At 34.7% G+C, this 144,179-nt stretch overlaps 2 protein-coding genes and 1 long non-coding RNA gene across 3 annotated transcripts in view; 2 read left to right on the top strand and 1 right to left on the bottom strand.

Annotated features, from left to right (window-relative positions):
• The window catches only part of LOC123539734 (uncharacterized), a 19,744-nt gene extending 12,815 nt beyond the window's left edge, over positions 1-6,929 (bottom strand). The window contains exon 1 of the long non-coding RNA XR_008367674.1: positions 6,852-6,929. This is a non-coding gene — a long non-coding RNA (uncharacterized LOC123539734). The remainder of the gene's footprint in view (positions 1-6,851) is intronic.
• A 29,771-nt stretch (positions 6,930-36,700) lies between these two features.
• Positions 36,701-108,196, top strand: LOC128549457 (uncharacterized). Its single transcript, XM_053526097.1, has 4 exons — positions 36,701-37,493; positions 38,225-38,383; positions 54,449-55,331; positions 105,596-108,196. The coding sequence occupies exons 1-4, from the start codon at positions 36,933-36,935 to the stop codon at positions 108,019-108,021; spliced, it is 4,029 nt and encodes a 1,342-aa protein (XP_053382072.1). The 5' UTR covers positions 36,701-36,932; the 3' UTR covers positions 108,022-108,196.
• LOC123536262 (uncharacterized) lies at positions 91,093-95,397 on the top strand. The gene is made up of 3 exons (XM_045319266.2): positions 91,093-92,211; positions 93,626-93,751; positions 94,033-95,397. Exons 1-3 carry the CDS (start codon positions 92,097-92,099, stop codon positions 94,137-94,139), a joined length of 348 nt encoding a protein of 115 aa, XP_045175201.2. The 5' UTR covers positions 91,093-92,096; the 3' UTR covers positions 94,140-95,397.
• Positions 108,197-144,179: the final 35,983 nt, after the last annotated feature.

Genomic DNA, 144,179 nt, shown 5'->3' with positions numbered 1-144,179 from the left:
GCACTATGAGAACTGCAAAGTTTAGATTCCATAAAGAAAGAAGAACAAAAATAACAGGCTTGCATCAGGGTTTTTCCGGACGCAGGATTTCTGCGTCCCTGACGTGCTTTTACTGCTTTAAACTCGCATTTTTTAGTGCCTCTGCGTCCACTGGACCCACAAAATCGGTCACGAAACTCCTTTGCACTGAAGCCTCCTTTGCGCAGATACCCATGTAAAATGCGCAGTTTTTTACCACCGGGGACCATCCCCGAATCGTGGGTGCTCATTATACACAGGTATAGACGATTTTCCAACTTCAAAACAAGTTTTGTTATCGATGTTGGCCATTTTGGTAAAGGGAAACTACTCTCCACGCTAACTGTCACCGCTAAAATCTAAGATTGCTCCGTAAAAGATCGAATGGTTTATTTTTTTATTAAACAAAATTAATTTCATATAAATTTAAAGTATTTTGATGAAAAAATATTAATAAATCACAAAAATTATGATACTAATTAAGGATCGAGTATTATCTTTAACCGACATAAAACTGTGAACAACATAATTGACACGAGGTGACACGTTAATTGCCTGTAATTACTGGCTATTTGATCATAACAAAAAGACTATCACACCTTTTGTAATCGGTCTGAATTGAGAAGCTCATGCCATTTTAAAAGATACCATTCCGAAATATTGAATCAACTGCTATCTAAATTAAAAAGATACAATTAAGTTCATTCGGTTTCAGGGTAAATTTTTATAGTAATAATGTCCATTTTCAAGATCAATAATTTGTGGACCCCCAAAAATTATTAGGGACCCTTAAATTAGCAGCCATGGGAGTCCACGGACTCCCAAATAAAAAACCCAAGGGAAAACCCTGTTGCATTTTTGTATCATTATGTTCGTTGCTGCTGGTAATCCATGGTTCGCTCTGTGAATCGTCAGCCCCGACTCGCGGATCGGATTGGATCGCCACTTGTCTGACGATCCACAGCCCTAGTTTATTAGTATACTAGTTTTTATCATTCCAATTCTGTGGTGCCAGGTTGTGGATTATACCTGAACATACTACTGCTGAACCAGTTGGGTTTCGACATTTCTGGCAGTCAAGATTACAACAAAAACAATATGGCGGACAGTAAACGCAGATAAATGCAAGGGCACGGTAAAATTAAGTAAGAGAACAATATGCATAACATTTAGCAAAAAAACAAAAGTGGATTTTGGCAGCATTATGCATAGAAATAAAATTCTGTTTATTTTGGTTATAGAAGCGGTTCCGGACAAATACGTACGCTCTCTAGGGAATCTGCCAAACCATAAAAAAGGGCTGCTCTATCACTTAGTCCAAATAATTGTACTCGAGAGTTGAATATCGTTATATTTTTTTGACTTGTCGATATCCGCCTCCGAGTACAAACCAGAAAAGGTAAAGAATGTGATAGCACTGTCCTCTTCTTTGCGTAAGTAACCCAATGGAATGATCAATCTGTTGGGCGGAAATTATGTTATAATAATGCAACGGATAAAAAAAAAGAAATACATACATAGAAAGCCTGTAATTTTTCCTTTTCAATGATGTATATATTACCTGGATTTCTTGAGAAAAATACAAACTATAGCAGTTAAAAAAATGCCAAGGTTTAACACGAGTGTACTACATATTGGAAAATGGCCGATCACCCGTAAACACATTACTACACGAAGCGTTTTCATTGGTCACGCCTCTGACCGCCATTACATGAAGACGATTGAAGCGTTAGAGGTTAAAATTTTTACAACAGAAATTCTTGATAAATATGTCCTATTCTCATGTTTTTTATTTACATCGGTCTACCCGAGGTCGCATTATTTAGACTACTTATCTATATACTGACCAACAAAGTCTACGTCACTGAAAGGGGTTCGGCGGTTACAAAAGATAGTAGTCCAAAGAATTTGACGTCAAAAGTGATACCGAGATATTTTTGTGATAGGTCATAATCCCTCCTTTACGTCAAAACCAAGAACAACCTTTCCTGTGTTGAAATTAGATTTAGGTAAAAACACGATCAGGCAATATATTTAAACGATGAAATCATAAAACATAGTAAAACTTAATCATTTTACGGTTTAAACATAACAGTAAAACACGTTAATAAAGCGTAAACAAGGTATGTTTCAGTTTGTCTACCTCGCTGTATTACACGTCCGCCATTACATTCAATACACGCTGACAGTGCGGTTGGTTGTTATCGATCATGTGACACGAATTGGAGCCATGTAAAATTTGTGTAAACTTTAGGGTGTGTTGTTTAAAACAGTGACAAACTTGTGTTTTGCCGTTTATTCATATAAACATTAATTGAATTGAAGGAAGAAATGGATATTCTTTTCAGGTATCGTAAAAGGCAGTGGCTAGGTAGCCGGTTCAGGCTACCTAGACCAAAGGTCTACGTAGCCGGTTCCAGCTACCTAGACTAAAGGTCTAGGTACCTGGTTCTATATATATATACATATCATTATGAACACGGAAGTCAAGGTAGCTGGATTTAATAAACTTTGTTATAAAGGATCATTATAAAATTAAATAAATTACACTTTTGTGACTTATTATTTACTAAAAATTTTATCATTTACCTGTTTATTTCGCCGTATTTATGCAAAACTTTTAATGAATTTTTGTATAGATAGATGATTTCAATTGTCGGCGATCCTTTAGAATTTAATCTTTTGATATGTACATTTAATTTTACATTTCACATTTATCACACTACCTTAAAATATTATTCAAACAAACAATTAAAACTATCAAGATCATGGACAAATCGGCGAAGTAATTAATAATTAAGTAATTAGATAATTAATTAAAGTTGCACAAAGAAGTGTGAAAGTGATTATTACGTAAAATTTTCACTTAAAAAATACATACGAAATAATTAAACGCCGTTATGTTCAGTAGAGCTGAATCATTTAATGTATGATGATGCTCTTTTGTTTTATCTTTTCTTAACTGTTTGTTTTGTTTTCTTTTAAGATTGAATCACTGTATTTCGAATATGTATCGAGTACAATCTAACATAACAAAATGTCCGCTGTTATCATATGAGTGCATAAATACTGCAAAATAAACATGTATTTAACACAAATAATAAACAATAAATCACAAGAAATGTATTTTATTTAACTAATATAATGATCCTTATAATCTTTTACAGGCTGGTAACATTGCCCGATCGGGCTTATGACACAAAAAGTAATATTTCTTGAAAAATAATGAAGATATTCTTTCAAACTTGGTCCATTTGTTAAGCATAACAAATGATACAAATTAGAATAAAAATAACTTGGTTGCCTTCAGTTTTGGTAGAATTATTTCCCCTTTTCAGATTTTTATGACACATAACAGGGTTTTCCCTGACGCACAAATCCTGTGTCATAGTGGCACTTTTCTGACAAATGACCCGTAAAAATAAATTCTGTGCGTCACAGTGGACGCATTTTCTTGAAAATCAAAATCAGGCCAATTTTGTTTACATTGAGCGATTTTCTGAAAATGTACTTTCAGTTTCGTAATTTTATCGCATAATGCGGCAATTTTCCTTTGATCTTTGCAGCATGTTATACATAGTAACACACATTATTACTACAAAACTGTGCTGATATCTTACAAAACTGTTGCGATATATATCAACACGGAAATCTCTATGGAGTTTCATAAGAAAAAAAGTGTTCGGATATATATCAGCACAGTAAAACTGTTCCGATATATATCGGAACACTTTTTCTCTATTGAGGTCCTATCAAGGGAGTATAATTTTTTCCTTTCAAAGAAAAGATGATTTTAGCTCCAATTTACAGTTCACAGAGAAAGAATTGTCACAAACACCTACATTTATAAAGTAAAAGAATAATAAACTAGAATATTTCAAAAAATTGATAGTTATTGCCAAATTCAGAAATACATGAAATATATGAAATTCTGAGATTTCTCAAATGTTTCTTTTTCTTTGATTTTTTTTACAAACAAAACAAGTTTTACAATATGTCTGGCCAATGAAATGCAAAGATTTAAAACCAATGCAGAAATTTGTTGGGTACTTTTATCTGGGGAACACATTTTCTAAAACAGAAGTTTTAGTGTTTCAGTCAGCGAGGCGCAGAAAGGGAATCAAAATAGTAAAAATAATAATAAACAAATTTAAATGAAAATGATATATAAATTTTAATGATAAACTATGCGATAAAACAGTTATAATATGTAGTGCTCGTGTGTTACCAGGATATATCAGAGCTAGGGGTACATCTCGTTATTTTTCTCGTCACATATCTGTCTCGGCCTACCGGCCTCGACGATATGTGCAGAGAAAAATACCCTCGATGTACCCTTAGCTCTGATATATCCTGGTAACACACTCTCACACATACTATAACTATTACATATGCAGACTGTGTCACCAATTTTCTATATTTGCGTCGATTCACATTTCACAAATTTAATACCCAGTCTGATACTTTGACTGATTAACACTTTGTAACAGTTGTTATCGCTGCTCGCTACTACTACTAGTAGTACCAGTCTGCTGTTTACTAAAAAAAGATGGCTCAAAATCAAAGCAAGCTGACGATGTCTGTGACATCGTCGGCAGCAAGTTCAGTAGGACCCAGTGGTTCAGATCGCCTGTTTCTAATATAACACTGCCTGGTAAAAAGTACTAAAACCTATTTTAGCACATATATAAATAAAAGTCAAACATTGATCAGCTGTTTTTATCATTTTATTCAGTGACAAATATAAGGAAAGACTTCAATCTGTATAATCACTAGTATAAGAAAAACAAAGTTTTATTCAAAATACTAATTTTAGTATATCTGTATGACCCCCAAAATTTGAAAATGACCCCCACATGTGAAACACTGGGGGTCACAATGACCCTTATTTTCGAAAGCCAAGGGAAAACACTGGCATAATCTTTGAAGTCCAAAAAAAACAATGTTCTAATGCTAAGTTTAAAACAAAAAAGGGTTAAATGGCTTTCTAATGCTCTAAATTATTGCGCTACTACATGAATGTTAACATTTTACTCTGCTTTCACTTACAACATTATAGAGAAAATATATATATGTTAGTCCTAAAAAAATTGCTCATACATCTGCACTAGAAACAAAGTATCTACCCTAAATATATAGAATAAAGGTATTGGCGCACAAGTTTGGAGCACTAGAAAGCCATTGAACCCTTTTCTGTTTTAAACATTGCATTAAAACATAATATTTTTGGACTTCAAAAATTATGCATCATAAAAGTCTGAAAAAGGGAAGTAATTCTAACTAAACTGAAGGCAACAAAGTTATTTCTATCTTGATAAGCATTATATGTAATGCTTAATAAAATTATGGACCAAGTTTGAAAGAAATATTAATATCTTCATTATTTGTCAAGAAATATTACTTTTTGTGTCATAAGCCCGATCGGGCAATGTTACCAGCCTGTTTTACAGATACAGTTTAATAAAGCTGGCTATCTTTACTTACATTTTTTGTTTGTTCATGAATATACAATATGTATACAGTTTGGTCGCCAATAACGGATCACTTACGAGCTTTTTTTAGCAATAATTCATTTCATCTCACAAAAACTGTTTATCAACTGGTCTTCAGATGTGCATTATTATCTCCTTAATATCACACAATAAAAAAGATTTTGAAAGATTTCATTACAGTGTAGAAGTGTTGATTTGTAAGTGATCAGTGTTTTCTCCAATAGCGAATCATATTCACCAATACCGGATCACGTGCCAGTGTAGAGTGGGAATCATCTTAAAACCATAAAAATAACAGAAATCAACTGTTTTTTCATTCTTTAATAAAAAATCTAGACATATGTAGAATCATCTTTAAAAAATTTCATGTTTCGTTTAAAAAATAAAGGTTTTTTAATAACAAGAAAATAGAAAATAACCTTTAAGAAACCATTTTTAGTCTAACTAATACTGTAATCTTATCCATTTTTTCCAGTTCCATTACATCACCTGCTTTGATGATTTTAAGCAACTGACTGAGTTTGGCAAATTAATAATCAATATATCTACTTTTTTGAAAATGTAGTTACATGGCAACACAACACCACCACCTTTCTTACCAGGAGCCGTTGAGTCTTTTGCACCAGTTAACCGCTAATGGCAACTTCACTACAATTTGCTTTGATAGCTACAACATCTTATTAAGAGCAAATTATAAGTCATTACTTGGTAATACTGGTCTAGAATGGTTTACCTCCAAGTTGATGTAGGTTTCAAGTCACCTTATTTCGTTGAAAAGAAATGGGAGCGTCGTCTGCAAAATTTCACTGTCAAAGTGAGGGTTGGTTTCTGTGCTGAGCAAATACTTGGTCAAGCGGTTCATTGACCTTGATTATGAAGACGCAACAAATGTAAATAAACATTTTGTATTCATAATTGTAAAACATTAATATTCATGACCACAAAGTTTCATTACCTTTGATAAACTTTAAAAAAAAAATACAGAAACAATTATCAAAAGTGATCCGCTATTGGGGAAGATCCGCTATTGGCGACAAAACCTTTAGTCTAGGTAGCCGGAACATAAAATTTCACTATTTTTTTTTTACAAAATCTGTGTTGAGCCGCGCATATAACGTACGGAAGGCTCAACACATAGGAGGCAGTATCTATGTTGTACGTGGAGAAAAGATATTGACCTATACAGAAATTATCACAATGTGACTGGTTACGAAAGTTCTATGTACGAACATCGAAGGCTGATTGCTTCATAAATAATTTCATTAAAGTTCTATTATTACGTTAAATCGATAGCACCTATTCGTAAACAGTTTTACAATTCATTATTAGTTGCTGTCATACCCTTATTTACATGTAAATATGCTTAAAAGTTGACTTACAGCAGCAGCCAGCGAATTTCAGACATTTTGAAATTATGACGTCATATGTGGGTTAGTATAAATACTGGGCGTTCCGTATCGCTGTAGTCACACATAAGCATCAACACAGTTGTGTTGAAAACAGAAAAGCTAAATCTCTCTTATCCGATAATAAAATATGGATCGTAATAATACTTGTTACATTTGCCTGTCCTCTCATCCCAGTGCAGATCAGTTGATTGTTAACTTTGTTATAACCAATGATTTTGCCAAATCTGGTACATAACCAAATCTGGTAGATCTACCCGCTAGATCTCGTCGTCTGCTAAGTCAAATCTAGATAGGTCTTATATATATATATATATATCCTTATTATAACGTAGAAGTGGGTGGATATATCTTTGAGCTGGAGATTCAATCCGTAAAAGTGCGCAGATGCTTTAGAAATACAACCATAGGCCTAAATGTGGGCAGACTAATAACAGTATCAGAAACAAATTTAAGGAATCTGCCCATATAGGCCCTATCAGTGTCAACGTTTTCTTTGCTTGAATACTGAAATTACTACAGTGTATGTATACAATTTTTACCCGTGCATTGGCCTTACTAACTATTGAATCTACTATTTTTCTCCCCATTTAAAAACATGTCGATACGTAAACCAAGATATTTGAAAATACTTTGAGAAGGTATTACATGACCGTTACACACAACTTTAAATAAAGAAATTTTCTTGAGCTTCCTAAGAGAAGCAAACAACATTCACTCCGTTTTATCACGATGTAGGGACAATCTATTATCAATGAACCATGTTGAACAATTTTCCATAACTCTGCTTAATTTTTCTGAAATAATGTGGGGATCTTTATGGGCAAACAATATCGCACTGCCATCACAAGGGCGTAACCAGGGGGGGTGCGACGGGTGCGATCGCACCCCCCTTTTTCGGCAAAGCTTGCATTTTTCATTACACCAAAATACCCTTGAAAGCCCAGTCTTTGATTTTTTTCGGCTCGCTACGCTCGCCAATTTACATATATTTACTAATATTGACGCTGTAACCTTTGTAAAAAGTCTGTTGATTACCGTCTATATCTCAAAAATCAATGGATTGAGCACCGGCAGCTTTTTACCTAACGTTTCAATGTTGAATCTGGCGATTTTACAGAAGGTTGGATGTATCTATCAACTAACCTGATGAGAAATAAATCTAACATAAGTTATTTTGTAATTTTTACATGAACTGCATATGAAATCAAATTTTACAGCTGTGCCTTTTCCTTTCAGTATATTTTTTTAATTGTAGATATATTGTAAGAAAAATACAGTGTCATGCTACAGCTGCTAAAACAGAAAATTTATTTTGTCGTGCGTTATTTCTTTTCTTTCTATAGCTGATACCTAATTCACATTTAACCCGGGCGGCGCGCGATAATTCCTTGCGGATTTTTGGGCATCGTAAATGGCTATGGGCTACGGCGTATGTGTTCACATTATATACAAGCATCGTGCCATTTTTGTACTGGTTCTATGTATGGAAATCGTACGAAGCCCGTACTGCTTCCATGCATGAAGAGGCTGCGCGGAGAAGACACAAGGTAAAAGCCTGGACGGCAGTCTACGTGCTTAGAAATTCTGGGGGTCAGTCTGTCTACCATCTCCCGAAACATGGTAGGCTCGTTTATGAGGTAAGCTTAGAAGTCACCATAGGATTCCGGCATCAACTCCTGCATCAGGGTGTCCAAGTGTCCGAGGGTGGCCCATCTCAGCAGCAAGGGTTTCACGCATACCGTCCTCTTCCTGTGCCTCTGTCGGGCCTGCTGCTCATCAAGAACGACCAGGCTTGTAATCATCTGCTCTCTTCTCCTGATCTGCCTCAACTGCAACCGCAGGTATGCCGCTCTGAGTCTTAGGAAAACTATCATTTCTCCGACAAATAATGAAAACATGTCGGAGATGGCCATTTATATATAACCATCTGAAAAATGTGGATGATGTGGATGATGTGGCCGCTGTAGGGTTGCCGAACGATGATTGCTTAGTATTCGTGCGTTTTCATGGGTACCGCACGGGCAGCTAGCGACAACCTTGCGGCTGTGCGAGGGCCGTGCAAAGGTCCCACGAGCCTACAATCTCCGTACGATTTCGTTTGGGCAACATATCCACGAAAAATCGCGCGTTGGCTGCACGATCAGCGCAAGGCCTCCTAAAGATGCCCGTGCAGGGATTTGCAATGCCATCTGCAACACGTCTACGAGTTACGGGCTTTCGAATTTTCTAATTTGTATAACTTTTCACTAAGCAAAATCGTAGAGGCTGCGGAGCCCGTGAACAAAAATTGTTCTGCCGCCTCCTGCCCGGAAAGGAGGATACGGGCAGTCTACGGGCTCCAAAGACACATCGCAGGCCAAATGTAAACTAGGCATTACTTGCCAAATATTCTCAGCTGTGTACATATACATGTAATTATTCTTTGTATCTTATTATATGATTTTTAGAAAACCCAGAGGATTACTTTTATGCAAAAATGATTATGTATAGCTTTATACCTTTTCACAATAGTGGAATGAAATATATAAAAATAACAGTTTAAGTTTACATTAATTTCTAATAGATGGTACGATGTAAACTTTGTTTCATAAACAACAATGACCTTATTCTATGCACATCACATCTGTCAAATATTTTAAAAAAAAAAATAGTATGTCTTTCTTGATATTACTTTTGTATTATTATCATTATCTTAACTTACTGATCTGAACTTAAAAGACATTATGCACTATTCACAGAAAAAAAAGCGAAAAAAAGAATAAGTCACATATCTACCCATCAGTAAGCTTTCAAATACACGCCAAATCGCACGAAATGACTTCTTAATTTAAACATTTTCTGGGGGCCGCCCCCATACCTCCACCTGCGTGAACTTAAAAGACATTATGTACATTCACAGAAAAAAAGCGCAAAATGAGTCACATATCTACCCATCAGTAAACTTTCAAATACACGCCAAATCGCACGAAATGACTTCTTAATCTAAAAATTTTCTGGGGGAGGCCCCCCATACCCCCACCTGCGGGAGGGGTTACCCCCTCCCACACCTACCCCCTTGTCAACTCGCACCCCCCTCCGAAAAATCCTGGTTACGCCTATGCATCAGCATATAAGCTTGCAGTCTGAATCTATACACATTGGCATGTCATTTAGGTAACAAGAAAGAGTAAAGGCCCAAGGATACTTCCTTGGGGGACTCCACGTAAGACATCGGCAGATTCGGATGAAACTTTGTTAATATTAACTATCTGAGTTCGTCCAGTAAGATAAGATTTAAACCAATTTATTGACTGAACACCCATAGCTGTAAGCTTGTTACAAAGGATAGTATGATTGACGGTATCAAACGCCTTTTGAAGATCAAATAAAATAATGCCAGTATATAAACCTTTAGAATTATTCTGTTTAATATAGTCTAACAGATTTATAAGGCAGGTATCGGTAGAATATTTGGATCTGAAACCTGAATGAAACTGGTATAAAAGGGAATTCTTATGTAAGTATTCAGAAAACTGATTATATACAGAACGCTCCAGAATTTTAGAAACAACACTGAGAATATTTACAGGTCTATAGTTACCTACTTCAAGAGGGGAAGACTTTTTATAAATAGGTCAAACCTTAGCTGTTTTCATGCCGTCAGGAACAATTCCGGAATCAATAGACATATTTACAATGAAAGTAATAGGAATCTTAAAGACATCTGCTCCATTTTTAATAAACTTATAGACGGAATACCATTTTAACCCGTGCTCTTCAAGGCATTAAGCTTAGTTGACCTTTTATGGACAAATTTTTCTGAGACATGGTTTATTCTAAAACAAGTAGGTTCATCTGTATTTCCATAAAATGATCTAAACAATTTCGAATTACTTTGCTTAGGAGACCTATGACAACAGTTGGTTTTGTTTTCGATAAAAACAGTTCTATGAATAAAAATTCATCAGACTGTTCACATAGGCCTACTTCGTTTCGAACATTAAATGCATAATCATTTCGGATATGCATGCATACCCCGCCTCAGTATTTTTGCTCGGCAGTCTGTCAAGTCCCTTGATGTGATGTATCAAGTGCACTTTATATGGGTCTTCGACTGGCAAGCACTACAAGACACCGCTTTGATGGTAGCTGTGACTCCTTTCTTTTAGACAGTGCATGGATACTTTGCTTGCCACTGTCTATAAGAAGTAACGTTTACCACTGCAGGTCCAGGGTTTGACTGTATGTCACCACATTTGAGAAGGCACAGAACAAAAATACTACTAATATTTGGACGAAAGGTAGCGTAAGGTTTCACGGAGCGTACGCCTTGATCATAGTGATGACGATCTATGGTTATATGTAGAGATTGTGTGATCAATAGTCCACTAACTAGGTATCGGTAGAGTAATTCAAATATTTAATTTAATGGTGTTTAGCCTAAACCAACATTTTTTGAAAAGGATTCATTATTCCAGGCCATATAATTGTGAGCTATTAATATCACAAACAAAAGATTGCAAAGATTCTCAAGAAGAATGCCAATGGTTCAAAGTCTCATAATGATAAAGACTCATGCAAGGTTTCATGAACTTACATTAAATACTTTTTGAGCTAGGCACATTATTAGGTGAAAATGTGCATATTTACTATTTCAGGGGCCAGAACGCATAAAAAATATGTGACGGAGTCAGACGAAAATAGGAGTACGCCAGTTATATCAGGATGAAGCTTATGCAAGTTTTAACCATTTATATTAAAATACTTTTTGTGCTAGCGCACATTATTAGGTGAAAATGTGCATATTTTACTATTTCAGGGGCCATAACGCTAAATATAGGGGCGGAGTCAGACGAAAAAATAGGCAGGTGGGACACCATTATTCATGGATGAAGACTTATGCAAGTTTTCAACATTTATGTTAAATACGTTTTAGTAGGTGCGTCACAAGGTGACAAAATGGGTTGCACTTTTGACTATTTCAGGGGCCTTAACTCCAAAAATAGTATGGGGGAGCCAGACAAAAAAAAAAAACACATAGGTAGGTGCCCAAGAATCATATCATGGTAAAGACTCGTATAAGGTTTTTATCAATTTATAAGAAATACTTTTTAGAAAAATAGGAGGTGCATATGTATATCATGATAATGACTCATACAAAGTTTGATTCAATTTTTATGAAATACTTTTGGAGCTAGGCGCCGCGGTCACAAGGTATAAAAAAACGTGCATTTTTGATTTATTTCAGGGGCCACAACTCTGACCAGACAAAAATGAAAATAAGAGGTGCGCTATTTCTTGACATGATAGATTATTACGGTATTATTACACGTATTTTTGCATTTTATTTACGAGGAATATGGGAATCATATATCAACGTTCAGTAGATACTAACAACCTAACAATTTTACAATTTCAAACAGAAGATATAATGTAAGTAAATTGCTGCCATACCTATAAAAAAAACAGGCTGACATCTTATGCTAGACCAGTCGATACAAATCCTATTAAGGTACCTTGAAAGTTGTTTTATGAGGGACGATTCATATGTTCTCAGGTATAAACATCTTTTTATAACCACAAGTCTATCAACACAGAGTCAAGTAATTATTTTAAATAAAACAAACAGAAAACATTAGTCATTAATTTTATAAACATTTCATTCAGATAATCTTTGGGTAAAATTGCAATATATACCAGCCGCAAAAGGTTGGCAATACGTTATATGTTTCAACAGTATCCATTGTTTCTGCACAGCATTCTTATCTGTACAATCATAATGACTTAGGAGACAAGGAAGTATTGTATGAAATCACCATTATACCCCCTCTATCAATTATAGAGTAATTTTCGTACAAAGGGCACATACCCCCATTTGTCACTTTCTGATAAAAACTCGTTGATTTAGTAAAATGCAAACTTATGAAGTGTTAGGTGATAAAAGATTTGGGCATTTAAATGAACTTTTACTGTCCTTAGAAAATATGTTGAACTTCTGCAAGAGAATGAAAGAAACGTTTAGAGCATTGACGAAAACATATTTAAATACTTTTCGAAAACCTTTGTTCTTTTGTAACGTTTATTTTTGTGGGTGAAAAGAGCGCTTTACAAATCTGGCGAATTAATATTCATGATAAAGGATTCCTTTGCAGCCGTCCTCGGTTCTTATGGAAAAAGAATTGTCCTATCATAAAACAGCAGAATTCCGAAATCACACACAGTTAGAATAGTATCCACACGGAGATTTACGTAAAAACACACGGAGATGGACGCGTAAAAATGAGATGACATAAACACACGGAGAATGACGTATTATACGGAAATTGTTAGTTTTTTTTACTGGTTTAGCTACCTTCAGTTAAAATTGGGATGATTTCACTTGATTCATTGAAAGTTTGTATATACTTCCGTGTTCATTCTATTTCCGTTACTGTACGTCAAGTGTGTTGGAAGGATTATGGCCAAGCGTTTTCAAATATATGATGTATGTTTTGGTTTATTTAATACTCTCGTGGTACTTTCATCTGTTCTCTGATACACTCCGTTACCGCTGCCACGTGACTATGCTATCTACTTGAGGTTTTATTTATTATACTTGTACGGATGCATTTTCTTTTGTCTGGTTTTCTGTATCAGGACGCACTCATGAATAACTATCATGAGGAGCATCTGGATTAATAGCGGGAAAATAGTCGTTATAGAAAACCAACTTGTGTATACGAACTCTAAAAAAGCAATAAGATACAAACGGTTCAGCATTAACTGGTGCCGTAAATACAAACAGATTTGTTGAAATACTTCTTACCAAAGTCTGCTGGTTTTGAGACATGGTATAGATTTCTTTTAACTTTTTGGTTGAACCATACTTCTGTGTGGCTTGAGAAAACTCAACGTAAGTTTAAATACATGTTTTTTCAAGATTGTTTATATAAACTACGACTCAAAATAGTGTTTTTTTTGACAAAAATATTTATTTTTTTAATTCACTCCTGCAAAATATGTTATGTAAAACACAGAAATATGTGCTTAATGTGTTAAATTACTAGTATTTATTCATTAATTTTAGACATTTTGTTTTTATCTTTGTAAAGTACTTATATGTATATAAAATTTTTTTTTTTAAAGAAATAACCGTTTTTTATTTGTCTTTCTCTGGCTACCTTCAAGTTGCTAAATTATTAAATTACCATTGATTCTAAAATAATTCTATAATGAGGTAGACAATTTCAAATGTTTTTATTACATTTAAATTTACCTTTAATATAAATATGCATTGTTTTTTTATATATAACATTAAATCAAAAATATGCCTGGAAAATTAAATAATAGCTATGCTTTTCTTGCAAGATACCTCAATCATTATGGTTAGATGAGCTCAGATCTTGGAGTTTTTGTTTTCAGCGTAAAAATTTTAAACTCCCCATCATCACTGTAACGGAGTTCCTTGGAAATAAAAAAAACACTTAAAATGAAACCAAGCAAAATGCCATAGCAAAAAATAAATTTCAGATGGATGCTGTTCATGGTTTAGAGATGGAAGATTTTTCTGAGCACCGAATAAAGGTCATTTTAAGCTGGTTGAGATATGATAAAATTGCGGTTTTACTATTTCTATCTGTGTACACAGGCACCTAAAGACAATGTTATTGGGGAGATAGATTAATGGTTTTGCATACCAGCGGGGTTTTCGGTATTTTTACCGGTGCTGGAAAAGGGAAAAATCTTTTACTACCCCGGGGTCGTTAGATGACGTCGTGCTTTATATAACGTATTCGAATACATATATGATGAAGGTTTATGTAGTTATATATTTATATTTTATTTAAAGACGGATATAAAAATGGCAATCACGAGTACAGTTCCTCTTTTGTTTCTGTTAGTGCATTCTCGAGTTTTTTTTCCAAAAAAAAAAAATACGTTAGTTGTCATTAATATATAATGTAACACTGAGCTGATTAAACAAGCCATGAAACTTTAACATTGTTATTGATTTTTTGTACGACATGAAGTCTTTCCTGTTTACGGACGTTTGCTTTCACGCGCTTGTTTAATAACGTGTATAAGAATAGTTCTGGAAAAAACAAAAATAAAATAAAGCCGTACATGAGTTTCATCTCAAGTATAAGTTCTTGATATCGGCAGCAAGAGAAAGGATTCTGTCAATGATTATAGGTGCAGTGGGGAATATCCGGCTCTCCGGTAACTGTTTAGGCGGTAACTCGGCTGGAGCAATCTTTGAAAAACTCTTAGAACAGTAAAATGATTTATAGCTTGTATTGTTTTTAGATAATACAATATTCTGCTTTGTTGTTTTATTCCGCTTAGCATTGTCTTTGTAATTACTGGTTCTATGTGTATCAATGTTTTCATCGCATGCATTTATTATGACCCTGATGTAGAAATAAACCTTGAAACCTGAAACTAGATCCTGCTTTAAATCACTGGCCACTAGAACCCAAATTTAGCTTTGAGCGGACTATTTACAAAAAAAGTATGCCCTATTTTTTTGTTTATAAAGAACATATCAAGGATATAGTGCGTTTTAAATATTACGTCCCATCCTGTTTTGTAGTGTTGGATATAGATATCTACACAAATATATACATGTACATGTAATGATGTAAATGTTTTTGGTTTTGATTGTTATGTGAAATGAACGGACGAAATTGGATCGGCAATTTAAACATGAATTGCTCGATTGATGGATTTGCCGATCCCATTTGTCGTTCATTTCACATTGATCACCGAAATAATTTATTTGTTTATTATGTACATGTTAAGATTAAAATATCTTTTCACTCTTAAGACTGTTCTTACAGTTTCACTATTCAGTGTGGTACTCGTGAAATCATTGCCACTTGGTGTTTACTCGTGAAGATATTGCAATATTAACAAAGAAGATCGGATAGTCTCCAATATTGAAAAAAAAAACAACATTATTTAAAAACAATTCAATTAAGAAATGTACATGAGCGTAATGTCGCTGACGTCATTATTACTTTCGACGTCCTTTGAAGGTCATTTTGTGGCATCTTTGATATTTTCCAGTTGGCAGCGGAAGTTTAAAAGCGTTAAAACTTGTTTTGTAGTTTTATACTTGTAGCTGTGGTAATAATGAACGACAATATGATTTGTACAAGTACCATTAGATAACACTTTCTTATAGTTTCGATTGTTATCTCTTGTCTGAAAATACAATAGTCAATCTAGCAACATTTAAACTAAGTTTCATCTAGAATTGAGTCACACAGTTTGCCTTAAGAGTGTTTCACAAACTTTTCATTTGATTTGACCATGTGACCTAGTTTTTGACCCAATGATCCAGATTTAAAGCTGGACTTAGAGATATCTTAGACCAAAACATCCTGACAAGAGTGACACTTGATATTATTTTGTCATTATTAAACATTTCCGTTGCACTATTTTCTTTTTTTTTTTTTTTTTTTTTTTTTATTTTTAAAAAAACCTAAGATTGAGAAAATTTGCTCAGCCACTGACTTTTTTTATAAAATCAATACGCCCTTAGTATATATAAATAGAATGAGTTCCGTGTTTTTAAACTTGGCGTGCTTAAATCGAGATGCAAAAGCGTTCTTTTGGACGCTAGAAAAAATATATACAGATATAAAATTTCTAAATTTAAAAACTATGAACACTAAAATTGTTTGTTTGTAATTGTCAATATTGTTTTCTCATTATGATTTAATTCTTTGGTGTTTAAAGTAAATGAACTTCTACATGTGCTTAAAACGAGGACAAGTTTGTTGTGTGAATACGATGAAAATTTGAATGCAGTAACCTGAACAAACCGACAATGGATTTGGACATTGGAGGCAAAATTCAAAGGAATAGACAAATATAGCCTTACTAGGTAATTATTGTTTGACTTAATTAGGTGTTAGTGCTTCATTTTCGAGTGTATACTTTTGACTTACCTCGTTTTAATTAGGTTTCAGTGTGATTGTGTGGACTGTACTATGTGCTTGCCCGCTATGCTCAGTTGGGAGAGCGTTGGTCTATCTACGGATCGCAGGGTCGCGGGTTTGATCCCCGGGCAGGGACGTTTGTTCTCACCGTGACGATTTGATAATTAAAGACATTGTGTCTCAAATTGTCAAAATTATTCGTCCTCCACCTGCGATCATTCCAGGTGGGGTAGTTGGCAGTTACTTGCGGAGAAACTGGTTTGTGCTGGTTCAGAATCTAGTAACAGGACTAAAGTTAACGGCCCACAGTTACATAACTGAATTTTTATAGTTGGGAAAACGGCACATTAAACCCAACAAGTGAATATGTCACTGTCTATTTCCTTTTTGTTGATTCAAGATCATTTTTAAACTGTCAAATTGGTTTGCATTATTTTTACATCCAATTATTGTATATAGAATGCTAGTTATTAAAATATGTAAAAGGCATTGCGCAATTATAATTTCTATAGAGTATCTGTAGCAACAGGCTTGAATATACAAACTAAATTTACTGTACGGAATAAATTTATGTCTCGTTTATTTGATGTATCTAATCGTATAAATGCATAGTTCAGAGCTTAAGATTACCCTTTTATAGCTATCAAAGTATACGGTATGCAAATGTAACTGTGTTTATATGTCAATTATGTTGCAGAAGAATATAGGTTTAACATAAGGATGGTTAAAAGTTATTTCGCGACAAGTTTTTTTTGAGGAAAAATTGGCGCAGTAGCATGCTGTCTTAAAATGCATGAAACATCGAACAATTATTTCATCAAGCTGAAACTTGTATTTTCCATGTTAATATAATAAATGAAACTTCCAGGGTATTACAAAAAGCACTTTTCTGATCATGTCATCAACTGACCATCATACACGTACCTAATTGATTTATTGAAATAGTTTTCCTTCAGATATCGAAATTCAAAATATTTTAATTGCATTGGAATTCATGAGTTTTTGATTTTTAATCTAATGGGGTCTGCTTAGTGTTGTTATTGAAAGTGCTATAAGTGCCTGACAGGAATAGGGTTTTATTCTGCGTAATGATCATGGCTTTTTTAACGAAAATTTATTACAATACAAAAAACTATTTTTTGTAACAGGCGTTCATTTCATGTTCGTGTTCTAAAGCTTTTGATAAATACTTAGGTAAACATTTGCCAGATTTTGAAGAAAAAATTTTAAAATTACATGCTCAGTTTATGTCAAGTATATTAAAATAAATTTCCTTTCCCTTATGTCAGCGGACAATTTTTTTTATACCCGTAATGGTGTGAAACAGTATTATAATATTTTTACCTGATTTTCCTGTCTAAAACGCCGATTAAAACTCAGGCGTGTATAAAAGGGTTAGTGTTATTATTAAAATGTGCGTTGATGATTTTTTTTTGTTCATACATGTACTGGACCAAAAATTATACAGTTAGTGAACATTACGCATTGATACAAGATTTAATACCAGTTTGATTAAGTAGAACTCCGGTATTTTCTATATGAAAAAGTAACACTCAGTTTTAGTGAAAAAATGCATTGACATCTAAACAATTTTTATAATCGTTCCTTGGCACAGATAACAGTTGTTGTATGCTATTTCTGTAATTTCATATTCATAAGATAATTCAGTACTTTTAGTCTCCATTCATAGAAAAAGGTTAAACAATATGATATAAATTGTAGTCTTTAAATATGCATTCAATGAAAGACATAGTTTCCGCGATTATAGATATTGGCCAAAACAGCAACAAAACGTCTGTTTTTAGGTCTAATCTGTCAATATCGTTTCATGTTTGATCTTGCAAAACATTATATTAGTTTTATTATTTTTCTTTTGTACGTTTAAAAACCGATAATTCATTATTTGTTGAAAATGGTAGACATTTTAGATAATAGTGACAAAAAGCATTGAACAATACAACAAATATTTATTACTACAGAAGTTGTTCCTCAAAGTTATCAAAACTGTTTATTATAGGGTTAAAACAAGTGAATTCCACCACGTTGCGCCCGCGTGGTCTCAACTGTCGTTGATTCTGATCATTATATTCAGGAAAGGGATATCCTCCAAATAAAACTTGTGGGGCATGAAATAAGTGACCCTAGCGTTAATTACACTGATTTGTATCTGGGAAGGTATTCATTTTTTTTTACAATCGACGTTGTTTTCAAGTGCAATAATAATTTAAAAAGGAAGATAAGAAAAGAAAAAAAAACAGCTTTGAATATTTGTCTTCAATAATTGTTCTTTAGTAGTGGTTAAGGCCAGAGCTTACATATAGTTGTTATTTTACATATGCAGTAATTTATTTATGGTGTAAAAGGTATTTTCGGTTAGCATGACCAATGGTGCCTTGAAGCTAATTACTTGAATTCTGCAGTTAATAGTACTTACAGACATCCATCTAAATAATTTTATTTTTTTTTTTTTTTCCCCCCCTATTTTTTTTTTTCCCCTATCATTTTTTTTTTTTTTTTAGTTGAAAAATGGATATTAAAACCAATTATTATTGTGGGTGTTTTAGTCATTTTTGTCAGTAACAGTGCGATATTTCGTCATTTTTCAAACATTGAATCTATAAAAATAGTAACAATATTAATGAATATCAAGATGCATTATTACACTGAATCGTCAGATTAACAAGAAGGACTCATAAAAATTGTTTGAAGTTACACTGGTAGATCTGTGAAAGTTAGAAAATACACCGAAATTGAAATGGAATATTCATCAAAATCTCAGCGAGAAGTACATTTTTCTTTGCAATTGCATTAACATGATATGTCTCTATTTCTACGTAAATTGATGGCTTGACAATATGAAACAGTGTGTTGCCTTTTTAAGTTCTTGATGCGAAGGCGTTTGTTTTAGCTGTACTTTCCCAATACAGGGGTATATTATATAAAGTATTAAATATGGAAATAGTTTTGTAGAGAGGTTCCGTTATATTCACCTATTTACTTTATAAAGTCGAGTTCACCTAGAATTTGAAATATTCTAATATACCACATTTAATATTTAATTTTGCTCATTTCTTAATGAAATCTTATTGTCATATGTTTATATTGCAATTTTTCGAATATTGGTCACTGGTTTCTTAATGAAGGATCACGGAAATCAGGTTCCAAAGGTCTCTGGAATTTGACTACAGTCGACTCTTTGCTGAGGTGGTTAGGTATTGAATTTCTCCCGTGCGATCCGGCGTTCAGAAATCCTACCTCTGGCACATGGATATTTTATTATAACAAAGTAGATCTTCTTCGATTTCTGTTAAGATGGGGTTGTTGTGGAAACAGACTTTATTAGTGCCTTAAATGGCATCTGTGTGTGCCAATATGGCATTCACATCACATAGATGATTCCTTTGAAGATGGGCCAGTCTTACCGTCGTATTACGACCTGAGGCAGTAGTCTGACAACTACTCAGAGTGTCGCATCATTGGCTCAGTGGTTTTTAGAGCATTAGACTTCCTCCCGTGCGAGCTGAGATTCAAAATCTGCCTCAGGCACATTGGGACTTTTTCATTGTAAAAGTCTCTACTTTTCATTTTTTGTCAAGCTGTTAATTCGTTACTCGTCACGAACTTTATTCTTGTGCTAAAATGGCACTTTCTTTGGCAATTGGCATTCACGTCGTCATATATGATGACTTTTTTGAAGATTAATATAACCAGCCCTCTGTCAACTGCGTCAGGGGGTCGGTCCTTCCGCTTGTGATTAGAGCATAGATCTTCCACCCGAGCGGCCCCCGGGGTGTGAACTCACCTCTCAGGCACATGGGATTTATCATGAGATAAATTATATCCTCTTTATTTTTCTGCTCGCTCTTATCGTAGGAAGAATGGTGTGTAAAAATAATGTTTGTTTTTTCCGGTATATTTCGACCCTACCTAAGTTTTTTGGCCCACGCCTTAATGTTTTTATTGGCTTGGGAGAAATTCTTTTCTCAGGCATTTTTAACAAAAAGATTGCATAGATGAGGATTTTTTAAAAATGCTTAAACGTGGCAGTGATGTTAGAATTCCAAACTTACTAATGCATTTAAGGCAAAACCCCCTTATTTGATTCAAAAATAATTTCCGATAAGTCTTTATTTAAATAATAAAAGTAAATACAGATAAATAAATAAATAATTATGATAAAAAAAAATCCGATTACCTACCTAAACTTTTTGAGCATGTTATCGAAAAAGAAGGTATTTTATGCCTCCGCTGCTATTTCCTATGTAGAAGTAAAAAGTTTAACATATCTTTATCAACATTTTCCGCCTTTCCCACCTGCGAGATACTCGAGTTCTTGGAGGTTTGTATTTAGGCAATCAAAAGATACCATAAATATTGGGTTGACCATATGCAGTGAAACCATGGTCACGTGCTGTTTTAAGTCACGTGATGAAAACGGCTATATTGCGTGGTTAAGACATCAGGAAAGAGCTACTGTCACTTTCATCTTACAAGATAGCTTCATTTCAAACTTTTAGGCCTTAAAATCATTCGTAGTAATGAAGCATCCAATAAAGCTTATATCTGACATGATAATGGCTTTAAAAGCGCAAAGTTGGCATTGGTGTCCAAGACTCAAATTCATTTCGTTCGTTGGTTCGACTTGGTTGATGTCTTTTATCAGCCATCATAAATAAAATGTCAAGACCTTCAAAATATCTTATATCATGAAGATTAAAGCGCTAAAGGAAAAAATAATCAATGTCAGGAAATAACCCAATATGCTCCTTATATGTCGTCAGTTGTTTTCTGATCTGAATTGCGATATTATAAAAATCGGTTTATTTGCGTCTTGAGGCTTTTCGTAATGCTTTTTTTATAATCTTTATTATAACGTAAATGAAAATTATCGTGTTGAATGCGATAAACCAACCCAAACATCAATGACCTTCTAACGCTATAGCTGTATTTGTATAAACGTTTTATTTTCTTTGTCAACGCGACAATAAGTAGTAATATATTATATTTATTATCTAACATACTTAAAATTTATTAGGTTAGATAATAAATTAAGTAGTGTAAATGTTGAGGTAAGCAGGATCTTTAAAGCATAAAGCACGAAGTTTCGTATCGGCGATAGAAAATATATGACCAGACTGGATAAAATTCCTGTGGACACATCGAAAGTGTTCAAATTAAAACCCATGTACTAATTTATGAAGCCAGATTCAGTTGGTGATATGTATAATCTTTAGATTGCCGGAATCCATTCGATTCGAGCATGGTTCCCTTCTAGGGCAGTTGAAAATAAATCCTTCAGAAATTACACAAATTGTCAATACTATTTCATCTTTTTTATCTAGGTTGATTTAGTTAGAAGACGATCCCAAGACTTAGCCTTCTGGTAATGATAATATCTATCAGGAAATCGTGCCTTTCTGCTGCATTTCTTAGGCAGAATCGAAAATTGAAACGGTACAAAACATCGACTAGTTATGGTACCGCTCGTCCGCCTTAGTCTGTACGGAGAGCGTTGGTCTACGTCGCGGATAGTGGCTCGATCCACGTTCGGGGCGAATGTTCTCCGAAATATGTGGTAAAAGACTTGTCTCTAAAAATTCGTCTGATCAAACCTTGATTTAGGTGAGGACTTGCAGAGAACGGTTTGCACTGGTTAGTTAACGCCTGCCGTTAATAACAGAAATCCAAAACAAAACTAACAAAACGATTGTTGAAGCGAGCACGGTTCAAATTTATCTAATAAGATCGAATGAGAACTGCAAAAACTAAACTATTTGGAATAAACAATTGAAAGCGTTACCGGAAAGAGAAAAAAGATATGCCAGTCATTCTAGACTCTAATGCCCTGCGGGTGAGAAGCAAATCAATTTTTTTGACAGATTTTGTTAAAGTGAAAACAATTGGTACCGGAAACAAGCGTCGGTTACCTCCAAACCTTTAATTCTATAGTAACGTTAACAAATTTGTGCAACGTCTTTGACATTGTAAGCAAAAACTGAAATTTTATTCTTGTTGTCATTGAGTCATATGAAGATTTGCTATGGAATTGAAACAAACTAACAAAATCAAATACCCAAATTCATTTCAAGTTATCAAACACCATTTACACAGATACTAGATATTCGAATTGTGACGGTTACTTTAGATGCATTCTTTGTTCCAGCTTGATTTCAAATTTGCAGTAAAAAATGTACTAATAATTATATATCCAAAATAATCTAAGAATTGTATACCCTTGTGCTGCAGAGTCGGAATCTAACGTTGTGGTTGGGGCAATAATATATTTGGTCATGCTCTCTTGCTTAGCCTCGTAGAGTTTCAAATTTTGTAAATATGGATAACGTGTAGAGTCTTAAGAAATGTTTAAACATTAAAAAAAATTACCATAAGAAAATCGAGGTGTTGTTAGATAAAGTAAGTTCTCATGTTAGGGTTTGCCTGAAAAAATTGCCTGACAACTGATACAAAACGGATAAAAGAAATAAAAATGGCAACAGCCCTTTGAATACCGTATAATATTATTCAGCCTTGGCTGTTTTCTATAAAAAGGTGCATATAAAAATTTCAGTGTTATTGATGGAGCTAGAGATGTAGAATATTACTGATAAGGAGAGAAGCGTTTGATAATTGTTTAAAATGAATGTGTTAGTTATCACAAAGTTTTTTACAGCATTTGTGCAAGAGTAACTGCTTTAAATGTTTAAGGAGTGTACGCTCTAAGTTGAAAATCGTCGCATGACATCAATTCAGGTCATATGCGACTCTAGTCTTGGAGGGTCTGTTATAGGCAATCAAAAGATACCAAAAATATGGGTTTTTTGACCATAATGCAGTAGTGAAAACCATTGGTTCCACGTGACGAGACACGTATGGATGAAAAGGCTAATATTGCGTAGGTAGACATCAGGAAATAGCTACTTTAACTTTCATCTTACAAGACAGCTTCATTCAACTTTTAGCCTTAAAATCATTTCGTAGACAATGATGCATCAATTAAAGCTTATATATTGACATGGAACTGGCTTTAGTAGTATGCGCAAAGTTTGGCCCTTGGTGTCCAAGACAAATTCATTTCGTCGTTGTTTCGATTGGGCTGATGTCTTATATCAGCACCATAATTAAAATGTCAATACCTTCAATATACCTATATCATGAAGATTAAAGCGTAAAGGAAATTTATAATGTCAGTAATAACAATACGCCCTTATATGTCGTCAGTTGTTTTCTGATCTGATAGCGGTTATTAAAGAAATCGTTTTTATTTGAGTCTGAGACTTTTTAGTAAATGTGTTGTTTTTTTTTAAATCTTTATATAAGGTATTGAAAAACCGTGTTCGAATGCAATATATACCAAGAAAATAATGACCTCTCTAACGCTATAACTGTATTTGTAGAAAAACGTTATACATTCTTTGTCAAACGGGACAATAGTAGTATTAATTCTTATATTTATTATCTAAACATAATTATAATTTAATTAATATGTTAGATAATAAATTTAATATATGGTAAATGTTGAGGTTAAGCCAGATCCTTTTAAAGCATAAGCCACGAGTTTCGTATTGGATAGAAAATATTTGACCAGAACTGATAAAATTGCAGTGTACATCGAAATGTGTGCAAATAATAACCAATGTACTAAAATTAAGAGCCCGATTCATGGGATAATGTATAATCTTTTGAATGCCGGATCCTAGGAATTCGAGCCTGGTTTCCTTCCTAGGCAGTTTGAAAAATAAATCCTTCAGAAAATACATAAATTGTCCATCACTATTTCATCTATTGTATCTATGATTAGTTGAAAAGACCGATCCCAAGACTCTAGCCCTTCCTGTTAATGAAATTATCTATGAGGAAAAAAGTGCCTTTCTGCTGGCATGTCCCAGGCAGGATTGAATATTGGAAACGGTCGGAAAACATCGACTAATGTATGGTACGCTCGCCCGCTTAGCTCAGTAGGGAGGAGCGTTGATCTAGGATACGTAGGATAGTGAGCTCGATTCACGTTCGGGGCGAATGTTTTCGAAACTATTTGGTATAAAAGACATTGTCTCTAATAACATTCGTCTTGATCAACCTCTGATTTATGTGAGGACTTGCAGGAACAGGTTTGCACTGGTTAGTTATGCCTGCCGTTCATAACAAAATCAAAAACAAACAACAAAATATTGTTGTCAGCCGGAGACGGTTCAAATTTATTCTAATAAAGATCGAATTTAGAACTGGCCAACAAAACTAACCACTTTTGGAATACAATTGAAAGGCGTTACGGATGCGAAAATAAGCAGTCATCTAGACTCTAATGCCTAGTGGCGTGGCAAATCAATTTCTTGACTGTATTTTGTAAAATTTGGAAAAAATTGTACCGGAACAAAATACCTCCAAACCTCAAATTTACGAGTTAAGTTAACAAATTTGTGCTAACGCCTTTTATGAACGTTGTAAGCAAAAACTGAATTTTTATCTCTTGTGTCAGTTTGAGTCATAAGAAGAATAGCATGAATTGAAAACAAATAAAATAAAAATACACAATTTCATTCAAGTTATTACCACCATTTTACACAGATCACTAGATTTTCGGAATTGTGACGTTACTTGATATGCATTCTTTGTTAAACTTAATTTCAAATTTTGCAGTAAAAATGTACTAATATATATCCAAAATAATCTAACAATGTAGTTACCCTGTACTCCGCTGTAAACTTACCGTAGAGTTTTCAAAATTTTGTAAATATGGTAAGTGTAGAGTCTTTAAAGAAATGTTTAAATATTAATCACCAAAAAAAAAAGAGATTTTCTAATGTTGTGGAAATTCGAAAATCGGAGGTGTTGGTAATAAAGTAAAAGTCTGGGGTTTACCTGTAAACAAAATTGTCTGACCTGATACAAAAACGGAATTATATTATAAAAGAAATAATTTGACAGCACCTTTTAACTACCGTATAATATAAGTCAGCCCTTGGTTGTTTTTCTATAAAAAAGGTGCATTATAAAAATTTCAGTGTTATTGATGAGCTAGAGATGTAGATAATATGAATAAAGGAGAGAATCCATGCGTTCTCGATAAATGTTTTTTTAATGATTGTGATAGTTATTCACAAAATTTTATACAGCATTTGTAAGCAAATTAATGCCTTCAATGTTTAAGGAGGAGGTGGTACGCTATAAGTTGACAATTTGAGTTGGGTTTAACGTGCACTGACACAATTTCGGTCATTATGGTGGACTTTCCAGCTTTAATGGGGAGGAAGACCCCAGTTGCCCCTCCGTGTAATATTTCATCCACGAGCGGGCACTGGGTAGGAAACACCGCCCTTTCCGTAAGCCAGCTTGGATAGTTATAAAATGAAGAAGTGTGATGAATTCATACGTGTCGGAATTATTACTTGAAATAGTTTCCTTATTTTCGTCACGTTTTACAACTGTGAAATAAAAACGAAAAATAAAACAGAAATTGAAAAAAATATTGTTGTGTTCTGGACATTTCAGATGAAAAAGTCAGTTCTAAATTAATATCTGTTGCATAAGATTATCTGTGTCTGTTTCCTGTCTAAGTACGACCGATCAAATTTAATGTAATGGCACGGGAAACAAAGCCTGATATCAAGCCGGCCAAAAAATACTAGCAAAATATATAACGATACAACATAACAGGATACCGATTGATTCTTTTGTTCATATAAGGTACTGTATAGTGTATTGGTATTTCTAATTGATAAAGCACAAGAGATCACAATAATGTTTACACCTCCGGAGTTCTTATTTCCTTCCATCATTCTTATACAAAAATAATTTGCAAAACGTTTTGTCTGTCTTTACTCTGAATTGAAATAAGTGTTGGTAAGTGACTTTGGTTATCCACGAATCGATCAAACGATAACTTCTAGACGGTAGTCATATAAATTAATCTTTACTCAGATTTCAGTCTGAAATATTTACCTTTGTTTGGGAAAAAGTTATTGAAGGTACAATGTCAGTTCAAACTAACAAACTCGTAACCGTGACTGAAACTGCTATTTCAGAACAAAACGGACACTTAAAGGGAATTCCTATGTTTTTTAATGCGAATCTTTCTGCGCAGCCGAGAGACACTTTCTATGGAAAACTAAATGAAGTCAACATTTGTTGAAACATGTTACAGACAATCTTAAAATATGAGGAATTTGAATGAATAACATTTTTGATAAGTTATATCAGTAATCAAATTTTGATACGGTTTATGTTGTATTGACAAGTATCATGCCTGACAGGTTATCTTGCTATTTTTGTGGTTGTGTTTTCACATCGCATTTTAGTATAAAGGACTGTGTTGTTCCTATAATGTAAGTTACTTGACTTAGTATGTAAGACACAATATCACCTTTCAGATTATTTAGTATGCAACTTATAGAAAGAATTAAGAATTTTAAAACTTTTTTTTAACTTTTAGCGAATACATGTAATCAAGTGGGCAGGTTCGCCGCATTTCCGTCCGAACAGGTGTTTGTATTCTAGCGGTCTAAACATAAATAAAATTTAGCCTGGTGGACCCATACATTTTGAGCCATTTTTTATGCTCTCAATACAATTATCTATACACAAGAAAAAAAGGAAAAAAATTTCTATGAAAGAGTTTTTTTCAAAATTTAAAAAAAATATTCTTCACTATGGGTATTTTTCATTGAAAAAAGTTCACAAAAGTAAATATGAAACATTTTTTTTTTCATTTGTACCCATCATTGTAAGGATAGAGTATTACAAATATGATTATGATATCAAGTAAGTATATGATAAAATCTGTAATAAGAAAAAAACCGTATTGTGCTGCCTGGATGTATATTTTGGTTGGTATTTATAAAAAAGCAGAAAATTATGAAAATGTTCAAAAATCGCTGGCAGTTTCAGCAACAGTGGGTGTGTTCAAAGCAATATTTCACAAAAACAAGCCTGGTGACCTATTATTTTTATTTGTTCATTGTTTTCAGCACACATTTTCCTATCATATATATGAATTTAAAAAAATTCTATGAAAGGAAAAAAATTATCGGAATTCTCTTTAAAAGGATGTTTATACTTTCGGTCGAGTACATAACAACGTATTGCTTTTCTTTTATACACAGCATTTATGATTTTTTTATTCTACCGAGATGTCTTTTGGAAGTTCACAAAGTATTACACCTAGTAGTAAAAACATTTAAATGTGTTGTATGTTAATGAAAGTAAGGTATGGCATTTAACGACAGTGAACGCAGCACCATTGATATGATGTTTTACTTTATCCTTTTCGCATTATTTAATTCTTACATTGAAGATAATTACTTATTGTCTCCAGAGGTAGCATGGCATACAGAAATTATTCTAATAGCGTTCAAATTAAATGAAAAGTGTAAATATAAGCAACTAGATCCGCAGAGTCAATTGCCTTTATATCGCAAGCACTGGTAGCTCGTAACTAGACAGACTTAACCTTAGTTGAACTTTTACTATCAATATAAATATGAATTGCAAAATGCAGTGAGAGGTGCTAGGAAACATCATTTGGGTTAGAGCAAGATACCTCAATGATTAAAGTCACTGAGATCTGATCCTGTTATATTCTTTCAACTTAAAATTTTACACTCATCAACGCTGTAACGAGATTCCTCGGAAACATAAAATGAAACCAATCAAAATATAGTAAAAACAAACTTCAGATGGGTGCTTTCCTTGATAATTAAGATTCAGTTTTGAGTTTTTTCGGAGCACCGAGTCATTTCAACAGGGGCTAGATATGATAAAAATGCCATTTACTATTGTATTGCAAGCAAACCCGTTTGTTGATTATATCTTACTTATTATCGCCTTTCTACTATCGTCAGATTTTACACAGAGACTAATCCCTTAAAGGAAACACATTTGTTCACCCCCAAACCGAGAGATTGCAGACCCATTTTTTGGGGATGTTCACTTCAAGGTCAAGGTCACACTTGGGAGTCAAAGGTCATATCAGTTTGTTTCGTGTCCGCTCTGTAACTCTTGAACCCCTTGAAAGGATTTCAAAGAAATTTGACACAAATGTTCATCACAACCGGGAGACGATGTGTAGACCGCATGTTTGGATGTCTCACTTCAAGGTCAAGGTCAACTTGGGAGCAAAGGTCATATCATTTTGTTTCGTGTCCGCTCTGTAACTCTTGAACTGCTGGAAGGATTCAAAGAAACTTGGCAGAAATGTTCACCACATTGTAACGATATGCAGAGCGCATAAATCAGGATGACTCGTTTCAGGTCAAGGTCACACTTAAGGGTCAAAGGTCATATATGACTTTGGGCTTTGTGAAATATTTGCTCTGCATTGCAGTGGTCTTGTTTTTATTTGGCAGATCTCTTTTTTGTACTTACAATAATTTTTTTTTTAATTACTTCCCTTTTATGTTACTATAAATAGCTTATTTTGAAACTTTTTTATTTTTGGCCGTGGGGAAAAACCGAGCCCACTTTCTGTGGTAAAAACATGGATGGTACCTCCAATTTTAAGGTTTATTTTTACATACCTAACTATAAGGATTTTTTTGTAGACTTTGATTATTTTTTTTTGTGGACTTAGATTTGTTTTTTGAAGTTTTCCTTTTGTTGTTCCAGTCCTTTGGGGCTACAACAGTCAAGTTCTTAAAATTTTGCTCCAGTCCTATGATGTAAGCCTTCGGGCGTATATTGCCCCGCTTGGCGGCGCTCTTGTTGTAATACCTGAGGGTTAGCGAAAAAAACACTTATACACTTGAATTGTTGCTGCGTTATTACCTGAGGGCTTCGTCAATTTTTGTTGTAATACCTGAGGGTAGCGGAAAAGCCTTATACACTTGAATTAATGCTGCGTTATTATCTGAGGGCTTCATCAATTTTTGTTTTAATACCTGAGGGTAGCGGAAACCCCTTATACACTTGAATTGTTGCTGCGTTATTATCTGAGGGCTTCATCATTTTTTGTTGTAATACCTGCGGGTAGCGGAAACCCGTTATTCACTTGAATTATTGCTGCGTTATTATCTGAGGGTTTCATCATTTTTTGTTGTAATACCTGCGGGTAGCGGAAACCCGTTATTCACTTGAATTATTGCTGCGTTATTATCTGAGGGCTTTATCATTTTTTGTTGTAATACCTGAGGGTAGCGGAAACCCCTTATACACTTGAATTGTTGCTGCGTTACTATCCTAGGGCTTCATCATTTTTGTTGTAATATCTGAGGGTAGCGGAACCCCTTATAACACTTGAATTGTTCCCTGCGTTTTTATCTGAGGGCTTCATAAATTTTGTAGTAATACCTGAGTAGAGAAACCCCTCATATACACTTGAACCCTGTGCTGCGTGATTAACCCCGAAAGGCTTCATCAATTTTTGTTCTAATTCCTGAGGGTAGCGGAAATCCCTTATACAATGAATTGTTGCTGCGTTATTATCTGAGGGCTTCATCTTTTTGTTGTAAAAAAACTGAGGTAGCGGAAAACTCTTATACACTTGAACTGTTGCTGCGTTATTATCTGAGGGCTTTTTAAATTTTTTGTTGTAATACCGAGGGTACCCGGAAACCCCTTATACACTTGAATTGTTGCTGCGTTACTATCTTAGGCTTCAATCATTTTTTGCTGTAATATCTGGGGGTAGCGGAAACCCCTTTATAACACTTTAATTGTTGCTGCGTTTTTAAATCTGAGGGCTTCATCAGTATTTGTTGTAATACCTGGGGGTAGCGAAAACCCTTAACACTTGAATTGTTCCTTTGTAATTATCTGGAGACTTCATCATTTTTTTTTGTTGTAATACGTGAGCGTAGCGGAAACCCCTGATACACTTGAAAATGTTGCTGCTATTATCAAAAGGGGCTTCATTATTTTTTTGTTGTAATACTGAGAGTAGCGGAAAACGCCTTATACACTTGAATTATTGCTGCGTTATTATCTGAGGGCTTTATCATTTTTTGTTGTAATACACTTGAGTTGTTGCTGAGTTACTATCCTAGGGCTTCATCATTTTTGTTGTAATATCTGAGGGTAGCGGAAACCCCTTATACACTTGAATTGTTGCTGCGTTATTATCTGAGGGTTTCATCAGTTTTTCTTGTAATACCTGCGGGTATCGAAAACCCTTATACACTTGAATTGTTGCTTTGTAATTATCTGGAGACTTCATCATTTTTTTTTGTAATACCTGAGCGTAGCGGAAACCCCTTATACACTTGAATTGTTGCTGCGTTATTATCTGAGGGTCTCATCAATTTTTGTTTTAATACTGGGGGTTAGCGAAAAAAACACGTATACACTTGAATTGTTGCTGCGTTATTATCTGAGGGTTTCGTCAATTTTTTGTTGAAAATACCTGAGGGTAGCGAAAACCCTTTATACACTTAAATTTAAAATGTTGCGTTATTATCTGAGGGTTTCATCAATTTTTGTTTTAAAATACCTGAGGGTAGCGGAAACCCCTTATACACTTGAATTGTTGCTGCGTTATTATCTGAGGTCTTCATCAATTTTTGTAGTAATACCTGAGGTAGAGGAAACCCCTCAAATACACTTGAACTGTTGCTGCGTGATTATCCGAGGGCTTCATCAATTTTTGTTCTAATTCCTGAGGGTAGCGGAAATCCCATATACAATTGAATTGTTGCTGCGTTATTATCTGAGGGCTTCATCTTTTTTGTTGTAATAACTGGGGGTAGCGGAAACACCTTTATACACTTGAACTTTTGGGCTGCGTTATTACTGAGGGCTTTTTCATTTTTGGTTGTAATACCAGAGGGTAGCGGAAACCCCTTATAACACTTAATTTTTTGCTGCGTTACAAATCTTAGGGTTTTCCTCATTTTTGTTGTAATATCTGAGGTAAGCGAAAACCCTTATACACTTGAATTGTTGCTGCGTTATTATCTGAGGGCTTCATCAGTATTTGTTGTAATACCTGAGGGTAGCGAAAACCCTTATACACTTGAATTGTTCCTTTGTAATTATCTGGAGACTTCATCATTTTTTTTTGTTGTAATACGTGAGCGTAGCGGAAACCCCTGATACACTTGAATTGTTGCTGCATTATTATCTAAAGGGCTTCATTATTTTTGTTGAAATACTGAGGGTAGGGAAAACCCCTTTATACACTTGAATATTGCTGCGTTATTATTGGGGGCTTTATCATTTTTTGTTGTAATACCTGAGGGTAGCGGAAACCCCCTTTTAACACTTGAATTGTTGCTGCGTTACTATCCTAGGGCTTCTATCATTTTTTTTGTAATATCTAGGGTAGCGGAACCCCTTATACACTTGAATTTTTGCTGCGTTATTATTTGAGGGCTTTTTCAATTTTTTGTTGTAATACCTGAGGGTAGGGGAAAAAGCCTTATACACTTAAATTTAAAATGCGCGTACTATCTGAGGGCTTCATCAATTTTTTTTTTTAATACCTGAGGGTAGCGGAAACCCCTTATACACTTGAATTGTTGCTGCGTTATTATCTGAGGGATTCATAAATTTTGGTAGTAATACCTGAGGTAGAGGAAACCCCTCATATACACTTGAACTGTTGCTGCGTGATTATCCGAGGGCTTCATCAATTTTTGTTTTAATTCTTGAGGGGTAGCGGAAATCCCTTATACAATTGAATTGTTGCTGCGTTATTATCTGAGGGCTTCATCTTTTTTGTTGTAATAACTGAGGGTAGCGGAAACACCTTTTAAAACACTTAAAACTGTTGCTGCGTTATTATCTGAGGGCTTTTTCATTTTTTGTTGTAAACCAGAGGGTAGCGGAAACCCCTTAACACTTGAATTGTTGCTGCGTTACTACTTAGGGCTTCATCATTTTTGTTGTAATATCGAGTGTAGCGGAAACCCCTTATAAAACTTAAATTTTGTTGCTGTGTTATTATCTGAGGGCTTCATCAGTTTTTGTTGTAATACCTGAGGTACGAAACCCTTATACACTTGAATTGTTCCTTTGTAATTATCTGGAGACTTCATCATTTTTTTTGTTGTAATACGTGAGCGTAGCGGAAACCCCTGATACACTTGAATTGTTGCGCATTATATCTAAAGGGCTTCATTATTTTTTTGTTGTAAAAACCTGAGGGTAGGGGAAAACACCTTATACACTTGAACTGTGCTGCGTTATTATCTGAGGGCTTTTTCATTTTTTGTTGTTAATACCTAGGGTAGCGGAAACCCCTTATGCACTTGAATTTTGCTGCGTTACTATTTTAGGGCTTAAACATTTTTTGTTGAAATTTATCTCTGAGGGTAGCGGAAACCCCTTTTATACACTTGAATTTTTTGCTGTATTATTATCTAAAGGGCTTCTTTTATTTTTGTTGTAATACCTAGGTAGCGGAAAACGCCTTATACACTTGAATTTTTGCGGGCGTTATTATCTGAGGGCTTCAATCAATTTTTGTTGTAATACCCGGGGGTAGCGGAACCCTTTACACTTGAATTTGTTGCTGCTTTATTATCTGAGGGTTTCATCATTTTTTTTTTTGTAATACCTAAGTGTTGGGGAAAACCCCGTAACACTATAATTGTTGCTGAAATTGTTATCTGAGGTTTTTTATCATATTTTGTTTTAATACCGGATGGTAGCGGAAACCCCTTAGCACTATAATTGTTGCTGCGTTATTATCTGAGGGCTTCATCATTTTTGTTGTAATAACTGAGGGTAGCGGAAAACACCTTATACTCTTGAACTTTTTGCTGCTTTTATTATCTGAGGGTTTTTTTCTTTTTTTCCCTTGTAATACCTGAGGGAAAGCGGAAACCCCTTATACCTTGAATTGTTGCTGCGTATTATCTTAGGGCTTCAATCATTTTTGGTTGTAATATCTGAGGGTAGGGGAAAAACCCCCTTATACCCCTTGAATTTTTTGCTGCGTTATTATCTGAGGGTTTCATCAGTTTTTGTTGTAATACCTGAGGGTAGCGAAAACCCTTATACACTTGAATTGTTGCTTTGTAATTATCTGGAGACTTCATCATTTTTTTTTGTTGTAATACGTGAGCGTAGCGGAAACCCCTGATACACTTGAATTGTTGCTGCATTATTATCTAAAGGGCTTCATTATTTTTTGTTGTAATACCTGAGGGTAGCGGAAAACGCCTTATACACTTGAATTGTTGCTGCGTTATTATCTGAGGGCTTCATCAATTTTTGTTGTAATTCCCGAGGGTAGCGGAACCCCTTATACACTTGAATTGTTGCTGCGTTATTATCTGAGGGTTTCATCATTATCTTTTTGTAATACCTAAGGGTTGCGGAAACCCCGTAACACTATAATTGTTGCTGCATTGTTATCTGAGGTTTTTATCATATTTTGTTGTAATACCGGATGGTAGCGGAAACCCCTTAGCACTATAATTGTTGCTGCGTTATTAACTGCGGGCTTCATCAATTTATGTTGTAATACGTGAAGGTAGCGGAAACCCTTGCAGGGTTTTTCTAGTTTAAATTTTGGGAAAATAGAATTGGGAAAATTTGTCTCGTAAATGTTCCAAATTGGGAAAAAATTTAGTCTATTAGGGTATAGTAAGGATGTTGTAAGCCCCTTTTTTCATACACTTGTTTTCACAATTTTAGAACATCATTTAACATACTTCCATTACGAAACTGTCCATAGCTTGGTAATTTTTTGTGCAATTTTGATGATTTTTTTTTTCAGAATGTAGATTGGGAATTTTTGCATTAATTTTTGGAAAAATACATACTTTTTGGCATTGGGGTTATTGCCGAATAACGGCTATAAAAACGGCCGAAAAAAACCCTGCCCTGACACACTTGAATTGTTGCTGCGTTATTATCTGGGGGCTTCATCATATTGACAAGGTGAGCTTTTGTGATCTCACTTCGTCCGTTGTCCGTCGTCTGTGCGTGCGTGCGTCAACAATTTCTTATCTGCCCGATAGTGGTTTCATTTATGATTTTATTTTAACCAAACTTGCACACAACTTGTATCACCATAAGATCTCGGTTTCTTTTTTGAACTGGCCAGATCCCATTATGGATTCAAGAGTTATGGCCCCTGAAAGGGCCAGAATTAGCTATTTTGACATTGTCTGCGCAATAGCAGCTTCATTTATGACTTGAATTTGATCAAACTTGCGCAAAACTTGTGTCACCATAAGATCTTGGCTCCTTTCCTGCACTGGCCAGATCCCGTTATTGGTTCCAGCGTTATGGCCCCTGAAAGGGCCAAAATAAGCTATTTTGACCTTTTCTGCACAATAGCAGCTTCTTTTATGATTTTATATTAACCAAACATGAACACAACTTGTATCACCATAAGATATTGGTTCCTTTCGTGAACTGGCCAGATTCTATTATGGGTTCTAGATTTATGGCCCCTGTAAGGGCCAGGATTAGCTATTTTGACCTTGTCTGCACAATAGCAGCTTCACTTATGAATTGAATTTATTAACCAAACTTGCACAAAACTTGTTTCACCATAAGATCTTGATTCCTTTCTTGAACTGGCCAGATCCCATTTTGGGTTACAGAGTTATGACCCCTGAAAGGGCCAAAATTAGCTATTTTGACCTTGTTTGCATAATAGCAGCTTTATTTATGATTTGATTTTAACCAAACTTGCACACAACTTGTATCACCACAAGATCTTTGTTCCTTTCTTTGACTGACCATATTCCTTCATGGATTCCAGAGTAATAGCCCCTTAAATGTCTAAAATTGGCTATTTTTGGCTTTTGCAGCCATAAAGAGACTTCATTTATGGTTTGATTTGATACAAAATTCCAAAATATCTTCAACAAAAAATCTTGGATTCCATGACGAACCTGTCAGATCCAATCGTAGGTTCCAGAGTTATTTTTATATCTTATTACCTCCCCTGATTGTAATCAAAATGGATTTATATCAGTAAGTACTTATAGGACTTATTTGAAATTTCATTATTGCCATTAGTTGGACTGAGACAATCAGAGTAGATAACTATGGACTGATTTTATGTCAAATTACCTCCATTTATTTCAAATTAGAATGGGTATATCTCAGTAACTAATGAAGATACTGATCTAAAATTTCATTTATGTCAACAGATGGACTTGGACAATCAGTGAAGATACATATTGACTGAATTTATGACAGATTACCTCCTTTATTATTTATCTAAATGAATACACCTTAACAGCTTCTAATGAGATTGGTTTATAATGATCATATCATTTTGAGTAATAGTACTCTGGTGAGCGACACAGGGCCATCATAGCCCTCTTGTTTGTTGTAATACCTGAGAGTAGCGGAAACCCCTTATACACTTGAATTGTTGCTGCGTTATTATCTGAGGACTTCAACATATTTTGTTGTAATACCTGAGGGAAGCGGAAACCCCTTATAGACTTGAATTGTGGCTGCGTTATTATCTGAGGGCTTCATCATTTTTTGTTGTAATACCTGAGGGAAGCGGAAACCCCTTATACACCTGAGTATGTGTTGCATTATTACCGTTACCCTCAGGTATCACAAGTTATTTTCTGAGGGCATCGTAAATACTTAGTGTTGTAGTCATACCTGAGGGTAGCGGAAACCCCTTATTCGCTTGAATACATGTAGATCCTTAACGTTGACATGTTCAGTTTTACTCCACTTAAAGAATATAATTATTTAATTTAAATATTATCAAGAATATATATCATTTACATATAATTATCATTGTATCCTGTATGGGTATGTAATAAAAAGATTAAGTCGAGCAATATTTCCGCTGCAGAACTTAGTCATATTTCTCGATACAAATCTAATGACCTATAACCCTGCCCGTCTCATAAGTTATTTTAGATTGCCTGATTACATATCGGAACAGTTTATATTATAACATACTGAATTTACGACATAATATTTCTAGTATATATGTAACATTTTTGTTGATCTTTTTCAGCCTGCTGAACACAAAGAAGTATTGAATGTATTTCTGGCTGTCGTACCTAAAGATAATGACAGAGTAAGATGACCCCTCGCGGTATTTAAACTTAAACTGAATTAAAATTGCCAAGTTTAAAGATTTGTAAAACAGGAATAAATGAAGTAAACTGATGCGACATGTGCAACCGCACGTGGACTTAACGTTTTGGATTACGATGGTTGTATAATTTCCTGTAAAGATCATGGCCACTCCGTTGTATGATCCTAAACTATCAGGAGCCAAATTCAAGAATTGGATTAAGGCTGGATTAGGTGTGTTATTTACCAAAGAAGGTATTGAGCCTTTTGTTTATGATGAAATAAAACAGTTTCAGCAGAAATGTTTGAGCGACATTTGCAACAACAATGGACTACCTGCTGGTACCACCTGTTCTAGTTGTTGCACAGAAAATGTTATTGTTTGCCCCACGAATAGGATTTGTAATGCAAGACGTGGAATATGTAACTTCCATAGAAATTCCGCTACGCAATATCTCCCGTCTGGCTGCCCTAACAAGATATGTCATAATTTTAAAAACGAGATCCAGCATGCACATCGATATTATGGTCCGTCCTATAAAAACACTGATGCTACCCAATGGTGTAGCAACCCATGGGAGGTTGCTAAATGTTTTATGCCACCAGACGGATACAAGGATGCGACGAAATCTGCAGACACAGATTTCAATGGGATCATCAGTGTTATCCTGAACTATGGAGCATTTCAGTCGAAAATTTCCAACAAGAACAATATCTTTGAACAGGTAACACTTCATGAGTTTGATAAGACTAAATTTCAGAACTATTTTTGTTCCTGTATTCAGAAGTCATTTGTGCGCGCATTATCCATCCGTTAGTCAGTAATTCCTACGGTCATTCTGGTATTAACCGGGTCGGTAACACTGCCATCAATGAAGCATAAATGCTCCTCATAACAAAATGATGTGTCCCTAAATACACGGCCTTGGCGCGAAGGTCAAGATCAAATATTTCGTCGTCTTTTTTAATCCAGTCAATTATTTGTCCATGCATAGATCGATAATTAAATTACGTGCTACATAAAACGATATAAAAAGGACTATAAATGTATGTTCTTTATTACGACCAAGGCCACAAACTCAAAGCTCAAGGTTCACATTTAAGGTAAAACGATCAAGATCGTTTGATTTTCAAATACGCAACATAACCACTACCATTTCGCACTCTGTCTTAATTCCCAAAAGAAACTATAAAGATATTTTAAGGATTTACATTAATTTCCTTGAAATATGGAATGGAAAACCGAGCGTTAACGATTATTTGCAATAGGCTTGTCACTTATCGTATTATCAAATTTTTAAGAAAAAAACATTTTGCTGCAGTCTTCATAAAAACACAAAAACACGACAGAAACATATAAAAGTGCACCCTTTAAATAAATATTTGTGAGTTGAATTATTTATATACACGTTTTATTTTGTTTCTGAAGCAATTATTTTGTTTCAATTTTTTACAGGGTAGAGAGGTAGGCAAAGAAGTTCGGCATTGCCCACAGTTAGAGATGGAAGATACAGATCTGCAACACTGTTTTAGTGTCTTACAGAATTTGCTGTCAGATCCTGCATATCTGTCTGCTAATACCGATGCACAGAATGCTAAAACGAAATTATTACAGGTTGGTGTTATTATAATTGTTTGGATTCCGAATAACCTTTCAAAACTATAAAGCCCTCTACAGACGGTAGGTTTTTGTTGTACAACACTAATTATCTCAAAGATGTACAATTTTGAAATTGTACATTTTTCACATACAGACAGTATTCCATTCCCATATAAATCACAGAGATTTACCTAGAAAACATAGTGCATCAGGTACTGAAAAGAATGTAACTATTAATAATAAAAATAATATTCACCTTTTTATGTCCCATGACTTTGATTACGCATGACACAAATGAGCCACGCCATGAGAAAACCAACATAGTGGCTTTGCGACCAGCATGGATGTAGACCAGCCTGTGCATCCGCGCAGTCTGGTCAGGATCAATGATGTTTGCTTTCAAAGTCTATTGCAATTAGAGAAACCGTTAGCGAACAGCATGGACCAGACTGCGCGGATGCTGGTCGGAAACGCACTATGTTGGTTTTCTCATGGCGCGGCTCAATTCATTTAACTTTTCAGTGTCATCCTTTTTCCATTATGCATTAGAAACCATTTTATATTCAGATTTGTGTTTATTTTTTTGGCAATTGTTTATGGAATTTCATTCATTTGCCTCTTATCAACTAATTATTTACCAATTTGTTGCTTGTCAACGTGGGTGGTACGTAAGGCAAAACCTACCGTCTGTAGAGGGCTTAAGTTTCACTAGTAGTTGTATAGAAACAAAAGGACACAATCATTATTGCATCTTCGTATGCGATAAGATGTAATGTAGCTGGTACACATGCCTGTTTTTCTATCCGTCACAAAAAAGGGTCCGCCCGCTTAGCTCAGCAGGTAGAGCTTTTGTCTACGGATAGTTGGATCGTGAGTTCGATCCTCGGGTGGGGCGAATGTTCTCCGTGACTATTTGATAAACGACATTGTGTCCGAAATCATTTGTCCTTCGCCTCTTATTCATGTGGAGAAGTTGGCAGTTACTTGCGGTTTGTACTGATACAGAGTCCAGAAACATTGTTGAACAACGGAGTTAAACCCAAAACAAACAAACAAAAAATTGTTCGAATTACTCTTCAAGAGCTAATTGTTTGATCTTCTGGAAGCCGTATAGACATGATGAGAACAGCGTAAACATTATGCCAGCTCAGAGCACTTTTGCTTATCTTTAGATTTTTTTCTGGTGCATTTATTATTAAAGACGATGCTAGATCAGTAATTGTGTTGAGAGTATGTGTGTATACCTCTTACATGCAACATGATTGTGTACCAAGCATGCATGTACATTGGATAACTCTTCTAGCCATACTTTAGAAATTACGTACAGTGATTAATACTTTGGAAATGTTTAGGTACCCGATCCGCAAATAGGTAACATTCCGACGCCTGACGACCCTGTGATTTTTCGTAACATACCGTATAAAAGAGTTGTGTCTGCTAAAACATTGTTAAAAGTATAAGTAAATAAGATGACATAGTAATATGCACGAATCACTGTGGAACGGATACCTTAAACCCAACTTATAGTAAAAAAGAATAAAGTAACTATTAAGTCGAATCATGCAATCATATAATTTTATTTATTCTTATACCTCAAGCTTTTCTTAAACTGCATTTTTTAGTTTTCCTCGCTCACCGTCCGTCTGTCCGTCCACACTTTCCTTTAAACAACATCTCCTCCTAAACCACCAGGCCAATTTTGATGAAACTTCACATGGATGTTCCAAGGATGGTCCTCTTTAATAATTGTTCAAAGAATTGAATTCCACACTGAACTCTGGTTGCCATGGCAACCGAAATGAATTTTTTTAAAAGCTTCTTCTCAAAAACCAGAAGCCTTAGAGCTTAGATATTTGGTGTGAAACATTGTCTAATAGACCTCTACCAAATAAGTTCAAATCATGACCCCGGGGTCAAATTAACCCCACCCCAGGGGTCACTTGATTTTACATTGGAAAATCTTAAAAAATCTTCTTCTCAAAAAGCAGAAGCCCTAGAATCTAGTTATTTGACATGTAGCATTGCTGCCTAATGGACTTCTACTAAACTTGTTCAAATCATGACCTGGGGTCAAAATTGACCCCCGTCCCAGGGGTCACTTGATTTTACATAGGAAATCTTCAAACAATTTCTAAAATTAAACCGGAAGGCCTAGAGCTTAGATATTTCACGTGTAGCATTGCCTAGTGGACCTCTACAAAATTTGTTCAAACCATGACCTTGGGATCAAAATTGACCCAGCTCCAGGGGTCACTTGATTTTACCTAGAAAAATCTTAAGAAACTTTCATCTAAAAAAAACTGAAGCCCTAGAGCTTAGTTATTTCACATGTAGCATTGCCTAATAGACTTCACTAAAGTTGTTAAAATCATGACCCCCAGGGTCAAAATTGATTTAACATAGGAAATCTGCAAAAAAAAATCTAAAAATAAACCTGAAGGCCTAGAGCTTAGATATTTGATACGTAGCATTGCCTAGTAGACCTCTACAAAATGTGTTTAAATCATGACCCCCGGGGTCAAAATTGATCCCGCTCCAGGGGTCAATTGATTTTACATAGTAAAATCTGTAAAAAAAATCTAAAAATGAACCAGAAGACCTAGAGCTTAGATATTGGACATGTAGCCTTGCCTAATCTACCTCTACAAAATTTGTTCAAATTATGACTCCCAGGGTCAAAATTGACCCCGTCCCAAGGGTTACTTTATTTTACATAGGAAAATTTTCAAAAAAATTCTAAAAATAAACCAGAAGGCCTAGATCTTAGATATTTGACATGTAGCAGCCTAGTAGACTTCAACATTTTTTTTTTCAAATCATGACCCCCGGGGTCAAATTGAACCCGCCCCATGGGGTTTCTTGATTGTACATAGAAAAATCTTCATAATTTTCTAAAAGTAAACCAGAAGGCCTAAGGCTTAGATATTCGACATGTACTATTGTCTAGTTTACCTCTACCAAATTTGTTCAAATCATGACCCCAGGGTCAAAAATTGACTCAGCCCCAAAGGGCACTTGATTTTTAGCTCACCAGAGCACAAAGTGCTCAGGGTGAGCTATTGTGATCGCTCACCGTCCGGCGTCCGTCCGTCTGTCGTCCGTCCGTCGTCCGTCCATCCACACTTTCCTTTAAACAACATCTCCTCCTAAACCAAAAGGCCAATTTTGATGAAACTTCACAGAGACGTTCCTTGGATGGTCTTCTTTAAAAATTGTTCAAACAATTGAATTCCATGCAGAACTCTGGTTGCCATGGCAACAGAAAGGAAAAACTTTAAAAATCTTCTTCTCAAAAACCAGAAGACCTAGAGCTTAGATATTTGGTGTGAAGCATTGCCTAGTGGATCTCTACCTTTTTTTTTTCAAATCATGACCCCGGGGTCAAAATTGACCCCGCCCTAGGGGTCACTTGATTTTACATAGGAAAATCTTAAAAAATCTTCTTCTCAAAAAACCAGAAGCCCTAGAGCTTAGATATTTGACATGTAGCATTACCTAGAGGACCTCTACTAAAATTGTTCAAATCATGACCCCGGGGTCAAAATTGACCCCGCCCCAGGGGTCACTTGATTTTACATAGGAAAATCTTCAAAAAAAATCTAAAAATAAACAGAAGGCCTAGAGCTTAGATATTTCACGTGTAGCATTACCTAGTGGACCTCTACAAAATTTGTTCAAATCATGGCCCCAGGGTCAAAATTGACCCGCCTCAGAGGTCACTTGATTTTACATAGGAAAATCTTCAATTTTTTTCTAAAAATAAACCAGAAGGCCTAGATCTTAGATATTTAACGTGTAGCATTGCCTAGTAGACTTCTACAAAATTTGTTCAAATCATGACCTTCGGGATCAAATTGACCCCGCCCAATGGGGTTACTTGATTGTACATAGAAAAATCTTCATTTTTTTTTCTAAAAATAAACCAGAAGGCCTACAGCTTAGATATTTGACATGTAGCATTGCCTAATGGACCTCTACAAAATTTGTTCAAATCATGACCACCCCGGCCCAGGGGTCACTTGATTACATAGAAAAATCTTCAAAAAATTTCTAAAAATAAACCAGAAGGCCTACAGCTTAGATATTTTACGTGTAGCATTGCCTAGTAGACCTCTACAAAATCTGTTCAAATCATGACCCCCGGGGTCAAATTTGACCCCGACCCAGGGGTCACTTGATTTTACATAGGAAAATCTTCAAAAAATTTCTAAAAATAAACCAAAAGGCCTAGATCTTAGATATTTGACGTGTAGCATTGCCTAGTAGACTTCTACAAAAAAAACTTCAAATCTGGACCCCCAGGCTCAAATTTACCCAGCCCCAGGGGTTACTTGATTCTATATAGGGAAATCTTCATAAATTTGCTAAAAAAACCCCAGAAGGCCTAGATCTTAGATATTTGATATGTTACATTGCCTAGTAGACTTCTACAAACTTTGTTCCATTCATGACCCCCGGGGTAAACTTGGCCCCGCCCCAGGGGTTACTTGATTGTACATCAGAAAATCTTCCAAAAAAATTCTAAAAGTCATCAGTTTGACATTTGAAACATGTAGCTCATATTATTCTGGTGAGCGATCCAGGGTCATCATGACCCTCTTGTTTATAAGAAAGTCTTAAAAATCTTCTTTCCAAAAAGCAGAAGCCCTAAAGCTTAGATATTTTACGTGTAGCATTTCCTAGTGAACCTCTACAAAATTTGTTAGACTTCTACAAAAAAACTTCAAATCATGACCCCCGGGGTCAAATTGACCCCACCCCATGGGGTCACTTGATTTTACATAGGAAAATCTTCAAAAAAATTCTAAAAATAAACCATAAGGCCTAGATCTTAGATATTTGACGTGTAGCATTGCCTAGTAGACTTCTACAAAAAAAATTCAAATCTGGACCCCCAGGCTCAAATTTACCCAGCCCCAGGGGTTACTTGATTCTATATAGGGAAATCTTCATAAATTTGCTAAAAATAAACCAGAAGGCCTAGATCTTAGATATTTGATATGTTACATTGCCTAGTAGACTTCTACAAACTTTGTTCCATTCATGACCCCCGGGGTAAACTTGGCCCCGCCCCAGGGGTTACTTGATTGTACATCAGAAAATCTTCCAAAAAAATTCTAAAAGTCATCAGTATGACATTTGAAACATGTAGCTCATATTATTCTGGTGAGCGATCCAGGGTCATCATGACCCTCTTGTTTATAAGAAAGTCTTAAAAATCTTCTTTCTAAAAAGCAGAAGCCCTAAAGCTTAGATATTTTACGTGTAGCATTTCCTAGTGAACCTCTACAAAATTTGTTCAAATCATGACCCATGGGATCAAAATTGACCCCGCCCCAGGGTCAAATTGACCCCGCCACAGGGGTCACTTGATTTTACATAGGAAATCTTCAAAATTTCTCTAAAAATGAACCTGAAGGCCTAGAACTTAGATAATTTACGTGTAGCATTTACTAGTAGACCTCTACAAAATTTGTTTAAATCATGACCCTTGGGATCAAAATTGACCCCGCCCCAGGGATCACTTGGTTTTTACATAGGAAAATCTTAAAAAAATCTTCTTCTCAAAAAACAGAAGCCCTAGAGTTTAGTTATTTGACATGTAGCATTGCCTAATGGACCTCTACTAAAGTTGTTCAAATCATGACCCCACTTGATTTTACTTAGGAAATCTTCAAAGAAATTCTAAAAATAAACCAGAAGGCCTAGAGCTTAGATATTTGACATGTAGCATTGCCTAGTGGACCTCTACAAAATCTGTTCAAGTCATGACCCCCGGAGTCAAAATTGACCCCGCCCCAGGGGCACTTGATTTTACATAGAAAAATCTTCAAAATTTTCTAAAAAAAACCCAGAAGACTTACAGCTTAGATATTTGACCTGTAGCATTGCCCAGTGGATCTCTACTGAAGTTGTTCAAATCTTGATCCACAGGGTCAAATTGACACAGCCCCAGGGGTTACTTTATTGTACATAGGGAAATCTTCATAAATTTTCTAAAATAAACCAGAAGGCCTAGATCTTAGATATTTGATATGTAACATTGCCTAGTAGACTTCTACAAACTTTGTTCAAATTATGACCCTCGGGGTAAAATTGGTCCTGCCCCAGGGGTTTTTTGATTGTACATCGGAAAATATTTCAGACATTTCTAAAAATCATCAGTTTGACATTTGAAATATGTAGCTCATATTACTCTGGTCAGCATGACCCTCTTGTTTGCTGTTGTTGTTTTTTAGTACGACTTGTGAATTTATTAAACTGACAGGTGTTTCTTCGATTTGATTCCTTAAATGCAGTGGGTTAATTCGTCACGAAACAGTTTTGGCAAGAGTAATAAAATGACTTTTGCTTATGTATCTTTCTGATATCAGATACATTTTTTCTACATCAAACTATGAGCATACGAACATTTCCACCAAAGTATAGCTTTGATTTATCGAAACATTAGCAAACGGAAACAAAGATGATGATACTTTTCTCAAAATTATGCTTACAATATTTACTTTTTCTCCTGACTTTGAAAAAATATAAGCACTATTGTACTCTTTTTGGTAGGCGCCAAGATCACTCCGTGATCTTTTGTTTTTGTCGTTTGTTATAAAATGGATTTAACCCGTTAAAAGAGGAAACTTTGTTTCTCTCTAAATATTTAATTTTAAGTGAGTTATACGGGTTAAAATATGTATATTATATGACAATAAAATGCAGATTACGTTTGTTTAACTGTAAAGCAAATGTCAAAAACGTGCATCGGGTATTATTTAATAGATTAACTAAAATGTAACAGTTTGTGAGTTGCTTTGTGTGGTTGGTTAGCTTCAGATGGGCTATATGCATAGGAAACATGTAGAATCCGCCTTTGGGCGTAATTTCAGGACAAAATGTTTTTATACCCATACAAAACGAAGTTTGGGGGTGGAGGGTGGTGGTGGTGGAGCGGGTGTATATATAGGAGTGAGCTTGTCTGTCGGTCGGTCCGATGGTTTTATGGTTTCCGGATGATAACTCTTGAAAGACTTGACCGATTTAAATAACTTTTGTACACAGGCGTAACATCAGAAAATGCAAGTCAAGTTTGACTGTTGAGTCAGTAGGTCAAAGGTCAAGGTCATAGTGACCCTTAACAGTTAAACGGTTTCCGGATGATAACTTGAGAACGCTTTGTCCTAGGATCATACATTTTGGTACACAGGAGTATCATCATAAAATGCAGGTCAAGATTGACTTTGGGTTAGGTTAAAGGTTAAGGTCACAGTAACTCGGAACAGTTAAATGATAACTTCAGAATGTTTGGGTCTAGGATCGTGATTTTTTGCACACAGGTGTATTATCATAAGATGCAGGTCATACTTTGAAGTTAGTAGATCAAAGGTCAAGGTCACAGTGACACTGAACAGTTAAATTATTTCCGGATGATAACTTGGGAACTTTTGGGTCTAGGACCATGCATTTTGGTACCCAGGTATCCATCATGAAATGCAGGTCAACTTTGACTTTGCGATAGTGATGGGCCGACAATCGGCGACAATCGAATAATCGTCGGCGTTGCATTCATGAGTGCGATCGCCGACTTCACTTTTCCCTGACCGATTAATTACTTGGCATCATTAACGGATAATTTAGTTGTTTCTGACCTTTTTCTTTCTGGTATTTACGGTTCTTTGGGGCAATTACGCCAAGGGAAACTACTCTACGTAAAATGGCTTCCTCCAAAGTCTCGACAGAAACTGAGGTCTTCTGTGATCACCCAGATATTGGAAGTTATATGGCTTATACAAAATTAAGCCGGGAAAACCATCAACCTAAACTCTTGACATTAGTATGGCAGTATGCATAGCATGCCGTAAGACTTAGGCAAGCATATTACTATTATTAGCAAAGGTATTTTCAATTTTTTATTTTGTGGGACTGAAATCCTTCCAGTTGTTAGCTTAGAATTAATAAACCGTTCATACTATTTTTTGCTCCAAATAATTTAATAGCACAATATCACTGGATAAGTCCCTGGTGAAATTAAGACGAGTACTTGATTTGAAGTTTACTATCTTCACAAATATTTTACTTTTATGCAGTTAACTTACTTAACTCAAGTTGTGTTTATGAAGGGATACAATAGAAATAGGATATTTGATGCCGTGAAGTTCATTTCTTAAGAAATGGCATAAAAACATACACTGTGGGGTGAACTTACAGATATGCAACTAGAGTAACCGATTATCCGATTATATCCGATTAATCGAATCGGTTGGCTTGTCCGAATATGCCGATTAATCGGTTGGCAAATCTAACCGATTTGCCCATCACTACTTTGCGATCAGTAGGTCAAAGGTCAAGGTCACAGTGACCTAGAACAGTTAAACGGTTTCCGGATGATAACTTGAGAACGCTTATACCTAGGATCATACATTTTGGTACACAGGTGTATTATCATAAAATACAGGTCAAATTTGACATTGGGGTCAAAGGTCAAGGTCACAGTGACTCAGAACAGTTAAATGGTTTCAGGGAGATAACTTAAGAACGTGTGGGTCAAGGATCATGGTTTTTGTACACAGATGTATCATCATGAAGTGTAGGTCAAGTTCGACTTGAGATCAGTAGGTCAAAGGTCAAGGTCAAATTGACTCGAAACAGTTAAACGGTTTGCGGATGATAACTTGAGAGCGCTTTGGTCTAGGATCATATTTTTATACAAGGGTGTAACATGATAAAATACAGGTGAAGTTTGACTTTAAGGTTAGTAGGTCAAAGGTCAAGGTCACAATGACACAAAATAGTTAAACAGTTTCCAATTGATAACTTGAGAATGTTTTAGCCTACGATCATGAGAATTGATAGGGAGGTTGGCTATGACCAGCTGATGACCCCTTTTGATTTTGCAGTTAAAGGGTTACAGGTCAATGACACAGTGACCGGAATATTTAAAACGAGTTTTGGATACTAATTTCAGACAACTTTGGAATAGGATAACAAAACTTATTAGGGAGGTAGGTCATGACCAACAGATGGCTCCTTTTGATTACGAGTTCCAAAGGTCAAAGGTCAGAGTGACCTGGAACATGAAAACTTTTCCGGAAAATAATTTAAGAACGTTTAGGCGAAGGATCACGAAACCTCATAGGAATGTTGATAATGACTAACAAATGACTTGTATTGATATTTAGGTTAGGAGTTCAAAGGTCAGGCAAGTTTGGCTTGACATTAGCATAGTCCTGTGACAATACCATAATATGGGGGTATAATTCGTCACTCTTGTGACAATTCTAGTTTTCTTTTGTTTTTATTATGCCCCCACTTTTTTGGGGGGGGGGGGGGGGGGGGCATATAGATTTGCTCTTGTCCGTCCGTCCGTCTTTCCGAAAATGTTGTGTCGCGCGTAGCTCTGAAAGTATTTGACGTAGAGTCACAAAACTTTACAGAAATGTTGGTCAGCATGTGCAGTTGTGCATATATATAGATCTTGGGTTTTGCGTTCGGATTCATTCAGTCATGTAGGAGTTATGGCCCCTGACTTAGTAAAAAATTGGTCATTTTAATGTTGTGTCGCGCATATCTCCAAAAGTATTTGACCTAGAGTCACCAAAGTTTACAGGAATGTTGGTCAGCATGTGCAGTTATGCACCTGGGGTTTCGCGTCCGGATTCATCTAGTCTTGTAGGAGTTATGGCCCCTGACTTAGTAAAAATTTAGTCATTTTAATGTTGTGTCGCGCATAGCTCCAAAAGTATTTGACCTAGAATCACCAAAGTTTACAAGAAGGTTGGTCAGCATATGCAGTTGTGCACCTGGGGTTTCGCATCCGGATTCATTCAGTCGTGTAGGAGTTATAGCCACTGACTTAATTAAAAATGAGTCATTTTAATGTTGTGTCGTGCGTAGCTCCAAAAGTATTTGACCTAGAGTCACCAAAGTTTACAGGAATGTTGGTCAGCATGTGCAGTTGTGCACCTGGGGTTTCGCATCCGGATTCATTTAACATTGTAGGAGTTCTGGCCCCTGACCTGGGAAAAAAAATTGTCATTTTAATGTCATGTAGTGGGGGCGTCTGTGTCCTATTAACACATTTCTAGTTTATTGATGTATTTATTTATTTATTAATTTATTTAAAAAGAGATGATTAGCGACTGACGATAGTTTGGTGTGGAATAACAGTGAAACATTTACAATTTCAAACACCACACATCATATAGCGTGTTTCGCACGTAGTGTTGTCAAACATTATTATAATAGAGCAACAGAGAACCTTGGGTGTTAGCTCACAAAGTGCTCAGGGTCCGTACGTACGTCCACATTTTTCTTTAAAAAATAACACGAAATTTCACAGGTCTGGGATGATCCTTGGATGGTCTTCTTCATAACTGTTTCAAAGACTTTAATTCGATGCAGAACTGTGGTTGCCATGGGAATCGGAAGGAATGTCATTAGATCTTTTTTCTCCAAAATCACAGATCAAATGGCTGATATTTGCAACTTAGTGTCATACAGTGGTTATCTACCAAGCTGTTCAGATTATCTCTCTAGTGTCCAATATGGTTCCGCTCAGGAGGTCACATGCTTTATATAGACTAATAATTTATAAGAAAAACTTCGAAAATCTTCTTGTCCAAAACCACAGAGACTAGGACATTGATTTTTGGTATGTGACATCATCTAGAGGTTCTCTACACAGAATGTTCAAATTGTTCCCCTAGTATCAAATATGGTCCCGCCCTGTGATCATATGGTGTTTGAAAGAATGCGCTCGTTTGTATATGACGTTTACCTTGAAAATCTTGTACAAAACCACATGACCTATGTAAAGTAGAATTGTGTGGGTAGTCTTTAAAAAAACTTTAAAAATATATATTCTTTCAAGCCATATGGCCCAGAGCTTAGATAATATTTGTCAAGGGGCCTCTTGCTCTACATTTACTTATACAGGTACAATTTATTATCAACATGTGAGGGGGCCTCCGTGGCCGAGTGGTTAAGGTCGCTGATTTCAAATCACTTGTCCCTTATCGATATGGGTTCGAGCCTCACTCGGGGCGTTGAATTCGTCTTGTGAGGAAGCAACCCAGCTGGCTAACGGAAGGTCGGTGGTTCTACCCAGGTGCCCGCTCGTGATGAAATTATGCACGGAGGGGCACCTGGGGTCTTCATCCACCATTAAAGCTGGAAAGTCGCCATATGACCTATTATGTGTCGGAGCGACGTTAAATCCAAAAACAACAAAAAAATCAAGATGTGAAGTTATTTACCCAAACCCGGTCACCCCAACCACCTTGATCACCCTGTATAGCTCCCTTCCAACGGTTTTTAGCTCACCTGTCACATAGTGCCAAGGTGAGCTTTTGTGATCACCCTTCGTCCGTCGTCCGTCCGTGCGTCCTTCCGTCCGTGCGTCCGTCAACAATTTCTTGTCTGCACGATAGTGGTTTCATTTATGATTTTATTTTAACCAAACTTGCATACAACTTGTATCACCATAAGATCACGGTTCCTTTCTTGAACTGGCCAGATCCCACTATGGGTCCCAGAGTTATGGCCCCTGAAAGGGCCAAAATTAGCTATTTTGACATTGTCTGCACAATAGCAGCTTTATTTATGATTTGATTTTTACCAAACTGACACACAACTTGTATCACCATGAGATCTTGGTTCCTTTCTTGAACTGGCCAGATTCCATAATGGGTTCCAGAGTTATGGCCCCTGAAAGGGCCAGAATTAGCTATTTTGACCTTGTCTGCACAATAGCAGCTTCATTTATCATTTTATTTTAACCAAACTTGCACACAACTTGTATCACCATAAGATCTCGGTTCCTTTCTTGAACTGGCGATGTTCCATTATGGGTTCCAGAGTGATGGCCCCTGAAAGGGCCAGAATTAGCTATTTTGACATTGTCTGCACAATAGCAGTTTCATTTATGATTTGAATTTAATCAAACTTGCACAAAACTTGTGTCACCATAAGATCTCGGTTCCTTTCTTGAACCGGCCAGATCCCTTAATGGGTTCCAGAGTTATGGCCCCTGAAAGGGCCAAAATTAGCTATTTTGACCTTGTCTGCACAATAGCAGCTTCATTTATGATTTGATTTTAACTAAACTTGCACCCAACTTGTATCACCACAAGATCTTGCTTCCTTTCTTGAACTGGCCAGATTCCATCATTGGTTCTAGAGTTATGGCCCCTTAAAGGTCCAAAATTGGCTATTTTGGCTTTTGCAGCCATATAGAGACTTCATTTATGGTTTTATTTGATACAAACTTCCAAAATATCTTCAACAGCAATAAATCTTGGATTCCATGACAAATCAGATCCAATCATAGGTTCCAGAGTTATTTTATATCTGATTACCTCCCCTGATTGGAATCAAAATGGATTTATATCAGTAAGTACTTACAGGACTTACTTGAAATTTCATTATTGTTATTAGTTGGACTGAGACAATCAGGGTAGATAACTATGGACTGATTTTATGTCAAATTACCTCCCTTTATTTCAAATTGAAATTGTTATATCTCCATAACTACTGAAGATACTGATCTGAAATTTCATTTTATATGTCAACAGATTTATTTGGCAGATCCTTCTTTTGTCCACTTACAATATTTTTTTTAATTACTTCCTTTTTACGTTACTATAAATAGCTTATTTTTAGTAACTTTTTTATTATTGGCCGTAGGGAAAACAAGAGACCAGTTTTCTGTGGTACAACATGGATGGTACCGCCAATTTTTAGGTGTATTTTAACATATCTATACCTTGTAAGATATTTTTTTCTTTTTGGTTAAATTTCTTCCAATTGTTGTTCCTGTCTTTTGGACTTAGATATTTTTTCTGAGGACCTTCTTGTCCTCAAGTGCAATGATAACAGGTGAGCGATATAGGGCCATCATGGCCCTCTTGTTCTGTTTTTTTTTTCAAACCTTTAATAAATATTGATCAGCATGCTAAGTTTTACTCTACACCATCCTCTCTCCTCTAGCCAGTCGACCGCACCTTCCCGATCATGCACTCCCTCCACCAAACATTTATTTTTCATTCCTTTTCCCGATATATTTCGTTGCCACTTTAAGCATATTATAGTCGTCTTTCAGAATTGCACACCCTTAAAACTATTTCAGCTCTGAAGCTCATGTATGCGATTACGAGCCATATAGTCCTTTTGTTAGAGTCAAACTTCTAATTTCTTGCATATCAGACTGGCGTTTCCGGTTATTTTACCCATGCCGGCAAAACCCATCTGGCACCCCCATGCCACTGCCAGATGACTCTCGTGCTGTTAATGACAACTACTGGTTCATACACTAATAATATATTGTTTATGTAAAATACGAAAAAAGCAGGTACCTTGATAGTTTCTCACCATTCCTTATAGTATATTTCTCGATTCAAAATACGTTTGTTTACCATAAAAACATAACGTTACGCTACAAACGACAAAACTAAAGTGGAACTTTGTATTTAGAGAGTTTGAGATTTCAACCTTCGCCTTCCCCTTCAACGTCTCTCATATATATTGGGGGTAAAACGTCACCAATATGCGTGTATTTTATTTATATCAGACGTTGCTACTAAAGTTTTCCATGTAATTTCAAGTTAGCCTAAGACTTCGTTTTATTACTATGTGAAATAAAAAGCTTAGTTTAAGGATTTCTGCTTATTAAGTTATTCGATTATCAATATGTATAATTGGACTAAATTTGATGCGAAACACTATCAATAAGTATAAGAATATTGAAGTTTTGTTTGGCTAATGATTTTAACTAAATACATTAAATTGAACCTGGAGGTATGAAGTTATCAACTGATTTTGAGAAACTTTGAGATGTTGTTCAAACTTTAACTTCTACGGCATATTTGTGTCCTCAGGCGGTATTGATTATACCAGATGGGCTTTTTTGTCGTAAGAAGTGAAGTTTTGAACGTCCGAAGATGTGATATCACGAAAGTCAAAACTTCAGTTTTTGTACATCTATTCTGTCGAAATACACGGCATCAAAGACTGAAATCTGGATGGAGGCACAAGGCATGACAGTCATTTTACTTGAAAAATGAATGATAACCGCGCGATTATCATTTGGTGGAACATTTTATTTTAACTTCCAAATGGAGTCAATTCGTTTCTGCCGGATACTTAATAAGACAATTGCGTTTTAATTACAAACATAAAATGGTACTAGTAAGACGGATTTTTTTTAAGTATCAGACAAGTTTAGATCTATGATATCATGATGCGAGAGGTTTCCTATTAGCCGTATGGGATAGCTCCATTCTTTACATGCACGGACCCAGAACATGGCAGAGAGGCATTTGGGTCAATCCCTCTCTGATTCTTACATTTTACAAAGAAAATCGGTCTTGAAACTCGGTGGGACTACCCCCCCCCCCCCCCCCCCCCCCCTGAATGGGTGACCCCCTCACCCTCTTGAAGTTGGTATCCCTCTAACCAAAATTCCTTGATCTGCTTTACATATGAAATAGTATATTCAAACAAATACGTGTATATGCCCACATGTTATTTTGTGCGACAAATTTCGTCTCCACCTAACAGTTTTTGACTATTTCGCTAGACACATGGTGACTTGGCACGATTATATTGTGCTGTCTGAGAGTTTGGCATTATACAGAGTCAAACTGAGTGTCATGATGCCAAAACGTATGATATCACGGGAGTATCTTACATTTGTTTCAAATCGCTTGTTAAATGTATTCATAAATTGTGTATATTGGCTCATGTTTTCAACATATCTTTTAAAAGGTTAGATTTTCAACAGGAACAGTCTACAAGTAAAACGCGTCTTTAAGGAATTCGATGTACAAAGTACTAATTCAAAGTAAAAAAAAACTTTAATGAAAACTATGAAATACTAGTCAACAGCCTTTTGTGTTTGCTTTATCTCATATATTTAACTTCAAAGTATATCGAGAAATGCATTTGTTGTAGTTGATGTCTCATGTTTTTGTTTAAAAAATATTAACTGTGATATCTTTCAAGAACACCATCAATAGAATACGTTGATATGATTATCATTGTTATTTTCTCTCATGTATGATTTACAGTCATGCATTGTATACTGACATCATTTTATATAAAATGATTTTTTTGTAATCGCACTAATATCCATGCGATGATTATGTTAATTGAAATGTTTTTATTTAATTTTCATTTCTAAAACCTCTTGTAAAAGTCGTGCACTTTCGGACAATTGATATCAAAATGCACGAGAAAAACGATCATATTTACAGATAAATTGAATGGGCAGATTAAAAGAAGGAAGGTTCATTCTAAAGTTTGAAATCTCAAGGAATTTTAATCGAAGTTCAACTTCATACGTTAACTTTGCAAGAGACGTTGAAGGGGAAGGCGAAGTTTGAAATCTCAAACTCTCTATTGTGCGTATCGTCACTTCTGCTTACGGACGTAAATTTCCCGCACTTTGTGTTCATTCTCCACTATAAGAAAGAGTGCTAAAACGAAACTTTTTCTACCTTTTGTAAAATACGGTATGGAAGAAAAACGTCTGCCAGAATAAAATGCTAACATGTATACGATATGCAAGAAAAAATATCAGTCATGTGTTTACGAATCAGACAGAAATCCGCCCCTCGGCCACCTGCGCATGGCGGTAATTCGGCAAGCCTCATTACCGCCCAATGCGCAGGTGCCCTCGGGACGGATATTTCTATCCGATTCGTAAACACATGACAGATATTATTAATCCCGTCGAGTTTGCTTTATTTGAATTTGACAGGACTTGCGTCTGTCACTAGCAAATTGTATTTCTGTTATTGACAGAAATTGTTTATCTATTCATCATCCTATATAGATGAAGTAGTACTGGAAAACATACGCTTTTCTAAAGAAAATCTTCAACCTAGTGTTTTGCATTATTTATGTTTATATGTACATGTAGTTACAAATACTTAAAATAAATTTTCAAACATTTTATCATCCACTATATATTTTTACATAGTGTATTGTTATAAATATTTATCTGCAAATGTATCTATCAAAAACTGTAATAAAGTTAAATAAAAATCACCATCTTTCGATATCTGACTACAATCTTTTTTGAATATATTTTAGCTTCAAAATGATACCCTAGTCATTGGTAAAGACGATGTCCGGAAAGTGCTGGATGATGTTGGTAAAGTAGTTCAAGAGGAAATAATGACTGCAAAAGAAGATTACATGAAGAATGCTAAAAGGAAAACGTTACAACTTATTAAACTCACAAAAACAAATGTCAGTGCAATTGACAGACATGGGAAAACGTCAATGTCTCAGTTAGAGAAAGCCTACAAATCTGCAATGGATGAAATAGAAAAGCAAGCAAAGAAATCGATTGAAGACGTCCAGGCTGAAGGAAAAAAACAAAAAGAAGATATAGTTGCAGAAGGACATACTGTGAAGAGACAGTTAGTAGATGTGGCTGATCAAGAAGTAAAAAGGTTGAAAACAGAGGCCACGGCTGGAATTAATACGATGGAAGCGGAAGCCAATACTCATGTGAAAACAATTGCATCAGAAGGAGAAAAACAAGAAGAAGATATAGTGGCAGAAGGACATACTGTTAAGGGAAAGTTAGTAGATGTGGCTGATCAAGAAGTTAAAAGGTTGAAAACAGAGGCCACTGCTGGAATTAATACGATGGAAGCGGAAGCCAATACTCATGTGAAAACAATTGCATCAGAAGGAGAAAAACAAGAAGAAAATATAGTGGCAGAAGGACATACTGTTAAGGGAAAGTTAGTAGATGTGGCTGATCAAGAAGTTAAAAGGTTGAAAACAGAGGCCACTGCTGGAATTAATACGATGGAAGCGGAAGCCAATACTCATGCGAAAGCAATTGCATCAAAAGCTGGTGAAGTTGCAGAACAAATAGCTGGAGCAAGAGATGAAGTATTAGAGCAGATTGAGAAGACAAAAACAGAAAGCAAAGAAGATTTATACAACAAATTGAAGAATGGTAAGTGTATTTTCTCTGTATAATTTATTACCTCTCATAAACAAGTTAAATCAAACCTAGTCTGCTATCTTACTTTTTTGTTGCATTCTTTGCTTCCAAGGGATCGTTTGAAAGATTTGATTATACAACATTTTGTGAGCAACCGGCTGTCTGATTTGTATGCGCCCCTCTCTGAAAACCGAATTAAATCCTGATATCATCATAAAGTACCGGTCTTATTTGAACTTGTAAGCATGTTTAAAACATGAAAATTCGTTGATCTTCACCAGTGTGCAGAAAATAAGAAAAAATATCCGATTAGTCAAAAGCATTTCCACCAGGTAAAAAAGAACTAATTATAAAGTTATAAAGAGAATAATAATGAAAATGACTGTAAACAGTAAATGGCCCTAACCATTCTAGCACATAGTGTTCCAGTACAATAACCCTACAAACTTACTTTGGACTCGCCCATGCGTCGGCGTCCGTGTCCGCGTCCCGATTTGGTTAAGTTTTTGTATGTAAGCTGGTATCTCAGTTACCATTTGTGGGAATGGATTGAAACTTCACACACTTATTTACTGTGATAAACTGACTTACATTGCACAGGTTGCATAACTCTGTTTTGCTTTTTTTACAAAATTATGCCCCTTTTTCGACTTAGAATTTTTTGGTTAAGGTTTTGTATGTAAGCTGGTATCTCAGTACTTACTAATTGGAATGGATTGAAACTTCACACACTTGTTCACTGTCATGAATTGACATGCACAAAGCAGGTCCCATAACTCTATTTTGCTTTTTTTACAAAATTATGCCCATTTTTCAACATAGAAATTTTTGGTTAAGTTTTTGTATGTAAGCTGGTATCTCAGTATCCACTAATGGGAAAGGATCGAAACTTCACATGCTTGTTCACTGTCATGATGTGACATGCAGTGCAAAGGGTCAATAACTCAACTTTGCATTTTACAAAATTATGCCCCTTTTTAAACTTAGGAGTTTTGGGTTAAATTCTTATATGTAAGCTGGTATCCCAGTACCCACTAATGGGAATGGATTGAAACTTCACACACTTGTCTACTGTCATGAGCTGATAAGCACTGTGCAGGTTCCATAACCCTATTTTGCTTTTTTTAAATTATGCCCCTTTTTCGACTTTCGTATTCAATCAATCGACAAGGCTGTTGAATAGTCGAGCGTTGCTGTCCCCCGACAGCTCTTGTTTTAAATAGAATAGACAGATGCACTTTAATGTACTTGAATCGATATTCCTAGCTCCGTGTAGACGGTCGGGTCTAAAATCTTACCTGAGGTAACGGAATTCAGACGAAATCGAAATGGTCATTCATCCATCCAGATTCAGCTCAAAATAGCGGAAAAAGTAAACGGTTATGAGACACTTTTCTTCCCAACATTATTTTTGTCTGGTCACATGCTTTAAAAATATGCATGTGTTTTAGGTCAGTTATTTGCAGATAATACGGTACAGGTCGCCCAAGATGTGCATTTTGGGCCATTTTGCCTTAAAATTTAGTGTCCTGAATCCTGTGTTTTACTCGTTTTTAACACAGAAGCAACAGAATCGACAGTCTGAAAATGTCACATAATGAGGTGCTAAGTCTATGCAATACATTCGCTCAACACTTGCCTTGAATTTGTCAGAATTGGATTTTTTCATGATTTTTTTTTTTCGCACTGGTACCAGCGCAGAATTGTGGAATTTTCAAATTAACTATCCCTTGCCCCCATTCTGCAATTGAACGGAAATGAAAATTATTTTACAAACCAGAGACATACGGTAAGTAAATTTAATACCTAAACGGTACTGTCTCTCTAAAGTTAAAATATTATAAAGTTAAATAATTAAAAAAAAATGTCTTTAAATGCTTAAGTTACTTAAATTATGGGTAAATATTTCAAAAATAAGTACACTGTCCTATACATTTTATTTAACCATATTAAAGGTCATAAGTTTATTTACGACTTTCCCACATTAATGGAAAAAAATCTGTGCGCAAAACTGATATAAAGATTCAGATTTTCCTGTAGACCCTTATTATGAAAACTTATTGAGATATTTTTTTTTTCAGATCAGTGTTGCAAAATATCGACCGCACGACCCTACCTCATCTATTTGCATAATTTTTAAGTACAACTTGATTTTTTAGCATGAGTTTAATCAAATTCTGCAATAACACATTGTAGCGTTAAAATCATGTCTTTGTTTAACCACAAAGCATGTAATTCTGAGCATTTTTGGTCTAAGCCATTTTTGCCAAATATTTCTAGAATTTAAAGTTTTGCGGGTTAAATGTAAGCCTACATACACGCCATACAGAATGTGTGAAAATAGATGACTGACTAGGGTAATTGATACATTTTGGAGAATAAAGCTCGGTACAAGGAAACATTACAAAAATGTTCACAGTTTGATTTGTAATTATTCCTATTTTTCTGATTCAGGTGATAAGATGGTACTTATATACCAGCACTATACTCTAAAATTGTTAACATAGTGATATTTTAAAATATTTAAAGTATTTAAGGCACACAGTTTCAGCTTTTTATCTGTTCTACATTATCCATGAAAATGATAATTGCAGTAAGAATGATTTTTCCATAAAAAATTCAGATGAGTGCTACTTTTGTTCGATATTGTTTAAACAAATGCAAATAAATCAACGTATTATATAACGTAAAAGATAACGTAAATCAACGTAAAAGATAAAAAAAATGAAACTACATTAAACACGAAAGATAAATTTATTCTTCTAAGAAGAGATATCCTCAGGCCCCGTGTTCACAAAATATTTTCAGTCTCAGCTGAGTTTGATAATGAAACTTTATTTGTCACTTATAACTAAATAGCATGTTTAAAACTAAATTTTAAGTTAATAACTATTTTCTAATGATTTTTCAGTATTGATGATCAGTTTCATCTGGAATTAAGTCTTAAAGTTTTAGTAAAACTGTTAATAAAATTTCAAACTCAAACTCAGCTGAGATCGAAAAATACTTTGTGAACACCGGGCCAGGAGGCCCAGCAATGTATGTTTTTGACGACAACGTTAGTGACGTCATACAACTTTCAGCCTTGCCCGGAAAGAAAGGAAATAAATGTAAACAGGCATATCTTGCAACGAATGTCGCATATGGATTAGTATAAAGGCAAGGATCACCCCGTCTGAATTTATAAGCATGATTTTTTAAATAAAAAGTCAATTTTCAACTTACTTGAACGATTTAAAAATACCTCGGCTTTAGCAGCTTGTCAGCTTTTCATTTACGAAAAATATTTGACCTCGGAATAAACACAAATCCTGCAGGAGTCCGTATGGAGCAAGGGTAAATCTATATGAAGACAAATTCCAACACGGTGTTTCTTCCCCTTACCGGTACAGTGAGGTAGATATGTAGATTTTTGGAACTTCGTCAAATCGTTGAAAATGTGCTTATTGACCATTGTTGTCAGAAAGTGTTTTTGGGCCACGTGTTACGTTTTAAACATGTCAACAGTTTGCAATAAAAAAAAATTTCATTGCATTTCTACATTTTTTTCTCGCACTGTCGAGATAATTTTACAATCGTCAAATAAAAAGTGTATGCAGTTTGGTTGTTTGAAAAGTTGTCGACAAACTTTATTTCGAGACAGATATGTTAATACGGAAGCGGAATAATTGTCTTAATCTGCGAATTGAATAACAAAACAAACGTCTTTAAGAAAAGTCATTGTCTGTTTTTAATGGAACTGAAATCAACGCATTGATGTTTAATTTTCTTCAGCATCCTACAGAGGGAGTAACTACAATATAGATAGAATTTTAGAATAATTTGCACTACCTTTACAAAGAGAAACTAAATAATAAAAGTAATTTTATGCTCCCTTTTGAAGGAGAGGTATATTGTTTTGCAAATGTCTGTCTGTCTGTCTGTCTGTCGGTCCGTCGGTATGTAGACCAATCCGTTTCCGGATGATAACTCAAGAATGATTAGACATAGGATCATGAAAGTTGATAGGGAGGTTGTTTATCACCAGCAGATGACCTCTATTGATTTTGAGATCTGTATGTCAAAGGTCAAGGTCACAGTGACTCTGAACAGTTAAACGGCTTCCGGATGATAACGCAAGAACTTTTGGGCCTAGGATCATGAAGATTGATATGGAGGCTGGTCATAACCAGTAGATTACCTCTTTTGATTTTGAGGTTAGTATGTTAAAGGTCAAGGTCACAGTGATTCTAAACAGTTAAACGGTTTCAGGATGATAACTCAAGAACGCTTTGGATTTGGATCATGAAAATTGATAAAGAGGTTTGTCATGACCTGCAGATGACCTCTGTTAAATTTGAGATCATAATGTCAAAGATCAAGGTCGCAGTGACCAAGAACAGTTAAACGGTTTCTGGATGATAACGCAAGATTACTTGGGCCTAGGATCATGAATGTTGATAGGGAGGTTGGTCATTACAAGCTGATGACCCGTAATGATTTTTAGATCAGTAGGTCGAAGGTCAAGATCACAGTTACCAGGAACAGAAAAATGTTGATAACTAAAGAACTCTTGGGCCTGAGTCAGGAAAACTTAAATGGAGATTGATCATGCCCAGCAGTTGACCCCCATTGATGTTGAGGTCATTAAGTCAAAATTCAAGGTCATTTGCCAGGAACAGTTATACTATTTCTATGGAAAATAACTTGAGAACGCTTGGGTCAAGGGACATGAATGATGCTAGAGAGGTTCATCAAGACCAGCAGATGACTCTGTTAATTTTGAGGTCAGAAAGTCAAAGGTCAATGTTACATTGACCCAGAACATTTAAATCGTTTTCAGACAACTACTTGAGAACGCTTGTACCTAGGATCATAAAACTTAATAAGGAGGTTGGTCATGACTAGTAGATAGCCTCTATTGAGTTTAAGGTCAGTAGGCCAAAGGCCAAGGTCACATTGACCATGAAAAGTTAAACCCTTTCCGGACGATACCTTGAGAACGCTTAGGCCTAATATTACCAAACATAATGGGGAAGTTCATCATGACCAGCAGATTATTTTGAGGTCAATAGACCAAAGGTCAAAGTCGCATTGAACCAGAACAGTAGAACATTTGTTTTGTTTACAGTGAGCATATAATTTCTGCTCTTTGTGCAGTTACTGAATGCATCAGTGGGGTGGGGGCGCATTTCGTGTTCTATGAGCTCTAACTTGTATATATTAAGAGCAGCTGAAATCAATAGATGGATGTTACATATTCTTACCTTTTCCATACATAAAAGAACTAAAAAATATAGATGGAGATTTCAACTGTTAATGCCAAAACAAATGGAAACTAAAATTAAAGAAACTACTTTCAGCACATTGAGAAGTTAACAATATAGAATTTAATGCTATTGTCCCAACACATGGAAACTGAAATTAAAGAATGGTTCTTGATATATCACAGCTGAAATAAATATAAAAGCTTAATCTGTGAAATAAAAAGATTCTTTTATCCTTTGTTTGAGTCTTCCCCTTAGTCAGCCTTGTCTAGTATGCTGCTTGCATTTAGAATATGTGACATTGGCATGTCGAGTGTTTAAGCTGACTAAAACATGTTTAAGGCACCAGTAAATTTTCAAAAGGAATATATAACGTCAGATAGGCTTTGGTTGTTTGGTGACGAGGTATACTACATACTTCAGGGGCCTACACGGCCGAATTGTTAAGATCGCTATCACTTGCGCCTCAACGATGTGAATTCGAGCTTTTCTCGTGGCACTGAATTCTTCATGTGATAAGGCCATCTAGCTGTCTAATCGAAGGTCCCTTGTTCTACCCAGGTGACCCTTCTCGCTCGCGTTGTTGCCCTTCTCCCCCCCCCCCCCCTCCCCCAAGCATCAGCTCATTTTCGTAGCAAAAAAAGGGGAAAAAGTCACTACCAAAATTCAGCCGAGTTTTAGTAGCCACTACCAAAATGTGTTACACTCAATACAATTTGGTAGTTTACAGGAATGTAGTATCAAAATGCGTTGAATATGTACACATCCAACGCAAAATGGTATTGTTAATAACCTCGTGATTTACAAGAAAAATATTTTGCGACAAACGGACAGTATTATTTTAAAGATATTCATGATGGAACTAAGTCGCTCATTCGATATTGGCCTTTTGACCTTGAAACTGTAAGGGCCCTAGATTCAATCAAGCAGGACCAATGGAAACAAAGTGAGAGAGGTCAATGCAACTCTTAACTTTGACATACATCGAGAGATATTGAAGGAACTTGGCACAACTGTTCACCATAATTATCTGATATGCCGTTCGCATGACTCTGGCACAGGTTTTACAAACGCTCATAAGTAAATATAAACCGTTCGAGATTAAAATTCAGGAGATTCACGAGAAAAGGTTACATGAGACGGGTTGTATAATACATTTCAGTAGACATGAAACCTTCATCCACCAGAAATATTGAGCGATCAAAGGGGCGTAACTCCAGAACTACTGGGACGATCCGGCTGATTATCAAACTTGCCCGAGATGTTAATATTCTGACCAAGTTTGGTGAACATTGGATATGAACTTCTCAAGTTAGATAGCGAACAACTTTTGGAGCCGCCCTCCCTACCCCGGCTTCTGCAGGTCTTCTAATAATACGTCGTATACAAATGAAGAAAAGGACAAAATCTGCGATAAATATTTAGAGAAAATTATTCGCATCAGGGTCGCGAATCACGTGATCGTTGTACGTCATATCGCTATTCCGCAAAGAAGAAATTATCAACAAAAGTGGTCGATTCAAATCTTTAAATCAATGTAAGTTTTTTATTTCTCAACCAATTTCTATGAAATATCTTGCATGCGATTCTATAATCGCAGATATCTAACTTGAGAAGTTCGTATCCAATGTTCACCAAACTTGGTCAGAATATTAACATCTCGGGCAAGTTTGATAATCAGCCGGATCGTCCCTGAGTACAACCATCACGTGATTCGCCACCCTGTATGTAGATAAATAATAAGATACATGAAATTGTATACCTGATTGTGGAGGGAGTTTTATTTCTGAGTAAATGGTATAGTTTTACCCATACACAAAGAAACCACAATCTCCATGCGTCGTCATACCACTCACTGCACTATTGAAGCCCCTCACCTTTAAAGAGAAAAAAACAAACACTTTTTTGCCGGAGAAAGCACCATTTATGTTATGTGGGATGTTTAGGTGGAAAATATCTAGGTGGAAACACCGTTCCTTCCCCGCATTTATACTTCGTTTACAGAATTCAACATTTTGTATTTTAAAATATATCTCGGTGGATAACACCTCCGAGAGCACACTAAAACAACAAAACAATAACGATGTTATTGCATAGGAAGCGTCGCTTGAGGCCCCTTTCACACGCTCAGAATCTACATTTTATTGTGTTTTTTATATGAAAACTACATATATATCTCGGGAGGGGAACGCCGAACCCCCTCCTCACCATTTTTATAGGATACATTCCCTCCTTTTATCTCTCTCTTTTGTTCGTAATGTAAAACTGAACACAGCCCCTGGTGGAGAAAAAACTACCAAAATACGTTCCGTTCCATTTCATAATCTTTAACACATCGTATGTACCCTTGCAACGCATTTTGTCGCTACCAAAACTCAGCTGAATTTTGGTAGTGACTACCAAAATGCGTTGCTACCATTTTGAGGTGTAACATAGCTGCAAGTATAACTTATCAAATTTATGTTTTACAAGTGCATTCTAAACGTGTTCAATGAAATTGCACAATTCTAAATTTCAACAACTCAGGAGTTTACACAGATACGATATTTAGAAATATAATGACAATTCCTATCAAAATATAATGACAATTACTATCACAATATAATGACAATTCCTATCAAAATATAATGACAATGACTTCATTGTTGTTTACTTTCTGTGACCTTCTGATATCACTTATATATACACTGCTCACGGTCACGAAAATATGCCAATTTACGCAGTTCATCCCGTTGAAAAAAAGATAGAAATAATTTGAATGTTGACATACTTTTAAAGTCTTTATTCTTTATATGAAAAATGCCTGTGTGCAAACAAGATCGAACTTTACAGTGTGAATATTATAAGGATACCAGCACTGTGTTATACGATGTTAGGTTTTAAGAGAAAAGACATTTATTTTAGATTAAATCATCTATTCATGAGCCCATGACGTTTTATATCGAGCGCATGACATCTTATCTCTAGCGCATGGCATCTCCACTTGTGATTTCGATATTTTATCTCGTGCGCGCATATTATCTCCTGCGCATGACAACTTGTCTCTTCCCTTGAATAATGCACAAAAGGGAACACGGGGTCTCCTCCATCATCAGGCTAGAAAGCCACAGTATGACGAAAATTGTGTCAGTGTGATGTCAGTCTCAACATGTGTCAGTCTAATTTTTGTTGCTTCACATTTGGAAGCTGCTACATGATTGCCAAGAGAATCATTTTCTTGAATACCAATTAAGGAAATGAAAATAAAATCAATCGAATGGCTTTCTTTTTTAGATTTTTTTCTTATAGCTGCGTATTTGAACAAAGCGCGGGAAACCAACGACCGTAAGCAGGAAATACGTCATGACGTTTGGAAGATAAGTAACAATGGTTAAGTTCCGGTTTTTTTATCAGTTACAGCGTAACGTTATGAATTTTTGATAAAATAACTTGAGAAATATACTCAAAAAAAAAGAGGAACTCTCAAGGTACTAGATTTTTATTCCGTTTTTTTTTTAAATGAAATATAAATTACTTCATAAATCTTCTACATATATGTAGTTCGTGTTACGTCATTTATAACACCAGAGCCATCTTACACCCCGGGGTGTAAAATGGATTTTTCCAGCACCGGTTAAAATACCGGAAATCCCAGTATGGTATGCAAGAAATACCTATCTGAATGTCAGGATATTCTAACGACTTCTGACGTCATTGACGTGTCTTTGGCATCAATATTGTTTTGGCAGGATGAAATTAGCACAGACCCTCAGTCGTCATTCCCTGTTCCAATACTACTACACAGTAAAAATAAAAGTAATCCAGGCCAGATGAATACCAAATTAAAGATAAAACCACGTGTATACATCATTCAGAGCAGCAAAAGAATGACATTAATGGCTCGACGGATCAGTGCAGTAGGTCGATACCAAACTGTATGAACGTCATATGGAAAAAGGAGAATCCTCAAAGCGAGCTCATAGACATCAGTGTTGACTTAAAAATATTTAAAAAATATATTACAAAAATATTACAACTATTTACTATTCAAAAATTGGTTGGGGCGGGGGTGGGGGGTGGGGGAGTGGAGAGAATCCATTCATTTAAAAAACAAACAACAGTTTGCATTATTACCGCAATATTTATGTATACATCTAGAAAGAGCGCTTTCAAATTTGATCAAATGTTTTACTTATACTGCGTTCAGACTACGTTTTTAATCCTATATTAAATTGGATTTATTTTTAGCTCACCAGGGTGAACTATTTGGATCACTCACCGTCCGGCGTCCGTCGTACGTCCGTAAACTTTTGCATTAAACGACATCTCCTCATAAACCGCTAGGCCAATTACATCCAAGCTTCACAGGAATGTTCCTTGGGTGAAGCTCTACAAAATTTGTTCAAAGAATTGAATTCCATGCAAAACTCTGGTTGCCATGGCAACCGATAGGAAAATATTTAATAATCTTCTTATCAAAAACCACAAGCCCTAGAGCCTAGATATTTGGTGTGAAGCATTGCCTAGTGGACTTCTATAAAATTTGTTCAAACCATGACCCCGGGGTCAAAATCGACTCTGCCCAAGGGGTCGCTTGATTTTACATAGGAAAATCTTAAAAAATCTTCTTCTCAAAACCCAAAAGAACTAGAGCTTAGATATTTGGCCTGTGGCATTGCCTAGTGGACCTCTACTAAAGGTGTTCAAATCATGCCCCCGGGGTCAAAATTGACCCCGCCCTAGGGGTCACTTGGTTTTACATAGATTTCTATACGAAAATCTTCAAAAAAAAAAGAGAAAATAAACCAGAAGGCATTGAGCTTAGATATTTGACATGTAGCATTGCCTAGTAGACCTCTACAAAATTTGTTCAAATTATGACCCCCGGGGTCAAAATTGACCCCGCCCCAGGGGTCACTTGATTTTACATAGGAAAATCTTCAAAAAAAAAATTCTAAAAAAAAAACAGAAGCCCTAGAGCTTAGATATTTCACAAACACTTTTCAAATCATGACCCTCTGGGTCAAACTGACTCCGCCCCATGGGGGTTACTTGATTCTACATAGAAAAATCTTCAAAATTTTCTAAAAAATAAACCAGAAGGCCTAGATCTTATATATTTGACATGTAGCATTGCCTAATGGACCTCTACAAACTTTGTTAAAATCTTGACCCCCCCCCCCCCCCCACAGGGTAAAATTGACCCAGCTCCAGGAGTTACTTGATTGTACATAGGGAAATCTTCATAAATTTGCTAAAAATAAACCAGACGGTCTAAATCTTAGATATTTAATATGTAACATAACCTAGAAGACTTCTACAAACATTTTTCAAGTCATGACCCCCGCGGCAAAATTGGCACCGCCCCAGGGGTCACTTGATTTTACATAGGAAAATCTTCAAAAAAAATCAGAAAATAAACCAGAAGGCCTAGAGCTGAGATATTTCACATGTAGCATTGCCTAGTGGACCTTTACAAAATTTGTTCAAATCATGACCCCCCGGGGTCAAATTGACCCCACCCCATGTGGTTACTTGATTGTACATAGAAAAATCTTCAAAATTTTCGAAAAATAAACCAGAAGGCCTAGAGCTCTACAAAATTTATTCAAATCATGAACCCCGGGGTCAGAATTGATCCCGCCCCAGGGGTCACTTGATTTTACATAGAAAAATCTTCAAACATTTTCTAAAAATAAACCAGAAGGCCTAGAGCTTAGATATTTGACATGTATTAGTAGTATAAGAAATACCGATTTTGGCGTTTTGACCCCACTTGACCTCTTATCCCTATTTTATAAGTGGACTTTAACCTTAACCTAAACTTAATATACTAACTTGGTACCCTGAAAATCTTCTTGATCTTTAGTTAAACCGAATGAAAACCTCTGATTTAACTAAAGATGATTTAAAATGAAGAAAGCATATATTTAAAAATGAAAAAAACCAGAAGGAAACTTTAAGAGAATCAGAGATTCTATATTTATACTCCACACTAAAAACAATTTACAATAGTTTTGTCCTTATTAATTAAAATAATTTATAATAAAGTTTAATAGTTTGTTCATTTTGTTTTACATTATTAATTTTTAGTATTTTATACAGTAAATCATACAACGGTACTTTATCTTGTAACATTTTTATGAAAAATAAACAATAATAACCACAGAGTGTACTTGTTTTGTCTTGATATTGTATGTTGTTATACTTGACCCCAGGTATATATTTAATTACTTCTTTTGGTGGAGGAAGTCCAAATGAATCAAAGTACATATTATTTAAGTAACAAGCCCAATGTGTTCCAGACCCAACAGAGTCATCTAAATTGATTATTCCACATTCAACCTTTTCTTTCGTTTTTGATAAACCTGTGGTCTCCGAGAGTTTCACTCTTGGTAAATTATTTCTACTAAATACACCCCTAAAGTTTTTCATTTTTAATTGTTTTACCCATTGTTCAATTTCAAAGTTAGAAATTGGTTTGTTTATAAATTTTATTTTTTTTTACTATAGGAATTCGTCTGTACGGTCTCCGTTGAGAATCAATCTGTATACCCTGGCCATGTCCCTTACCACTTAACAAAGATGTAATCAAAGGTATTCCTAGACTAGCAGCCAACATGCCTAAAAAACCGCCGTCTTGTTTTTGTTTTTGTGTTAATTTAATCACCCCAGATCCTACTAGTTGCTTTCTTTGATTAGGTGTAAGATATGGTGATATAACATTTTTCTTATCATTAGCTACTGAAATCATACCATTTCCAAGTATTTTACTAACACCAGTACTGGCCAGCCCAGACAAAGCGCCGATGCCTAGAGGGGCTAATATTTTTGGAACTATTTTCGCTGCCATTGGAAGAATTGTTTTTCCTAACAAACCAGCCAAAGCTCCTAAAAATCCACCATTTTGACCTTGACTGGACATTTGTTTTTTTTGAAATTGTAATTTCTAATCCCTTCTTATTTCTAATAGACTTTTCAATTTGATTAATTTGTGTTTTTGTTAAAAGTAAAGGAAAGTTTCCACGTAATTGTTCATGTTTTAATCTAAAAGTATGTGGAATTTTATTATTATAAGCTTGTGCTAAATTTTTCTTTTGCCCATCTGTTAGGTTAACTTTATATTCAATATAATTTGATGTCATTATATATAATTTATATTTAATTTATTTCTAAACAATAACAAGTTCATTTCCAACAGTATTTATTTCGACTGTTTCTTCATACAATACAATTGCGTAAACACGAATATTGGCTGCCGGCGGAATATTTAATTTAGCTTTTAATGTAATATGCTTAGGATCTTCTGTTATTACTTCCTTTTTATATTCCAAGTTAAAATGAATAAATCCAAACAAACTTTGAAAATTCAATCTATTTAAAAGACTTCCAGTAGTCTTATTATTTTGTTTATAATAATAATTAATTACATCATCGTATATTCTTGATATACTTGTGTATTCTGTTTCTGGATAAAAAACACCATTACCTACTTCAAGACGACAAGAGCTCAAAGTGCAATTTTCATTTAATGCATTAATTTTAAATGTATCTAATAAATGTGGATTATGTTCTTGTGAATTACTTTTATCAGGTCGTTGTAAATTAACAAATACATGTTGTGGTTTTGTTACACCAGCCGTTATTCTAAAGGTTATATTAGTTTGTTGTGTATCAGTTGATTGCGTCACCATTTCCCGTAGGTATGACCATCTTGCTTTTGTAAATCTTTCAGAAATTAAATTAAGTCCAAATTCATTAAAAACCAAATGTGGAACCCATAGAAAATAATTTTGTTACAATTACTCTACCAGCATCAGCAGCATTAGCTCTAAAAATTAATTCATCATCATCTGTCAGTTGCAGTGTTATTTGAATTTGACTTGGAGGTAAAATATTAGTTTCTAAACCCTGAAAAAATGAATAATTATTTAATGGAATTTTAGTATTTACCTCATTACCACCTTGGAGTAATTCCTTTCTAAATTTGAAACCTGAATTATTATCAGCGGCAGCAGTATCAGTAGTATCTAAATAAATATATTCGTTTGTTCCAGTTGATTTTGCATAATCTTCAGATAGTTCAACCAAACTCTTTACATTTATTACTTTGTACAAATTATTACAATCATATACAATTTTCCCATTTTTTTTAACCACTAACTGATCAATTAATGAAGCTGCATTATTAATTAGAGCAATTTGGTCTCCACCACCATAATTATTACCATTAGCAAGCTTATTTACTTTAAAACTTACTTCAAAATAAGCATTAAACCAATCAAAATACGAGCTTCTATCATAAATTGTAAAGTGATATCCGTTTTTTTGTTGCTTAACATTATTTCCCAAGACAGATATTAAGGCTGTATCTAATTGAATAGGAGTTAATTCATATCTTTCACAGTTTTGTTTTGTTCTAAACATGTATATATTATATATTATTTTATTTTTTATAAATTAATCTGTTAATACGTTTACGATGAGTTGAAGTTCCAGATCCTGACAATAATCTATTTAATCTTATATTAATATCCTCCTCATTATCATTATTATTTTTATTATTATTTTTACTGTTATTCTTTTCTTGTAATTCCTTAGCAATTAAATTACCAACTGCCGGAGCAGGTTTCTTTTTAAATTTTTCAACAATTTTATTAGCAGCCAAATTTCCAACTTCTGTTCCAACCTTTTTGGTTCCACTTTCTAGCGCAGCTTTTCCTGCTGTTTCCAAAGCTTTTTTTCCAGCTGTGCTAATTGAAGATGTGGCTGAACTTGAAAGCAATTTCGTTAAAGTGTCAAAGATACCTGTTCCACGTTTAATTTCTTTTCCTGTGTGAGCATCAACATAAATAAATATTCCTTTATTTTTGTCATAAACTTTTTTGTACATTATATAAAACTAAAACTTATTAATTATTTAATTATTTAATTATTTAATTAATTTCTTTTAAAATTAGTGTAAAACTTGTTTCAACCTCAATAAAATTAATTATTCTACCAAATACATCTGTAATATATATTCTAATTGAATTTATAATATATTTATTAATTTCAGAATATCCAACTCTTTGTGGTTCTTTTGTAAATGGATAAGCTCTTGTTAAATCTGCAGTACTTAAAGCATAGATAATATCACTGAAATTACCATCAACAAGTGAATTATCAATAAGATCGCAATGAATGTAAATTGTATCCACAGAGTTAGTTATATTTGGTGTTGTAGTTCCCCATTCAGTTTTGTTTACAAATTTTTTCTCAAATCCAAGCAATGTATGAAAATTTGATTTTTCTAAATCCAACATAAAATTATCTTTAATTGAAATCAAAATCTTAAAACTACTTAAATCAAATTCCAAACTTATTGGAGCAATGTCTGATTTATCATATGCATAATCACCATTACTTATTAATGTTTCCCTAATATAATTATTAATATCTGTGTAACTGTAAGAACCATTTGTAAATATAATATTTTTCCAATCCTTACCATTATTATAACGAATTCTTTTATTATCATATTCATCACTAATATTATGCCAAGAGTAGGTCATAGTGTTAATACTATCCAAACCAACAACATAAGTTTTATTTTTATCTAAAATTAAAGAACGACTAAATCTGATTGTAAAATCACTCGGAGTATTTTTGTTATTATCTTTAACTGTTTCAGAACTTAATACTATTTTTTGTTCCATTTATATATAATTAAAATTTAAATTCAAGAAAAATAATTTTTATATAACATTTCATGTTCTTTTGGTAAGAGTGAATTCATTTTTAATAGTTTATCAATTATGCTAATACCTTCATTTTTTAGTTCTTCATTATTATTTCCAGCATTAATTGAACCACAAATTAACTCCAACTCATTAACCAATTCTTTTGGATTACATGGACAAACGTCATAACCTTGTCCTCTAATTACTTTTTTAAATTTCATAGATCTTTTATTGATAGGCAATCCTGATTTTTCTGTTAACTCTTTAAATATTTTTCTAGAATGAATTGAATGTTTTTTATTATTGTTATATCTTTTATTAATCAAATCAATCAAATCATTATCTACTTCAGTATTAATTACTTCTTTTCCAGTTCTTTGATCCTTAGCAACCAATTTGTTTTGTCCGTAAAGTTTATTTAAGTTAATAATTAAATTACCATATTGTCCATTTGGTGAAACTTTATATGGGTTATGATATCTTATTCCTTTTCCCATATACTTTTTTCCTTGATTAAGAATATCTTTAATCGTTTCTCTATATTTTCTTAAATTATCCGACTTGGCTATAATTATTTCCTTTTGCTTCAGATCGAGATTTGTGGGATTTTTCTTTCTAGTTATTGAACCAGAATCATTACCCAATTTTTTTATATCCTTTGATGCCTTTTCTATGATATTTTCTACTTCTTCTCTAGTCATTTTTTCATCTGGATCTTTAGATTTGCTGTGAAAAAATTCAAACACTTCTTGTGGTGTATTATATTTTTCACCTAAAAGTGTTAAATCAATTTCTTTATTAAAATCAACTGTAAATTCTTTTGGTCTTGCTCCCAATTCTTCTGATTTTTCAGTTGTATCTTTAATTGTATCATCAGTTGTTCCAGTTATTCCCATCTTTTCTCTTCCATTATCTTCTAATTCTTTTAATTTATCTCCTGGTATCCATCTAACAGGTTCATCCCCCCAATCTACTGGTATATATTCTTGTTGTCTTTTAGATTTTTCAACTTTTCCAGGAGACCCTGTAATTGGTTGCGGTTCTTGGAATATCTGTGGTAAACCTTGATATGTTTGTATATCTTTTATTTCATCACCTAATAACGCTAATTGTTGTTTTATTCCAGGTAATGCTTTTAACTGACTTGATAATTTTTCTTTTTGACTTTCTATTCCTTCAGTAATTGGTTTATAAATTTCAGTGTACATATCCCGATTTGTAGTTTTCTTAATTTTTTCTCTCATTATTTCTTCTCTAAGAGCTCTCATCTTTTGCCCGACTAAGTTTTTTCTTATTCTTATTTCATTAAGTTTTGATTGCATTTATATAATAACGTAAGATAATGTAAGATAATCGGCTGAAACACGGTATTGGTGCTGAAAGTAGTCCCACTTTCTCGAAAAATTAAATTTTTACATACAATATTTCTTTTGTGTAAATTTCAAAGTTTAGACTATCTCCTACCTAAATCAATTTTAGTTTTTAGTAAACATGCATGCATCACTGTTTTATCGATGTTTTCCATCATATGGTATAACAAAAGTTACAGACACTACACTAGGTGTATAACATACAAGAAAAACAAACAAATACTTCAAAACTTTGATTATTTTCACTGTAACATCAATAACAGATTATAAACATTGAAAGTAAAAAACTTAACTGGAAGTGATAAACATCTTGACCAAAAATTTCAGAACATTAATGAAGCTGGTATCAGACAAAAGAAATATAAGCCAAGAAACTTTTCTTTAACTTTCACAAAAAACCCACCAGAAGGTTAGTTAGGCATTTATCTAACACCAAGAACAATATGAACACAAACAAAATCATCAATTCTGTCCTAAAGAACCATAAATTTTGGTAACAGGTAATATTACAGTATACATAGATTTGGTTACAGACACTACTGAAATCTAACATTTCAATGCAGTGGCAGAATCATTTAAAATAATGGCAAATTTCAACACAAAACAACTCAACATTAACACATAAACTAGAATATATGTTCAAATGAATGTTGACTAGATAGAATTAAAGCGCGAACTTATTTTAACATGAATATGTGGGAACTTCACATTAAAATTATGAAAATGAGAACAGTGTAGCCAAGTTTAAAATAGAACAATGTTGAAAACAGTAAAATACTAAATGTAGGTGATTGTTTATTAAATCATTGTCATTGAAATAAACTCTGACTCAAACTGCCTACTGAAATAGAGGCATATTAGTGATCCCGCATTTGGTTACAGACACTACATGGATGTCATGTTTGGTAATGATACTTGTGCTTTTGTCACATGACCATACTTCTTGTACTATCTAGTATAGTCACTTAAAGTAGAAATGTCTATGTGTTATTTCAAGATCAACTTTAAGCTTTAACATATCATTTGACCTGAATCTGAAATGACCCCTTTCATTGACTACTTCCGGAGCTTAAACACAATGCATAATTACATCAGTTGATTCCTGTGAACAATCTTCTTTATCAGGCCAGATGTACACTTTGCCTGACTTCTTCATGTATTTCAGTCGGACATCTGTATCAAATACTCCCATTATTTCTGCTATACACACACAGAGAGGTCCCTTCTTTGGCTTAATCCCAACAGCTACAAAGTCACCAGGGTTGCATTTTTGGGATCCTGTTGGTTTTACCATCTCAGCTGGTTCTTCATGAACTTTACTCTTCTGGGGTTCTATTGCTTTCTCTCTCTCAGTTGGTACTTCCTGAACTTTACTCTTCTTTTCTGCAGTGTTTTGCTTTCCTGTTGACTTTCTCTTCTTTGGAAGCTTTTCTGATGATTCTTTGTTCTGTTCATTTTGCTTGCTCGTCTGTTTTCTTTCCTGGCTTGAATTGTCTTTGATAATTACTAACTTCCGTGCCTCCCAGGCATTAATATGTTCGCTGAAGTACTTTTTCATTTCCTCACACTTTTTCTTTCTAAGTTCTTGTTGAATGATTGGATCAGAGAGAGCTTGCTGCCGTTTTCGTAGTCTTGCCTCCTGTCTCCTTTCCCTATCGACTTTTTTCAGCTCATCATATTTTGCTTTGTTTTCTCTCTGCTTTTTCCTCCATGCTTGTACTTTGAGCCTAGTCTTCTCCCTTCTATCTTTCACTTTCTGCTCATCTTTGCTTGGTTGAACTGTACTTCCTGAAAAAAGAAACAACTGTGTTTTGATTTACGCAAGCTTATGTGTTTATGTATGAAAATGCAAATTTAGATATTTTAAAGCATATTGCTCATGTGTCCTCTTCAATGTATTTATAAGCAAAGAAACTGAAAACCAGCTGTTTCTTTAAGTTAGGTGTCTGATAAAGAAACATGTAGCTTCAGACTGTGTATTTGGTCAATATTTAAGCTTTTAAACTGATTTCACAAACTCTTCAATGTCATATAGAATAGTCTGTTTAATGCATAGGCTGTGTAGTGTCTGTAACCACTTGAACATAAGAACTAGAAATCCTATATTTTGTCAGACCTCATGAAATTGTCATAATTTTGTTGCCTGAATTTACTGATCTCATAATAGTTATTGCAAAAACACTCTATTTACAGTGTGTATTTAAAGAGATTATTGGAAATTGTGCCAGTTGTAAGAAATCTTGGAAATATAACACTTTTATCTACATTATTTATTTTAAAATTTAGCCTGGAATGTCCCAGTATTGTGCCTTATACAACAATATTGTAAAAGGAAACACATTAACTTTTCATTTCATACTCATATGAGGGAAATGGTCATTCACTAAAAATAAGGGGATATTGGTTACAGACACTACAGATTATAGTGTAGCATTGTCAGAACAATAGGAACATACCTGAGTCATCACCAGGGCTTTTTTCATGTTTTCTCCCCATTTCCTAGGGTCGTACCATGGTAAGGAACACAAAAAGCAAATGGTAAACTTTTCTGGATAAATATACAGGTTACATTGTGCTTCAGTGAATAATTCGGAAAAACAATGCCACAAAGATGATGCATTGTTTCATTATACAAGAGTCATTGCATCATATTTTTGCACTTAACGCAGTAGTTCTATGTATGATGCAACATTGCACCATAAAAGAAGGAACTTTCTATACTGTAAAACAAAATAATAGTGACAAAAAGAACAATGATTTTTTTCTTTCCTTTCTATACCTCTTTGTGTAGTGTCTGTAACTTTTTCAAAGTAGTAATTTTCAATGATGTTAATTGATAGAACTATGATTTTTGGCAAACCTGGACATTACATGACTACACATTAGCCAATGTAGGATTTATACTTTTGTATTGAGAAACAATGAAAATATTACAACATAAACTTTTAATGGTTACAGACACTACAGAATTTTAAATTTAAGTATTTTGCAAAGAACTGTTGTTCATGCCTAAACCTGTACTAGCCCAGAATTATTAATGTTTTTTATACTTACCATAACAAATAACTGTTAGGTTAATGTCAATGAAAGTTCAATTTACTTTTATTTTCTACCAATTATTGGGTTATAACAATAAGCATATGTTTGATTTTTAACTGTTTAAACAAACCATTGCTGATTGTATTTTACTCATAAAATCCATAATTTATGACCGATTTCAAAAATTAAATCAGCAAAACGTGCGGGACAGATGTCTGTATAAATCCATATCAATTGATGTACCATTACTTATTGAAATTTTGGGTATTCTTCATTCTCTTGATAATTTTTTTTCAAGTGGGACTGCATAACGCTAAAAAATAGCCAATTTTGGAGCATATTTCCAAACATATCTCAAGAACGGGTAATACTAGCCTCTTGAAATTTTCAGAAAAGTGAGATAGTCAACTTCTAGTCTGGTCAGTCTTTAAAATCTGTCCCTATCTTATATATTTTTCTGTGCCATTGATATAACATAAAAAAAGCTAATCAGCACCAATACCGTGTTTCAGCCGAATGTAAAATAATGTAAAATAATGTAAGATAATGTATTATTATATATAAATGGAAATTCCAAATTATGGTACAAAAAATTGATAAATCTAATAACTTTAAACAACATTATCCTTTTATGCCAGATTCATGTTTTAGAATGTTAATATGTGGATCTTCTGGATCTGGAAAAACAAATACATTAATGCATATACTTCGAAAACCTCTTATATATTATGATAAATCATACCTATATGCTAAAAACCTAGAACAATCTAAATATCAAGATTTAATTAACCAATTAAGTCAAATTGCAAAAAAATTTTAAAGTAGATCCAAATGAAATACTTGAATATTCGGCCGATTCCAACCAAATTGAACCTTGTGAGAATCTTGAATCAGAAAAACAAAAAGTAGTAATATTTGATGATTTCTGTATGTGAAGATAAAAAGGTTCAGAATGAAATAACAAAATACTTTATTCAAGGACGTCACAAAAACTGTTGTGTTATTTATTTAAGTCAGTCTTACTATAAAACACCAAAAGACATCCGTATTAACTGTTCACATTATATTTTATTTGAAAGTCCAGGTAAACGAAAAAATGATATGATTTGTAATGAACAAAATATTAACCCTAAATCTTTTGCTAATGCAACAAATCAAAAATATGATTTCATATATATTGACAAACCAAGGAAGTTTTTTAGAAAAAACTTTACTGGTAATATATAATGGGAGTTTTTAATAATATAGAACAAATAAGTGAACCTGACAGTATAAGTAAAGTTAAATTTGATATTGATTTAAGTGATTATGCTACTAAAAAACAATTCAAAAAACTTAAAAAGGAAACGGAATCGTATCTTCACAGAAATAAGGAACTTGATAACACAATGAACAGAGCATTGGATATGGGAGGTAATGAAATAATCAACCTAGGAGATCCAGATAAACCCAACGATGCAGTTTCAAGACGGTTTATGTATAAAAAAGTTCAAAGTGTAATAGATGACTATAATCTTGAAGACATCAAATCTATAAAACAGACATTAGAAGAAGAAGTAAAGAATATTGAAGATTTAACAAAAGACTTAAAAAACAATTCATTATTAATAGTTCAATTACAAGGTAAACTCGGAGAAGAAATGAAAGCTACAGTTGATTCTATTAAAGAACTTGAAGAGAAATCTGATTTGACAGATGACAACATAAAAGAAGTATTTAGAGTCAATCTAAACATTTTACACAAGCAACATATGGAATTAAAAGATAGTATGATTAAACATGAAGAACTAAAAGACAAGATTATTGAAGCTGAGAAAAAGTTACAAAATATGTATCAGTTAGAAATCAAAACAGAAGTAAATAAACTAAATACTGAAACTGAAAAAAAGAATCAAGATTTATTAGAATTTATTTCAAATTAACTTGCAGAATATAAATCTGAACTGGAAAAGGCAGCTTCACAAAGAGGTGATGACCATGACACAGCATTAGATAACCTTAAAAAAGAGCTCAATTCTAAACTAGATGACTTTAAAAAACAAATTCGAGTTTGGATTAGTACTGTTGACAACCGTCATAATTTAAAGTATGCAGACTTAAGTAATATTACAAAAAAATTACAAGAAGATATTAATGAATTTAATGCTAAAGTTGAAAAACATAAAAATGAACTTGACTTTGTAGTTGAAAAATCAGTTACACAAGGAGAATCAATTACTGCTAATGCTAAAGCAATTAACACAATTAATGATCAGCTAGAAAATTTTAAGAAACAACTTCGGAACTTGATTAGTACTGTTGACACACGCCACAATTTAAAGTACGCGGAATTAAGTACACTTACAGAAATGTTAGAAAAAGATATCAGCGAATTTAATAATAAAGTTGAAAAACATAAAAATGAACTGGACTCTGTAGTTGAAATATCAGCTAAACAAGGAGAATCAATTACTGCTAATACTAAAGAAATTTCTACTAATACCCAAGAAATTACAAAAGTAAAAAATGCTTTTCTAAAACAAGAAACACAATTAGCTAGAACAAAGGGTGTTGTTGACAATTTATCTGCTTCTGAAGTTGCTACAACAAAACGATTTGATGATTTAGCTGAAATAATTCTTAACTTAAAAGGAAAGATAGAAAAGATAGAGAAGAATTGGAAAAAGAACTAGAGAAAATAAAGACGCGAAGTGTTTCTTTTGAATATAACACGGTTTATAATGAAGGAGAACCCATTGTAGTAGCATATTCATACATAAAATTGAAAAAGTTTTTGATCGCCACGGTGTCTTGATATATTCATTATATGATAATATAATAATAGTGGTGCGGGCTATTTTAGTGCATTTAATTTGGTATCTGGAAATATCGTAGATTATACAGATTTTATAAACACAAACCAAGAATATAAACTAGCTGTACCGGATGTGCTATTAAAAAATGTGTCCTCAGTAAAAAACGCCGGAATTTATATAATAGATATCAGGTTTTTTATACTGGCGTCCCACCAGTCGACAAAATGCAAAATACACATTTTCTTTTTAGTGGTGGCAAGAGGGTTTTACAGGTACATTTCCTGGTGGAGTGTAAATATAACATCCAAGATCGATGATAGTGGGCCCGAAGCGGGCAGTGTATGTATGTATCAGAAAAAAATTAAAATTTATTTAACAGAAAGGACAATGTTTGACATTCATCCTTATGACGATTCATCATCTACAGAAATACCATTTGTTCTTATGTTGGATAGTTATGTCAAATTCTACATATTGGAGGAATATATAAATTATAAAGAAAGCAAACTTTTGGAGGAATATATAAATTATAAAGAAAGCAAATTTTTTGATTACAACTTTAATTAAAACTTTATTTAATTACTGTGTTTTTATTTAACTGGAATAATTAATATAATGGGAATATTTAATAATATAAATGAAAAAGTAAATAAAATAGAAAAACAAATAATAAGAAAACCTCCATTGTTTCTAACATGTTATACTCAAGATACCGGTAGTGGACTATTTCAATGGAAAACTGTAAATGCTAGTCCTGGTTTAGTTCAAAATGGTAATAATTTAAGAATTAATTTTAATTGCATTTTAATTATTCTTGTTGATGCAATTAAATTAGATAAAGGAGAAGCTAAATTACAACTAAAAAATAAAGAAAATGTAATTCTTCAAAGTTACAATGCAAAAAATAACAGAAAAAATGAATCTATTTCTATTAATTATGCTAATGAATTTAAAATAAATGATGTTATTTATATTAATTCTTTAAACGTTATGAATATTCAGTTAACAATTTATGGTTCTATAATTTAAGAGTTAATTTAAGAATTAATTTAAGAATAAGCTAATGTATCAATACCATTGTCAAGAATATATCTTTTATCGTCATAACATGATAAAGATGTTTTATTTATAACATAGCTGGAAAAATTATGCTTATCAGAACGAATAATTTAAAGGTGTGATTAGTTTGGGTTGAATTTAACAAAGTATCTTTGTAATTTTTATGAACTATTGTTTTCTTAACAACAAGTTTTTTAATTCCTTTACATTTTTTAACATTAACTTCGTTTTCTAATAAATATGAATACATTTTACTTCTTAATCCAACAAATTCAACAATGGGAATGCCGGCAGCTTCATCTTTAAATTTTCCAATTACTTTTTTATTATTGTCGAAATAAAATTTTGAGTTGTTATCGTAATCACTATTATCAAATAAATCTTTGTCCTTATAAAAATCCTCATATGCATCTTTGGTTTTTATTTCATAACATAATGAATCAGTGTCAGTGAATAGTAATTTACAATTACCCTCGTACTTTTCCTTAATATAATTATAATGAAAATCATACATTAAATATTTTGATAAATCTAGAATGCACATTCCAACATAACAAGGTCTGTTTAATAGCAAACTTTCTTTTATTCTATGAATACCAAACAAATTCTTGTTAAACATCGTTGAACTAACAAATGAAGGTTTTGCTATATATTTTAATAAAAGGTTTTCATCATGAGTTAATTTAATATTAACCCTCTTGCGTAAATTTTCCATCGTAATACCGAATACAGAGTTGTTCATTAACTTAAAAAAGTCCTTTTCAAATGAATTTTTTGCTTTAGATCTTTTTTGAGTATTAAAATCAATATATTTTTTTAACCAAGTTAATATTTTGTGTATTTTTGTTACTTTTAACCCTAATTGTATATATTGTTCAAGATTTTTATAATGAACTACATAATTTTGTTTTTTCAAGTTGGAACTAATTTTTTTACATTACTTTTTCCTATTTCAAATTCTGTTTTAATATTTTTACTATAATTGGAAAGCCATTCGTCTGGTATTTTAATTTTTTCAGGAGCTAAAGGATAATCATTATGTACGTATGTAATTCTTTTGGATATTCAAGATCACATTCAACTATAAAGTTAGTTTTACCTTTTGCAATTAATTTCTTGAATTGTTTTTCGGATATAAATTTAAAGTTTCCAGAGGGCAAAGGTTGACACATGGCCCAACCGTAAAGGTTATTGGCGTCGAGGTACAAAATGTATTTGCTGTCAAGTTTAGGATCATAATCTTTCATATATTGATTGTTTGCTTTACTGTATCTGTTTGAAATATAACTTATTCCTCCTCTCAGTCCCTTTTCAATAAAAAGATACATATCAATATCAATTATTAAATCTAACTTAATTCCAGTCATTTTTAACATTGCATCCCAAGCTAAACCAGGGCTACTAAAATAATGACAAGGATCTAATTTGTAGTACTCTAAACATAGTTTTCTAAAATTTTCGAATACATCAGCTAAAAGTAATACGTCAGTTTTTAAATATAGATCATGATATTCTCCCATTGTTTTAGTTTTAAATTTATTCCAAACATTTTTAGCATGTTCATATTCGTTGTCAGATATGTGTGTTTCATTTAAAATTGAATAAAAATCTTCTTTAGAAGGTAATTTTGTTTCTTTAAATTTTTTAAATGAATCCATGTAATCATATGGATAAACACCTTTTGTTTTTAATATTTCTAGTGTAACCGAAGGTTCCAGCTTCGCTATATTTTTATCAAATTAAGTTGAAGTGTATTCAAATTCTGGAATATTTTTTACTAGGTTATCCAATGATTGAGACATAAATTGGAATGAATCAATAAAGACCAAGTCGGAAATCATAAATGCCATATATCTTTCCATATTGTTAGGAATAACATTGATTTCTTTTTTGAATTTTCCTATTTGTTGCATAATAAAATGACCGTCATAACCTCTTAAATTATGAAAAATAATAGGAATTTTGTGTGTTAGTCTAAAATTAATATTACATTCTGAGTGAGCACTTCCTCTGAATTTTCCTGTTATATGACAGTGGTCTCTTACTTTGATTGAATCTTCTATATACTCTTTTATAAACTTTTGTTTTTTAAATTCACTTTCATCTTTTTTTAGACATTCTTAGTTCTTTGTTAAAGTTAACACTAAATATTTCTTTACAATATTCCTCTTCCTCAAGCATTTTTTAATAAACTTATAAACTGCATTAGGACCTCTATAAATCTGGGTTGGTTTAGTATAACTGTTATCATAACAACAAACAACTTTATAGCCGTAACCACAATCTATATGATTTTGATATGGTTCAGTAAATGAAGATTCAGTTGATGGTAAAGCAGTTAAAACTTTTTTAGTTATTGATTCAAAATCAGCATAAATTACAAAAGGTACTGCTAAACCTTTATGATAATTTTTAAATTGTACTTTACTTCCCTCTTTTGGCATTTTAACACCCTGAACACCATTGATAGCTAAACAATTTTCAACATGTTCATTTAATATTCTTTCTTGAGTAAAATGTTGTAAGCAACTTTTACAAAAATATTTTCTATGTTGGTCTTTGGTTTTGTTAGTCATTAATCTATTAAAGTCTTTTATCCAAACATAATGTTGGACTACAGTGGCTTTAGCCCTCTTACAGTCATCATCAGTTATTTTATCATTAGTAATTAGCAACATGTCACAATGTTCTTCGTTTTGATATTTTGATATGTACAATGGATAAATACTATTTTCTTCATAACCAAATATATTAAATGATATTTCATTTAAAACTTCTATTTTAGGTATTTGATTTAATGTAACGGGAAACTTTATTCCAGTATAATCAAGATCGTTTATATGTTTTTTATATTTTGAAATTTTTTGAGGATCTTTTTCAACAGGAAATTTATAAGCTAAATGACACCATCTAAAACATTCGTTATCATCATTCTTTATATTTATTAATCCTTTCATTGGATGTTGTAATTTCTTTGGTAACTCTAAATAACTTGAAGCAGCCAGTGGACTATACTTATATCTATTTATATAATGAGCATCAACTGACTCTATTCTCCAGCCGCTTCCTTCAGAAATCCAATTACCAATTCTATTTATTATTTCATCAAAAGCTTGACGTAAAGTTTTTTTTATTTCATTTGTGTTAATAATTTCTAAAGCCTTTGATTGAAAATAAGCTGATTTATAAATTGTATCAGTTGCACTCATTTTTACAAAAGTTAATTTTAAAACAACGTTTATTTTTATACCTTTTAAAGTTTTAAGTTCAGATTTAAGTATTTCATAAGAGTCGTTTATAGTTAAATATAATTGATTCTTTGGATCTTGTCTATATGTAATTTTAATTTCAAATTTCTTATAATATTGTTTTGTAGATCTCTCAATTTCCATCTATATATTATATTTAGAAAAAAATCACTAAGGAAAAAAGGATTAAAAAATAATAAAATAAATAAAGTTTAAGAAGAACTAAAATATTTAAATTTATATCTTTTTCCGCTGGTTTTTGATATTCCACTTTTAACTTGGTTTTTTCCTTTGCAGCACATTGTTATTAACCCTGAATTAATATTAAGGTCTTTGGATGCTGCATAAGTGCTTATATATGTTTTTTCTTCATTAGTATCATAATTGGTTGCAATAACTTTTTTAGGATTGTTTCGAATATTATTTGGTCTGGGACAATTACATAATCTTTCAGCATTTTCTTCTTCAGTTAATAGACAACCACAGTCCCATTCAAATAAATTATTTTTAAAAAGATAAGGATCTATAACATTTTGTAATTTATAAATGACATGATTTTTATATTCATCGCTAACTATTTGATTAAGTTTAGATTTAATAACATTTCATCTTTTAAGAACTTTTTTATATGAATTTTTGTCTGGATTCATTATTTCTCCTAAAGTGCTAGATAATTTTGGCATAATCATTCTATCTATCTTTCTATTAACCATCTATATATAATATACTTATAGAAAAAAATCTTTAAAAACGCACCTAATGAAATTATATTGATTTGAGAAATTGTTTATATTATCTATATCTTTTGAATAAGATTTTAAAGTCATTTTTTCTAAATTGTTATCAACTGTTAAAATTATAATACCTTCTTTAGACATTCTGTTTAACCATTCTTCGTGTAATTTGTGTAGTTTTTCTAAATAATTTAAACCAACTCTATTTTCTTCCATTCTGTTTCTTTTTTGAAGTCTTTTAAGACATATTTCTGGGTCGGTTTTAACATAAACAAATCCATCAATTGGGTTTTTTCCGTATGGTTTTATAATATGATCAGTTAAGAAAAGATTGTATACTGCCCACTCGGGGTCATTTATAACACCGTTGTCGTGATCTTGTTTTGTAAAAACGTTACTGTTAGTTAAATAACAACGTTCAAGGACAGAAACACCATCAAACTGTTTAGCAGAAGATAACATTTTTATATGACTGTTTAAAGTTGTTAGCTGAAAAGGAAATAAATATTTGGAAGGTTCTTGAGCAGCAAGTTCAAAAAGGTTGTATGAATTTCCGCTTGGATTAAAGGCTTTGCCTCCGAAGGGTGTAGCCCTGTCCATAACATTTTGCCATTCGTGAATTGGTTCTGGAATTATATTAAAATTAGGATTATATTCTTTAATAATATCTAAAAACGTACTTTTTCCTGATGCAAAATTACCTTCAACTGATATAATTTTTCTCATTTATATAAAATACTTATAGAAAAAATCTTTAATAATCTTTATTAACCTTTAATACAACTCTTCTTCTTTTTTACTTTTATATCCGTTAAGTTTAAATTCCTTCATATGCATTTCAAGAGGTGTTGAATAATTTTTTTCTTTCTGCATTTCTAATAGTATTGTAAAAATATCCTGAATAACTTTATTTGGATCTTCTTTATTTACTTTTCCGATCCGTGCTTTTGTTATGTTGTTTTATTTTGTGATGATGTGTTTTTAAAATAAATTTCTTGTCGTCAAGTTTTAGTCTATTAGTAAATATGGTAATTATTGTTGGAACAGCGCCAGCAACTGCTACAAATATAGGAATAGCTGGAACAAGTGCTAATGCAGCTGAGCAACCAAAAATACCTGCTGTAATATATAACCCAGTACTTACTCTCCCACAAAATTTATAACTTTTTCTGTTAGCAGCAGCTAGTTTAGTTAAGTGAATAATTAATTGATCTATTGTTTCTATTCCATTATTATTAGAAATTAGATTTTTATTACTCATTTATATAATTAATATTAATATTTTTCAACTTAAATTTCTTCCAATTCACTAAACGGAACCCAACTATTAAATTTTTCATTGTAACCTTTCCATTTTACTAAAGCTTGTTTTTTCTTATAGTCTCGTGTGATAACTTTTTCTATTCTAAAAACTTCTTGTGTAGTAGGTAAAAGTTCTTGTTCATAAAATGAACCTTGAATTATTTCATCATTTAAATCTTTAATAGTGTATGTTCTGGGATTTGTATTATTAATTCCATAAATTATAAATATTTCCTCTGTCCAGTTTGGTGTATATCCTTTTTCAAAATGTCTTTTAAGTTTACTTAAGCGAAGTCGATCACAAATTTTAAATTTTGCTTTACTCTTTGGTGTCTTTAAATTACCATATAAATTAAAGTAAACAGTACCTTTATTTAAGTTTTTACTAGCTTCGGTTGGTGTCATTTTTATACTAGAGTGTTTTGTTTTGTTATATTTATCAACCATATCCTGCAAATTATCTAAATAAGTATAAGTATTATTTGCTGTAAAATATTTCCACATTATTCTTTTTAAACTTCTATTAAATCTTTCAATAACTACAGCCTTTCCTTCATTAAATGTATGATACATATTAATCTTATATTTATTTAAAAATGATTCAAACTTTTTATTATAAAATTCTTTTCCTTCATCTACCCATAAATTTTGTGGAATCCTTGCAGTCTTCGGGGACTTTCGTCCCTGAAATCTATCTTCAGAAATTATTTTTTCAAATGCTTCAGTAACAGATTCTCCAGTTTTATTCTTTAATGGAATAACCCAAGCATATTTACTGAATATATCAATAACGGTTAACAAGTACTTTACTCCTTTATTATATTTTGAAAAAGCTTGCATGTCAACTAAATCAGCTGACCAAGTATCATCAATGTCATTAACTATCACTCTTCGTTTCCTAAATTTTCTTTTAATTGGTTTGTGTAATTCTTCTGCTAATTCATCGCTCCATGTGATTCCGGGGGTATACTCTACCCCCTTTTCCCGTTTTTTGACTTTTGTCCCAGCCCAAGTTTGTATTTCGTTTTAATTATAGGTTTCACAACTAAATGTTTGCAATCTTTTCCCCAAATGTTTTTGATTTAGTGTTATTTAAGTCGGAAAGCATTTGCTTATCGCTTTTTTGTTTACTTACTTCTGAAGAACTATAACAGATATCATGATCCCTACATATTGCATCTAGTTCATTTATGGGTTGTCCATTATCTAAAGCGTTTCCAGGCCCACAATAACGAAAACCCGGAAGTGTTAACCCCTTTTTAGGTAATAAAGGTAACATTGCTTTGTGAATATCAATTGCACCTCCAGAACGTTTAACAAATTGTGTTTTTATATTACCACAGGATGCACACAACATAAGTCTACCATTTTTTGTTGTAACATATTGAGGGTATATACTATCAGTAAATTTCCTTTCTTTTACACAATATATTTGTTTTTGATTCATTTATATTATATGTATTTTAAATTATTAAAAAGCATTTTTACTAAAAAATGGGTTCCGGTAGGACTCGAACCTACACCCTCCTAAAATTGTGATTAACACAGAATAATGATAATACTTAAATGCTCTAATACCTTAACGCGGTTATGTTGTATAACATTAAAGAACTATGTTCGTAAATGTTGTATAAACAACTGAAATCACTCAACCGTTTGAGTATGGCATAGGCATACGCATGGTTGAACAATATTTATTAAAAAAGTGCAAAAGCCGTGTTGTGTACATTTATTTTAACCCCGACGCCAGGTAGAATTTATTACGTGCACACCCGACGCCGGGGTGAACCATTAGTCTTTCCTAAGAGACCTCATCTGTAGGCTCACCATACAGCTGGTTTTTCCTAAATCATCAAACCTGCCCGGTTTTGCAGCCAGAATCACCTTCAACCCCATTGTTCGTTGCCTCTCGAAACCTTCGAAATTAGAGACAAGAACGAAGTAAGGCAATTCAGTGCTATTACAACATTGACGGAAGAATTCTTTATGTGCACAACCAGTCAATGTCATAACAGCAGGCTGTAACCGTTAACAGACAAGACGACCCAGTACACAAACCATACTGCAAGCTACCTTTAAACAGACAAGGAAACGTCAGATAAACTTCCGGAACTAAGCGTAACCACAACTCGACTCAATGATATAAAAGTTACTGTTCTTATATAACGTATATTCTTTATTATAATAATGTTATGGTTTTGAAATTATCATAATTTTATTTTTCATGTGTTATAATTTATTCAATTACTTTTTGTTTTTAAATAATAACAACTCCTAAAGTAATTTTATTCTTCCAATATTAATTAAAATAATTTGTATGAATTTCAGTTATCAAAGGGAGATATTACTTGTTTTTTTAATTTCAATTATTAAAGGGAGATAGATTTGTAAATAACCTGACCTTGTTATATTTGTTATATATAGCATTTGGTTTTCCCGGTCTGTGTTATTTTTAGTTTGAAATTTTCTTGTTTCATGGGTAATTATTAATGTATTTATTGGTACTGTGTACATTTTGTGTCGTTTCTAATGTCTTTAACAGTTGTTTTATCTATGTAGAAGGATTACAAAACAAGGAAGTAGAAGGGTGATTTAAGCAAAAAATAAATGTGGTCTAAATTCAACCACATTATATTTTACTTCCTGTATGCTATATTAGGCCAAACTTATTCTACATTTTGTCTCTCGGTGTAGTGTTTAAAGTTTTTAAGTGGAAACTATTTTTGAATAAAAATATATGTTTTCTTCATTTTAAATCATCTTTAGTTAAATCAGAGGTTTTCATTCGGTTTAACTAAAGATTTAAAAGATTTTCAGGGTACCAAGTTAGTATTTTAAGTTTAGGGTAAGGTTAAAGTCCACTTATAAAATAGGGATAAGAGGTCAAGTGGGGTCAAAACGCCAAAATCGGTATTTCTTATACTACTTGTATTATTGCCTAGTGGACCTCTACAAAATTTATTCAAATCTTGACGATATTCTGCGGCCACAAGCGGGCAAAACTACGATCCACGATTTTTGACAATTTCTGGAAACGTTGGAGAAAGGGGCATTAAACAGCACTGCGTGAAACATTTTATCACTGATAAATTTCAGTATTTCACTGAAAAAAATGTAAATAGATAAATGGCTCAATTTTATCATTTCTGCATCCATTTCCACTACCACTATAATATTTTTACAACTTCAACTACTCAGTCTACTGTTACCTCGACTAGCTGAAATCTAGACATACATGTTCAGGTCACTGGTTCGAGCCCGGTGGCGACATACACTTGCAGTTATCATTCGTCATCCAGAGCTGTTTCAAGTTGGGTCACAAACAGGAAGGTACCATTTCCTGTGACAGTTTTTAGCTCGACTATTCGAAGAATAGTCTAGCTATTCTACTCACCCTGGCGTCGGTGTCGGTGTCGGCGTCGGCGTCACACCTTGGTTAAGTTTTTGCATGCAAGTACATACAGCCATCAGTTAAAGGCATATAGCTTTGAAACTTATTTTTTCTTTTTCTAAGTCAATTACCAACCTCTCTGGGTCAAGTCCCATAACTCTGACATGTATTTTGAGCAAATTATGCCCCCTTTTGGACTTAAAAAATTTTGGTTAAAGTTTTACATGCAAGTTACTATCTCCAAAACTAATGCAGATATTGATGTGAAACTTCACATGTGTCTTCGGGGTTATAAAACCAGTTGATAGCAACAAGTCCCATAACTCTTTCATTTTGGCCAAATTATGCCCCCTTTTGGACTTCACCTTTTTTTAGCTCACCTGTCACATAGTGACAAGGTGAGCTTTTGTGATCACCCTTCGTCCGTCGTCCGTCGTGTGTGCGTCCGTCCGTGCGTCTGTCAACAATTTCTTGTCTGCACGATAGTGGTTTCATTTATGATTTTATTTTAACCAAACTTACACACAACTTGTATCACCATAAGATCTCGGTTCCTTTCTTGAACTGGCCAGATCCCATTATGGGTTCCAGAGTTATGGCCCCTGAAAGGGCCAAAATCAGCTATTTTGACCTTGTCTGCACAATAGCAGTTTTATTTATGATTTGATTTTTACCAAACTGGCACACAACTTGTATCACCATAAGATCTTGGTTCCTTTCTTGAACTGGCCAGATTCCGTAATGGGTTCCAGAGTTATGGCCCCTGAAAGGATCAGAATTAGCTATTTTGCCCTTGTCTGCACAATAGCAGCTTCATTTATGATTTGAATTTAATCAAACTTAAACAAAACTTGTGTTGCCATAAGATCTCAGTTCTTTTATTGAACCGGCCAGATTTCCTGATGGGTTCCAGAGTTATGGGCCCTGAAGGGGCCAAAATTAGCTATTTTGACCTTGTCTGCACAATAGCAACTTCATTTATGATTTGATTTTAACCAAACTTGCACACAACTTGTATCACCACAAGATCCTGGTTCCTTTCTTAAACTGGACAGATTCCATCATGGGTTCCAGAGTTATGGCCCCTTAAATGTCCAAAATTGGCTATTTTGGCTTTTGCAGCCATAAAGAGACTTCATTTATGGTTTTATTTGATACAAACTTCCAAAATATCTTCAACAACAATAAATCTTGGATTCCATGACAAATCAGATCCATTCGTAGTTTCCAGAGTTATTTTATATCTGATTACCTCCCCTGACTGTAGTCAAAATGGATTTATATCAGTAAGTACTTACAGGACTTATTTGAAATTTCATTATTGTCATTAGTTGGACCGAGGCAGTCAGGGTATATAACTATGGACTGATTTTATGTCAAATTACCTCCCTTTATTTTTAATTTAAAATGGGTATATCTCCGTAACTAATGAAGATACTGATCTGAAATTTCATTTATTTTAACAGATTTATTTGACAGATCCTTCTTTTGTTATCTTACAATAATTTTCTTTTGAATTACTTCCCTTTTACGTTACTATAAATAGCCTATTTTTAGTAACTTTTTATTATTGGCCGTAGGGAAAAACTGAGACCACTTTTCTGTGGTACAACATGGATGGTACCTCCAATTTTTAGGTGTATTTTGACATATCTGTACCTTGTAAGAATTTTGTTTTTCTTTTTGGTTAAATTTCTTTCCTTTGTTGTTCCTGTCCTTTGGACTTAGATATTTTTTCTGAGGACCTTCTTGTCCTCAAGTGCAATGATAACATGTGAGCGATATAGGGCCATCATGGCCCTCTTGTTTCGAATGTCTCTCCGAATGTCTAATGCCTCTCAGATAGGCATTCGCCTATTCTTTTCGAATGTCTCTCCGAATGTCTAATGCCTCTCCGATAGGCATTCATCTATTTTTTCGAATGTCTCTCCGAATGTCTAATGCCTCTCAAATAGGCATTCACCATTTTTTCGAATGTCTCTCCGAATGTCTAATGCCTCTCAAATAGGCATTCACCATTTTTTCGAATGTCTCTCCGAATGTCTAATGCCTCTCAGATAGGCATTCACCTATTCTTTTCGAATGTCTCTCCGAATGTCTAATGCCTCTCAGGTAGGCATTCGTCTATTCTTTTCGAATGTCTCTCCGAATGTCTAATGCCTCTCAGATAGGTATTCGCCTATTCTTTTCGAATGTCTCTCCGAATGTCTAATGCCTCTCTGAGAGGCATTCGTTTCGAATGTCTATCCGAATGTCTAATGTCTCTCTGAGAAGCATTCGTTTCGAATGTCTATCCGAATGCCTAATGCCTCTCTGAGAGGCATTCGTTTCGAATGTCTATCCGAATGTCTAATGCCTCTCTGAGAGGCATTCGTTTCGAATGTCTATCCGAATGTCTAATGCCTCTCTGAGAGGCATTCGTTTCGAATGTCTATCTGAATGCCTAATGCCTCTCTGAGAGGCATTCGTTTCGAATGTCTATCTGAATGCCTAATGCCTAACCCACTGCCAACTTCACGGACCTTAATTTTGCAAAGTTTGAGAAGTTTTAAATTTGTAAAACATCCTGCATTACTACATTTAGAGGTAAAAGGCTCAATATAAATTGTCTGTTTTCACCAGGCTAGGCGTTCGTTTGGTTTTCCGGCACTTCCCGGGTCTATCCGGCATACGCCGATGTGCGCCGATCTAAAAAGATAGGCAAAGCGGCACATCATATATATATCATATATTGCGTTATAAAATCGGTTATACATCTAACAAAATTTGTTAATAAAATGTAACAGTAAAGGTAGAAATATACTACAAGAAATATTTCGCTAACTTTATTTATGACAAGGCCTCAATATGAGATTATGCTCGATAAATTGGAAATTTATCCTTTTTTTATTTGCAGCTCACGTTGGTGGCTTAAGCTGAAGCATTCGTTTATTATTCAGCTGGCGGAAATTATTTTGGCCCTATAATCCAGGCGGTACCTTAATTCATACTTTTCTTTGCATACTGAATAGAAAGAGGACAATTTTGTTGTTAACATTTTAGGGCAATGTCTGTTTAAGAGGAAAGGGCTTGGTCCGTTTTATATAGCAATATTGCCTGTCATGTCACGCAGACATAGAATGTGATTTACTACTTTGATATATTATCAAATGTCATGTGACCATGTATACTTTCCAATTCCGTCACAAATAACGTTGAAGGAAGTCTGGATATCGTTAGAGACCATCAATTGTTTTCCCATAGACGTACATTATAGAAACCAAATTTCAGCAAACTCTACCATGACCTAATAAAAGCTTCCGCAATATGTTATATTGTGCGTAAAGCTCTAGTTGTGAAAGTTGTGAAAGATGTAATTAAGGGGAAAAGCGGAAAGCCAGGAATTGGAGATTTTCTGATTTTTAAATAGTTTTCATAGTACAATCCTATCATAAAACTAGCTTGCCAAGGCAAGCCAGCAAACTGCAGAGAAAACATCAGTATTACCAGCTGATTATCACACTGTAATGTCTCAAAAAGATTCAAAGATGAAATATCATTTATCTCTTTCATAACCGCATTTTTACGAAATCTTATTTGAGTCATATTGAGCTGAATTACGGCACTCGGCACGGCACATGATAATGCAATACGACACTCTTTTCAGTAGTCGATATTGCGACGTGACATACTAATTTTTACAAAGATAATTAGGGGTCACCGACTTATATTTTTCAATATTTTGCGTTATTTTACCCCTGCCCCCATTAAGAAATGATACGCTAAATCTTGTTTTATCTGACAAATTATTCTAAAAATAATCCGCAAAACTGCATATGTCGTCAGTTTCTCCATCTTACGTCATTTGACAAGTAATAAACTGAAACATTCAGGTGATTACGGACATCCTGAAAGAAGAATTGTAGACATGAAATATTTTGGCGAGATATTTGACAAAGGGTGTAAAACATGTAAACGACATTTCTTATTCAAGGATATTATCTCAGAAAACATTTATGGACTTTGTTTATTAGTGAAATTTAAGTGTTCAAAATGTCGACAGGAAACTACAATTTCTACATCGAAGGCTTCCGGAGAAACTGATAAGACTTTGACAAAATCTCCGTACTCAGTTAATTTGAAAGCTGCAATCGGTGAGAGTTTTATAACATCTTTTCTAATATTTATGACTCCATTAATAGTTTATTTACCTATCTTTTGTACATCTTTGTAATTGTACTTCCTGTCTCTCCCAAAGGCTCTGATAGTTGTACTACTTTGAATCGTATGGCTATATATAAAGGAAACCCTGACTTACCATGAAGTAAACCCTGAATAACCAATAATGACATACTGACCAGGATTCGCACCGGGAAAAGGAAATGTGGAAATTACAGTCAAAGTCCGCTGACAGGATATAAATCCGCAACCTTCGATTTAGGAGTCAGAGGCTCTATCTCTACACCACTGCGCCTCCCAAAATGTTTTAGATTTTTGTGTATGAAGTTTTAGTTAAATTCATGATTTTTTTAGAGCAAATTTGATTATGTAAAACAAATGAAATTAAGAAAATTAAAAAGAGCATTTATTGAAATTGACAGTTCCCGATCTATCCGTAGGTACACAAAGAGTACGTTAATTCACAATTATTGAAATTAATTTAAACAGGGATGATCCACGCTGGTATAGGAGAAACACACATGAATGGCTTTCTTGTGACATTAGGGATACCACCAATACACCATAAAACATTAAAAAATCATGAACGGAAAGTTGGAAAAGTTATAGAGGAAAATGCACGAGATTCATGTGCTTGGCATGCGAAGAGGAAAAGACAGCATCACAAGCTTGTATGTTACCAGCGACTGTCACAGAACGAGGTGATGGCTATAACATAAGAGACACGTTCCTGCATGAACCAAATAATGATCGGGTTGCAGCAGACGACAAAAGGGATCTACGCAGCAGATGACACCGACACTGATCAAATAACTTTTGATGAGGCAATGGCTATGTTAGAAGAATATGGTAATAAATCATTATTATCTCTGTTATACGAATGTCTACGAATTGCCTACACTAGCCCCTAGACTGACAGTTAACATATTTCCTACATTTTCTCCTTTTTATTTTTCTAATTCCATTTCATAGAGACAAGAGCCAGTCTATGTTAAATATTTTCACAATGATGTTGAAATTTCAGACTATGATATTAGATATGTGATATAGACTGGCTCTGTCCAATTCATTCAATCATAAAAAGTATAAAAAGGTACATCATAGCCTAGGAGCTAGTGTACGATTTGCCTACAGGAAGACTAGAATATTGATTTATTTTTGTTAAAAGCCTATATTCAACTATTTATAAGTTTAAATACTTACGAGCAGCTTACAATCATTCCTTGAAAGATTCAATGCTAGCCTGCTAACTTTCTCTCATTAAGAGACTTGGTCGGGTGCAATGACTCAAAGTCATGACCCTCTAGAAGTGAGATGGCTGCCTGTGAGTCCTTTAGCTTTATAGGCTGAAGATCAGTAATTCAAATCCTTCTTTGTTTCATATAAAAAACGACAACTTCAGATCGTCTTTACGTATCTTTACAGAACATCACTTTTTCCTACACCTAATTTTCATGTCTTGCAAGTTCTATCACAAATTAATGAAAACAAAGAAAAGAAAATAGGGGGTTGACTATTTCCTAGTGAAATGTCAGTCAGTTGTGGTCTGCTACCCTAAAAATGGCGCATATTTGCTCTTGTCCGCACAATAAAAACCTGCTTCCGGTTTCGATCTGCAAAACTTGCCTTGTGGGGTGTATGAACATGAAAACCGTCTCATTTCATGCAGAATGTATTCTAGTAGTGAAAAAATGTGATTAAAGCATTCATTCTACACGACGACTTTGCGCAAAAAATGGGAAAACCAGGATTTATTTATTATGGACTTCTTTCGACTACATCGAGGAAGCACATTTTTGACCGAATTACTGACCTTATATATCAGATGCTATGCAAATGCTTAAGCTTAAAAATGTGTTAAAACTGTCTTTCATTTGAAAACACGCAAACAATATTTTAACTTAAAGCATCACCGAAATCAATATATTAGCTGTATGATTATCGACCACGTGCTTTAATCACGTGCACTAGTTATGCAAGTTACAGCGCGTACGTGCGGGAACTTCCCTGTCTCCTGTTTATCCCTTACCTTGCTTAATTTCTTAAATGGAGCGGTCTTTCATTCAATTTGGGCAGTACCATGTATTATTTGAAAGGGTGTTTATTGAAAATTACGCACTAGATAGCGAACAGTGCAGCAAGCTTTGGTTAAACATCTGTTTCGACAAACGGGAAAGTGATTTAATAGTTAAATTAATATGTTTTCTTAAGATATAATCAAAATGTGCAGGCTAAAACGAAATTTTCATCTATCTTCCTTTAGACAGAGCCAGCGCATCAAATGAGATTCAGAATACAGACCGAGCAGAGGGACAGTCATCCCCTCACATCTCTGCATTAAACGAAGATACATCAAAGAATATGGTAGAGATGGAGACTTTGCAGAAAGGTATTATCATACAGTGTTTATTCAATGTTCTGCACTGATCTTTATTTTATTAGAAGCACTTTAATTGAATAGTTTAGCTATAATTTCTGGTTACATTTGTATAATATTGCATATCAACAAGACTGCATGAAAAAGGAAGAAAAACAGAAAAAAAATCTATAATTTCTTCTTGACTGATGTGTCCAAGAAGAAACAGCAAATCTATTAGTATATACCCTTTCCTATTATCATTATTCTATATGACTAGTTTATTAGATTTATCCTGTATAATTTTGTTACAGACCAAGTTGAAGTTGTTAGCCAAGACGCAGCATGGTCAAAACGTGGCCGCGGAATGAACAGTTTATCAGGTTATGGAAAACTATTCGACATGAGAATCTTGGTATAAAGTTGTATTAAAGCCGGATGTCTGGACGAGCTATCTGAACAGATTTATGGATTTGTTGACACTTTACCTTTGTTTAGATCTATAACAGAAAAAGGAGTTTCAGCATCGCTAGTAAATATATATCAGAGGGAGTTCGGCTGTAAATACAACGCACAGGACTCATGTAAAGATACGCAAGCACTTATGCATTTGTTTTACCACAAAAGTCTCGAACAAAGAGCATCATCTTCTTTCATAAAATTTGATCATGCTTTGAAATATTTAAAAATGTAAGTGTTGTTAAAAGAAATCGCAACCAAATTGAGCGTAAACTCTGTGCGGAGAACAAAATAATTTCCAAGTATTTAGCAAGGAAAATAGCTGTCACCGGACTTTCCTATGATCATTTTCAGCTATCATTTGCAAGGGATTGTGTGAATGGCTTGCGGTATGTATTAGGAGAAAAGGTTAACGGTAAAGCGAGAGTAACCGAAAAGAAACTGTTATTCGAGCTTTGAATTTGCATTTTGAAAACATCAATAGGAAATAGTGGGTAGTATAAAACATATATTGTGTCAAAAAAGTGTTTTCCTTTCACCATTAATGGTATCTGCAGTTCAGATCGACTGTATCATGCAAATTTCTTATAATAAAAACATATTGTTTTTAACTAAAAATACTGTCTCTAAAATTAACGAACGTGACTTGTGAAAGCTGAAAACATATAATTTAAACGCTAACGTCGCATAGCCTCAAACCATATAGGGGTAGGGGTAAAATAACGCAAAATATTGAAAAATATAAGTCGGTGACCCCTAATTATCTTTGTGTCGGCTAAAAGTACAAATACCGTTAAACAACATTTCAAAGTTATACGTTTTTTTATCGAGCCAATTTTTCACAAATTTGATTTTAACGCAAAATTTGCAGCAAAACTCGATGCGAGTTTTTCCGTTTTGACGTGACCATTTCGTCTCTGACGTCTTAAGCGTCAATCTTTTTTCGCTAAATTTTATACCATCGAGTGGCATTTTCTGCATGCAAAGTGACAACTATTTTGTATTTTTCATTTCTGTGACATTCAGAGCGCAGGAAAGGAAAAATGCCGTGAGCACTCGGAGCTGGGCGTTGCACGAAAAGCGACGTCAGGGGCCATGTTTGTGACACAATAGGAAAAACCTAGAACAAAATGGCATCAAAATAAAATCGGTACTCAATCGCATATATCCTGAATTTTTTACAGTATAAATTTCAGGACGAAATTCGGAAAAAAATTTTGGGGCGCATTCCACCTTAAATATTAAATGTCGCGTTGCACTGTCGTTTATCACGTCGCATTGTTGTTTGGCATATCGTTTACATAGTCGTGTAGTATATTGTGTGTCAGGTCATATTGTCGTGTTACATATCGTATGTCACGTCGCATTGTGGTATGGTATATCATGTTTCATATCGCATTGTCGTAAGGCTAATCGTGTGTCACGTTGCATTGTTGCGTGGTATATAGTGTGACACATCTCACTGTCGTATGTCATATCGTGTATCACTTTGCAATGTTGTGTAGTATTTCGTTTGCCACGTTGCATTGTTGTGTGACATATCGTGTGTCACGTCGCATTGTTGTGTAGCATATCGTGAGTCATGTCGCATTGTCGTGTGACGTATCATGTCTCACATCGCATTATCGTGCGGCATATTGTGTCTCACATCGTATTGTCGTGTGACGTATCATGTCTCACATTGCATTGTCGTGTGGCATATTGCGTCTCACGTCGCATTGTCGTGTGGCATATTGTGTGTCTGGTCACATTGTTGGGTGGCCTATCGTATGTCACTTCGCATTGTTGTGTAGTATATCGTGTGTCTTCTTACATTTTCTGTGTTATATCGTGTGTTACGTCGCGTTGTCGTTTGGTATATCGTGTTTTAACATAGCATTGTTATATTGTATATGGTGTGTCACGTCGTATTGTCTTATGGCATATCGTGTCTCAAAAAATAGTATGCAGTTGCACAATCTTATTCATGACTGAAAAAATAACTCAGACATTGCGAAGGGAAAGTAACTTCCTCTTGTAAATTTACTGTAAAAAGGTAAATTACTTATTTAGGCGATATAGGTCTTCCAAAAAGCCGTAACGGAAGCAATTAGTAATTCTAATTAATAGTTTATTGTCAAATCTACTCCGAAATAGTGTATCCGAATCATTTACAACGATTTCCGTTATACCAAATAATAAGTTCATACCACATTTAGTGTTCTAAACACAGTTTTTACAGCAAGTCTGGCAGTTATCACTCTGTCAGTTAATTAAAACACATTGATGTCAGTGTTAAAAGTCACTGAGATTAAAGAATTTGTCCTTCGCTGTTATCAGTTCGAAATCCCTTTTGAGACTGTAGAATGATTTCATAAAAATTTAAAAAATCCCGGTGGTTCTATCAGAGCACTCGCCCGTGGATTGAATAATGATCAGAGATTGTCTCGAGTCAGGTACGTTTTGAAAACTAAAAAGTGACCATATGATCATAATAATGAATTAGTTGTTTATATAAATATATATAACAAAACAAATAAGGCAATAGTACGAATATAACTGTTGTGTTAAAGACAAGGTATTCAGATGAAGGTTACAAGCGGCGGAGACAAAAAAGAGCCTATTAAACGTACATCTTCTATAATATTAAATTCAATATTATAAATAAAGAAGATGAAACAAAAATAAATAGAAAAATGAATAGAAGTATAATTTGTGTTAAGCGAAGTCTTAATGTGTATGTAGTTTCTTGTTGTTTTTTAAATCCCCCGCCACGAGCGGTGGGGTTATAGGAATGGTCTCCGTCCGTCTATCCGTAACACTTTCGTGTCCGCTCCATATCTCCTAAACCCCTTGAAGGAGTTTCATGAAATTTTGGTCAAATGATCACCTCATCAAGACGATGTGCAGAGCTTATGAGTCAGCCTTGTCGGCTCAAGGTCACAACTTAAGGTCAAATTATTTAGCCTTCCATTTTGTGTCCGCTCTATATCTCGTAAACCCTTTAAAGAAATTTTATAAAAAATCGGTTAAATACCCACCTCATCAAGACAATTTGCAGAACTTATGAGTCAGCAATGCCAGCTCAAAGTCAAGGTCACAACTTAAGGTCGAGGTTTGAACTTTTCATTGTGTGCCCGCTCTGTATTTCCTAAACCCCTTGAAGGATTTTCATCAAACTTAGGTCAATTGATTACCTCATTAAGACGATATGTAGAACGTATGAGTCAGCCATGCCGGCTCAAGATCAAGGTCACAACTTAGGGTCAAAGGTTTGAGCCTTCCATTTTGTGTCCACTCTGTATCTCCCCAACCCCTTAAAGGATTTTAATGAAACTTTGGTCAAATGATCACCTCATCAAGAACTCATGGATCAACTATGTCAACTCAAGGTCAAAGGTTTGAGCACCCATTTTTATGAAACTTCGGTCAAATGATCACCTCATCAAGACAATGTGCAGAATTCATGAGTCAGTCATGTCAGGTCAAGGTCAAGGTCACAGCTCAATGTCAAAGATTTACCATTTCACTATATATAACAATGGCGGTGGATTTAGCTGTCTTTCAGACTGCCTTGTTTTTATGCCTCCACTGTGGGGGTGGGGGCATATAGATTTGCCCTTGTCCGTCCGTTCGTCCTTTTGAGAATGTTGTCACGCGCCTAGCTCCAAAAGTATTTGACGTAGTCACAAATGTTTACAGGAATGTTTGTCAGCATGTGTAGTTGTGCACTTGAGGTTTTGCGTCTGGATTTATTCATTCAGTCAGTCGTTTAGGAGTTATGACCTCTGACTTTGTAAAAATTGGTCATTTTAGTGTTGTGTCGCGCCTAGCTCCAGAAGTATTTGACGTAGAGTCACAAAACTTTACAGATTGTTGGTCAGCATGTGTAGATGTGTATTTGGGGTTTCGCATCTGGATTTATTCAGTCATGTAGGAGTTATGGCCCCTAACTTAGTAAAGAATTTATAATTTTAATGTTGTGTCGCGCGTAGCTCCAAACGTATCTGACCAAGAGTCACCCAGGTTTACAGGAATGTTGGTCAGCATGTGCAGTGGTGCACCTGGGATTTCACGTCCGGATTCTTCCAGTCGTGTAGGAGTTATGGCCCCTGACTTAGTTAAAAATTGGCCATTTTAATATTGTGTCGCGCGTAGCTCCAAAAGTATTTTACCTAGAGTCACAAAAGTTTACAGGAATGTTGGTCAGCATGTGCAGTGGTGCACCTGGGGTTTCGCGTCCGGATTCATCCGTCCGTCCGTCCGAGAATGTTGTGTCGCGCCTAGCTCCAAAAGTATTTGACGTTGAGGCACAAAATTTTACAGGAATGTTGGTCAGCATGTATAGTTGTGCACCTGGGGTTTCGCGTCCGGATTCATCAGTCCGTCCGTCCGAGAATACTGTGTTGCGCCTAGCTACAAAAGTATTTGACGTTGAGTCACAAAAACTTTACAGGAATGTTGGTCAGCATGTGCAGTTGTGCACCTAGGGTTTCGCGTCCGGATTCATCGGTCCGTCCGTCCGAGAATGTTGTGTCGCGCCTAGCTCCAAAAGTATATTTAAGTCACAAAACTTTACAGGAATGTTTGTCAGCATGTGTAGTTGTGCACCATGGGTGTCGCGTCCGGATTCATTCTGTCACGTAGGAGCTATTGCCCATGACTTTGTAAAAATTGGTCATTTTAATGTTGTGTCGCACGTAGCTCCAAAAGTATTTGACCTAGAGTCAACAAAGTTTACAGGAATGTTGGTCAGCATGTGCTTTGTGCACCTGGGGTTTCGCGTCCGGATTCATTCAGTCGTATAGGAGTCATGACCCCTGACTTGGATTTTTTTTTTGCATTTTTTTTAAATAGCAACATATTGTTTTTTGCATGCAGTGGGGGCATCTGTGTCCCATGGACACATTTCTTGTTATCCCCCGCCGATGAAATCGGGAGGGGGGTATTGAAATGGCGTTGTCCGTCCGTCCGTCCGTCCGTCCGCAGCCATTTCTCAGTAACTACTTGGTAGAATTTCATGAAACTTGAAATAAACATGAACCAACATACTGCGATGATGCCCGTCAAGTTTTTTTTTTGATTGGTCAATTTCCCTCAGAGTTATTGCCCTTGATTTAATAAAAAATGTCTGTCTGCAGCCATTTCTCAGTAACTAACAGGTAGAATTTCATCAGATTTGAAATAGACATGAACCAAGATACTGCCCTGATGCCCGTCAAGTTTTTTTTTTGTTAGGTCAATTTCCCTCAGAGTTATTGCCCTTGATTTAATGAAAAATGTCCGTCTGCAGCCATTTCTCAGTAACTAGCAGGTAGAATTTCATCAAACTTGAAATAGACATGAACCAAGATACTGCGACGATGCCCTTCAAGTTTTTTTTCGATTGGTCAATTTTCCATTTAGTTATTGCCCTTTAATTGTTTAAAAATCCACAGATCTGTACATAACAAACCAACCAATTGGAAGAATTTCATTAAACTTCTTCCATTCTTTTCCATGCACATTTATTATAAACATGTGATGTTGTGTACCTACACCTGGTCACCACCTTACATTGGTCACCCCCCCCCCCCCCCCCCCCCCCCCCCCCCCCCCCCCCCCCCCCCCCCCTTGTTTTTTTTTTTTTTTTTTTCTTCATTTTTCGTTTTCTACCAATATTTATAATCAACATGTAAACTGTTGTATCCTCACCCCCCCCCCCCCCCCCCCACCCAAACAAACCATTCATTTTCTTTTAATTTGATTTGACTAATGAAATTATTTGCTTCTTGGGACAAGAGTTGCTGATAAGGAAACAAAACCTTCCGTTGACATTTTATGTAATAACAACTACTTGTGGGAACCATGTTAGTAAAAGAAATATGACAGAATCTATAACATTAATGTAAAAAGGATATGGGCCACTGCCACTGCGACTTCTAAGTTTCATAACTTCTCTGGATTTCAAATCATGTAAGACAATAAATTCAGCCCGCCCGCTTAGGTAGAGCGTCGATCTACGGATCGCGGGGTCGCGAGTTCGATCCTCGGGCGGGGCGTATGTTCTCCGTGACTATTTGATAAATGACATTGCGTCTGAAATCATTAGTCCTCCACCTCTGATTCATGTGGGGAGGTTGGCAGTTACTTGCGGAGAACAGGTTTGTACTGGTACAGAATCCAGGAACACTGGTAAGGTTAACTGCCCGCCATTACATGACCTGAAACACTGTTGAAAAACGGTGTTAAACCCAAAACAAACTAACCATAAGACAATAAATTCACAAACATAATACACCGTATTATTGTCTCAATACGGATATTGAAAAGGAAATGACGTCAACGTGAAAAACAACGCAGACGTTCCCCTCTTTTTATTGAAATTTAAGGACATTGTGGGACAATAATTGGTGTACATTTTTCAAATTTACACACATCACTCCAGGAGAACTACGTTCCAACGATCATGTGTCTCAACGATATCATGTGACAACATCTCAACGACGGCTGGTTACGGTATCACTCAGTATGACACGACTATAATAATTACTTTGATTACATTTACCTGTGTCTTTTCCATGAACATGTATTCAAATTCTAAAAGTAATCGCATAAAATGATTAAAACATTTAGATTTTAAAAACATTAGTCTGTTATTGAGTAAATTGAAGTATTTTGCTATTTTCCAGAATAAAAAATATGTATTACACGTTTTCAAAAACAATAGTAATATATAGAAACAGTCAATGATCAATTACCACACTGGCCATAGCTTTATCAGATCAAGTGGTTCCAACGTTGTTTGAGCGGTGAATTTTACGCCGATCAGATGGAGAAATATGGCCGATACTACAAATTTCCGGTATTGTAAGTATGATTTTAAGGAATTTCTACCTGTTTAATAACTAATCAAATGAAAACGATGGGTGCACCTGGAGCGCAAATGTGTCTATGTTTTAGCACATATGTCTATTTAGCTGAGATTTGTGCCGTTTATTCAAACACTTCTGTACAGTCCGGCGGGGGAAGGAGATTTTTGACAGTTTTTGACAATATCGCATCAAATATAATGTTAATCGGGAACAAGTAACTGTTAAAACACCTTTTATGTAAAGGGCTACCTCTTAAAACAAAGCGTGTGTATTTTCATAGAGTTATTCAGGGTTATTTCTGAAAAATCGGCCGAAAACCTAATGCAACGCCGTTTAGAGTGGGTCGTTATGCAACGTAATCAAGTGGATACCGTTCTGTGTCTTACTTGCGAAGTCTTATCCGTCTTAAAAACAGTCATTAAAGCCTAACAATGAATAAATTTAGTGAGTTTTATAGCATTATAATGATCCCGCCATTTCTAATATATTGTACATCGAACAATATCATTAAGTAAATAATAATAATCGTTCGTAAAAACAAGAACCAGTTCACGGATATCTGTCTCCTACACGAATGGTACTGAACAGCATACCAAAATCGGGTTGACTCTTTAAATCAGTATAGTTACAGTTGGTTACTTTTTAGTCCCTTAAAACCAATACATGGCGATTTCATTACTAATTTGTTGTGCATTTAAGCTGTTCATACAAAATAAATAAAATTTGGTCCATGATAAAAGTATTAATCAGTTGTTTGTCAGATTTTCATTCATATTCCTGTTGTAGCATTCATTTATTTTCAGAGAAATAAATCACAGGGAACGTTAAAATTGGCCAGGGAAAAGACAATATTTTATTTGTCCTCCATAAAACAGAAACGACGTAATAAACCTCTAAGGTCCCTTTCAAAAATGAAAATACAAATGAAATACAGACACCAATGAAAGAAAATAAACCGGACCAGCAATACTAATAGAGATGTGCCACAGTTGTACTATTTAACTGTCTCTAACCAAAGAAGAAAAGTGATGTTTGTCAACGGATACTTATTCGATTTGATAAGAGTTAGAAATATTGTAAAAATTTTACAAGAGATTTTAAATGCAAATGTAGGAAGTAAATGAAAATATTTTTATTAGACATTTAAACATTCTTTCAACATAGTACACACGACTTGAAGAAAATTTTCTGTTTTCCTTGTCTGTATATGCTTCCATAGATTTTGACACCTGACACGCGTCGCTATTTATAAATCTGCTGTTTATTTCATTTGGAACGCTGGTAGTGGCGTGATCAGTCAGAAGATCCAGAGCAAAAACATTTATAGAAGGATTTATGTTTTTAAAACAATAATTTGGAGTAAAGGTATGTTTATTTTATAGAGGAAGTAACATAGAAAAAAAAGAAACACTTTTTTAACTTCTGAACATCGGAAAAGTGCATTGCTTTTACACTAAACAGTGTCATTGACATGTCGGCTGCTAAACAGATACAAACCTAAAACAAACCGTATTTTATCCACTCAGTCTATTAATAAAAGTGGAAGATAAAGCATTTTTCCGACAGTTTTATAGCTGTTCGGAAATTTGATATATAAAAATAAAATCTAATTTCAGAAAAAATGAATCAATTTTACGATCGCTCGAGCAAAACAATGTCCTGTGTTGATGTGTAAATGCATTTACGCAGATTTATTATGAAACATCCGTCATTTATAATAAGCACTTTTAAACGACTTCTATTCATAATTCTTGTATATATATAGTCATCCCATCTGTACATGATTTTCGAAGTCAGTTTACTGAATACTGTTAATGTACGATCTTTAACGTTTTGCTCATAGAAATTCGGACTCAAATCGTGTGAGAAAATTAATTGAGTGCAAGCTCCTTATTTTGCCACTCACACTCCTCACGATTTGGAAAATATGATTTGTGAAAGATGTGACTTAAAATCTTTATGTCATGGCCTAGACTCGGATGAAATAGAATACAGCCTAAAGAGGAAACCGGCCAACCTATGTACAATCATACATTTTCTTTCTACTGTTCAAATAATACAAACTGTTTACACACTCATTCAAACTTCCTTGTATCCAATCCGCTAGAACTGTGCGGCTGCTCAAAAATAAGCACATGGACAGATATATCTTACTTGACCGTATAAAATAAATATGTTGATTTACAGCTGTTAAAGTTTCATTTAAATCTACACTGTAGAACATTTTCTTTTGACGAAGTCATCATCAGAATTGTTATTTCTAATGGACTATCACTGTGAAAACTGGCGTGAGTTAACAGTTGTTCAAATTAGTCTAACATGACAGTACTTTTTCTAGTATGCTTTTGTAATTTTATGTTTTGAGAAATAGGTTTAATCAAATTCTTCACCGTACAAAAGCATACTCCAATGAGCAGATCGTTCTAAATAGTCACATCGTGTAGGTCTTAAATCAATACAATTTTTAGTCTGGATTACCTGCCCCTTAACTGCTGTTACTATCAATACACGCCGGGATCCATTATATCTCATTTTCATAAAAATCATTTATTCACACTAGTTCGAACAAAAATAAATAAGAAACGTATCCAGTTAAATCTTGCAGAAGTTGACGCCCTAGCGATCTGGCCGCCAGACGTTTCCGACAAATGGGCCTAGCACTATGGCGATCTAGTTGTCTGGCAGACTAGCCTACTTTTTGTAAAATATGAATTAGAATATACGATAAATATAAAGAAAATGTGAATACTAATGTTAAAACGCAAAACATCACTAAAGGAACGCTGCTTATCATTTAAAATTTGCAACGCAGCCTATGAGAGTAGACTTAATAAAAGAAGCATTTAAATTTGTGGTTAATGTTTGCTCAATAAGGTACATAACGAAAAACCTTTCAATTACAGTGGCTAGCGGATTGCCAGGCTATTTTATTTATTTCTAGATAATGCTTTTGAAAATACGAATAATATAAAAGAAACTCTGGATACAAACATAAAAGCTGACTAAGCACAGAAAGCTTATTGTGAGGTTTATAGAGAGATACATTAAGAATTTGCACGGCTTCTTATTACAGTATACCTTTAAAAAAAGAAATTAAGAAAACAATTTATGGTTTATTTATGCTAAATGAAACGCATAAAATTTTCGTAACTATGAAAATTCCATTCTGGCAGTCTAGCGGCCAAGTAGCCCGGCATTTTTTGTCTTTATTTATTTATTTGGGTTTTACGGCACACCAACACAGTATAGGTTATATGGTGCCAAACAGGACTACAAATTTTGGTTTCACATCTCATTCACATCGAAATAAAAACATGAGGTTTGGAATCAAATAATCATTAAGTAATAATTTAGAAATTACGATAAATATATTTAAAGAAAGCGAGCCGCCAATTTCAGCGAGAATATTATTATCTGTTTTTACTTAAGTAAACGTAAACGGGTTCATACATTAAGATTTAATATTCTAAGCTGTGTTAAAATGTCAACAATCCGAAATTTTGATACACATACATCGTGGTATCGACCGATCGTGCATCAGGATCGGCAGGTCGAAGAATAAACGTGACGTCATAAGTAAACAACAAATGCTTTGACGTCAAGACAATGCGATGTCGTACACAATTCACAACGAAAAATTACCAAAAGCTGCAAATATTTGTATTTACTTTTTGTACTTATAGTAGGCTGGGTTTAATAATAATAAAACTAGAATTGTTGCCTTTTAGGTTCGGTCTCTATGTGGATTTATCGACCTGATAAAAGCGATATCAACCTCGGGCTGCGCCCTCGTTCGAGGCATACATCCACTAAATAGGAAAATGGCGCGAAGAAAAGATAGTCGCATAATGGCGGAGACAAATCGAGGGTTCAACGTAATAAGGGCGTATCTACATATAATAACTATATGTAGATACGCCCTTATTGCGTTGAACCCTCGAAATAGTCCTCAGGGTTTTTTTTTGCTCTGTAGTGCTATTTTCCTTATTTTCTTTGTAGTTTCTTTTGCTGAAATCACATGACAGATCTATGCTTGACATGTAGGTAGCATTTTCATAATGAAATAACAACATGACAATTTTTTTTATAGAAACTTAGATCATACACCACCAGTATAATTCAGGGTCTCATTTTTTAGCTGATTTTGCAGTTTGTGTGTAAACTGAAATTATTTTTCTTGCATCAAAGATGATCCCCACCTTTCTTTTGATTTTTATTTAGCACTGACAATATTCTTCAAGAAAATGTAGGCTACAGACATTTAAAATGGGTCCTGATGTGTGCTGCGGCCATTGGAAATAGGTCAATTTTATATAGATATCGCTATTATCAGGTCGATAAATCAACATATCAACCTCACTTAAAGGCAGTAATTGTATAGTATTACAGTCAAAAATAAGCGACGACGGACAACTGTATAATGATAAGGATAATAAACTCTGCAATCCATACATCAACAACAATTTACTTATGTTTACCCTTTACACAAAAACTATGTAGACTGGCTGTATATGTGTTCTTCTAGAAAATGAATCTATTAAACACGAATTTTATATAACAAACGACGTTTCTTTTTATATTTCAGACCTGAAGGAAGATTTGATAGATCTCTACAGGAAAATGCACCATACCCTACCTATGTCACCTTTAATGGAAGAAAATGACACGCCTCTCCTTAAGTTTTACGTCATGCCAGACATAGAGTCAGTGGAAATTCAGAGGGCGCGTGGAGGTGGCAAAGAAATTAGATCAAAGGTTACGTCATTGCATGATGTGTTCTATAAGAAAAATGAACCATGTCATGAAATTTACCTTACTGCGGATGCTGGGTTTGGGAAAACAGCATTAAGTAAACGACTGGTTTTGACGTGGTGTCAAGCCAAAAAATGTATCCAAAATGAAAAGAAATACTTTAAAAAGGGAGATATTAGTACAATGTCGAAATTTGACTTTGTGTTTTTGTTGTCTTTACGTGATTGTTCTGAAGAATGGGACATTGATGAGTTGATCAAAAAACAAATAATTAATGATCTAGCACACACTATTTCGACTAGTGATTTTGAAAACATTCTTTCTAAGGAAAAATGTCTAGTAATTTTGGATGGTTTGGACGAATTCACACACGTAGCACCTGCCTGTAAACAAGGAAAAAGTGACATTCCACACAGGAAAGCTAGGAGGAAATGTACAATTCTCACAACAACTAGACCGTGGAAGTTGGGCGTTAGTAAGATACGTTCAAGTGAATTAGAGCGAAAGTTGGAACTTATTGGACTTAGTAAAACGTCTGCTAAAAGTTTAAAAAGGACTGTGATCTCACTGTTATGTGGTAAAACTGACATAGAAAATCACATTCAAGACTTTGATCGTGCTATCAGTGATAGAGGTATTTCGGATTTGGAAACTATTCCGCTCTTACTGATGTATATTTTGTGTTTGTGGTGTGATGGAATAGAGCTAGGAGCATCTAGAACTGAGTTATATTGTCAAGTTGTTGACATGCTTCTTAAACGAACGTTTGAAAAATATCCCGACATACAGTCGCGCGAACAGTCCCAGGGTGATATCCCACAATGCTTCAGTGAACATAAACATTGTAAGGAACACTACACATTTCTGCAAGCTTTAGGACAATTAGCATTTGAAACGTTATTCAGTGAAAACAAAGAAAGCACCCTTGTGTTTAGCCAGTCAGTGACAGAGAAAAATCTAACCTCAGAGCGCTCAGAGTATTTGGAATTAAGTCTTAACTCGGGAATATTAACACAAAGCACAGAAAAGACACTAACAAAACAAATCTCGAAATTTTCGTTTTCGCACAAAACAGTGCACGAATTTTTTTGTGCACTGTACATTAGCTGTCAAAATGAAAGTGATGTCAAAAACATTGTTCTAAACAAATGCAAAAGTTTGCAGAGTATTCTGGACATGTCGACAGTGCTTATTTTCATCAGCGGAATGGTGAATACAGAAATCATTACTTCAGTATCACAGGAATTTCTTTCTGTTATCAGTGAAGATAAGATAACGAGCGAATACAGATCCACGACTGATTACAACCCTTTCGAGAAGCACCCTTTGAAAGACATACAAGACATGTACATTTCTTGTATGAAAGAAAACACGAGCGATAAGGAACTCAAACTTTTCTGTCAAGATTTTTTCTTTAGTGGAGATTGTAAAGAAGAAAAATACTTTTCATATTTAGCACAGCTCGCGGGGCACAATAAAAACAACATGGCGTCAATAAATATCAACACAAACAGTGGTCGTAGTTTACGTGAAATTATTGATTGTTGTGAATTGCACGAACTGTTCCAGATCAATAAAATATACTACGACGGTAAAGGAGAAAACGCACAGCTTCCTGTACTGTTGGACAAGTCGCCGAAATGTGTCACTGTTATATCGTCTTTTCCTGGTTCTTGGAGCCGTGAAATGTTGGAAACATTACAGAATAATTCTCTGTTACAAGCAATTCATATCTGCAGTTTCAAGATGAGTCACGATGTACTGAATGACTTTCTGAATTATATTATAAACAGAAAAACAATGACGGAGATTAGATTGTGTCGCTTAGACTGTACCGAGCACGAGCGTTCGTGTACTTTCAGTTTAGATTTTAGTCAGCATTCAGATCTAAGGAAGTTAGTATTGGACTTTATACCTAAAGTGTCACAATTGAAAGTTAATAGTCAAGTGAAACACGTGGAGTTGCGGCTTATCAATCTAGGTGAAATGTCGCTGCCTCCTGAAATGGCGAATATTGAAAGTGTTGTTTTGTGGGGTGTAAACATGTCTGCTTCAACATTGCGTGATCTCGTTAAGGTAGTGGAGAAACTTTCACACAAAGTCACAGTAACAATATTCAAGTGTAAGATAGAACCGAAAACAGAGTTTGAACACTTTAAACAATATATACACTCATCTCAGAATTTCCGAGTTATACCGCAGGTTTATAGCTGGTGGTTTGTGTTTGAAACAAAAGTTGAAAGTGATGTTACTAAATAAACTCAGACAGATAGTGTAAATATTTTGTAAACATTCCATTTAAATATGTTACACATATTGGACACATGACATATGGCATATATTTGTGTATATAAATACACGCGTGTTAAAATAGATATCGACAAAAATTCTTGGAAGTGGAGGTAAAAATGGATGTTCCTATATACAAGGATTTATACACAAGTAAGTCATTTTATTTGCTTTTATTTATTAGATCTATATTCTAAAATTAATTTAATATTGTAACGGTTTTATAGAATTGAGCCCCGTCATGTAAAAAGGGGCCATCTTTGTGAAAAATGTTTCTTTGAGAACAGAATTCCTTCATCGAGCTATGCCATCAAATTGACCATAGTTATTATTTTACATCTTGAGAAATGGAGTATATTTAAAGTTTTATAAGCCCCCAACCCACTCCACTCCCGCACCATACCGGGCCTGCATCTACTAGTCGGACCGTCCGTCCGTCCGTCTGTCTGTCCGTCCGTCCGTCTGTCTGTCCGTCCCTTTCCTATTGAGAACAAAGGAAAACTACACGCTTTTTACCATGGATAACTAAAAACACTTTGGTCAACAGACGTCAGACTTCATAGGATGATTGTCTATGGTCAGTTAATGACCCCCGTCATTTCAAGGGTCAAAAGGTCAAAGGTCAAGGTCACAGTGACCTGGAGACTGAAGACTGTTTTAGATCGATAACTGAAAAATATTTTGGCCTACAGAAGTCAGACTTAATAGGAGGATTGCTTGTGGTCAGTAAATATCCCCTATTGTATTAAAGGTCAATAGGTCAAGGTCACAGTGACCTTAAGACTAAACATGGTTTCCCATTGATAACTGACCCGATGTTTACAAAACATTCTTAGTCTCAGTTGAGTCTGAAAAAAGATTTTAACGTAAATGCGTCAAACTTCCAAGGATAGTTGCTTGTGGTCAGAAGATGACCCCTGTTGTTTTACTGGTCAATAGGTCAAAGGTCAAGGTCGCAGTGACCCATAGACTGAAAAAAGTATCATGATTAATAGCCGAAAAAGATTTTAACCTACATGCACCAAACTTTACAGGATGATTGCCTGTGGTCAGAAGATGACCCCTGTAGTTTTAAGATCAGTAGGTCAAAGGTCAAGGTCACAGTCATCTTGAAACTATCTTGAAACGTATCCTGGCTAATAACTGAAAAAGAATTCAATATTCATGCGCCAAACTTTATAGGATGTTGCCTATGGTCAAAAGATATCCCCTGTAGGTTAAAGGGCTGATAGGTCAAAGGTCAAGGTCACGGTCATCTTGAGACGGAAAACGTATCCTGATTAATAACTGAAAAAGATGTTAACCTACATGCGACAAACTTTATAGAATGAGTAGGGGTGACTATTGAGGCCAATTTTGACTATTGCAATACTATTGATATTGCTTAAAAACTATTGCGATACTATTCTATTGCAGGTTACTATTGCGATACTATTGCAATAGTTATCGGCCATCCTATTTTATACAGTAAAGCTACCAACTGGCATTGTTACACAGTGTAAGAGACGGCACTGTTTATAATTGCTGTTAACACACATTGAGATGTTTGTATAAATGAAATGGACAGAAATAATTCTAACATTAAATATTTCTTGACTTCCTTAGCTTTGGAACAATAAGTAAAACAATAAACCTATGGCCAAGGTATACTCAAACAAATGGGCCCATTTGTTTCGAGTGCCCAACATTTTAAAAACCCCAAAGCATCAAAAAAGACAAAATTAACGGATGGGTTTAAGGTGTCCCAAAACACTAAATGAAGGGCCCAACCAAACGGGTTTGCTGTAAAATTCCCAAAGATCCTTTTTTCTCCCATGTCCATAGTAAATTTTCCATCTAAGATTAAAAATTTTTTAAATAAATTTATTATAAAAAAAGTTTTAAAAAAACAAAATTTATTAATTATCTCCAGACTTCTCAGTCCTTTATGGTAGTTAAATTCCGTGATGGTAAAAATTGAAAAAAGGGACGAAACATTTCCCCGAGGCCCCCAAATGAAACCCGGGCTCTGTTTTTTGGTTTAAAAAAATTATAAATTATTTCTGTATTTACTAAAAAAAAAAACTATCAAAACTACGATTGTTGAAGGAAAAAACGGCGATTGTTTTTGGGAAACGTGACTTTTCTATCGAGGGCCTGCAAGGGGGACACTTTTATCGAAAATGAAATCGATAGTTCGATGTATCGTTACCCCCCCAAGAAATGGTGCCTGGGGTCAAATAAAGCCCCCTTTTTGGTTTTTATAGGAAAAAGGCCAAGGTGCAGTGCCCTTAAAACTGAAAACATATCCTGATTAATAACTAAAAAAGATTTTAACCTACAGCTAAAAATTTTTAAAAGAATGTTTGGCCTGTGGTCAGAAGATGACCCCTGGGGTTTTTTTCGGTCATAGGTAAAAGGTTTCAGGGCGCAGACATTTTGGGAACTGAAAACGTATAAAAATTTAATAAAAAAAAAGATTTTTCCCAATAAATGCGCCAAACTTTATGGGATGATTTCCCTCTGGTCTGATGCCCCCCTTTGGAAAAAAGGGTCAATAGGCAAAGGTATAGGTCCAATAAATTTGGGAACTGAAAACGTTCCTGATCAATAACTGAAAAAGATTTTAATCTACATGCGAAAAAATTTTATAGGATATTCCAGTGGCAGAAGAGGGGCCCCTGTTGTAAAAGGGGTTTAAAATAGGGCAAAGTTTCAAAATCGCAGTGACCTTAAGACTGTAAACGGTTTCACGTTGGTTACTATAAAATTTTTTGGGCCTACGGGCGTCAAACTGATGGATGATTGCATGGGGACAGTCAAAGTTTCCTCTTTTTTTAAAAGGCCCAATGGTCAAATGTAAAGGGTCGCAGTGCCCATAAAACCCCTGAAAATTTTTTCCAATTGTAACTGAAAAAAGCCCGGGACATCAGAGGTCAACTTCATAGGTGAGGGCATGTATACATTAAATGACACCTTTTTGTTTTAAAGGGGCAAAAGATAAAAGGAAAAGGGTCAAAGTAAACCTTAAACGAAAAGGGTTTTCAATCGAAAACGAAAAAAAAACAATTTCGGGCCTTTAACGGGAATTCAGACTTCATAAAATTTGATTCCCTTTGGTAAAGAAATTTACCCTGGCCCATTTTAAAAATCAATAAATAAAAGGGTTTCAAGGTCGCATGCCCTTGACACTGAAAAGGGTTTTCCCCTTTGAAAAACAAGACTTTTCCCATCCAGCTGAGTTTTAAAACCCACAAAAAACCCTTTGTGGGCGTCAAATTTAAAAGGGAAAATTCCTTTGGTAGAAGATGAAACCCTGTTAACATTTAAAGGGCCCAATAGGCCCAAAGGGCCCAAGGTCGCAATTTTTGAAATTTTAATATGTTTCCCTTGGGTCGGGGAATGACCTTATTTTATAAGGGGTTTTTAACCCAAAAGACTCATAATTGCAGTGACCTTACACTGAAAATGGTTTCACATTAATAACTAAAAGGGTTTTTCCCAAGAAATTCTCAGTTCAGTTGAGTTTTAAAAAAACTAAACTGTAGGCTAAAATTTTTAAAAAGGAAAATTGGCCTGGGGTCAAAATAAAAACCTCTTTTTTAAAACCTTTTAAAAGGTAAATAGGCAAAGGTCAAGGTCATGTTAATGTACATATTAAAAAAATAAATTCAAAAAAAAATTTTAAAAGGCTTTAAAGGGGGGGCCCGGAAAATTTATTCACAAATATAAAACCCTTCCGATTTTAAATGAAACTTGGCCCAAACTATACTAGCGCTAAAAATTCCTTTTTTTTTTTCCCGCGTCTTGGAAACCAATAAATAATCAGTGATGACGTCCGAACGTCGAAAAACGTAGGGCCCCAAAATCCCCAAAACCGCCGAAAAGGGTCTTCTAAAATATTAACCCCTTTTTTAAAAAATAAGCAAAAAACTTCACAATATGATTTTTTATCAAATTTAAATATGGAAATTTGTTTTTTTTAAGGGGAAACGCACCAAAATTACGAGGGACTTATAATTTTTATTGACCCAGCCCCTTTTTTCCTTTTGATAAAAAAAATTTTAAACAAAAAATTTCGGCAGAAAAACGCAAAAATTGAATTTTTTAAAAAAAACAAAAACCCCCCTTAAAAAGTCTGATTTTCACCCAAAATTCGTCAAGCGATCTTTTTGCAAAAAAATTTACAAATAAAAAAGGAATTTTAAAACTTTTTCAGTTTTTCGCAATTTTGGTGTTAAAAGACAAACTGCCCTCCCGATTTTTGCACAAAAAAACGAAATTTTTTTTAAAACGACGTTGCTTATTTTTTTGCCCCCCGTTGCGCGTTAAAAACTTTGGGTCCATTTCAACTGTATTCTTGAGCCAAAAAACCCCTTAGATAAATTATTATGCATCATTCTTTCTAAAAATGAGCCACTCCCAAATTTTATGGGGGTTTTCACGCAAGGACTTTTTCCCTTTCCCTTTTTAACTAAAAGTCGCTACTTAACTAAACGGGGGATCCCACAACGAAAATTTTGCATCACCGACCCAACAAATGTGATTTTTCCCTTTTTTTTAAAATTAAATTTTTTTTTTAAATTTTTTGGTTTTTTTCTCGTTCCCGCTAATTTTGGGAAATTTCAGCCCCCTTTTAATTTCCCGCCCTTCATTCGCACGTGTATTCTGTCTCGCACGTTGTGCGTATGGTATTTAGTAAGGCGTTTGCATACCCCACCAAAAACTAAAACCGAAAAAAAGAATGTAGCAAATGACATCGGGGCAGGCCGAAACGAAAAACTTTGCGTGCATTGAGTATTTTTTTTTTTGCTTTTAAAACATTTTTCCCCTAATATTAGTCGATTTTTTAAATGCTGCACAAACAAATTAAAACGGGCGTACAGTTTTCATCGTACAATTCCAACAAAAACCCATATGTTGTTAAATCAATGCTCCCGATTTCTTTAACCCAAACCCAAAGGGAATTGTTACATCTTTAATAAACCCAATTTTTGGGGAAACATATCTCCCTTTCGGGTATGTTGAAATATTTGTCAACACTACCCGTTTGGGAAAACCCTTTTTTTTTCACAGCAAAATGTGGTAAATCTCGGGAAAAAACCCAAACAGTATAAAAACCCCCAAAAGTCATTCTCGTCTAAATTTAAAGGGTAAATAATGTTGCATAAAATTTTTTTTAAACTCCCAAAATTTTAGAAAAATCTTTTCTCTTCTAATACGGTTAAAATTTAATTTAAACCCTTGTTTTTTCAGTTAAATCGCTTATGCATCCCTGCAAATTAAACGTAAAAAAAAATGGGCGAACATGGGTTTTCTTAAAAAACCTCATGCTTAAAAGAAGTGTTTTGGGAAATATGAATTTTTTTTTTATTTTCCAGTCAAAATTTTCCCCCCCTCCCCCCCCCAGATTAATGTAAAAAATAACAACCTACCAAAAACAAAAGTAAATTTTTTGCAGTTAAAGAATTAATGACAAAGACAGCATCGTAAAAAAAAAAATTTTTTTAAAAAAAACCCCTTTTAAATTAAAAAACCTGAAGTTTTTTTTAAAACAAAAAAGGGGAAATCGAAATATTTCAATTTTTTCCAAAATTATAACCGGGTTTACATTTTTTTCCCTTTAATGGGTTTTAACAGAATGAAGAAAAAAAAAGTTTCTTTCCCCTTTAGCCTTTTAAAAGGCACGGGCCCCCCTTTTTTCGCTTGAAGTTCAGCCCATGATTTGACCATTAAAACACGTTTTTTTTTTTCTGATCTGTTTTAAACTCCCAAAATCAAGAGAGTATTTTAAAACCCTTTAAAAAAAAAAAGGAAATAATTTTAAATATATGTATGCTTTTTTTTTTCCTTTTTTTTTTGTAAAAAAAGATCTAACCCAATCCCTTTTTAAAAAGAATTCCCCCAAAACCCCCCCAAACCCCGGGTAAACCCTTAAAAAAAAGTTAAAGTTTCTTTTTTAACGGGGGTGGTAGTCGCCCGAAGGTCCCCACCTCGGATGGATGGAACAATTAAAATTTCCAGCCGACCCCACGGCGGGTTTCTTTTTTACTTCCCCTGCATCCATCTGGGCCGATACTATTTTACGGGAAACCCTTACCAATTTAAGCTTTCCCAACCAGCCTGAACACTAGTCGGGAATAAAGCCGCAGGGGAACCCGAACCCAAACCGCTGGCGTTGTAGCCAACCTGCAAAACCCCCGGCGCCATTTAATTTGATGAACGGATGACTAAATTTTTCCAAAAATCATGAACGTTTAATTAAATAAATCACAATCTTTGGGCCGTCGGGGTTGAAACATGGTAAGAAAGGTTTAATGGACACAAATGTTTCTTTTTTTCCCAAGTCCCCATAATTAATAAAAACTGCTAGATAAATTTTAATACATTTTCGTACAGTTAAAAAGATGTAACGTCAAGCTAGAAAACGAAAATGAAATTGGGCTTGAAAAGGCGAAAAATTATGGGGTCTTCTTGACAGTGGGGAAGCAGACTTTTATTTTTTATTTGGGGGAAAAAACAGCATGTCCCTTTCAAAATTTTCCTTCGGAAAGGGACTGAATGTTTTTTTAAAAAATTACGTTTTGGTGTTATTTTTTCTGCGTCGGGGCATTGTGTTAAAGTTTTTAAGAAAATTTGTTAAAAAAATGCCTAAAAAACCAAATGAAAATGCGCTTAAGACATTAAATTTTAAAACGGGGTTCTATCGTCCGTCACGGGCCCTCTTATTTTTTTTTTATTCAAAGGTTTTTAATATTATATTAAACGGTTTTCCAAATAAAAAAGGGATGTTAACTTTAAAAAACACTAACAGAATGAAAATCAATTTTTTTCACTTGTTCTGGGTGACTCCCCTTTCTTGAAGTGCGGGGTTGGGAAGCTGTAAACGAACATGTTTTACGGGTGACTTATAATAAATCAATGGGGGGGGTTTTTAGATACTTTTCCATTCTGACGGAAAATTTCAAAGAAAAAATAAGCATTTGGTGACTCTGAAGACTTTTTTGAATTAAAAGGGGAAAAAATTTTTTAAATTTCCCAACAGACTCTTCCCAATTTTTTCCGTTTTTTGTACTTTTTTGAAAATTGGGGGGGGGGACTTAGTAAAATTTCATAATTATAGGTAGGGAGGTTTTTAAAAAAGGAAAAACTAAAAAATCGGGGAAGTGTTTAAAATAAAAAGGATTACGGAGGATAAAAAAAAAAATTTTGAGTGGTTTTTGTTTTTTTTAAATTTTTTTAAATTTTTTTTTTTATTTATTTTTTTTTTTTTAAAAAAGGCCTTCCAAACCCCCCCATACAAAAAATTTTCTGGAAGTGTTTTTATAACATTAAATTTATTTTTAATAAAACCCCGCCGATATGTTATAAACTTTTAAAATTTAATTTCCCCTTTGTTAATTTGCTTATTATGTGATTCCCGTAGAACAAAACAAACAAAAGATAATATAAAATTGTTTAGGGCGGGGCTTACGTCCCAAGGCATCAAAACGTCAAAACTTTGAGTTGTACGCCCAAAAAATTTGGGGAAGGGAACAATTTTTCTTCAACGAAGTAGGGGCAAAAAACTAAAAGTAAATTTCCCTTTTTTATTTGAAAAATTTCTTTTGGAAAATTTGATCACTTTTTGGCCCGAAATCGACTTTTAATTTGGGGCCCGTGATTTTTTAAGGAAAGTAATTTTCGCGTATATTTGGCCATTTTTGTCAAAATTTTATATAAGAAGGAAAATGGTTTGCTTTTTTCAAAATTTTAAATTTCGTTGTAATAAGGGGCGATATTTACTTCCACCCCGCTACCCAAAATAAATTTCCCTAAAAGTTTAAAATGTTTCAGTTTCGCTGATTTTAAATCAAAAAATTTAAACATTTTTGAGGGGCTCAAAAAAGGGAGTATTTCGAAATTTGGCGCCCTTAGTTGTGACGTCCATGCGTTTTCACTGATAAAAGCTTGTTGCCAAGACGACAAAAATATTTAGGGAACCCTAGTGCTACAGTGGACAAAGTTTCATACCCGCCCCCGGGGGGAATGCCATATTTGACGAATAAGGGGGACACTTTAAATTTTAAAAACATCGCTTGGCCTAATACATCCACTGTAAAATTTTAAACTAATTCTAATATTTTTTATTTTTCATGCAAGGGAAATCATGTATAATTTCCCCAAAAGGGGGAAAATAAAGGGAAAAAACCTGTTTTTTCAGTTTAAAATTTTTGGTGCCTCTTTAATAAATTTTTTAGACTAAGGAGAACCCTTAAACAGTAAATTTGGGGACAAAAATTTAAAGTCCTATCAAGGGTTAAAATTTCATTTGAAATCAAACAACAGCTGTCAAAAAAATATTCCCTAATTATATGGTTTCTAGAAAAAACTACTTTTTTAAATTCCCCGCACATGAACTTTGACGTAAGAGTTTAAAAAAGGGGGGTAATAAAAAAAATGGAAAGAAAAAAACATTCTGTTTTAATTAACATTAAAGAGCCTTTTTAAAAAATTTAAAAAATTTAATGTTGAAGTCAAAAAGTTGGATAACTCGATATTCCCGAAATTTTTAAGTCGAATTTCAAAAAATTCCAAACTGGGTCGAAAAATTTTAAAATTTTGCCAGCAAAAATTTTTGTTTCGTATGTCGATCTATGTCGACGTAATACGCCCATTATTGTTTGTTATATTTCGACGCCTTAAAACATGTCCCTGGATTTGAAATCTTTTTTCGATTTATGTTTTGACGAAAGATTGCCCACCTAAACTGATGTTGTTTTGTTTTATTTCAACGTCTTAAAAAAAGTCCCTGGAATTTTAATATCTTATGTCGATTTATTCGACGGGAAAAATTGCCCACATAAAACCCGAAGTTTTATGTTATAATTTTTAACGTTTTAAAAAATGTCCGGGGTTTTAATAACTTACGGGCCCATTTTTAAAAGTCATTTTAAAAAATTGCCGACAATCCCGGGGTTGTATGTTATAATTTTAAAAGTTAAAAATGTCCGGGGGATTTGAATATCTTAAAGGGGCCCATTTATAAATGTCCTTTTAAAAATTCCGGGAAAATAAAGGGTGTTTTGTTATTTTCAACGTTCTTTAAAATCCTGGATTTGAATGGGTTTTTGGGGCTATGCTTAAAAATTGTCTAATGCCTTTTTTGAAGCAATGCCCCCCTTAATTTTTAAAATTTATTTTGATTTTTTACATTGTTACCTAACGCGCAAAACGATTGTAAATGGGATTTAAAAACCCTTAAATAAAAATTTTTAATGCCTTTTTAAAGGGCCGATTTCCTCTATATTCATTTAAAAAAAACGACGGGGCCCAAAACCTCAAAACCATAGACGTACTTCCTTATCAAGGGTACTATCATCGCATATTTACGGAATTTTTCAAAATTTCCGCAATGTTCTAGAACTTTGGGGGGTTCCTACACACAAACCCTAATAACTTGGGGATGACCTCTTGTTTCCGGCCATTGGACAACAAAAAATTGCGGGGAAAATAAAATATTATACCGGAGGTCTGGGAGAAAAAAATGCTTTCAGTTATTACTTTTCATTAAACCCGAGGGCCCAAAAAAAAATTGTTTTACCTTTAAAAAAGTTGGGAAAAAAATTCCCTTTTTTTTACTTGTCCCAATTCGGGTTTTGGGTTAAAAATTTGTACAAATGTATTTACGGTTTTGTTAAATATTATTGAAAGAGTTTCAAAAAAATTTACGCGCCTGTTTAGAAGTCAACATTTTTTTTTTTAAAAAAAAGCTTTATAATTGCTAAAAAATGTTTGTTATTTTAGGACATCTTTTTTTTTAAAAAGTTGGAAATGGGCCCTTTTTATGGAATACACAGTGTACAATAAAAATTTTCAGTTTTTACATACCACGGGGAGGAAAAATTAAAAAAAATTTTTTAATTGTTTAAATATTAAATGTATTTTTGGGTTTAAGAAAAAAAAATATATTTTTGAGGGGAAAAGTTTTTTTAAGTCGTTTTCCAAAAACAGTAAATTTTTTTGCATAGTCCGTAGCCCAAAAAAAAAACATCTAATATTTTCAAGTGAAGTCCCCCAAAAAGGGGTATTTTTTGTACTCTCTTAAAAAAATTTAAAAGTTTTTGGCGGACGGCAAATTTAAAAATTTTCCCCAAATAAGAAAAAAAATTACCGTTACAATATCCAAATTTTTATAAAACCCAAGCCTTGTAGATACGTACGGGCTTTTCCCTAAAAATTTTTATAAAAAAGTTAAAGTTTGGAATTATTTTTTAAAACCCCCGGGTTTTACTTATGCGGGAGGCCCTACAGGTCGTCCCGTCCGTTCGTCCGTTTTTCCTCCCTTTAAAGGGTTTAAACCCAAAAGGACCGTTTTTGTGTAGCATCACAAAAATGACTTTTATACTAAAGCCGATGGGAAAAAATGGAAACACTCCTCCCTCAATCCCAACCCCTCCCCCTAAAACCCAAAACCTTCCCATTTTGGGCCAAATTTTCCCCTTATTAACCCCCCAAAACCCAAAAACCATTCCCCAAACTCAACCCCCCCTTTCCAATAAAATACCCCCCAAAACCCCCCCAAAATCCCCCCCCTTACCAATTCCCCCCCAATCCCCCCCCCAATTTTTAAACCCCCCCCCTCTTGACCCTTACTCATTTTTGGCCCCCCGTTGCTTTTGGGGCCCCCCTCTTCCCCCTTGGCCCCCCCCCTTTCCCCCCCCTCCCCCCACCCCCTTTAAATTTCCCCCCTTTCCCCCCCAATTGAATTTGTACCCCCCCCCCCAGTACCTTATTAACCCCCTTGACCCAAATTCCCCCCCCCATCCATCCCCCCAAACCCCCCCCCAAAACCCCCCACCCCCATGTGACCACCCCCCGCCCCCCCCCGGGTTTTTGACTTAGGTTTGGGGTTTTTCCCCCCAAAAGGAATGCCCCCCCCCCGGGGGCAATCCCCCCCGCCCCCCCCTTTATTGAAACGCCCGCCCCCCCCCCCCTTGAATGTTTCCCCTTGAATTGTGAAAAAAAACTGATTTTATTTTAATTTTATTTTAAAAAAAGATGAAAAAATTTTTCCCCACGTGAAGAATTTCTTTTATGGTTTTAAAATTTTTGGGGTTAAAATACTGGGAAAGGAATGCTAATTTTATATCTCTAATTAAAAAAAGTTTTAAAATTTCAAATTAAAAAACATGTTTTTCTGCCCTTTTTAAAAGAAAAAATGTTACAAAAAAAAATACATTTTCACCAAAAAAAGTTGGATTTACTAGAAAAAGGGAACCCAAAGGACTAAAGATAAACGGGCTTGGGTATTATCAGCTTACATAATTATTTAAGGGAAAAAATATATCTCACGGGGTTTTTCGCTGAAAAAAACACGTTTTTCAGTTTAGAAAGCCAAAGGGATTTTATCACAGGGCAGCCCAGTTTATAAAATGCTACGAACTGAACACAAAAAGTTTTTTTATTCAAGACAAAAACACTTTAATGAGATATAATTTTTTTTTCTAACCGTTTTCAAGAACTTTTAAAGGGACACCCTTGTGGCATGCATTTTAAAAATTTTTCCCCTTTTTCCGTCGGGTTCTTTTCCCCCGCGCGCCGCCCACGGCCGCTTTACGCTATGACGTAATAGTTGTGCGGTTTAGAACAGTGAAATTTTTGTTTTAAAAATTCCCCTGTTTCCAGCCCTCCCCTTTTTTAATAGGGGAAAAAGAATCGGATCTTTTTGAAATTAACATTATAATTTTTTTTAGGAAATTTTTTTAAGGGAAGGGTATTTGTTTGCTATGTGAAAAATTTTGCATTGCCTTTTGGAAAAAACAATTTTATAGACTTGGTGATAAATTTCTTAAAATTATAGCTATTTTGTTTTTATATATGAAATTTTTTTTAGTTTTTCTAGTTTTTTTATTTTTGGTTTTTGAGAAGAATACAATTTTTAGTATATAAAATGTGGGTTTTTTTTTAAACTTTGGGATTATATTTGCACAATGAGAGCATAAAAAGCAAAATTTAGCTAAATTTCGAGCGGGCCAAATTTCCCTTTTTTCGTCTGGGGTCAAAAAACTTAAGGGAAAATTTTAATTTAAACTTTAAAATGTTGCCCCTTTATGAAATCTCAGAAAAAGATTTCCAAATATTTCAGGAAGGCAAAAAAAAAATAGAAATAAATTTAAAACATAATTTTTCCAGATGCCCCCTTTTTAAACCCCCCCCTCATCCCAATTTGGGGGCTATTCAAAACACTCTCTCCCTTGGGCCTTTGTCCTTCCCTCCCTCCTCCGTCCCCCTTCCATTAACAATTTTCGTTAAACGCATCTCCCAAAAAACAAAAGGGGGTTTTTTACCCAAAAATTTTTTAGAATGATTTTATTTGGGACCCCTAGTTGTGTTCCCCCGAAAATCAGACGGGGTTTAATAATTTTTTGTAAGTTAAAGGCCCTTTGTTTATTTCTATTAAATTTTACCCAAAATTAATAGGGAAAACTTTGAAAAACTTTTGGGGCCCCCCAAAACCCCAGAGCCTAGGGGTTTGATAATTGGGATGAAGCAAATCTAGGGCATCCTTACCAAAATGATTCCCAAAAAATTTTCCCCCGGGGTCAATATGGGCCCCGCCCGGGGGCCCCCAAAAGGTTTGTAAGGGCATTTTTAAAGGGGAAAAAATTTAAAAAACCTCTTGTCCAAAACCACGGGCCCATGATATTTTGTATTTGACAAACATCTAGTCTCTTCTACCCAAGAGGTTTAAGTTTTTCTCCCTTGGGTAAAAAATTCCCCCATCCTGGGGGTCACATGGATTATATAGACTTATTAGGGAAAAACTTTGAAAATCTTCTTGTCCAAACCCACAATGCCTAGGGCTTTGAATTTGTAATGTAGATCGTCTAGTGGTTCTCTACCAAGTTTGTTAAAATTATCCCCCTGGGTCAAATTGGCCCCGCCCCGGGGGTCACATGGTTCATATAAGACTTATTTTAGGAAAGCTTTTAAAAACTTCTTGTCAAAACCCACAACATTCAAATTTGGACCACATGTATAGTTTTTTAGTGGCAAGATGAACCTTGATATGAGTTGATCTTGATTTTGACCTAGTGACCTACTTTCACTTTACTGTATCTATAACCTTTCAGATTTGGACCACAAGAACATTTAGTGCTCTGGAAAAAAAAACTTTGACCTTTGAAATTGACCTTGTGTCCTTACTTTCATACATTTTTGTAGGTACAGGCTTCAAATTTGGGGTCCACATGGCTTAATTCGGTGTTCGAATGAATTTGATCCTTGTTTTTGACACAAGTGATATACTTTAAATTTACTCAAGGCTACAGCCTTCTGTTTTGGACCTCATGCTTGGTTTTATGTAGCGAATAACTAAACTTTGTCCTTTACATTGTCCTTGTGACCTTCTTTCACATTTTTTGAAAGGTTCAGGCCCTCTAATTTGAACCTCATGTATTGTTCTGTATCTGTTATTTTTTTTGACCATTGTTTTTTACCTTGTGGCCTACTTTTCACTTTTCTCAAGCTTCCGCTTCATTTTTGGACACATGCATGGTTTTGTGTTCCGAAAACAAATCTTTGACCTTTTCTTTGTCTTGTGACCTACTTTCACATTTCTTGTTGGTACAGCTTCTAATTTGGACCACTTGAATAGTTTTGTTTACCGATATTAATATTTGACCTTGATTTTGTCCTAAGTGACCTTATTTCACTATTTCTCAAGCTTACACAGCCTTCAAATTTTGACCAACTTGCTTAGTTTTTTTAACTGAAAATGAACTTTGTCCTGGAAGATTGACCCTAGTGACATACTTTCAAATTTCTCAAATTACAGTCTTCTAACTTGTTGTCTTGCTTAGTTTTGTGTTCTTAGATCTTTGTCTTGAATTTGATCTAGTGACCTATTTTCACATTTCTCTTGCTATTAAGCTTTCGAAAATGAGAACTCTTGCTCTGTGTTGTGTACGGAAATGAAATTTGAACTTGTGCTAGTCAAGTAGCTTGAAATTTGGAACACACAAAAAATGGAACATTTGGTGGGCGGGGGGACGCCAAGTTCACTCTGTGTTCGCTTGTTATTTTTCATTCTTTTACGTTTCCAGTATGTTTTACATCTACTATATTTAGGTCTTTGAAACACTGTTCATTTCTGTTCAATACAGTTGTCACTAGGTCAAATCATTGATTTTCCAAAGAATACGTTTCTACCGGATTTCATAGCACTTCTGCGTGAAAATTTGTTCTATGTATTGTTAGGTTTTCTTCAAATTGAGGTTACCTTACGTCTTAAAGTTCCATAAGGTTTTACTACCTGTAACATTGCGCAGGTGAGCTTTTTGTGATCGCTGATGTACGGCGTCTGATCTGTCTGTCTGTCTGTCTGCCTGTCTGTCAAACACTTAGCTTGTGTTTGCGATAGAGGGCTGTATTTTATTTTTGTTGATCTTCAGGAATTTTGTCAGATTAGTTTGCCTGATTATAATCTAGGTCGTGCTCGAATATGGGTTATCTGGGATCAAAAACTAGGTCACTAGTTTAATTCAAACAAAAAACCTTGTGTATGCGATAGATGGCTGGTATGTTTAAACTGATCTTCATGAAAATTTTGTCTGAATGTTTGCCTTGATGAATATCAGATTCGAGTTAAAAATCGGGTACTTTGGGGTGCATTAAGTAGGTACTAGGTTTATATCAATGTAAAACTTCGTTGAATGCGATAGATGCTATATTTTTTGCCCTACAAAATCAGTTGTGGGCTTTTTAATATCACTCTGCGTCACTTGTCCGTCCGTCCGTCATTCAGTCGTCCGTCCGTCGTTATCATTTTCTCGTTATCGCTTCTCCTCAGTACTATGGGGGGATTTTGACACAAACTTTGTAAGTATGATGTTTTGATACCCTAGTTGTGTCCCATGATAATCAGTTGGTCTCAACTATTTTTGAGTGAGTTATGGCCCTTTGTTTTTATCTTTAATTTACATAGATTTATATTGGGATTAATTTGAAATCCTTCTTGTCGGAACCACAGAGCATAGGGCTTTGATATTTGGTTTGAAGCTTTATCTAGTGGTCTCTACCTAGTTGTTTCAAATTTTTTTCTGAGGGTTCTATTATGGCCCCCGCCCATGGGGGTCACATGATTTAATAGAATTAATATTGGGGTAAAAACTTTGAAAATCCTCTTGTTCAAAACCTCAGGGCATTGGGCTTTGATTTTGTGTTTGTGTCTTCTTCTAGTGGTCTTCAAATACGTTTGTTCATTTATACCCCTGGGTCATTTATGCCCATCCCTGGGGGTATATGGTTTATCTTAGAATTTTTTAGCGATGATCGAATATACTTTGTATATCTTCTTGTCCAAACACATTGCCTTGGGCTTTGATACGTTGTTATGTAGCATCATCTAGTGGTTCTCTACCAAGTTTGTTCAAATTATCCACCTTGGGTCAATTATGCCCCGCCCGGGGGTCACATGGTATCATATAGGTCTTATCATTGGGTAAATGCTTTATAATCTTTTGTCTAATAACTTACAACATTAAATTTGGAACCACTTGTTTATTTTGAGTGGCAAGATGAACCTTGACATTGAGTTGACCTTGATTTTGACTTGTGACCTACTTTCACAGTTCTGTAGCGTTCAGCCATTCATATTTGGACCTCTTGCTTTGTTTGTGCACTTGAAATAAACTTTGACCTTGATTTTGACCTAGTGACCTACTTTCACATTTTTGAAAGGTACAGGTATCAAATTTGTGACATTTGACATAGTTCCGTGTTTCAAAAATGAAATTTGAAATTGTTTTTGAACCTTGTGACCTTCTTTCACATTTTTGAAGGTTCTTTCTTCTATTTTGGTCCTCATGCTTAGTTTGTGTTCCGAATATGAAATTGACTTGATTTGGACCAGGACAATACTTTTCATTTCTCATGCTACAAGCCTTCCAAATTCGGACCACTTGCTTGGTCTTATGTGCAGGAAACCAAACTTTGCCTTTTCTTTGAACTTGTGACCTACTTTCACATTTTTGAAGGTACAAGCTTCAAATTGACCCACTTGCATGTTCTGGATTCTGAAATATAATTTGACCTTGATTTTGACCTAGTGACCGACTTTCACATTTCTCAAGCTACAGCCTTCAAATTTGGTCCACTATGCTTAGTTTTGGGTACCGAAAGCTATCTTGGACCTTTAGATTGACCTAGTGGACATACTTTACAACAATTCTTGTACTACAGGCTTCTAATTTAGACCCACATGCATAGGTTGTGTACCGAAACAAACTTTGATTTGACATTGACCTACTTTCAATTTTTTGAAGGTACAGGCTTCAGATTGGACCTGTGCATTGATTGTGTTCTGAAGAGAATTTCACCCCTGGATTTTGGGACATAGTGACATACTTACACTTTCTCATAGCTTAGCTTCAAATATTTGGCACTCGCATAGTTTTGTGTACCGAATTAAACTTTGACCTTAAGATTGTATCTAGTGACCTACTTTCCACATTTCTCAAGCTAAGCTTTCGAATTTGACACATGCACAAGTGTTGTGTACGAGGAATATGCATATTTGACCTTGAGCTAGTCAGTATGTCTTGAAATTTGGAAACACTCAAAATGGCACATTGGTGGGCGCCAAGATCACTCTGTGATCTCTTGTTTCTTCATACTATTTTGGTCATATTGCGTTCATATAATCTAGGTTGTGTTCGTATATGGGTCTTTAGGGATTAGATAGTCGGATCCTAGGTCAAATCAAAGAAAACTTGTGTATGATATTGTGCTATTTTTTTCATCTGAACTTAATGAAAATTTGAGTCTAGGTTGTATATGGTCATGTGCGGTCAAAAGTAGGTCACTAGTTCCGTTTCTTTGTATATACATTTTTTAAACTCAAGAGACCACATTTGTGGTCAGTCCCTTTTGAAAATTGGCAGAGTATTTTTTTCCATGATTTTAATAGCTAAGGGCTAACATGTTTTCGCTGTTAGAAAATGTTTCTCAGTTGTGCGACCAAGGCCATCTTGCAATCTGTTATTTTATAAATTAAGCAGGGTCAATTTAGATATTATGCTTCAATTAAATGGTTAGGAATGGCTCCTCGTTAATATTGCACTGAATTTACACAGTTTGGGGGGGGGGGGGGGAAAAAACAAAATAATTATGGAAGGTTGGGGCGGTGTGCAATCTTTATAATGATGGATTATAAATTACATTTTCTTCGATGTTTATTGATATTCAAACCTTTGCCAAGATTATAAAAACACTATTATTGGAAACAGGATTATTAAGAAATCTGACTATTATTTGGTGGTCAGAATGATAATTTGCCGGCAATATACACTTATTATGCAGCCTTTTTATTTGTGATACGGGGTCAAATCATTGTTTTATAATATTGAAAATGCAATTCTTTGTCAATCGTCTCGTGTCTGATATATTAGGTCGATTTCTGAATTTGGTTATCATTATGGTCCTATTCAAGGCCGAATGTATTAATACTTAGGTACTTGATTCTAATTATAAAAAGAATATCACTTTTATCGCACGCTCTAGGGTAGTGTAGAGTATTGTAGAAATTTTTTGAACCTTACTTTTTCCTTGCTCTCCTTTAGGGTAGTTTTTCCTTAAAGCTCACCTGGACCACACAGTGTTCGGGATGAGCTTCTTATGTATCTCTCACATATTAGGACGTTCTTCCGTCCTAACTTTTCTTATAAATATATCATACTTGACACATTTGATTAAATGTTCTTTGCTGACCTTATACCTTGTTTCCCAAATTATTAAGATTCTTTCAATTGTAACTGCTTGGTTGAGTGCGTTGTCACTTTTTCCCCTGTTTTTACGTTTTGACCTGTGCAAGAACATTCTTACATATTTTCTTATCTATAAACCTCAGACCTTGTTATTACTTTTTTGTGGGTCCCGTTCTCGTACGTTTTAATTTTCCCATTTGATTTTAAACTGGCACCACTTGTGCATTAGTGCATAGAGGCAGTTAAACCTGCCTTTCGCTTGAATATTGTCCTTACCAATTATAGAGCATTGGTGCATTTTTTATTCAGGGTTTATCTTTAAACTTGTAAATCAAGTCTTCTGCGCTTCTTGAATATTCTTTTTGTTGCAAAAATTTCCTTGTCATATTTTAAACATTTTGGTGATCTATTGTTATATGACTGTTTAGTATGACCATTGACAGCTCTGTAATTAGGCGCGAAAAAGTGCATACATATTTTGGGTATTCATGTTATTCGGGTAATGGGAACTATGGGCGCTTGGCATTAGGGGCGTTTTGCACCCATTTTTGTTTCATGTGCGTGGATTAGGAATTTTTTGCGTTTAATTTCTATGGTATAAGGTCTATTGACTCAGGTGAATTGAAAAACAATTATGGTATGTTATAAATTGTTAACAGCTACTGGCTTTTCTAATTACTACGATTATTGTAGATTGAGGTATTTGGGTATTGGTTTCTGGATCAGTGACTCAAAGGTCAAGGTTGCATGGGACCTGACAAATTTCTGGATATCATTACGTTTTTGATACAGGGGATAACTATAACAGCTTTAGTGTTCTCACTTTCTTGATCACGAGGAAACCTCTTGAAGAGGACAATTTTCTATTTTTTGTTTGGTCCGTAGGTTATAAGATGAGGGTTATGGTGGCCGGAACCGGCTAACCTAGGTCACTGCCCCTTGAATATTTTGTTAATTTTGATTTCCATAGTGTGGCTTATATTTTTTTGTACATGTATGCACGAGGTTGTTTATATGTTTTATCTGTTCCAGGATTTAAGGACATTTTAATAACAGACGCCGATTTAATATAATTAATTCTTAAATGACAAAAAAATCAAGCATTTTTAGAATTTTACTAAATAATTTTCATTAAAGGTTAAAACGCTACCTTTATGATATAACTTGTCTTGACTCATTTAGCAGGTCTTTAGCTTAAAATTTTTAAGGTCATACATGTACTTTACAGGTCAAAGGTTTATAGTATCTGTTTTGTATTCTGCTTTCTCTCTTCCTGTTGACGTTGTATATATAATATTTCGCAGATTTTCTTCCTTGAAAAAAGACTGGACTTATTACAAAAGATGTTTGTCGTTTTATAAATATTAAATCTCGAGTTTTATATTTTTGGTTTTGTAGTTGTTATTGTTCTTATTTCTCTACTATATTAAACACTTTAATTCAAAAAGAAAATAGCATGTAGGATGTTTACTTTTAAACCGGAAAGTGTGTACTCAGTGTAATGTTGATGTAATCCAAAATGTAGTTCCTTGCTGTTTTTGGATTCTGGTACAATGAGTCATATGAGGTGTGACGTGATTTTTTGTCTTAGTTTTTATTGGCTTGTTGTATGAGAATATATCCAGTGCTTTTTTCATTGTGTATTTCCGTGAATAATTTTTTTCTTTGACATACACGTATTGCTAAACACTGTTTTCCTACGGGGCAATTTTAGAAGGGTGATGTTTTTCAGGAAAAGATTTTTTTTTCTGTATTATAGTACATGTTGATCATATTCTATCTTTAATTAAGAAAGTGTATCGTACTTCATGTGTTATTTTTTGTATTCATTATCATTGAAATGCTCTACAGAGTTGTAAATAAGGTCTGAATTGTTTATATGACGTAAAAAGAATGACTAGATTTTGTAGAAGGTAACAAGAAAAAATGTGCTGGGGAAAATTGTGAAACGTGTTTATGGAATGGTTTTAATGGGTCGTTGGGCCATATTATGATAGAAAATGAAATTTTCTGTGAAAATTTTGCAGAGAATGTGTAGAAAATAACTTAATATCTTTTAATTTCACTGTTTATGGTGTATTTGTTCTATTAATGCTTGTGTAAATGACTAAATAATGCTTAATTTTAGGTGTCGGGCTAGGTTTAGTATTTTTCACAGTAATATTGTGTGATTTGAGTGCAGTGTACTCTAAACAAAGCTAGATTATAGCATGGAACCGTGGTCCATAATCATTTTGCAACAGGTTTTTCTAAGGGATTATTTGGCTAAATGAGCTTACGTTACTGAAAAAGGCGTAAAAAATGGATTCTTTGATTGTATCAAACTGATAACTGGTATTTTTTTCATGCTTTAGGGGTACTGGTTCAATGTAAGTGAAAGTAACACTTTTCTGCGTGTTGAAAGTTTTCCTTAAGGACTGATTACACCAAACCGAAGTGTTACTCAGTCTTACATGTCCAAAATATAGTTCCTTGCTGTTTAGGAATTGGTGTATTAGTCATATGAGGATGTGACAATTTTATTTTTGGTTACTGTTATTGCTTTTGGGTATTGAGAAAAAATATCTTTAGGCAATTTCACTATGAATTTCTGGAATATGTTTTACTCTTTGAAGAAAATGTTTATTCGTGTGCAATAGCTTACTAGTTTATGGCTTATTCTTCTTGGGTCCATTTTTATAGGGTGATATTTCTCAGAGTTAATGATTATTTTTCTTTTATGTATAATACATATCAATATTTTCAATTTTTGATAAGAAGACATGTCATACGAAATGACTATATTTGGTTTTTAATATCACTGAATTGCTCTAAAGAGCTGAAATTGAGGTCTGAATATTTTATGGTTTATAGAAAATAAAGGAATGAATGAATTGTAGAATGTAACCTTGTTTGTGTCGGAATTTAGCCGAGTTGCTTGTTCATAAAAACAACAAACTTGCCTTCCGTTTTCATTAATTCTTCACAGTGGAATTCATACCTTAAAACCGTTTATCTAAATCACAGAGGAATTTCTTACTTAACAACGTTTATTATATCCTGTGGAATCATTACTTAACAACCGTTTATCTTAATCACAGAGGAATTCTATACTTAAACAACCGTTTATCTAAATCCCCGAGACAATTCATAATTAACAACCGTTTATCTAAAGCTTATTAAGTACACTTTGTTAAGGCAGTGTTGCAGTTTTGATCTACTTATGTCAAGAGAAAAAAGTAAAGTTGTCTGTTTAACCCGCGTATTGCTTTATTTTGTATATTTTTGATGACGTATACGAGGGTCCGGGTAGTGGTTCTGGGTCATCATAGCAAACAGGATATTTCAGGAAATGCCATATTAAATACAGTTCATACAAGTAAAAATTATGATGTCATTTGCCGGCAGTACTCATGAATATCATAGGTGACAACTGCTTGAAATGCCATATTAATTAATATACAGTGGATTTTCAATAATTTTAACTTATGATGTCATAATGCCGGCAGTATTCTTGAATTTCATAGGTGCACAACTGATGTAAATGCCATTTTAATTAGGTACAGTTCATACAAAATTTATGATTGCATTTGTTGGGCAGTAGTCTGGTTATCATAGGCGCAGAACTGCAGAAATGTCATATTCAATACAGTTCATACAATAATTTGATGACGTCGGGCAATAGTCTGTTTCATAGGCGCAGAACTGCATGAAATGTCATATTAAAATACATTCATACAATATTTTATGTAGTGGAATATTGCTATTTGCTTTCGTCAGTGGAGTTTCAAGTTACGTGAAAAACATTTATTAAGTAGTGAAAATATGCGGAATTTGCAATTTTTTGAGGTCTTGTATATTTGTGTGTTATTTAATATGAGTTGATGATATGTCTTTATGTAATTGCTTTATTCGTCGTAAAACTGTTTTTACTGTATTTTATGTCTATTATCCATATATGATGAACATGTTTTATGGAGAGGATATCGTGACTATTGCAGCTTCAGTAGTTATGATTATGGGGCGAGTTGAATTGTATGATGGGGAGTGTTTGGAATGAAGAAGTATAAGCTTTCATTGAAAGATACTTAAGGTTTCTTACATAAAAAATTGTAAATTCATTTTTTTTTTATTATGTAGATAGATGTAATTTTGTTTGTGTTTAATTTGATTGCCACACGCGTTTTTGAAAAATTAAGGATTCCATTGAAAATGTAGTTGTTGTGTTGTGTTGTGATGATGTTGATGAGGATGATGATGTTATTTGTAGTCATTTTAATTATACTTAATATTGGTTTAACTTCGGTTGGAAATGCATTTTTGTTTTAAGGTAGTTGTGTGCGTTTGGGTATATTCATTTTTGATTAAATATCTTTTTTGTTAGACACATTACAAAAGCATTGAATTTCGGCAAATTGAAACTTTGGGTATTGTGTTTTTAATCCCCCGCCGTGGCGGAGGATTATAGGGAATGGTCTGCGTCCGTCCGTCACTTCAGTCGTAACAAATTGTATTCCGATCCATATCTCTAAAGCCCCTGAAGGGATTTTCATGAAACTTGGGTCATATTGATCGCCTCATCAAGTCGTTTGCAGAACCTATATGTCAGCCTTGTCGTTCAAGGTCAAGGTCACAACTCAAGGTCAAAGGTTATGAGCTGTAATTTGGTGTACACTCTATATCGTCTAATCCCTTTGAAGGATTTTTATTTAAACTTTGGCTCAAGGATCACATATCAGACGATGTGCAGAACCATGGCCGGCTCAAGGCCAAGGTGTAACGTTCAAGGTCAATGGATTGTGCCTACATTTTGTGTCGCTCTAATATCTCTTAAACACTTGACTAGGATTTTATAAATATTGGGTCCAAATCTTCTCCTCATCAAGACGAGTGTGAACCCTGAGTCAGTCATGCGGCCTCAAGGTCAAGGTCACATCTTAGGGTCAAAGGTTTGAGCATTCCATTTTGTGTCCGACTCTATTTCTCCTAAACCCTTGAAGGATTTTTCTTCTCAAAATTGGTCAAAACGATCACCTCTTCAAGGCGATGTGCCAGAAATTATGAGTCAGTCTTGTTGGCCCTTGGTCAAGGTCACAACGGAAGGTCAAATTGTTTGATCCGTCCATTTCATGTCCGCTCTATATCTCCTAACCCCTTGAAGGAATTTTATAAAACTTGGGTCAAATGATTAATCTCATTCAGAACGATAAGCAGAAATTATGAGTTCAGCCATGTTCAGTTCAAGGTCAAGCGCCATCCACGTTCTGCTTGTGTCATCAGCTAAAATCAATGGTTTACCTTGCATATCATCCATTGCAGTGGGGGGATTTAGCTGTCTTTCAGATTGCCTTGTTTATTAAGTTCTAAAGTGTTCGGGGGGGGGGATGAGGAATTGGGATCTTTACTATTGGTCGTACGTCATCTGCTCAAACGTTGTAGAATTCCAACATGAATCACTTGATAATGTTTCGATACCTGTATCTATGTGGCTTGACTTCAGGCTGCGGTCTGGGATGTCCAAGGTGCACAACCTACCTTAAATGCCAATTGTACACTTTTGTGTGGTCTATAGTTGTTTTATGGGTGGGTTTTATCTGCAATGATACAATTTGCTATATAATATTGGTAATACAAATCGAATTGCACAAGAATGACAACCTCGACTTTCATGTTGTTAGTTCACCTGAGCTGCTCAGGTGTGTTTTTTGATCACTGATGTCCGTCGTCCGTCGTCTGTCTGTCAACATTTGCTTGTGTATGCTATAGAGGCTGTATTTTCACTGATCATTCATGAAATTTAGTCAGAATGTTAACTTTGTTAATCTTAGGCCGTGTTTGAAATTGGGTCATCTGGGGTTAAAAAATTAGATCACTAGGGCAAATAAAAAAAAACCTTGTGTCTGCGCATTGAGGCTGTATTTTTTCTATTAATCGTTCATGAATTATGGTCAGAATGTTTTCTGATGAAATCTAGCTGGTGTTCGAAAATGGGTTATCGGGGTTTTAAAAACTTGGTCACTAGATTAAATCAAAGAAAAACCTTGTGTATTGCGATAGAGGCTGTATTTTTCATTTAAATCTTCATGAATTTGGTCAGAAATATTAACCATGATGAAATCTGGGCCGAGTTCGATCATGGGTCATCTGGGGTTAAAAACTAGGTCACTAGGTCTAAAGCAAAGAAAAACCTTGTGTACAATGCGATAGTGGCTGTATTTTTCAATTGATTTTTTTTATGAAATTGGTCAGAATAATTATCTTGATAAATACTAGGCCTGAGTTTTATTATTGGTATCTGGTTCAAAAATTAGGAGTCACTAGGTCAAATCAAAGAAAAAAACATTGTGGTATGCAATAGAGGCTGAATTTTCAATTGAATTCTTTATGAAATTTTGGTCAGAATGAATGCCTTGATGAATTCTAGGTCATGTTCAAATATGGGCTATCTGGGGTCAAAAATAGGTATTATGTCAAATCAAAGGAAAACCTTGTGTATGCGTCAGAGGTTTTATTTTTTTTTTTTTTTCAATTGATCTTCTGAAAGTAAGTCAGAATGATTGCCTTCGATGAAATCTAGGTTGAATTTGAATTTGGGTCATCTGTAGTTAAAAATAGGTACTAGGTTAAATCAAAGAAAAATACCTCGTGTACATGATAGAGGCTGTATTTTAACTGATCTTCATGAAATTTTGTCAGAATGTTAGCTTGATAAAATCTAGCCGGGTCAGTTCGATTATGAGTCATCTGGGATCAAAAACCGAAGGTCACTAGGTTCAAATCAAGGAAAATACCTTGTTTTTTTTTGTGACAATTTTAATGTTAATTGTCAGAACTTTTTTTTTCCATGAAATCACTTAGATCAAAAACATGTTTCACTGTCCTTTGGTGTATTTTGTGTGTTTCTCAGGTGAGCGACTAGGCCATCTTGGTCCTCTGTTTAACTTGAATGTTGGCAACGTTAAAAAAAAAGTTTGCTTATTTTCTAATGCCTGTTTATTTTTCGTTTATGATAATTGCATAATAATAATCACAGACGGTCTCAGTCAGGTGAGTGTATTAAAAAATATGGTGGATTTTCACGTTCTTTCGCGGAACGCGATTTTGCGCTCCTATGTCGCGCAATATTACCGCAGCAGTAATCTTGTGCATTATAATCCTGTACAAAGGTTATAACCTATTTAATATTTTGTACATTCGTTGTTTATGGTTTTTCCTTGTTCAATTATGATTTACTTTTCCTTCATCACAATAATATTCCTTTATTAAATTGTTAAATGAAACAACTTAAGCTACTGCATAAATATTGTCAATACATCTATTTTTTTTCTTTTAGAAATAAATACATGTACTTCATTCCAAAGCGTTGAATACTTAATACCTATTTGAAACAATTTTAGGTAATATCTTTTCATTGTAAATGTTCAGATATTGCTACATTAATTTAACCAGATAGAAGTTAGAAGTTTCTTTTCAAGGTTCTGGTTTTGTATTCACCAGTCTCAATGACGGTGTATTTTAGCAATTTATTTGTATGGCGGATATACCTTCATAGCTGTTTTATTTTCTGTTTTTTGAATACTACTTCTTATGATCCATGCATGTGTATGTTATATAATACTTGTTTTACATAGTTTTGTTCCATATTTTTCATATTTTTTTAATAGGAATTTATGTTTAAATTGGTGTCTTATGCCTATTTCATCTATTTACATTCAATTTGTTATCACTACATTTATCTGAGTTCTACATTTTTGATGAACATGTTTAATTAATGAGGATATCAAATCAGCGCGGGTTCAGTACTGGAGTTTTTGAACGAGTTAAATTTTCAGATTAAGATTAATGCAATTATTGAGTCATTTATTGTTTATACATTATCTTTTTAATAAATCATTTCATTCCTTTTTTGCCGACTGTGTATGAACACATTGCTATGTTTCAGTTCATTATGGCATGATATATGCACGGCCGTGCTGTATCAGTGTTGTGATATTATTTCATGTATCGTATAATGATTTTTACACAATCACTGTTTTGATTTCTGTCGCAATTGTGATGTCTGTTTATTTTCTTTTCATGACTTTTTTTTATGCATGACCTTGTAAGGTTATATGTTAGACAAATTTTTATATGTGCCAAATGTATATCAAAATTTTTTAAGTCATGTTATTCCAAATCTATAGAAAATATAGAAGTAGTATAAATAGATGTTAATGAGTTTTGTCTTGCGTTATTACTTTATTACATCTGTTTATATCCAGCAAGGAGGACACTGTATTCTTGCAGTGGTAGAGGGTCTCTGTATATATCCAGCGAGGACACTGTATTCTTGCCGTGGTAGAGGGTCTCTGTATATATCCAGCGAGGGACACTGTATTCTTGGCAGTGGTAGAGGGTCTCTGGGTATTATATCCAGCGAGGAAACTGTATTCTTGCAGTGGTTGAGGGTTCTGCTCATATATCCAGCGAGGACAATGTATTTCTATGCAGTGGTAGAGGGTCTCTGCAATTTATCCAGCGAGGACACTGTATTCTTAGCAGTGGTAGAGGGGTCTCTGCATATATCCAGCAAGGACACTGTTTTTTGACAGTTGGAGCACAGGGACTCTGCCATATATCAGCAAGGACACAGTTGTTGCTTGCAGTGGTTGAGGGTATCTTGTTTATATCCAGCAAGTGAACCCCCCCACTGTATTCTTGCAGTGGTAGAGGGTCTCTGTATATATCCAGCGAGGACCACTGGGTATCTTTATTTATCCAGCGAGGGACACTTATTCTTGCAGTGGTAGAGGCTCTGTATTTATCCAGCAAGGACACTGTATTCTTGCAGTGGTTGAGGGTCTTGTATATATCAGCAAGGACACTGTATTCTTGCAGTGATAGAGGGTCTCTGTATAATCCAGCGAGGACACTTGTTTTCTTGCGTTGGTTGAGGGACTCTGTATTTATCCAGCGAGGCCTACTGATATCTTGCTAGCTGGTGAGGGTCTCTGTATTTATCAGAGAGGACACTGTATTCTTGCAGTGGTTAGTGGGACTCTGTATTTATCCAGCGTGGACTCTGTATTTTGCAGTGGTAGAAGGTCTCTGTATATATCCCAGCGTGGACACTGGGTATCAGTATTTATCCAGCGAGGTCATGTATTTCTTGCAGTGGTTGAGGGTCTCTGTTATATCCTGCGAGACACTGTATTCTTGCAGTGGTAGAGGGACTCTGTATATATCCAGCGATCTTGGACACTGTATTCTTGCTGTGTAGTGGGACTCAGTATTTTCCAGCGAGGACGGACACTGTTTCTTGCGTGATCTAGAGGCGTCTCTGTATATATCCAGCGGAGGGACACTGTATTCTTGCAGTGTCTGGAGGGTCTCAGTATTATATCAGCAATGACTCTGTTTTCATTGCTGTGGTTGAGGGTCTCTGTTATATATCCAGCGAGGAAACTGTATTCTTGCTGTGGTTGAGGGTCATCTGTTTTTATCCAGCGAGGTCACTGTATTTCTTGCAGGGGTAGAGGGACTCTGTATAATCCAGCGTGGAAACTGTATTCTTGCAGTGGTAGAGGGACTCTGTATTATCCAGCGAGGACACTGTATTCTTGCAGTGGTTGAGGGACTCTGTTTATATCCAGCGAGGCACTGTATTCTTGCAGTGGTAGAGGGCACGACTCTGTATATATCCAAGCGAGGGACACTGGATTCTGCCTGTGGTTGCGGGTCTCTGTTTATTTCCAGCGTGGGACTCTGTTGATATCCAGCGAGGACACTGTATTCTTGCTGTGGAGAGGGTCTCTGTTTAAGGAGCTGCGTTCTTTGAAACGTGATTTTATTCCTTTTAATGTGGTTCACCGGAGGATGGGTACTTCTGCTTTGTTCAAGATCCGTCAGGATCGCATAAATTTAGGTCGATGATCGGCCATTATTTTATACATGACACTTAGTCTTGTACGTTCTTAGCTTCTTTTGTGTACTCATGTGGTGTTTTTGTCATTATCAATTGCGAAACCGTTCATCATGTTGCTGCTTTAAATAAAACTGATTTCTTTCATGACTATTCGATTCATTTTAAGCTCAACTCAAACTTTGTACATGTGGATTTGTTCGACGTCTATCGACGTAGTCTGTCGTCATTCTGCCAAGTTTAAAATTTGACTTCGTACATTTTATCCTCAAAACAGAAGATCTTCGGGGGTGGGGGTTGTCTCAATAGGAGAGCCCCGTCAGTCTTCGAATTGCCCGGTGTCGTGAGTTCAATTCCCGGGCGGGGCGTTTGTTCCCCGTGTAGATTTGATTAAAAAGTCATTGTGTCTGTGCGGAAAGTGGCAGTTTCTTGCGGAGTACAGGCGTGACTGGTACAGAATCTTTTAGGGGGGGAAACACTGGTTAGGTTAACTTGCCCGCCCGTTATTTGACCGAAATTCTGTTGAAAAATCGGACCTTGTTCCCTAAACAATCAGAGAAAACAGTTGTAGGACACTTTACAGGATTGTATATGTCCACATCGCTGAGCTCTTGCTCCTCAGGTGTTAGAAAAAAACGATTTTACTATACAAATTTATATAAAATATATCAGTCCATTGGCTTCATTTTCAGTGCAGAAGATGTTGATCGATGTGATGTGTCTATAAAATAGTAAATCTAAGTTGAGTTTTGCAAAGGTCATGTGTAAGTAATAAATGGTATATTCGTGTATTTGTTCTTTAATTTCATATATTATAATGGACAGAACCTCGTAGTTTTATTAATTAATTAATCAACTCATCTAAACAAAAAGCAAGAAGAAAAGCGATCCCCTGTATATTATGGAGTTCTTTTTAGTCTAGATAATTTCTTCTTGGCCTTAATGTCACATCAAAGTATTTAATTGCTCTTGGAGTCATTTTAAAAGTGTGCCTTCACGGATTGTACATTTTTTGACTTTTCATTTATATACCTTTTCTCATACTTATCTTTGTGTTTTCTATACTTTCCAAATATCTAGTTTTCTTTTGTGCGTTGATTTCATCATCAACAGTGTAATCATTTTTTAGTTTTGATCTAAAAAAAAATAGCAACCTTTCAAGGGCCATAAAAATGATGTTACAACAAGGACGTCAACGTCAGATCGCTCCGAACATCGGGACTTTATGATTACGGCGATGATGCACACGGCACCATTATTAGTCCGTCAACGTTCAGCCTTAATGACCTTTAAACGGCTATTATAATATCAAATTTTTCCCTGGAGCTTCAATTCTGATACCAGATTACTGTAACTGTTGTTAGTATGATAGTTTGGCTTGTTTGTTAGTTTCCGCCATTTCTTGGGTGTTGCAGACGACAATTTTAGTTACTTGGATTTTCGTTTGGTCTCGTTTTCTGAATTATTGAAAAGCACAAGTCGCTGACCTGGTCGTTTAAGCTTTAGCAGGGTACTAAAATTTAGACTGGAAAGGCGCTCAAAAACTACTACTCGAGCAGAAATCTTGAAAATAAATTAACTGGCTCCCGGCATTGTTTTTAAGTACATACAAAAGCTGTCGTGTGCACCACAAGGCACGGGTCCGTGTACTTTTTTTTTTTGTTTAATAGTGTTTAAATATTTAAATTTTTTTCAAATAAATTATTCTTTATATATCGAGGGTCTGAAGCGGGCGAATACGATTGTATCTTGTTCTTTTATTATTTACAGTTACAATAGTTTCGCGGCTCAGCCCATTCTCGATATGTTAGTCAAAGTTTCCGACGAAAAAAGTCAGACGTGGCCCCCCCCCCCCACGCATGCTCCCCGTACCCCCTTCACACCAAAGAAAAGACGGCTAGCAACTAGAGAGTTATCTCGTAGTGATCTCGCCCAATCCTATATAGATCCATAGTGTGACCCCTCCGCGCATATTAGGTTCGCGCCCACTATCTATTCCCTCTCTTTCCTTTCTTTTGACTACATTAATCACTATAGTATATTTGTTAGTGAATTAATTATATTAAACAATAAAATATTACGCTGTGACCATTGCATATGGATTCTTCCTATACAGGGGGTGGGGGACAGTTTTATTGCCTCTGACTCTGAACTTGTCATCCAGAATTATTTAAAAATGTTTTTTTTATAAAGGATTAATTTTACTCATTTATATGCTTGAAGTATTTTTCATAATATATAACCGTGAAGCCAGGGAGCCAGGATACATCCCGCAGATTGGACATTCGTTTCACGGTCCAAGCTAAGTCAAAGCGTTCCAAACTTAGAACTGTAAATGTGAAGACGCTTTTTACATAACACTATGTGCCATTCGGTCGTTCTTGGATTTGCATATCAGTTTGATTTTGAAAATTCCACAAGCATTTATTAGTCCTTCCATGTGCATAAGAAAAACTAAGGAGTTCGCAAATGAAGGTTCTATTCATTTAGTTAATATCTCAAGATTGTATTACAGACCAGCTAGTACATCTGATGTTATAACATTTTTCTCTGGCTTCTCCCTCATTGCTCTTGTACATCTTTCAGTGGTGTTCGATTGTCGCCGGTGATCGAGTAAGTCGGGCGGCATCGATCTGTACCAAGAGATCTGATTGTAGTCGTTACATGCCCTTCCTTGAGTAAATAAAATTATTCAAATTTGAATTGTCTATGCTTTTTCAGATAGCCCTTGCTGCTTATAGTACATCTTTGCGCGTATTTTAAATCATTTGAGTTAATTTTTCACATAATATTTGATCTGTAAGGTTGAAGGTCGGTAATTCATCCTTCATTGTTTCTTATTAAGCGACTACTTCATGTCGTCTTTAATGTATCTTTATTGATATAACGTTCTTTCTACTTCAATTTTCGACATACAAGTTCTATCTTAAATACCACACACAAAAAAATATGAAAAGTGAATAGAACGACCTGAAGAGGTCCCTAGTGAAGTACAAAAACTGACCCTCTGGGGTATACACATAAAAATCATGCAGATTGTTTTCTAGCAGTGTAAGAGTAGTGATTGAATACACGATTTGCGCTTTGGACTTCTTTCGGATTTACCACGGAAAGAACATTTTCGGACCATATGACTGACCTTTTTCCTTTATTCGGGGCCGCTGTTTTTAACGGAGCTCCCCTCACCTCATGTAGTCAGGAGATAATTTCTTAATGTGGAGCTATACCAAAGTTTTCAGTTTTGTTATGCTTAATAAAAGAGTAGATTTTTTCTTTTGACCTTCACCAGAGTTGTCTGTAAAAATTACGGATTCGAGGTATGACCAATAAGCACTTCTGATTTGTTTTTGGATGCTAGACCTGAGGGCTTTAAATTTTTGGACTTTAGTGGGGTCTTTGGAGGGTGACCTTTTAAGTTTGGAATAAGTTTATCCCTTTTCCTAATGTTCCTGACAATGTCCTGTGATATCCAAGGGAGGTCAGCACGTGACTTGCATAACCTACTGGGTATATGGATAGATGATAACCTGTTTATTTCGGCTTTCAGGCTGTCCCAAGAGGTGTTTGGATCAGCATGGTCTAACTGAATAAATTTATCAGAGTACATCTTCATGTCTCTCCTGAAATTTGTCCAATCAGCCTTATTGTATGATCTAACCAGTCTCTTTGCCTGAACAGGACGTCCCCTTTTTATATTTAGTTCATGAAATACAATATCATGATCTGATGACCCAAGGGGCGGGAGTGTTTGGATATTGTGGACAACTGAGGGATTATTAGTGAGGAAAAGATCAAGGACATTCTTATCTCTAGTAGGGATTTTGACCATTTGTTCTAAATTAAAATTTACAAGATTTTCAATAAAGTTTTCATACATGTCCTTGAATTTACAGGATTGGGTGGGTGACTCGTATACTTGGTAGATTTGCCTGTTCTCTCATTCCAGTGCAGATCAGTTGATTGTTAACTTTGTTATAACCACAGGTGACAGTATCATTGATTGGTCACCCCTACCCAACCCCAAGACCCCTGATATAACTCTAAAAAAATTCTGACATTCTCAGGTGTTCCTTAATATCCCCACCCTACAAGACCCCAGATACAATCCTGAAAAAAAAATCAACTATCAAAACAATAATTCTAATGTTTCGATAGATCTAGTTGAAAAAACTTTTTTCAGGGTTGTATCACGGGTTTTGTAAGGTGGGGACATTGAAGAACACCTGAGAATGTCGATTTTTTCAGGGTTGTATCATGGGTCTTAGGGTGGGGAAGGGGTGACCAATCAATGATACTGCCACCTGTGCCATGAAATACTTTACAAATTTAAAATTATAGATCTACCGTTTTTCTGGAAATACACTAAGTCTTTTCAAGTCTTATCTATCTATCAAATAGGAAACAGTTGGTCCAGGTGGGTAACATACAATCAGACATACTTACCGTCAAATCGGGCGTTCCTCAATGGTCTATTCTAGGACCTTTATTATTTTTGATATATATCAATGACATATCAATGATACATTATTAATATAGACTTATATGCTGATGACTCTACACTGCATAACTCTGGTGATCAGTTAGATGGAATTCAAAACACATTAGGCCTACTGCAACAAACCCTCGACTACGTCAATGAATGGTGTACTCTAAACGACATGTCTTTACACCCAAAGAAAACGAAATGTATGATAATCGGTTCTTCGACGAAAGTAAAGAAATGTAATGCTCTAAAATTAAAAGTAAATGACACAGAGCTAGAAAATGTTATAGTGCAAAAAATGTTAGGTATTTATCTAGATAATACACTGAACTGGCATGCTCAGATAGACAATGTTTGTAAAGAACTGAAGGCAAAAATTGCACTTCTGAAAAATATCATCTTATATTTTAGCGAAGAAGCAAAATTGATGTACTATAATGCATATATCCTTCCCATTCTCGATTATTGTTGTGCTATTTGGAGAAAAGATACAAAATGCTACATAAATAAAGTGCAAGTAATACAAGAAAGAGCGGCCAAGATAAAGTCACCTACATTAATACTTTTTAATGATCTAAAATGGCTTAAATTTAGTAACAGGGTAAAATATCACACAGCTGTGATGGTTTACAAATCTATGCATAACATGGTACCGATCTACATGACTGAAATATTAAGTGTCTCAAATAATAAATTGCATAATCTACGATCAACAGCTCACAAAGATATTGTTTTGCGTATAACACCTCGTACAAATTATCTTAAAGATTCATTCTCGTACTTCAGCGTTAATATTTGGAATAAATTACCTGCTGAAATTAAGGAATCAAATACATTAAAAACATTCAAAAATAATACCAAACGACATTTGTTCATGTTACAGTCCAGTGCTTAAGATAATTATATTATTATAGTTTTTACATAATATCATGATGTCAGTTATTTTATTATTATTTTCTTTTGCTGTTGTTTTTTTTTATTGATAGTCTTATAATTATGTGAGTATCTATCGGATGGATGAATGGGAAGCTTCTAATCGTATTCAATACATTGATCATTGGTATATATATTTAAATATGATTTTGTGAAATTTATCGTAAATGGTTGTATACATGTGTATTGTTGTTGTTGTTAACTGAAGGCCATACTGAAAATAAGTTTACGTTTCATTTTCATGTTATGTACACTTTGTATGTTACCTTCATTAGATAAAGATTTTATTATTATTATAATTATTATTATTATAAAGATTTTGCCAAATCTGGTACACTACCAAATCTGTTAGATCTACCCGCTAGATATGTTTACCGTCGTCTGCTAAGTCAACTCTAGATAGGTCTTTTATATATATCCTTATTATACCGTAGAAGTGGGTGGATATATCTTTGAGCTGGAGATTCAATCCGTAAAAGTGCGCAGATGCTTTAAAATACAACCATAGGCCTAAATGTGGGCAGACTAATAACAGTACCAGAAACAAACTTTAAGGAATCCTATCATGCAGTGTCAACGTTTTCCTTGTTTGAATACTGAAATTACTACAGTGTATGTGTACAATTTTTACCCGAGCATTGACCTTACTGCCTGAGCCGTGCCATGAGAAAACCAACTTAGTGAGTTTGCGACCAGCATGGATCCAGACCAGCCTGCACAGTCTGGTCAGGATCCATGCTGTTCGTTAACAGTTTCTCTATTTCCAATAGGCTTTGAAAGCGAGCAGCATGGACCCTGACCATACGGCGCGGATGCACAGGCTGGTCTGGATACATGGTGGTCGCAAACCCACTACGTCGGTTTTCTCATGGAACGGCTCAACTATTGAATCTACTATTTTCTCCCCATTTAAAAACATGTCGATACGTAAACCAAGATATTTGAAAATACTTTGAGAATGTATTACATGACCGTTACTGTTACACTTTAAAGTATTTGCAAAACTTATGATCAAGTTTTGCACAGAATAAAATGTTAACATGGTTAAAGATACATAATAAAGTATGTATTATCTAACAGATATCAAACAATGCTTATCCCATTTCAAAAAGTGAAATATCCAGATTACAATTCATCTCTCTAATAATGAATTTTAGAAAGCAGTTACATCAAATTCCATCCCTACATTTAAAAAAAAAATACATCAATTTAAATTACAAACATTTATTTATTTATTTTGTTGGGTTTAACGTCGCACCGACACAATTTTAGGTCAAACACTGATTAGGTACGGAGTGGAAGGAGTTATATTTCAAAAAATGTGTTTATGGTATACTTACCTACCCGGTGTATCTGAACAGCACGTACTTCCAACACGTGCACACAATTTCATTCATGGTATTTTATGTGGCAGTACATGTATTTTTTATTCAATACGCACTTCTATCGTCTTCAGAAATCTGTCTGGCACTCATTAATCTTCAACAATAATTTCAGTCGTATTCGTTATTTCGCGCGGTATTTATACCCTCAATATTAATTAAAATAACTGATATTGGAAGTGGTTAACCCATTGGACGGTGATGTAGTGGGCATATCCGGCTCTCGGGTAACTGTTTAGGCTGGAGCCTCGTTACCGCCTAAACAGTAACCCTCGAGGCCGAAAATTCCCATCTGTACCTACAACCAGTGAAAAAATCTTAAAGTATGTTCTTTGTCATCCTCAAGCAGACGACACTTTTATTCCATTGTTTTTACCGCAGTTATATAGAGATACATTAGGAACTTTAGTGAAGACCAAATATATTATGCTGAAAATAGACCAAAAGCTAGAATAATGTGCAAATGTTACTGATTTGGAATTAAATTCTACACGTACCTCTTACGCATAATGTGTAACTTTTATCATGCTTGACACGATTGAATTTGCCTTGCGACCCGTGAAGTCTGATCATAATCTACACTGTTCGCCATTTAGATAGTATCTTTTTCTTTAGGTAAGCAACCCTTTTAACAATTAATGGTAGATCTACTGTCCAAATTGAAAGATGGACAAATTCATTATAGAAATTTATTATATATAAAATAGACTCTATTTTGACATGCGTTACTGTTAACATCAGGATTTTCATGCTTTTACAATTCAAGGTTAAAAGGTAGGACGGGAGCAGGGCTTCAACGCCGGTTTTGAACAGTATTTTAGGTATTCCAAGGCGAGCAGTTTATCTAACCAGTCTTCTTGGAGTTTGTACCAGATAAACCTGTTCTCCTCAAGTAACTGCTAACCTCCCTACCTCCCTATAGGAAACAGAGGTAATGGACGAATGATTGCACACTCAATGTCCCCGCGACCCGTAGAATCGCGCTGTCCCTAATGAAATAATGACAAATATGTAAGGTATACTAAAAAGTATAATTCACTTCATGTTTTTAAACTTTCTTAGTATATAAATGAGTGAAATGTATAATACTTTGTTGGTTTGATTTCTTCAGGGAGATAAACGTTACAAGATGTCGCCTTTTTCATCTTCTTTCCGGCGTTTCACATTCATTTCATCATTTGATCTTCTTTCCGATGTTTAAAATATTTCATTGATATATTTCTGCAAAATCGATTCACAAATCATGGTTTAAATGCAACAACGGTCCTAACTCCATGGATTTAGAACCTTTGTTGCATAACTCAATGGACATAGAACCATTGTTGCATAAACATTATCGGCAAAAACAAACAAAGTTAAGTGTATTTCTGACAATCATGTAGCATCTTTATTTGATTCCAAATCACAACTAAAGGAATTTGTTCATGTGCTACACAAAGTAGTCCCATTCATGAACAATGCGGATGAATTATCAATGATCAAGCATTTCTTATTCATCCTCTATCCATTCACACTGACCATTTAGATTATATAAAATTTGTCAATGATTATGTATTCCAGCCCGTGGTTACATCACAGGCTTCCAGCTGTTCATGTAAGGTCAGGCAGAGTTTATCTTAGATCAAGGCATATAAATATTTAATTGTTTCTTATACATGTATATTTATAGATTGGCATAATCCATTTAAAATGAAAATAAACCTAGCAAAACCCGCAACCACCAG

The sequence above is a fragment of the Mercenaria mercenaria genome, chromosome 16 (genome assembly GCF_021730395.1).
Source record: "Mercenaria mercenaria strain notata chromosome 16, MADL_Memer_1, whole genome shotgun sequence".
Taxonomy (NCBI): Eukaryota; Metazoa; Mollusca; class Bivalvia; order Venerida; family Veneridae; genus Mercenaria; species Mercenaria mercenaria.
The sequence above is the reverse complement of the archived record's forward strand: the minus strand, read 5'-3'. Positions and strand labels throughout refer to the sequence as shown.

What these genes read in the sequence shown, in the direction of transcription:
- LOC123536262 (XM_045319266.2), top strand. Translation starts at nt 92,097, where the DNA reads ATGAACCAAATAATGATCGGGTTGCAGCAGACGACAAAAGGGATCTAC. An exon ending in GGCTATGTTAGAAGAATATG is followed by an intron (nt 92,212 to 93,625) that starts GTAATAAATCAT and finishes ATCTTCCTTTAG; the next exon opens with ACAGAGCCAGCGCATCAAAT. An exon ending in GATGGAGACTTTGCAGAAAG is followed by an intron (nt 93,752 to 94,032) that starts GTATTATCATAC and finishes ATTTTGTTACAG; the next exon opens with ACCAAGTTGAAGTTGTTAGC.
- LOC128549457 (XM_053526097.1), top strand. Translation starts at nt 36,933, where the DNA reads ATGGCCACTCCGTTGTATGATCCTAAACTATCAGGAGCCAAATTCAAG. An exon ending in AGAACAATATCTTTGAACAG is followed by an intron (nt 37,494 to 38,224) that starts GTAACACTTCAT and finishes AATTTTTTACAG; the next exon opens with GGTAGAGAGGTAGGCAAAGA. An exon ending in ATACAACAAATTGAAGAATG is followed by an intron (nt 55,332 to 105,595) that starts GTAAGTGTATTT and finishes TTTATATTTCAG; the next exon opens with ACCTGAAGGAAGATTTGATA.